This window comes from Embiotoca jacksoni, unplaced genomic scaffold (assembly GCF_022577435.1).
Source record: "Embiotoca jacksoni isolate LCO1_2020_lvr unplaced genomic scaffold, fEmbJac1.0.p SCAF_4, whole genome shotgun sequence".
Lineage (NCBI taxonomy): Eukaryota > Metazoa > Chordata > Actinopteri > Embiotocidae > Embiotoca > Embiotoca jacksoni.
In genome coordinates, this window is record NW_027185392.1 from 19598583 (window position 1) to 19742761 (window position 144179).

Consider the following 144179-nt stretch of genomic DNA (forward strand, 5'->3'; position numbering starts at 1 on the left):
TAGAGAGATCTATTGGCAGAAATAGAATATATATAACTATGGTTTCATTCGTAAATAATCAACTGGAACTATGAATTGGTATATTTTGAGCTATTTATATCTAAGGGGTCCTCTTCTGCCACAAACCAAATACTCTGGGGGGGGGGGGGGGGGGGGGGGGGGTAGGTGAAGGTGTTAGCTGGCTGCTATCTGCAAACTCATTTCTAGATGCCACTAATTCTACACTGCTCCTTTAAACATAGAACATTGAATTCAAATGCTGCACATGCATTTTTATTGTGCTATTAAAACAAAAACAAGCAATATTTTCAAAGCTAAAGCATTAAATTATACTTGTGCAGATAAACAGAAAATAATTATATATGTTTAGCACAAAGGTCAAACATGGAAATAAGAAAAGAGAAAAATAAGGAGAAACCCACGCAACAACAAGTTATTAAGAATTAGAATTAGACATCATACATCATATTAGACACATACAGTGCATGTGTATGATGTGAGCAGTATAAAATCATGTTACAGACTGGGGAATTAGCAGGGAAGTAAAGAACCATAAAACATGAACCTGTACGGAGGATACAAACTAGCATCAACAGTGATGCAGCCACATATCCACATAAGTTTTGCCCCACACAGTATCAAGAACTCAGAAGGCACTCCGGTTCGTTATACAGATGAGCAGGAGACGTGGTTCCATTACAAACGATTATTCTTTATTCTAACATTAAATGTTCAAAACAGTGGTTAAATAAGATCATTTTAGACACCATCTACTAATAAACGAGCCTCAACCTATACAGGCATTAAAAGAGGTGTGCAGGGCTGCGGCTTACCAGTGGAGAGGTGGACTGTTAAAGGTGAGGATCCCAAAAAGAGGAGGCACTCCGATCACACAATCACACTCACACACAAGGAAGCACACGCCAGGGTTCAGAACCAGGGGTGCACCAAACCACACAGCACACGAAGGGAGACACCAACACCAGGAGGCACCAACCCCACCACCTTAGGCCCTGCAGCTCCTACAGACACAGAGAACACAATTAACAAGGCTCCACTTCACAGAAAGAAAAATAACAAAAGAGGAAACGAAACAAACAAAATAACTCACATTAGCGGATCATCCAGGAGGGATGATTAGATACTCAATTTATTTCAAAGAAATTCCACGGTGGGCCTAAACCTCCCTTGTCAGATTACATGCACAGTTAAAAACGGCTCAAGCTAAAAGGGGTTTTCTCCATTAAAACAACACCGTGACGCTGACATGAAATAGCTTGAAGCAGGGCTGCAGTGCTGTCGAGATCAAGCAAAGCCCGGCAGACGAGCAGCATCAGGCACCGTAGACAAAGTAACGCGGGGGAAGGCAAAGCCCGGGAGGCAAAACACCCAACAGGCAAAGCAGCAGTGTTTTTAAGAGTGAGCAGGTTAGCTGGAGCCACTTTCTGGCAAAGTTCAACGCAGACCCCGCCAAAAGTCTCCTGTGATACAGGATGAACATCAATCTAATGGAATAACAATAATCAACACCAAAGTATATAAACTAGCACAATGAAATCACCTACCGATCAGGCAACGTTTGCCCGCTCAAGAAGGGGATAGGAGGGCATGTAGTGCTGCTACCAGCAGCTATGTAAACAAGACGCGGTTATGAACGTTATACCTTCATATAATAAAATCAGGAGTAATCGAGACCTACTGACACTGATCCGCAGGTGAGCCCAAGAGATCGTCTACAAAATCACAGAAAGCCAATATAACACCAGAAAAGCACGACTGACAAACAATACAGCAGCACCCTTGCATACCTGCAACAGCGGCGGAAGTCAGGCAGACTGGAAGCGGGACATGCGTTTGACGTCAGGGGGAGCTAAGGGAAGCCCCATCGCGTTTATATGATGCCCGCCCACCATGATTGGCTAGTGATGGCCTTGTAATTAAGGAATAACACCAAGGCCCAGAGAGTGATAAAAGCTCCCTTATGCTGCACCTTCCTCATCCTGACTTTTCCTCTAACACCATCAAGAAACATCCCATGTTGGATGGATTGCCATAAAATCATGTTGAGATCTTCATGTTCCCCTCAGCATGAGTTTTAATAACTTTGGTGATCTCTTGACTTTTCATCCAGTGCCATCATCAAGTCCAAATCTTTAGTTTGTCCAATACTTTGTTGGATGGTGAACATGGCAAACATACGAACAAAACAGCAGTATTTTTGGATTAACTCAATTAACTGCTTGGCCTATATAACGCGTCACAGAACAGCTTGAATGTACACTCTTGGTCTAGTTTATTTTTGGTGTGTTGATCTTCATACTTACCTCTGTCACAGAGTACAGGGTTTGGGTGTTAGAGCCTCGTGTTCAGCAGCAGTACACGGCCTACATATCCATCCTCAACAGGAACTTCTCTGCTGATCTGTCCTCTCACAACGGCTCTGCGTTCAAGAAAGAAGCCAGGAGAGTGCAGAACACGGTGAGTGAAGAACACAAATTGTGTTGATGCTCATGTACAATAAATTAACTTGGTTCACATCATCCAAAGACATGCATGTCAGGTTCCTTGGTGATTCTACAAATTGCCTTCAGGGTGTGAACCCTGCCTTCGCCCAAAGTGAGCTGGGATAGCCTCAAGCCCCCCGTGACCCTGTTCAGGATAAATCGGGTATAAATAATGAATGGATGGATGGACGATCTGAAGTGAATTAGCACTCATTGAGACCATATAGGGAGATGAATTAATTCTGATCAATTACCACAGAGGAATGTTTTTATAGTCTGACAAAAAAAATTCAAAACATGACTTGACTGAAATAGGTAAAATGTGTCTAAAGAAGCCCGAAGCCAGGACTGGAGTTATCAAGAACAGACTGTCGTCTATATTACTATTAATGAGCAGCTGCATTCTGTTCAGACGGGTATCTGAGAAACTAATTGATATGCTGGATTACGTCACTTCCATTGACATCCATCATGTAGTTGAATGTTTAGGTGTGAACTGCTCATACTGTCGTTTCTGTCTTTCAGGTAGAGAAGATAATGAATCGCTCGAGTCTTTCTCGATACTTAAACTACACCACTGTGTTCGCCTTTGGGTATGTGGATCTAACTTTGTCTTCACATATAGTAAAGCCATAACAACCAAGATAGGAGTGACAGAACAATCAGACAGTGAATGCTCACTTCTGCTAACATCATGGTCTGTAGTAGATGTGTTTAGGAGAAGAGAAGCCACTCTGCTACCACATGTTGGTGGCAACTTATATTTAATTCAATCATTCACATTCATTTATCTCAGCGATCGGCCTCTGTATCGATGCTTTGGGGATCGATGATGGGGTGTAGTTCAGTAGAGCATGTGACTTCAGCTCAAAAGATCGCCTCGTTGCCCTTTACATTGTTGTTATTCTCAGTTTCTAACTTTGCCAGCTCTGTTTCAACAATATAACTGTGGGTATTGAAATAACTAGCCTTGCTCCACCTGCCCATTGCTTACAGTTTCAGGCTTTGCTGTGATTATAGTCTGGAAACCCTGTTCACATTAATGTTTGCTCAGCCACTTTGAAGGGCTGACCAATCAATGACCAGCTGTGTGTGTCAGGAGTTCAGTTTTGTCCTCCGTTTTGCCCCCGATCACCTCTCCTCCTGTGTCCCCTGTCTTTGTCTGTGGCCACGCCCCTCACCTCCCGTGGCCACGCCCCTCACCAGTCCCAGCAGATGCAGCCACTCACCCCTGATCACCACCTGCAGGTGTACTGCATCTCCCTGATCACCTCCCCAGACTATATGTAACCTGCCCCTGCACAACTCTGGTTGTCGGTGCATTTTTGTTTAGCCACCGGTCCGTCCTCTGTCTGCTCTCCGTCCGTCTTCCGTCTGCTCTCCGTCAGTCCTGTACCTGTTCCCGTTCCCGTTCCTCCGGCCTCTGTGTCTCCTGCGGATATCCCCGTCAAAATCACCAGTCGGTGGAGTTGCCCTCCCGGCTTGGAAGATTGTTGACGCCGTCCCTTCCGCTGGTCTGCCGGCTGCCCTGTTACCCGTGTCCCCCTGGAGCTGTCGGTTGAGTTGCCCTCCCGACTGGACGTAAAGTGGACACGCTCGGTGCCACCTTTTGGTTTGTAGTTTTTTGTTTGTTTTTTGGACAATAAAGACTGTATTTTTGGAACTTGAAAACCTTGAGTCTGTGAGCTTGCATTTGGGTCCTGGAAAAACACCCCACCACATAACAGTGTGCAAAGACAATAGTTCCAAATAATGGAGGCGGAGGTCGAGCTTCTGTGCACAGCACACGATATATGGTGGTCAATGCTGATTCGTTAAAGGCTGCACTAATAGTTTCAAAATTAGCCCGAGATCTACGACCATAGAAAGCAGTGACTGGAAACAATCTTCAATGGAGCTTAATCAGATCCATTCACACAAAGAATTTATAGGTCTGGTCATATGATGCTGTGGCTGCTTTGTATGGAAGTTTACTATTCACAGATGTATGTTTGGAAGCTGAGTTTTGCTATTAACTCTGTGTTCAAGTAAATTCTGTACACGATGGCAGTAAAATTCTCAACGGTGAAATTTGTCAACAAAATTATACTGTAACAGACTTCTTGCTATCACTGTGGGTTCTTTCAGCACGAACAACAACAACCAGCTCCGGTACAGTTTCACAAGGTGTTTATTTCACCACAAACAATATATAAATTACTGTGCTCTCCTGCCGAGCATTCGAGCACCCGGCGCACGTCTGACCTGCAGCCACCCTGCTGCTCAGTGTCCCCAGTAGCGAAACGTCCGGTGTCCTGCTATTGGGCCACTCCCCCAATCAGTCCCTCCTGCAGCTGAGCAAAACCATGCCCCACTACCACAATACTAATATACAATCAATAGCGTATATAATAAATACCACAGTTTAAAAAAATAATAATTGTGCAAATCTTCAAATCCTTAAAAACCTTAAAAAAAAAAAAAACTTTATATAAGGCCGGTCTATCTATTGGCTCATCGTGTGCACAGCAGATGTTTTGAAGGAAGTGTTATAAAGTTTGATGGCTGCTGGCAGGAGTGACCTCCTGTGTTGCTCTGGTCATAAAATCAGTCTGTTGCTGAAAGTTCTTCTGACCAGCCCATTGTGAAGTGGGTGAGAGGTGTTGTCAGCATCCTTCTTTCTGACACCTCTGTCAGGGAGTCCAGAGGAAGCTGCTGCTCTTCAAAAAGTAAAAAAAAAGAAACTGTGCACCTGAAGTTTGCCAAACAGTAGCGTGACACTCCACAACACCACTGTGAAATGTTTGTGGACTAATAAATGGTTTGTAAGGGAAGAACACCCAGCACTATGAAAGAATTCATAAAAAGCATTGTCCCAAAGGTGAAGTACGGTGGAGGTAGCATCATGATTTGGGGCTGGTTTGCGGCATCTGGGTTTTGACAGCTCACCATCGCAGAGGGGAAAATTAATTCCCAAGTTTAATAAGATAACTTAAGGGATCAAATTGATATAAGTCAGGTTGTTTGTGTGCCAGCTGGCACACAGGAGAAGTTGGGGGATGCAGCACGACAATAACCCTAATCATCAAAGTGAATCTACTACAGAATTATTTCAAACAAATACAATCTGCCTTTTGCAGTGGCCAAGATCCTAAACAAATAGAGGAATTGACTTCTTCTGTTTCTTGGACTCTGACACACTCTGCTCACAATTTTGAGTTTGCCTGTTCGATTTTGCATCCAGAGCTTTTTGTTCCGGCTCCCTTGATTTTTCTCTTATCCATTGTCAGATTGGATTAAAACTCACCTTTTTCTGTTTTGTATTTGGATCCTCTTTCTTACTATAATGTATTCAGTAACAGAAGATTGAGGCATGAAATACAGGATCCTCGAGTCACTTCTTACATGTAGTAACACTGATTTTTAGAGCCAACAATGAATCGAAACACGTTTTCTGCTGTGCCTGAAGCTAACACAATAAATGTAGCCTCTAGTAACATGAATATCAGCAAAAGAGGTAACGGAAAATAACACATTTTGACTTCTTGAAATCCTATCCCTCGCATAGGAACACCACGTTAACCACAAGTTTTCTGTTCCTCTACTCAGAAACCTGTTCATCACAAAGGCCAGCTCCTGAGACGAGATAGAAAAGTTGGAGAAAGGAAACGAGTGATCAATCAATTTGATATCAATGACACAGGGCTCCAGATTTCCAGCAGTGAGCGAGGAAACAGGATGAGTACAAAGCTCAGAGTAACTCGGGTTGGAGAAACAGGAGTTTTTGGACTGGTGGCTGCCGTTGTTTCGAAACATCTTTGCATCTGGCCTGAAAGGAGTGATGACATCCACAGAGGAGGTTACCTCTGCAGAGACGATGTCCACTGGTTTCAAGAAGGAATGAAACGATTCACTGGTGAAGTGTGGACGCCACCAACTCTGAAGGATAAAGGGTCAAATGTTAAGGATACGAAGGTAATTCTGTAAATGGGTAAAATGCAGTGTTTATGGTATTTTTGTCTTTATTTGAATCTTTTGAATCATAAAGGTCATCAGTCCCTCATATGATCGATGAGTAATTTTGTCTGTCTGGTTTAACAACCCACATCCTGCTGTTTTGTGAAAAGTTATGCTTAGCCTCTTCTGAAAAAAACTGTTTGGTGTTTTTCAAAGCTGCGCTAATTATAGTTTTATATAAAAAAAATTGTTTTACAGTTAAACATATATCATCAACCTTGTTTTTATCAGGCATCTGTTTTTTTGTTTGTTTTTTTTTATGAAAAAGGCTTAATAACAAAATAATGAGTTTCACCTTTAAGGGTTTTGTGGTGAAGAAAGTTTGCACCTCAAATCAGTTTCCTGTCCCTCCTATTTTCCTTTGACAGATGGGGACAATAGAAATAACCAACTTGATGTGCACCTGTCTCTAAAACTAGAAGCTACCAGCATGGAAATAACTAAAAGCCCACAATGTGGATATGTGGCTGCATCACTGTTGATGCTAGTTTTTATCCTCCGTACAGGTTCATGTTTTATGGTTCTTTACTTCCCTGCTGATTCCCCAGTCTGTAACATGATTTTATACTGCTCACATCATACACATGCACTATATGATGTCTAATATGACGTATTATTTATAATTCTAATTCTTAATAACTTGTTGTTGCGTGAGTTTCTCCTTTTTTTCTCTTTTCTTATTTCCATGTTTGACCTTTGTGCCAAACATTCAACTGATACACATTGAACAGTGTTGCTTTTGCACCTCAACCACATTGACATTTAAAGTCTCCAAAACGATGAAAAGTATGTAAGTGTGTGTGTGTGTGTGTGTGCGTGCGTGTGTGTGTGTGTGTGTGTGTGTGTTTTTCAGGTACCATTTGTGGTATGTGGTTTTCATAGTCCATTGCAAACAGACCCACAAACACCTACAGCCCCGAATACAACCCTCACTCTGCACAATACAAGGACTAATTTTAGATTAACCCTAACCCTTAGAAAACATTTTTGAAGGTGGTCTCAAAAATATGGCTAATTATTTTCTGTTTACCTGCACAAGTATAATTTAATGCTTTAGCTTTGAAAGTATTGCTTGTTTTTTTTTTAAATAGTGCAATAAAAATGCATGTACAGCATTTGAATTCAATGTTCTATGTTTAAAGGAGCAGTGTGGAATTAGTGGCATCTAGAAATGAGTTTGCGGATAGCAGCCAGCTAACACCTTCACCTAAAAGCCCCGCTAGAGTATTTGGTTTGTGGCAGAAGAGGACCCCTTAGATATAAATAGCTCAAAACATACCAATTCATAGTTCCAGTTGATTATATACGAATAAAACCATAGTTATATATATTCTATTTCTGCCAATAGATCTCTCTAAATCCTTCATACTGAGCCTTTAATCAATACAATGTAATTCTGCTGCGCCTGGAGCAAATGCAATAAATGTAGCCTCTGGTAACATGAATAACAAATGTTGATTCACACTTCCTGAAATGTAGCAACTCATTTTTAGAGCGAACAATGAATCATAAATTATTTTCTGATGATTCACACTTCTTGTACACGGAAACCACCTTAACCACAGGTTTTAGTTTTTTCTCTAGTCAGAGACCTATACGTCACAAAGGCTAGGTCCTGAAATGAGATAGAGAAGTTGTAGAAGGGAAACAAACGGACAGTCTGAACAGTTAACAGACGTGGAAACGAGTGATCAATCAGTTTGAATGAAAGGGATAAGAAGCGGTCACGAAAGGGAGAGAGCTGCCCACAAAACACCAGCGGACAGGTAGGTTCTCGTGTGTTAATTCGGTTGACAGCTGCTTTCTGATGTAGATAGTTTAGATAGTGATAGTAGATACATAGTTTTCAGGGTAATGAATGAATGAGTCTGTTGTGGGAAATGAAGCCACAGCAGAGGTGATAATCATGATGAAGAAGATAAAGTTGGGTCTACTTTGAAGACAGTTCACAGGTGGTGCTAGTTTATGTGTCTAAGAAGATGATGACCAGTTGTGGTGGTGATGAGACAGCAACACGTTTATGATACTAAAATGTCAACAGTTTTTTTTTCAAGTTAATAATATTTTATAGTGTAGTTTGACAAATTAATACAAACTCAAGAGCTTACCGACTACTCTTTTTTGTTTCTGAAACTTTCAAACATATTTTCCAATCATCCAACGAAACATAACAATGACAGCAAATTTAAGGTGTTCAGGTTCAGGGCGACAGTTTTAGCAACATGCTTGAAGTAATGCTTCATTAAACATAAAAAGACTGAAGACTGTCGTTTTGAAATTGAGACTCATGACGGACACACTAAGTTTTCATACAAAAAGGAAGAGATAAGATAGGCAAGATAGTAGAGAAATATAAATGCGGGCATGAGTGTGTGTGTGTGTGTGTGTGTGGGGAGGGGCGGGGGGGGGGGAAAAAGAGGGGGGGTTAAATGAGAAATATGGTCTACGTGGAAAGGTTGACAGAAAACGGAAGAGCTGTAAACAGTGTGGAGGAGTGATGAGACAGACATGAAGAAACCCACGCTGAACAGGATGTTAAAAGGTCATTTTACTGATCATGAAAAGAACCATTAGCACTTTGCGATATGTCAGCAAGCTAATAACAACAGTGATGAGCATGAGACAGACTGAAATTTTTACCTGCAGTGAAGATGAATGTTTGTAACAAATTTCAATGCAATCAGAATCAGAATCAGAATTGCTTTATTGGCCATGTATGTTGACACATACAAGGAATTTGACTCCGGTTTTAGGTTCACTCTCAGCGTCCAAACAACAAAACAGACAGACATAAGTAGACATATAAAACATAGACATATTTACAGGATAGAAATGAATGAATATATACATATATACACCTAAAACAATGGTGCAATTGCACCTAGTGCAAATGGTGCTGATGCGGTTGGGTGTGGTGTAAAAAGGTCCAGTGATGTAAAACATTTGAAGTGTTTAGCAGAGTGACGGCCTGCGGATAAAAACCGTTCTTGCTTCTGGTGGTCTTGGCGCACAGTGATCTGTAGCGCCTACCAGAGGGGAGGAGCTGGAACAGAGGGTGTCCAGGGTGGGATGGAGCTGCAGAGATGCTACCGGCCCGTTTCCTGACTCTAGATGAGTAGAAGTCCTGAATGGATGGCAGGTCGGCACCGGGGATTTTCTCTGCAGTCCTGACGGTCCGTTGTAGTCTGTTCCTGTCCTGTTTGGTGGTCGAGCCAAACCAGACGGTGACGGAGGTGCAGAGAACAGACTGGATTATGGCTGAGTAGAAGTGGATCAGCAGCTCCTGAGGCAGGTTGAGCTTCCTGAGCTGCCGCAGGAAGTACATCCGTTGCTGGGCTTTCTTGATTATGGAGTTGATGTTGGACTCCAACTTCAGGTTCTGGGAGATTGTGGATCCCAGAAACCTGAAGGTTTCCACAGCAGACACGGTGTTGTTGAGGATGGTGATGGGGGGTAGTGTTGGAGGGTTCCTCCTAAAGTCCACTGTCAATCCATCCAGCAGTTGTCAAGACATAAAACAACCACATTTCAACTTGCTGGTAGCACAACAGTAAAAATTAGAAAATCACTAAAGTCCCACTCTAAACCATGAACATCTGCACCAAAGTAATGTCTTTTTATCAAGCAGATGTTGAATAAATACACTAACAAGCCCACATTATTATCAGTCAGGTGATATGTCCTGATGTTTTTTCATTTTAGTTTCTCCCACATTTAGCCCGGTTGTATCCAGTTGTGAATGAAAGCTATAGCTTTATAATCAAACCATCCATCTTACACAATCCTTGGATTCTGATTAGCTGACAATGTGAAACTTTTGAGATCCTGCTGTTGCTTCTAGTACTGTGCACTGTGCAAATACAAATACAAATATGTAAATATTTACAAATCTGTAAATATTTTCAGGAACCGTATTCTTGTTAGAGGCTGTGATCTCAGAAGCATCTACAGCAGTCGACCTATAGTCAAGAAAAATGTAGTGCAAGGAAGGAAGATCACACTTACTGGTTAGTGTTTTTTTTTTTCTTATTGGAAACAAAAGTAGCTTTCTGGGAAGAGAAGCAGGGTTAGAAAGTGGTTGGTGTGTGTGTTTAGTGTATGTAGATTGTGGGAGATTTTTTTTTGCTTCTGTTTGTGAAACTGAGAAGAAAGAGAGTGAGAGGAAGGAAACAGAAAGGGGTGTCAACTTATTTTTATTTTGCTGTTGGACTAGATTAGGGGAAGTCCAAATGTCAGAAGAAGACACATTTAAAGAGAAAAAAAACACACCTCGGTAAAACAGGCTGGAAGGAGGTACACCATCGTGATAGTGTTTGACAAAGTGAGACTGGAACGAGTTCTTGATGAAAGTGCTGCTTCCCCTTTACGATTGTTTCACCGACGAGTGGTTAATCATGTTATCTGACCAACTGAACTGAGTCACTCAAACCTCCACTTGTGTGAAGTCCTTTTAATCGGGAAAGTCTCTGGACTGTCCATCATGACAGAGAATTGTGTCATCGGTTTCATGACATCAGATTTGATACAAAGAGTCTTGTGTATTAAAAAAAACTCCTGACTAAAGTTAGCACCATGTAGTTCTTTTATTTAAAGCAGACATTTTCACGTCATAGCAGGAAAAGCACCGTCTATTCTTGATGACATACATCCCACCTCGTGGAGGTAAATGTTGCTGAAATTTGTTTAACTTGTGCTTTTCCCGCTTTGATAAAAGCTGCGTATTATTTAACTGATACTGAGTTTAAACATTTTGACATTTGGAGAAGCAGCTGCAGTACAGTGGTGTGAATTTAATACCATGATTGTAAGAGGATCTATTCAGTTCAGCTTCCCCTTTCTCACCAAGTTACAACTTCTTTGAACAACAGTACAAAACATATACAACTGCCAGAGACAGTAAACTAAATATCTCATGTTATCTATCAACTTACTGATTACTAACACATTTGTTTGTTCCCTGTAATTCTCACAATTTTCCTGCACCCTTCATGGTCAGATTAACTGCACATAAATGAATAGAGATGATAGTCTGCTATCTGATTAATGATGTTTTAAGAACTGGCGGTGTTGTTAACAGGAAGTGCACCTGTCAGAATAATGGAACATTTGAGTTCTCAGAAAAACACCTTTTTTAAACCTCAAAAACAGGTGACCGGAGAGACAGCAATAACTGTGCTTTCCACTGTGTACAGAAATGAAACACAAGCTTTAGTTATTAAATGTAGAGCCAGATTCTTTCAAAAATAAAAAAAACCCTTCTTTATTTAACGACTAAAAATCCTTCATTTAAATGAAATCAAATTGTGGTTTGACCACCCTTTGCATTTAAAACAGTACCAGTTCATGTAGGTTCACTGGATTTTGTTTATAGAATTGTTTAACGTGCAAAGAAACAGATCAGAGTTTAAATGTAGCAGTTAAAAATAAAAATATATTTACTCGTTGCAGAAATTTGAGTTCTGTTTTGCTAGTTCTGACACACAAACATCCATCCATCCTTTATCAATACCCACTTTATCCTGAACAGGGTCACGCACTCATTCACACCTCGGGCAATTTGTAGAATCACCAATTAACCTGACATGCATGTTTTTGGATGGTGGGAGGAAGCCGGAGTACCCGGAGAGAAGCCACGTAGGCACACGGAGAACATGTAAACTCCACACAGAAAGTGTGCATTTTCCATTCGTCTCTGTTCCTGTGTGGCAGGTCAATACAGCCTTGTTGTGGCATCTTCTTCATTTGGAGCAACTACTGCTCACTGAAGAGCCAGAGAGTCGAGGTCCAGCTCAACACCGAAAAGCCCCTTGTTGTGGGAGGGTCAGGGTTAGTATTAGAATTAATCTTAAAGATAGGTTAAGGACATATTGATAGTGAAACAACTGGGGCTGTGTGTCAGTATTTTATCCAAGCAAAACGTTTGCAGTTGAAACATTGGCATTTCCCGTACCGTCAACTCTTTGAAAGTCAAACCAAGTGAGGTTTGTTTCCTCTTTGACATTTTAAGCTACATTTAGTCAGATAACATGTAGAACCTGTGTCAGCTTAAATGTTCAGCACATCCACTGAACTAACTCGTGATGACTGAAAGTTCATCACAATGGACACCCTGTAAATTACATTGTATTGATTAAAGGCTCAGTATGAAGGATTTAGAGAGATCTATTGGCAGAAATAGAATATATATAACTATGGTTTTATTCGTATATAATCAACTGAAACTATGAATTGGTATATTTTGAGCTATTTATATCTAAGGGGTCCTCTTCTGCCACAAACCAAATACTCTAGACCAGACTCTAGAGAAGGCCTTCCCATTTTCCGCGAGTTTCACAGCTGTTGCAAATTGTTTGGAAGGTTTTTTTTAGGTATCTGCAAACTCATTTCTAGATGCCACTAATTCCACACTGCTCATTTAAAGATAGAAAATTGAATTCAAATGCTGCACATGCATTTTTATTGTGATATATATATATATATATATATATATATGTATATATATATATATATATATATATATATATAAAAAGCAAAGCTAAAGCATTAAATTATACTTGTGCAGGTAATAATTGTGCAGAAAATAATTAGCCATATTTTTTCAAAAGGTCCTTGAAAAGGAAAATTTACTCAATGATTATTTAAAAATAGTCCTTGTATTGTGCAGAGTGAGAGTTGCATTCGGGGCTGTGGGTGTTCGTGGGTCTGTTTGCAATGGACTATGAAAACCACATACCACAAATGGTACCTTAAAAACACACACACACACACACACACACACACACACACACACACACACACACACACACACGCACACGCACGCACACGCACACTTACATACTTTTCATTGTTTTGGAGACTTTAAATGTCAATGTGGTTGAGGTGCAAAAGCAACCACTGTTCAATGTGTATCAGTTGAATGTTTGGCACAAAGGTCAAACATGGAAATAAGAAAAGAGAAAAAAAAAGGAAAAACCCACGCAACAACAAGTTATTAAGAATTATAATTATAAATCATACGTCATATTAGACATCATACAGTGCATGTGTATGATGTGAGCAGTATAAAATCATGTTACAGACTGGGGAATCAGCAGGGAAGTAAAGAACCATAAAACATGAACCTGTACGGAGGATAAAAACTAGCATCAACAGTGATGCAGCCACATATCCACATTGTGGGCTTTTAGTTCTTTCCATGCTGGTAGCTTCTAGTTTTAGAGACAGGTGCACATCAAGTTGGCTATTTCTATTGTCCCCAAAAGAAAATAGGAGGGACAGGAAACTGATTTGAGGTGCAAACTTTCTTCACCACAAAACCGTTAAAGGTGAAACTCAATATTTTCATTCCTTCAGTGTTTGTTCAGAAATGGGGCAGATTCAAATCGAGAGACGACTGATAAGATTCATCCTGATTAGTGATTGATTTTCTTCGTAAAGACCTTCCAAGAGTTCAAACATTATCTTCTGTCTTATCTCTTCCGGGGTGGCAGCTGATATACGAGAGGAACATCATGATGCTCTTTCACCGAACATCAGAGGGAAAAAACTCAGCAATGCGAAGCAGATCCTGTGCAGGTAAGATACTTAAGTTCATGTTTCGTGTTTGTTTTTAAGATGAAGTCTTTTAATGTGTAAGAAGTATAAAGGTGGTATATCACAAACAGTGTGTCATCTAAGAGAGGAACCACTGCTCTGTTTAAACGCAGGCTTATTTTCCTTAATGTTTATCAGAAATTTGTTGTTTAATTTCATCAGAAGTCATTTAGTCTGTTGAGCTCAATACTCACATCTAATGAAACTGTCTGAGATTCGTTAACAACTAAATTATTCACGTACCTGGGCTCACTTTAGTTGTACAAATACAAAAAAAAAAAAATGAAATTTTGTTTTATTTACATTCTAAAACCCATAGCATACTATAAAATAACTGTAATTCAGAAGTTAAAATTCAGTGTAATTTCAAAACAAGTTAAAAAGAGTTAAAAAGTCAGCTAGTTTAAACAGCTCCTTCAGTTCAGACTGCTGCACCCTCAGTGCAGGAAAGAGCGCTACCGCAAACCTAAAAATCTAAACCTAAAAAAAGGACCTACTACAAAATTAAAAAGAGTTCAACACCAGGTTGCCTGCCACCAGGAGGGGAGTCGGGGTCTGGTTGTTTCTTCTGGCTCAGCCACCCATCCTCTCCAGAGTTCCTCCAACCACTATTGACACCGCCACTGCAAAACACTGCTCCTAAGCCTCATGTTATTCTTTAGATCTAAACAAGGTGACTTTAAGGTTCTATTGAGCTTTAAAAGTTGTTGCTGTTCTCAAACAGCCACTGAAATGATAAAGAGATAAAAAATAAAAAAAAAATAAAAAAAAAAATAGGATGAATATCCTGACCTTTGAAACCTGATTTATTTGGGAAATTTCACATGAAGTATCACATTATCACTACATCACATTGGGTATTTTGGTTTTGTGAAAAAAAAAAAAAAAACGCAACACAAAAAACCGAAGCAGGATGTGAAACATTTCCATTTCTGTTTTTTCCATGATGTGGTGGTGTCACGTGTTTTTCTTGCTGTGTTTTTGGCGAGGGTTAATTCTGGTTTGGGTGTGTGACCAGATACAGGAATAAAGTCTGTCAAATAGGACACAGTGAAGAAGCGAAGCAGTGTACAGTATTTAATCCTTTCACCACTTATAAACTGCTGTATCTCTCTATCTGTGCAGGATGAGAAGAAGGAGCTGTGAATTACACCCTGAAGCAAGTACAACCTCCAAATCTCCCCGTAGTCCCTGTAGTCTGAGATCTCCCAAAAAAAGAATACAGATGAAACGATAAATGGAGAGAAATCGGAAAACTCCTCCCCTGTTTCTTCTGCTTCTTCTGCTTCAAGTCTGCACCACCAGAACTTCTGAGTGCCCCAGCCTTCCTGATAAAAGTTAGTCATTTTTTACCTTCATTTATATTCCATAATTCATTTTAAAACCTGTTGTTACATGCGACTAATCCCAAAAGAATCAAAACATTCTAAAAAGCGTCAAACTTTCAACTCTGTCTCATCTCTATTATTGCTCACAGATCTCACCTGCTACAATGACTTCAGTCAAAACATCACCTGCGTGTGGAACAGCACATATGTGTTTGATGGCCCGGACGCTGAGTGTTCAATACACGCCACAAAGGTGCGGATATCTCCTTTTGGGTAAGGATCGCTGTCACACAAAGACAAAAGTAATTAGCACTCAAATAACATCATGTGCAGCACAATGAATTGAACAGGAACATCTTTTTTTCTTTCCAATTAAAGTCGTCTCTATAGCGCTTCCTGTAACCTGAAGCCTGTTGACATCTCCAGACCAGACCTACAGAAGTGCCTCCTGACCTTTCACAAAAAGAAAATTGTGAGTGTGTAACCAAACATTTCTGTTACTGTCGTGCTTGTTTGTGAAAGAACTGTTTCATATCTGCACATATCAAATAAATCCTTTAACTTTTAACGAATAGTTCAGTGGCTTTCTTGACGAAAGTTAGATGAGAAACTACTCTTTGATAAGAGAGAGATAAAAGAGAGGGTATCAGCATAACTCTTAAAATGAGCAGAATTGTTCTTTAAGCAATCTTCGCTTCTATTTATGAGGATTTTCTGTAAATGTCTGTTATCTCATTATAAAATAAAAGACTGTCATTCTATCTGAGGTTTTGTGGAAAGCACTGATCAGCTTTTAACTGCTGGACAAAAACCTCCTGACCTACTTGAATATAGATCTTTTATTTTGCATTGCTTTAAAAATATTTTCCAATAACTTTACTTTTCTCAATGTTTCCCCAGTTTTTTTCCCATCATGAGTTGTCCATTAACCTGAGCTGTAACCCAGTGAAGCAAGGTGTGATCATTTCCTACAAGCCAGTTTGTCATGGTGAGTAATCAATAATATATCACGCTGTCTCTTTGTGACTTATCCTTGTGAGCCATTCACAGTGACCGAAAACAATCTGTGTGTCTTTGATCTTCCAGTTAAGCTGAATCCTCCAGGAAAGCCAGATATCAACTTTACCTCCGTTTCCTGGTTCTCCCAAGTCCCCAAGCATGACCAAATCTCCCATTACAGCTCAGAACTGCAGTGGAAACAACAGAATCAGTTATGGGATGTATGTATACGTTTTGTGTTTTGCGTGTAATACACCCTTCAGTCCACGAGACAATACTGTGACAATGTTAAGTTTTGACTCACCTCAGCGTGAAAAGTAAGATGCCTCACGTTACGTATGTGACACAAGTTACTTAAGTTAAATACACTCTTTGTTCTTCTTCACATGACAACTTCTGTCACATCACCTCCATCTTCAACCCAGGTCATACAAGCATGTACTTTTCACTCCGAGGCGAGGCATAACGTGACACTAACAAGGTCTCCTCTAGCTGATGAAAGGGTGTATTACATGTACATGTATTACCCTGGTTAGTATGTGAATGTGTGTAAGTGGGTAGATGAGTGGGGAGAGTGAACGTTAAACAATTTTAGATATTTGATCTGCCTTGTGGTTGTTTGAAACTGAAGCAAAAGTGCCTGAACTCCTGTGAAAGTCAGCCTGTTAAACATCCACACTTTTATTTCTTCTTTATCAGGATCCTTCTATGCAAAAACAACAAACACTAGTGACTGAGTGTACGTTGGAATGCGAGACAAAGTTGGAGGAAGATTCACTGATACAAGGCGAAACGTACGAGGCACGTGTTCGTGTTCGTGTGCAAGAAGATGGTTTCAAGGGAACCTGGAGCGACTGGAGCCCCACTGCATCATGGGAGTCACCTGTAGGAAGAACAAAAGCTCCATCAGGTAGGTTACATGTGGCCAAATATGATCAAAACTGATTGGTTTAACAAATTCAGTCAGTGGACAACATCTTACCAAAGTCACGAATGTTTGCCTTTACTCCTGCTGAGATTGCTCTGTCTTGAATTTCTAGCAATGAAACAAGTAATACATTGGTAAAGGCCCAGAAGTTTATTAGCTTTTTCTGATTACTCATCAGTTTATTTTCACATTTTTACTGAGCTGATGCTGTCAGCACAGAAATGGTCCCACAGAATCATGTGGGCAAATAGGACTAAATAGGACTACAAATGATACTTGCCACACTTGGTCTGTTGAAGTATTTAGCTATCTGCTCTCAACACAGACATGGTGTGCTCCAGATCTGGGTATTCAGTTTCTTAAAATGGTATTGTGCATCAGAATAAGTGCATGAAAATCACGGATGAACACAGATCTCCCAACATCTTTACAGCAGGATAAATACACTACATGCTTAACTCGGAGCTGATGGGACTGGCTCTGTCCTGTGCTTCTCAGGTATTGCTGTGGGAGTTCTGCACATGATCTTAGCAGGTGTGGCAGTGTCTGCCTTGCTACTGACTGTCGTCTTCTTAAGAGCTGACAAAACCACCTGGTGAGTAGACACAGCCACAAAAGACTTTTACAAAATATTGCATTGTTATATAATTAGAGAATATATATTTTGTCTGACAAGTCTGGTTTTAAGATGATGTCATTCTGTTTTTTGTTTTTTTTAGGGTTTACATGGTAAAGAAGATTAAAGGTCCACCAATACCAAACCCAGCCAACTCCTTCCTGCGGAATGGACATTTACAGGTGAGCTTCTTTAACAATTGTATTTTCTATTTAAAGTTTTGCAATAATTTCTTTCTTAAAAATAAATGTTTACTGTGAAAACGGTGTAAAACCAAGATTGTGTAATGTATTAAAACTGCATTCTTTTCTATTTTTGGTCACTTGGTGGCCGACACAACACTGATGTAATACGAGGGTGGGTCAAAAAAGTTCTGAGACTGTTCCTGTTGCACAGTGATGCGTATGGAAGCACTAACTTTCATAAGTGAGTGTTCAAAGTGAAGTTGCTTGATGAGCATCAGCACCTGTGTTACTCATGTTTTTGTGATGACTCATGCGTACGCATTTGCGATTTCCCCATGGAACTAAAACTAGAGGAGAGACAGACAAAGATGCGTCAGGTCAGGAGAGTGACCGGGTTGGCTTTCTGCAGCATTTGTGTGGTATACTGCAGTCATCCCAGAGTCAGACTGTCAACACAGAGTTCTACTGTGACGTTGTGAACTGTGAAGTGACAGCACATGGATTCTTCAACATGGCCACGCACTCACTCACAGTGTGTTAAACATGCACGTTACTTTACAAAAAAATTGATTTGCACTCTTCGCTCAAGTCCATGGTGAAATCAGAAATGCACACAAACCAGTGGTGACAAAAAATGTGAGTAACTCAGGTGCTGATGTTGCTCAACTGACGTATTGTTGAATACTTACTCACTGAGGTTTTATCTTCCCCCTGCTCCATGCACTTTACTGTAGTGCACCACATTTACAAAGGAACAGAAACAGTCTCAAATCTTTTTGAAGCTGCCCTGCAGAGGAGTGACATAGATCACTGCTGGGGGGAACATTGCTGGACACCTCTCTTTGAGTGTGCATGTATTTGCTCCTTCTAGCAAGAACAAATGTCCGATGTGTTTGATTTTGAACCAAGCCTTTGAGTAATTTTTCCAACATCAACCCTGGTGAATCGTAAAAAGCAGCTATCTGTTATTAAGCCTTTTTCATAAAAAAAACAGATGCCTGATAAAAACAAGGTTGATGATATGCGTTTGGCTGTAAAAACATTTTTTTATATAAAACTATAATTAGCGCAGCTTTGAAAAACACCAAACAGTTTTTTTCAGAAGAGGCTAAGCATAACTTTTCACAAAACAGCAGGATGTGGGTTGTTAAACCAGACAGACAAAATGACTCATCGATCATATGAGGAACTGATGACCTTTATAATTCAAAAGGTTCAAATAAAGACAAAAATACCATAAACACTGTATTTTACCCATTTACAGAATTACCTTCATATCCTTAACATTTGACCCTTTATCCTTCAGAGTTGGTGGCGTCCACACTTCACCAGTGAATCATTTCATTCCTTCTTGAAACCAGTGGACATCGTCTCTGCAGAGGTAACCTCCTCTGTGGATGTCATCACTCCCTTCAGGCCAGATGCAAAGATGTTTCGAAACAACGGCAGCCACCAGTCCAAAAACTCCTGTTTCTCCAACCCGAGTTACTCTGAGCTTTGTACTGATCCTGTTTCCTCGCTCACTGCTGGAAATCTGGAGCCCTGTGTCATTGATGCGCCTTACGGGCCTGTTGGTTGTCAAGATGCAGGACAAAACACAGAACAGGTGTGCGATGTAATGAGAGGGAAAGAAATGGAGATCTTACAGCTGCTTTCCAAAGGCGGCAGCAACAGTGAGGCAATGCAGGTCATTTCAGACTATGAGAAGTGCAGGAAGTTCCAGGTCGAGCGCTTCAGGCTCCTGAGTCTAGATTCAGGCATGTGCACCTGCGAAGAAGTCAGTCAAGAGAGCATGGAGGCAGACAGCATCAATGTGACTGACAGCCATGATGAAGGGCCTGAAGATGAGGAAGAGAGGGAGGGAGGTTTTGGGGGGAAAGTCCATTTTCAGATGCTATTTGGAAGCAGTGGAGGCACTTCTGAGTCTATTCAGCTTTGTTCCGATTACGAGCAAGTCCCGAAGCTGCAGGCTGACAGTCCAGAGCTTCCCAGCCTGGATTCAGGTGTTAGCAGCGGGGGCGAGGAGCAGGTGAGTCAGGAGGAGAGTAGGGCCGGTGGCGATTGGTCCACTGAATGTACCCGCTTCCCTTTTCCTCCTTGTCCTTCCAGTGCCTTGCAATGCTCCTTGCTCTCTTCGCAACAAATGCCTTTAAACTTGCTGCCTCTGCCAAATCATATACTTGAGAGGGTTTCTCTGATGTCAACTGGCAGGTCAGTGGAGCCCTCTGGTGATGGCTACATGCCAGTGAGACAGGAACAGAGCTAACACGCAGTAGTATGCAGCATGGATTTAGTACAACACATGCTTGTTGATTGTTGTCAGGGAAATGTAAGCAATCATTTGTTATATTCTGACAGAGGGGGTCGTTTTAAAGAATATATGTCTTCATGAAGACTTTGGTACAATATCAGACACATTTATGTTGATCCGTATAGTTATTCAACTAAATATTTGTATTTGGATGCACAAAGGCATGATGTGCTGGTGGTTAAATGACTGCTGATACAATAACAATCACTTTACCAGCAGCTGTTCATGTGACCATCCCTGATGCATTTCCACATTAGTGTGGTATGCAACCAGTGACACTTATTATAACAATAATAAGACGATTACCGATGTTGAAAAATGTACTGACCTGTGAAATGAAATTAGTCTTCTCTCAGGTTTTACGGTGTGTTGCAATTTGTTCATTTAGCTCAGCTTTAGTTTTTACACTGACCATCATGAAGGTATCCAGCGAGTATTTGGGCCACATTGAGGAAAACAAATTATAAGGGAAGAAGAATTTGAAGACTTTTGTATTTGAAAAATGTAGTAAAAATGTTGAAAATAAAGTCCAATTGTTAAAAATAAAGTCAGAATTTTAAGAATAAAGTTGAAGGTTTTAGCTTCTATGTTGCACTGATACTGAAAGTTCAACTTTATTCTCAACATTTTGACTTTATTCTCAAAATACAAATGGACTGCCTCTCTTTCTTCCTTAATGCAACCCTGACGATATGCTGTTGTAATGTTGTTTTTAGCTTTGAAATGTTTGAAAATTTGTTTACATTTAGCATTTCTCACCAAAATACAATGGATTTGTCCACAATCCAATGATTGCATTTCCTACCTCAACAAAGCATTTATTTTGTTTACCCATCACACGAGTTTGCAGTCTTCTTCTCCTCTTTTATTGGTTTATTACTGCACCAAATGCCCGAGCTGTTGATGGCCTCTGAAGTCAGTAGAAGAGTCTTAAATGTGCTTTTGGCTCATGTGTTTGTGTTCTGTGCTGGTGAAACAGGACGTATAAACAATAATCACCTGCTCATTAGAATAATCTGAAGCACTGGTCATAAAAATGATGTTCAAGGTTCTTTGTTCCTTCTTTTTTTTTTTTTTTCCGTTGACAGATATACTGTACATAATGTTGTAATCCTACTGGTTTGGATGTTGCTGTCACTATGCTTTGCACAATGATCTAATTGATCAAATAAATGTCATTTTCAATGAACTAAATGTGGTGAAATTATCTACAAAACAAAACAAAAGGATATTTTTTTGTGCTTTTTCACTGAACGTCATACTCCTGAGATTTTTAACATGCATGGAAATAAAGCATTAAACAACCTGCTCAAAACATTAATTTGTTAAATAGAAAAAGACAAGATTGTGAGGTAGAGATATTGAGTGTTTAGTGCATGAGTTAAAATACACAAATCTCTGCTGAGTCACTGTATGGCTCTTTGGGATTTATTGTTTGCGTAGGAAAGAAAAATAAACTCTGGAGAATCAAGCTGAGTATGAAATAATCATAACCCAGCTTCATTCCCAACAGACGCACCTGTGCAGGTGAGTTGACTGGGCATCACTGTTGCTAGGCAACGATTAGTGACATCAGCACAGTTGCTGTGCATCTGACTCCCTGCTGCTCCTTTAGATGGGAGGGTACTCGCAACGTATGATATGAAATCATCTGTTCGAGCTTTGTGGATGTACAGAGAAAACTTAGCTCTCAGCAATGTGCAAAACTAAATGAGCTTTGGGAGATATTGACTGGCTATTTTTTTTAATTTTTTTTTTTACCTTTGGACTTACAAACAGAAAGGGAGCTGCTCGCTGTCTGTCTGAGCAACATGTCTGGCTGTGTGACTACAAGAGATGCTTCATAAAAAGCTGTTAGATTGGAAATTCAGACCTCAATGAGCCCTCATGGACAGTAAGATGATTTCTCAAGGAGCAAGGAATGTGGTGTGATGCAATGGCGTTTGGACAAGACTCAAAGAAGTCTATTTCATGTGACCAGGGACTCACACCTACTTCTCTGAATAACAGGGTCAGTAACATTAAAACACTGAAATAGCTGCAATAGTTTGATATAATATTAATCACTCAGTAGATTGACATGTATTTCAAACCTTTTGAGTTGTGAGAGTAAATCTGTTTTTAACAGAATATCATTGGCAACACAAGCCTTTTTCAAAATAGAGGCTTTTGTTTGGATTTTTAATGTTGTTGATGTGACTGATTGTGAATGAAATCTCCAGCAGATGAAGAAGCTGCTGTGGTTTTGTGACAGCTTTCAGTTTCCTGCCCTTAAAACCCTTTTCTGTTAAAAGCCTCATCCGGTTTCCGACTGTTTGAAAATGTCTGAAAGGGGAACTCTACAGAATCCACATCAAAGTCTGCTCACAGAACCTGGGAGACGTTGCATTTGTGGAGATAAAAGAAAGATCTGCGTCAGCATCGGTTTGGTTTGACGACAAGTTTGAAAATAAAGAAAAATGAGGAGCATGGACTGAGATAACCTCATCCCTGCTCAAGGCCACATTAGCAAGAGGCTAATGCTCACTGCAGAGCTAATGAGTGGAATTAAACCATGCCCAAGTTTGATACAAATGTCCATGGTGACATCACAAATGCACACATACCAGTGGTCACAAAAACCTGTGTGCTACGCAACAGTAACATTCGTAGAACTTTTTGATCGCAGGGAAAGAACGCTAAATGGTCTGCACACTTCATCCCCTGGTCTCAAAGAGCTTTACAGTTTGCCTCCCATTCACCCATTCAGGTAGGAGCTGCTACGCGAGCTGTGGCTCCACCGAAAAAGAAGACTCAATTTTGCAAGTGTCTCCTTGCCTTCCTCATCATCCTCATCATCATCCTTACTGTAGCAGGAGCCATGCTGGCCTGGTACTTCCTAGGTGAACAGTTGTTTCTCTCTCTCTTATTGATTTAATCATGTTTTGCCTTTCTAGTATATGGTACTGCGGGCTAGAACATTTCAACTTTTGTAAATATATTTGTACATATATTCATCGACATCAGAGGATGTATCCTGATTACTTTGGTGATCTCCTGACTTTTCCTCTAACACCATCAAGAAACATCCCATGTTGGATGGATTGCCATAAAATCATGTTGAGATCTTCATGTTCCCCTCAGCATGAGTTTTAATAACTTTGGTGATCTCTTGACTTTTCATCCAGTGCCATCATCAAGTCCAAATCTTTAGTTTGTCCAATACTTTGTTGGATGGTGAACATGGCAAACATTATACGAACAAAACAGCAGTATTTTTGGATTAACTCAATTAACTGCTTGGCCTATATAACGCGTCACAGAACAGCTTGAATGTACACTCTTGGTCTAGTTTACTTTTGGTGTGTTGATCTTCATACTTACCTCTGTCACAGAGTACAGGGTTTGGGTGTTAGAGCCTCGTGTTCAGCAGCAGTACACGGCCTACATATCCATCCTCAACAGGAACTTCTCTGCTGATCTGTCCTCTCACAACGGCTCTGCGTTCAAGAAAGAAGCCAGGAGAGTGCAGAACACGGTGAGTGAAGAACACAAATTGTGTTGATGCTCATGTACAATAAATTAACTTGGTTCACATCATCCAAAGACATGCATGTCAGGTTCCTTGGTGACTCTACAAATTGCCTTCAGGGTGTGAACCCTGCCTTCGCCCAAAGTGAGCTGGGATAGCCTCAAGCCCCCCGTGACCCTGTTCAGGATAAATCGGGTATAAATAATGAATGGATGGATGGACGATCTGAAGTGAATTAGCACTCAGTGAGACCATATAGGGAGAAGAATTAATTCTAATCAATTACCACAGAGGAATATTTTTATAGTCTGACAAAAAAAATTCAAAACATGACTTGACTGAAATAGGTAAAATGTGTCTAAAGAAGCCCGAAGCCAGGACTGGAGTTATCAAGAACAGACTGTCGTCTATATTACTATTAATGAGCAGCTGCATTCTGTTCAGACGGGTATCTGAGAAACTAATTGATATGCTGGATTACGTCACTTCCATTGACATCCATCATGTAGTTGAATGTTTAGGTGTGAACTGCTCATACTGTCGTTTCTGTCTTTCAGGTAGAGAAGATAATGAATCGCTCGAGTCTTTCTCGATACTTAAACTACACCACTGTGTTCGCCTTTGGGTATGTGGATCTAACTTTGTCTTCACATATAGTACAGCCATAACAACCAAGATAGGAGTGACAGAACAATCAGACAGTGAATGCTCACTTCTGCTAACATCATGGTCTGTAGTAGATGTGTTTAGGAAAAGAGAAGCCACTCTGCTACCACATGTTGATGGCAACTTATATTTAATTCAATCATTCACATTCATTTATCTCAGCGATCGGCCTCTGTATCGATGCTTTGGGGATCGATGATGGGGTGTAGTTCAGTAGAGCATGTGACTTCAGCTCAAAAGATCGCCTCGTTGCCCTTTACATTGTTGTTATTCTCAGTTTCTAACTTTGCCAGCTCTGTTTCAACAATATAACTGTGGGTATTGAAATAACTAGCCTTGCTCCACCTGCCCATTGCTTACAGTTTCAGGCTTTGCTGTGATTATAGTCTGGAAACCCTGTTCACATTAATGTTTGCTCAGCCACTTTGAAGGGCTGACCAATCAGTGACCAGCTGTGTGCAAAGACAATAGTTCCAAATAATGGAGGCGGAGGTCGAGCTTCTGTGCACAGCACACGATATATGGTGGTCAATGCTGATTAGTTAAAGGCTGCACCAATAGTTTCAAAATTAGCCCGAGATCTACGACCATAGAAAGCAGTGACTGGAAACAATCTTCAATGGAGCTTAATCAGATCCATTCACACAAAGAATTTATAGGTCTGGTCATATGATGCTGTGGCTGCTTTGTATGGAAGTTTACTATTCACAGATGTGTGGCTTGGCTTTGTTTCTGCAGGGAGGGGAGTGTTGTGGCTCACTTCTGGATAGTGCTGTCTGTACCCAGCAGCCATGCAGGGGGGGTCACGCTGGATAGGGTCACCAGGAGCCTGCAGGAGGGCTTGAGGAGGTACAGCGGGCCAAAGGAAGAAGAGATGGCCAGCATAGATGGACACCTCTTCCACCTCCTCACGCTGTCTGTCAGTGGTAAGGAGTAAAAAAGAGAGAGTGTGTGTGTGTGTGTGTGTGTGTGTGTGTGTATGTGTGTGTGTGTGTGTGTGTGTGTGTGTGTGTGTGTGTGTGTGTGTGTGTGTGTGTGTGTGTGTGTGTGTGTGTAAGCTTTAAGGAAAGATTTTTAAAAAAGCATGCAGAAAGAGGATTACAGTTATATTTAGTTTTGTTTTAATTCCTGTTTTTGTTCTCCTCCTTACAGAAACTGACTCCAGAGTTGTAGAGCTTTTAAAAGCCTCATTCGGTATCACACTTAATCTTCATTTGCTTGCTCATAATTTCTTGTTTTGTAAACTAATGAATTTGGATTGAACTCTAATCAGCATGCAGTACAATATTCTGTACATTTGTTTGAGTAAAAATATTATGCATTGAACAACAGTGATCAGAATGTACAGCGTGTTTTTACAATGTATAATATCGTAAACTACATCTACAAATAATGTAACAACTCTGGTATATAGGATAAATCCATTATGGGAAGTGACTGGGTGAAAATGACTCAAATCACCTAATTGGGGAGATTTAAGTTTTATCTTGTATTATGGTAGGTACATAATGCCATCATGTTGAGACACTTTTTAATAATAATCTTTAAATTATTTTTCAAAATGAACTCAAATCCTGTTTGGATATAGAAACACATGGACAAGCAGAATAAAAAAAAATAGATGCTTTATTGTTCAAATTGTCATGAAGAAACGGTTTCGAGGAAGACGACCAGACAATGTTTTTGGCATACATAGTGTCTCAGGTATCGTAGGCGTTACAGGTGTGTCAAAGCAGGACAGTGCCCCAATGCTAAATTACATTTTATGTAGGCTACGGTAAAAAGCATCTGAGCTCCCCCCGATCAGCTCTCACCAATTGGATGTGTCAGTCCTCAGCAGGATTTTTTTTTATCTAACATTACCTGTAACCTTAGATAGATAGATAGATAGATAGATAGATAGATAGATAGATAGATAGATAGATAGATAGATAGATAGATAGATAGATAGATAGATAGATAGATAGATAGATAGATAGATAGATAGATAGATAGATAGATACTTTATTAATCCCACAAGGGGAAATCTTTTGTAAAAAATATTAAATATGAAAATGCACAATATATACAATACAATATATTAATATTAAATTAAACTAACTAAACAATAGTGCAAAGATTTATTAGCTAATAATATTAGCTAATGTGCTAATTCTTGGTTTGAGGTTTGAAGGTTTAAGGTTTGTTGTAAGCAAGTAAGATATGTGTGCTAATATTCCCAGTTTATTAAGGTTGACTATGTATGCCAAAATGGACGTACCCTCCAGGTCTGGAAAGTGAAGTCAAAGAAGTCCCTGAAAGTGCAATACCACTGGGGGCCGTACGGGCTGGCTCCAAAAACCTCTGACTCCAATAGACTCCCTTTCAAAAAAGATTAACTTCTGTCATGAAATACAAAGTCAATGTTTTTTTCACAAGTTATTATGGTGTCAGTAGTTAAATTCACTCCTTCAGATCAGTTTTCTGATGGTCCTTCTGAAAGTAATGTTATCATTAATTGGATATTAAGACTCAAAGAGAGGTAGGTTAGGGTGTGTGTCTGGTTTGATTTACATGCTTGGGGTGCAGTCAGGTTTCCACTATAGGTGGGTGGGCATAGTGTCCTAAGGTTCTTTGTAAAACCCACCCCTCACATCTCCTTGCCTCATCCAATATGGTCAATTCTGTCAAAAAAACAAACAAATGGTGACGGTTGAAATGCTAGACTCAAGGATTCAAAACAGCCGTTCACAAACCAATGGGTGACGTCATGGTGTGTTTTGTTAAGTAAAGGATAAAGAAAGACACCTCCGAATGCTCGATTAATTCGCCTCATGTGTATGTACCACTGTTCCAGATAATTTCAATCAATAAAAATTGTTTCTTTTCTGTGTCATTACATTGCTTCAAACATAAAATCAGAGCAAAACTTCACATCTCAACATGATGTCAACAATCAGGGCCTACCAGCTTTAACAAATAAGTAAAAGAATTATAAAAACAATATTTATCCAACTTTACATCACGACACAAATGTAATTTTTTGTGCACAAAGTCCAACTCTCATTTTTGGCTTCTTTGCCCCAAGACTGTTACCGCTATCAGATGGTGGTGTCCAGCAGCGCTGTGGCTCTCCGTGGCCCCGACACGCAGCGCTCCTCCTGCTTGTGGCACCTCCAGGCCAGCCCTGGGTCCCAGCTGGAGCTCCACATGGAGTGGCTGCTGCCAGAGTGCTGTGACAGGCTGGTGGTGTACGACTCCCTCACGCCCTCTGACAATCATCTCATCACATCGTGAGTTCCTTGCAAAACAACAACAGATATAATACACTGTGCCACTGTTTGAGGCACTAAAATTAAAGCTGGGATGCTTTTCAAAATTAATCCATGATAGTAGGGGAGTGAACCAAATACATACCTAAATCAAATCAATATTCAGTTCCTTTCAGCACGCAGCTTATCCACTGACTTGGCAGGTAGGTTGTTCCCAGCATCGGAGAAGCCACGGTGCTTCAGTGGATTTAAAATGTCTCATATATTCCCAGACTGACTGACTGACGTTGAGATCAGTGCTCTGTGGGGGCCATATCATCTGTCACAGGACTTCATCTTCCTCTTGTTGCCGAAGTGACAATGGATTTAAGACTGATGAGATGCCTCCCTGACAGTGTGGATAAACATGATTAAAGCATCTCAAACTTTTGGACATTAATGTATATTAGCTGTGACATATCCGGCCAGTGTCTGTCCTCCTGTAATGGGCTGAATTAACAAACCACTCAACAAATCCCTCCCACTCTGTCGTTATCCTCAGTCAGTTCCTGATTTGTGAGGGATTCAAAGTTTACTGTTAGCCCGTTTATTTCTAAATCTAATAATCTATCACTTTGACGACTTCTGTCCTCAGTGTGTACGGCTGCAGCAGACACGAGCATGTGGTGCGCGTCCTGTCGTCAGGCGAGTGGATGACAGTGGTTTGGAAAAAGGGTCTGCATAATTACAAAGACCCCTTTTCTTTGGCCGCACAGGCGTGGGACCACCGGGGTAAGACTGCCTGCATGCTTCAGCCTTCTGTGACAAACATGTCTCATGCAATTGTTTATTCAGAGGAAAAGGAGGATACGGTGAGTCAAATGCAGCCATATAAGAACAACTTTTTCTATTGTTGAATTAAAACCAATTGAAAACTTACAAGAGGGAATTGTTAAGATTTGTTAACATTAGGACTAAGCCGTACATGAAGCTCTTTGAGGCTTAATTTAATGCACAGTGCTGCTTTGAATTAACGCTTCCATAGCAACCTGCTCATAACACAAATACTAAAAAGATAATGTGTTAGCATCAGTAATGAGATCTTTTCTCATAATGAAAGAATAACTTTTACAAGATAAATTTTCACATCATTGTCTGCACAAAACGACATGGTAATCCATCCGTCGGTCGTGGACACATTTCTCTCAAAACCACAAACGTCAACTTCATGTTAGCACGGGAGGGAAAAGTCAGGCGATCACCAAAGTCCTTAAGATACATCATCTGGGAAACACCAACATCTGCACCAAAGTTTTTCGCCAATTTATCTAGATGTTTCGAAATTTCATTGTATAAATGACAGACTGGTTTTGTTAGAAGTCAGAGAATCACAAAAGTCAGATGGACTTTGGAATGGACCAATGAATATCTGTATCTGTAGTTTTATGGCAGTTCATCTTGGCCTTACCCGACCAGACTATATCAATACCAGCAGGTAGTTGTCTGTCAGAGTTTTCATCCAGCAGTATGTTTTGTAGTTGTTGAAATTCACCGATGAACAGGAGAATGGATTTGTATTGTGGATAAAAACATCTCTTTTGTTCCCTGTCTTTATCTTTGTCAGACTGTAATTCCACGATACAGCTGAAGGCTGTATCAGGTGTCCAGGGGACACTAAGGACACCTTTCTTTCCCAGTTACTACCCTCCAAACACCAACTGCACCTGGAGCTTTACCGTGAGTCTCTTCCATCCATATATCACCTTACAGAAAAAACACACGAGTTTCCCATGTTCTCCACATAGGACACATGTGATTACATGCATGACACATGTTTACCACATGTTACAACATATGATAACATGCACAATCACATGTGATTGTGTTCATATGCGATTACATGCGTTTTTGCATGCGAGAGTCTTTTATTGATTTACTAATGATGTATTCATGTGTTTTTTCATTGAGTAAATATACATAAACAAGTGTAAAGCTGTGAATCATTAATAATAACACATATGGACATTACTGTATGTGTGTATTTGTTGTGTTTTTGTATTTACTTCTGCAGATGCCCGGTGCAGTGATGGGCTTGTCTCTGGAGTTTGAGGGCTACGAGCTGAGCAGATCCAGCTACAACCAGGCCTGTACCCAGGGACAGTGGATCATTCAGAACCGCAGGTAGACTGGGCCACAGCGAATAAGGCTGGTCTTTGGTCAGTGTCTTAGGCTCTCTGGTGAGCGGCTCTCCAAGGTTCACTGGCAGCAACACTCACATTGTTGATGAGAGTTTAGCTGACAAGTGTGGTTAACATCAGCAGAGACTGTCCTTTCTACAGTTGTTACTCAATTTAATCTACTTTTCATTACTGCAAAGGACTTTTTTGAGAACAGATTCTTTTCAAAAAAGTAACTTTTCTTTCCCAAAATGGTCACATGGGAAGGTTTTTTAAAACTGTTTAGTACACAGGTGATGAGCCTCTAATATGCTTAGATATTTTAGGTTGAGCCCGACTTCCTCTTTATCCTTACTTTGAGCCACCACAACACATGCAGGCGGCAGCAATAACCACATTACACATACCGAACCGAAAAGATACACCTGGTACACTGAAGAGCAGAGGAGAGAAAAAGGCTCAGTGCATCTTGTTGGGAATCAAACTGTTTATTTATAATTTCCACCTGTGTGTAGGTCATGATGTGTGTGATATCAGTTGAAAAAAAGGAAAATGGAACAAATTGCAGTTATAAATGTTTAGTCGTCACATGATTTTATTCTTCACAACAACAGGGGGCAGCATCGTCCCATGAGTCTCCTGTTGCTGTTACAGGACATTTAAGTTTCAATATGACATTTCTGTTTATTTTCAAACTGTCAAAAGTCTGACCTGAGTGCAACCTGAGGGTTGAGGGCTTCAGGGTGATCCATTGCTATTTAAAAAGCAAACCTGCAGACTTCCACAAAAGCCTATGTTACTGTTGGCCCTTCATGGAAACATAACTGAATTTGATATCTTCTTTCTTCTCAGACTGTGTGGTACGAGGGTTCTGCAGCCCTACAGCGAACGCCTCGTCCTGCTCTCTACCACGACCATTATTGTCATGACGTCTGAGGTACCACTCACTGGGCCGGGCCTTCAGCTGCACTACAGCATCTTTAACCTGTCCGACCGTAAGTTGTGGATGCAGATTTCCAAAGTGCCCCACTTTATTAATTTGGTTAAAGAGTTCTATCATGTTTGTGAACACAGATTTGGACTGTGTGTTTTATAGCTTGCCCGGGTCAGTTCCTGTGCACTGTGAATGGCCTCTGCGTTCCTATCTGTGATGGAATCAAAGACTGTCCCAACGGACTTGATGAGAGGAACTGTGGTACATATTTTACGTGCTAAATTCACGAGTCAACACATAATTTGTTGTTTCCTGCTAAAACTAAAAACAGTGCAGTGAAGTGAATCCCAATGCAATTTACATATTGTTAAATTTACCTTCTACCAGTCACCACTTGGGACACTTTAAGAGGACTGAAGCTGCCAGGTTTATTGAAGCAAAACATATACTGTAATGTGAGCCTCGTCAGTGTGCTGCTAATGAAAGCTGGCTGGCTTAAAATCCGAGAGTGATGTTGATCTGATCTGATGGACCTGTTCTATCTAAATCCTTTGAATCCACTTGGATGGCAGACAGTATCTCACAACTTAAAACCTGTGAGATTTGGCAGCTTGTCAAGCTACAGCGCTGTTATTGGTTTGCCTTAAAGGTCTACTGATTAGATACTACTTCATAGCAAATAAAATAATAATCACGTAAACACAGCAGAAACATGGCAAATTTGCTTCTATGCTTGAATAAGTACAATTTCTATTGAATAAAAACACAGACTGCTTACAATACAATCCTGAAAATCCACTATTATCTCTTGAAAAAAAAAAAGTGTTTTCCATTTAACCTATCAAATATAATCAGGCAAGCACTGAATCTAGTTATCTATTATCGAACCAAAAATATTCAAGTGTGAAAATAGGTTTTAAACAGTAATTGAGAAGCACAGCAGACTTCCTGTGCACTGCTCCATGCTACATAATGCTGAACTACTGTCACAATGTCTTGCTGCTTTTACACAACATCCTGTCACCTTAATTCATGTCACTGAATGTTACTGTATATATGAACACACATGACCGCTCATACTAATATTTCTTGTGTGTGTGTGTGTGTGTTTCAGTGTGTGTGGCACAGTACACGTGTCCAGAGGACAGCCAGTGTGTGGACTACTACAAAGTGTGTGACCAACACCCAGACTGCCCTGAAGCCACAGATGAGATGAACTGTACTGATGGTAAGAAAATCACACGTTCAAGTGCGTTCACACATATTCACACAAAACAGAGAGCCACAGCTTTCAGCAAAAGACAGTTTGAAAAGTAGCAAAACTCAAATCTTTGCACCTTTGAGCGTTGTAGTCTAAATATAACTTCCTGTGTATATTCAGATGGGAAACATCAGCCAACTCTGGCAGTCATGAATGTGCATGTGCAAAGCGCAGCATCACAGCAAAGCATTACATTTCCAGTATGTGTGTGTCCAGGTGTGGAGTGTACAGATATGACCTATGTGTGCGCTGATGGAACGTGTCTGAAGAAGCCGAACCCCGAGTGTGACTCTGTCACTGACTGCCCCGATGCCTCAGATGAGAAGCAGTGTGGTGAGAAGATACACACTGTTTTTATTCACTTTATGCCTTTACACTCGATTTCATTTACACTAGAATTTAGGGGACAGGTTTGTCAAGATCATCTTAAGCATCATATCAACCTGCTTTTTAATGAAAATGAAATAAAATCAATCAAGAAAATCTGTCTTCATTAACTTGTGTTTTTCGTGTTTTCTCGATCAGAAAGATTAGATATACTGGATGTAAATATATTTTTGTCACTAGCTCAAGCATTTTATTTTAAGTTTATTTAGCACACGTTGTCCACATTTGCAGCTGTGTACTCATGCAGTATATACCTGTGTATTCATTCAGAGTGCGGCCTGAGGCAGTTCTCCAGCCGTATCGTTGGGGGTACCAGCGCCTCTGAGGGGGAGTGGCCATGGCAGGCCAGTCTGCAGGTGCAAGGAACCCACATCTGTGGCGGTGCGCTAATCTCCAGCCAGTGGGTGGTGTCTGCCGCCCACTGTTTCTATGACGACCGGTGAGTGCAGGAATCGAAAGTGCTGTCAAACGGACGGCAACCTGACCTGAGGTACTGTGTTGTGCAAGAATAAAATATGTTCATTCTCTACGCTGACTTTGATGAAGCATTTTTAGTATTCTAGTATTTTTTATCAATCATGTTTATCTTTCTGTTTTCTCCAAACTTCCTCTCTCATCACTTCTACTGTTGTATCTTTGCTGTCCAGGGTTTAACTTTGACAGCCTGTTGACTCAGAGCCAGTCTATTTTTGTATTCATATATGCTTGTGTCTTTTCGACCAAGTATCAGCAGTCTGGACAGTGGCCAAAACTATCACACCATCCTGGAGAGGATTAACAATTCTTCTCTACTTTATTTTGCTGCATGGTGATTAAAAGCTTTTGCAGTCTTCAGAGTTTAGACATTTCAGTCTAAATGATGAAAAATGCTGAAAAACAGAATCAGTTGCTCAGGCATATGTTTGCAGTCAAAAATGCATCACTGCTCACCGTCACCATCAGTGTTCACTGTCACCTTAGCCAGCTGGCTGCACACAAAGGAGCACTTTGAGGATGTCGAGCCGTTATACACTACACTTAAATTATCACTTTATGCGAATGATCTGCTCCTGTACTTGTCGGACCCATCACATCACTCCTGTTGTTGTATCTTCGAGCAGTTCATTAAATTTTAAACTTAAAAAGTCATAACTACCAAAAGAGCAAAGCACTACCAGTTAATTCACTGGCACGGCAGCTCCCTTACTCTCTAGTTCTACTTAAATGGGCAAAGAGTTGGTTTTTATAATTAGGAATCTACAAAACAACATCTTTGTTTGATCTGTGGCTAAATATTTTGCTCAGTTAAAGGTAGAAGAGGATCTCAGGTCTGCCCTGCCTTTGTAACTGACAGGCTGGATAGGCCTGATTAAAACAATTGATCGGCCCAAGTTTACAGCCTGTGGATCTGCAAGTAGTTTAAGATGCCTGTGTTTTGATTACAGGAATATGCTGTAAAAGGTATAAGTCAATCCAAGTCTCCCTACTCAAACCAAAAGCGCCTGAAAACAGCATTTGGGAACAGACTTACCTAAATCCTCCATATGTGTATTCAATGCAAAAACAAACACCAGACTGGCCCAAAATGTACCCTGACGTCAGTGACACCTGGAATCGCTGCAAACAACCCCCTGCTAATTGCAATCATATGCTTTGGTCCTGTCCCAAGGTAATAACCTTCTGCTTGAACATATTTGAAACTATAACATGAGCTTATGATGTCTTCATTGCCCCAAAATTCTTTATCTGTCATCTTTGGCGCTCCACCTGATACCGACCTCTCTGTTGCTATGTGGCGAGCCCTGGCCTCCATGACTGTCCTGGTCAGATATTTGACCCCACTGACAGGGGGCTCACTTCCTATCCTACACAGGATTGATGGGTAAAGGAAGACCAATATGTTAGACTGTTACATCAATGGTGGAAGACTCTAAAAAAATAATACAAACAACAACAAAAAAAAGTAACTGTATGGGTGCTATATTATTTTAAAGACCTCTTGACTCTGTAACACATTACAAGTTGTTGTCTTCTCGTCCTGCTGCAGCCTCTACTCCCCCTCAGTGTGGACAGTCTACCTGGGAAAACTCCTGCTCAACCGCAGCAGCCCCACAGAGGAAGTGGCACGAGTTCAGCGCATCCACCTTCACCACTACTACGACAGTGAGTCCCAGGACTACGACCTGGCCCTACTGAAGCTCCAACGGGACGCGTCTGCGCCGCTAGCTGGACATGCTCGACCCGCCTGCCTGCTCCCTTCCACCCACCAGCTGGAGCCAGGCCTGCTCTGCTGGGTCACCGGCTGGGGGTCCCTCCGTGAGGGAGGTGAGCGGGGAAAGAGGGAAGGGGAGATCGTAGGAGATAAGACAGACCCTGGAGTATTGGTGGAATGAGTATATGGAAGCAGTTTATTTATTAGATAATGGATTTTATTATGAAAAGTATCAACCCATTTGGGAACTTTTGAAGCCTTAATTTTGGAACTTTGGCCGTTGCCATCTTGTTTTTTTGGAACCATGAGTTACCATATTTGGCTGATAAAAGAGGGTGGAGCTAGGGAGGAGGGAGGAGTGGCTCTGACTGAGAACCTGAGGACACTATGATTGGGAATGGTAACTTCACAACTGCCTCTCAAAATACCACAAGTTTGTGACCGCAACAAATTTAACAAATCTGCAAATTATTTGCAACAAAGATTTTCTCTTGACTATAAGTGAAAGATGTTTATTTTTTTTCATCCAAAACAATAGCAATCTCCATTTAACCATGGCCTTTGGTATACATTGACGCAACACCACATCAGCCTTGTGAAGGACTGACTTTTCCTCCCCTCTGTTGCCAAGTGCTTGCATATTGTATAATATGGGAAGGTCTTGACCTTAGGAGTGCCCTAAGATGACTGCTATAAATAATATTGAAATTAAACTGACACAGTAATTTAAATGTGCACAAATACAGCTTTATTTACAGTTTATTTTGAAAAGAATGGCATACATGCCCAGTTTTTATTTTTATTTGTATAAAGTAATTTTAAGCCTGGTAAAGGCTTGTGTATAATCCAATCTAATGCATTACATTTTCAGGAGGTGATTGTGTAGTCTTTAAAAGCTCCATCTTGTCAGTGCAAGATATGTGGAGTGTAGAGGTGGTAACGTGAAGGAAAGTGTGTTTTCTATTTTAACTGAGCAAACTTGCAGGAAATTAACCCATCTGAATTAAAGAGGCAGGAGGAGTGTGGGTGGAAGTGGTTTCTGGTGTCATGATGAACCCTAATGAAAACATTTTCTGGCATGAAAGGTTTCATTAAAATAAACATCAATTTTGAGAGAAAAAGTGAAAGTAGATTTGCAAACATTAAAATATGGCTGCAAAACTATAGCAATAATAACAAGCTTTCTTAAGAATGTGTAAGAAATCATGTCATTATATTTTTTTACTGATGGTGTACACATATTCACAGCTATTCAGCATGGATACAAGATTAATACAAGCTGAGGAATCAGTATTTCAATCAAGACAGACTTCAAACTGAACAAAGTAATAAAATAAAGATTATTGTCATGTGCACGGACAAGAGGAGAAAAGTGACAGATGTCAGAGTCTTTGTGAATTGCACCATATTGTGATATCGTTATATATCATTATGCAAGAGGCTGAGGATGTGCAGGAAATCCCCTTGGGTCTAGACATATAGATGGTGGTGATGGTAGGTAGGTAGGTAGGTATATACTTTATTAATCCCCGAGGGGAAATTTTTTTGGTGAGATGAGGAACAGAAGAAAGAGAAAATCTGGATGTGATGAAGATCTAAAAGTGATGAGCAGTTGTGGAGGAATCTGATTGATCAACTAAAACCACCCACAGTCAGTTGATTAGAAAAAGCTGAGAGAGAAAGCAAGAAAAGATTGAAAATGAATGAGGCCTAAAATGAAGTGAACCTATATGGAGCTTCATGACTGTAGTCTGTGATATCTTTCACCGTGGGTTTGTGTGACTTTGAGTTTGCTCATATAAGTTGATCTGCAGCTCTAGAACTGACAACCAGTAAAGGCATCAATGTCAATGACAAACATTATTATGTCATCAGAACATGGCAGCAATGTTAGGACTGGGAGGAGAACGCAGACTTTTGGCTTTACTAGTTTGACATTGTTTTTCTAAATGGAAAATGATTCTGAAAATGTTTTGCCCCATGTCCTCCTCCAGGCCGTGCCAGTAATATTCTTCAGCAAGTGGATGTTCGCCTGGCCAGTGAGGAAGCATGCGTTCGCTCCTACGGCCACCTGGTCACTCCCAGAATGCTTTGTGCCGGTTATCGCAGTGGAGAGAAAGATGCCTGTCAGGTACAAAGAAATACATGAGATGTTTATTTCATTTCACAATCCACTTTGAATTATATCCATATTTTTAAAGGACTAAATGTGAAACAACAGATGACACTCAGAGTGACCAACCCACCAGAGAATCATCTCAAAATGCTGCAGGAAAAACACCAGGTTGAAATAAACTGGAATACTTTCTTAAACTAAAGCAGACGTTTCGAGGTTTTATATTATATATAGGCTATATATACATACAATTGACAACTCTAAGATTAACTAACTTAATATTATTGTTTATCCTACGTAATAATATTAACTAAAGTTCCTGTAATGTTTAATGGTTAGTTAAATTTCAGTTCATCTCACATAATCATCCAGTCTTCTTTTTCTGTCTGAATTTGTATTTATCCAAAGGCACAAACAAGTGGAATAGATTTAATGACAAAATACAAATCTCAGGTCTCCCAAACAGACTCTTCCCACTCCTACATCTCAGTGTGAAACCACATCCTGAATGTCCTCTGGGTGATCTCAGCCTCAAGAGATGCTATGGCTAATTATAAACACTTCAATTATTATGGTAATTTTGTGCTATAGAGACATTATAAACCTTCCCCTGTAACACTGCCCGTCTCCGTCAGGGAGACTCGGGCGGTCCCTTGGTGTGCCAGAAGCCGTCGGGTCGCTGGTTCCTGGCCGGGGTGGTGAGCTGGGGCCATGGCTGTGGACGTCCAGACTACTACGGCGTCTACACCCGCATCACCAGGTTCACTGAATGGATCAAGCAGGTCATCAGCAGCCCCTGAGTCACTGAGGATCTTCATCATCCTCACATCAATCAATATCTTCATAACCGCAAGCTGGGTGCAAATGAAAACATCCTTCGCACAGTGACATAAGGTGCTGGCAGATGATTTGAGACTGCTTCAAATCCAAACAGCGCGATGCTAAAACGTGAAAGACTTCATTCTGAAGTCATTAAGAAATAAAGCAAACATTAATTAACCTTCTTTATTTGACACCTATCAGAACTGATATTATAAATTGTTGATAATTGTAATAAGCATCCATGTTTGACCATTCATTCTCTTACAAAACTGAATCTTCTTTATTTGAAATATTAAACTGAGGATTTTTTTTCGATAATAAAAATGTTCGTCTCTTTGCTGGAAGTGAATGTGGCAGACTGACTGGGCTCGGACAGAAACACTGAGGTCTTCTGGTGGATGAACTGGAAGACAAACAGAAGAAAAAACATAGTTCAGAGCAGAACTGTGACACAAAGTACAGCTGAGGCTGATGGGCATCATTAGTTTTATATGCATTTGGTCATAAACCACAATATTGGACAAATCGGATTTTTAAGCTGATGGAAAGCCACAAAATCACAAATTTTATTACAACTTATAAAGACATGAATGTCTCAACATTTGAGACATTTCATTAAATCACACACTGTATGTCAACCTCTTTGTGGTGTTGGAGTGAAAGTCAGAGTATCACTAAAGTTATATGGATACATCATCTTGGAAGCATAAATATTTCCAGCAAATTTTGAGATGTTGAGATGATCGAGATTTTTCACAGGATGAATGAAAACTTTGACCTGGATGTAAGAAGGAAATTCAAGATGATCTTCCCTGAATGTTTAAAGATTTAAAGAAGGTCTCCTCTGAAAGGTTTTTACTTTATTTCATTTATATGTTTTGACTGACCACCAGCTCAGCAGGCTAATGCAACTTTTTGTTTTTATTCGCACCTCCAAGTGAGCATTGCATACCTTCTTGCAACACCAACAGACGCACATCAATGCAGATGACTTGTAGTGTCAGAGAAATAAAGCTAGAGAGATGTTGGAGAAATGTTGTATTAGTTGCACTTAAAACATCAGCCTGAGCCTTAAATGCAAGCTTACAGATTTAGTCATATCATCACGGCTAAAAGCTACTCCATGTGCACAGTGTAGACGCCTGTGAGTAACATCTCCCTCTCTTGGAAATCCATACAACTGCAGCCGAGGTAAAACTTCATCATTTGGTGTCTGATTTCACAAGACACAGTGTGCAGCTGTAAGGTTTAATGTTCTTTTTCACAAGCCGCATTCAGAGTGTGAGTGGTTATTTTCGGGGTGCATCAATCACTGTGTCCGAGGACAGGCACTTTTTCTTTCCTGCTGATTTTATTATGGGCAACAACAGTATTCTCAGAGGGATTGGTAGCAGGTGCCAGAGCTTGGCATCCCTCCCTGAGGCTGGGAGCCCATGAGTTATTGTGATTCGTAAATTCGGAGGGCTGACAATCTCTCTTCTTTGAGGATTAGATTTAAAACCTTCCTTTTTGATACAGCAGTTAGGGCTGGCTTAAGTGAACCAGGCTGGGAGACCTCCAGTGATGCACTGAGCACTTCACCTCTACTCAGTCCTCTTTCAGTCTCCATGCAGTTATATGTATTCACCTCTTGAGGTGAGTCGGACAAGACTCGATTTTAATGTTACCACACGGGGATTTGAACAACCACGGCGGGACGAATGAATCTCACTGGGTACAACTGTTACAGGTTTCCGTTGCCCATTAAGGTGCGTTGTTGACAAGAAGGTTTACATTGGTGATAAACAACGCTTGAATCAACATGGAGATCTGAAGTAGGAGCACCTCGCTGTGCGGCCGAGAAGAGATCAGGAGGCAGATCACCGTGACAACGAGGGACAATGATGTATATGAAAACAGAACAAGGCTGTTGCGTCAGAGTTGCACAAAGAGAAATCACAAAAACAGATGACAACAAAGTCAAGGCACTTCAGAAACATTACTTCAAAAATCCATCATCACAGTAAAAGACAGAGTGGTGTTGTGTGACTGAACAGGCAGGAGTGCGATCTGGGCAACAGTGTTTTCCCCAACTATCTTCAGCCTTTGAGTCAGTCAATATGATATCTATCTATCTATCTATCTATCTATCTATCTATCTATCTATCTATCTATCTATCTATCTATCTATCTATCTATCTATCTATCTATCTATCTATCTATCTATCTATCTATCTATCTATCTATCTATCTATCTATCTATCTATCTATCTATCTATCTATCTATCTATCTATCTATCTATCTATCTATCTATCTATCTATCTATCTATCTATCTATCTATCTGCCCGCCCGTCCGTCCGTCCATCCATCCATATAATTCCTCTCTCTCCCCTCTACTCTTCTGTCTCATTAGCTTCTCCTCTCACTCCCAATCGTCTTTTTCACTCTGGAAATGAGCCCTAATCCTCGGGGGAAGTTTCAATATTTTGGAGTTCCCATTTTCAATGTAATTGGTCTTTTATTAGACTGTAAACCATAATGGCAATTCTGCTCTATGAAGCATAACTACAGTGCTCAAACTGGCCTCTGAGGGCCATAGAAACGATCCATCAAGGCAGTTTGCCCGTACAGTAATATTCAATGCTTATAGATGACCTTCACAGTTTTCTGTAGAGCATGTTGTAAATAACATTTTGACTGACATATATCTTTAATTTTGTAAAAGAGCAGATATGTTTCAGAAAAATCCAGAGGAAACATTTTGTTGAGTATAAATGAAAAAGAAAAGAAGACATATTGGTGTTCCTTGGTCTTGAAGTTTATTTTTATTTTTATTTTTTTAAAGTATATACCTTTGGTGACCATTAGGGGCTGACTTTAAACACAAGCAGGTAGTGAGCATTAAATACATGAGTTAACTATTGCTTGCTCATTATAATTCAACCATTCTGAAAATCCTATTTCTTCTTATAAATACACCAACCCAGGTGGGACTTGAACCCACAATCCCCAGCTCCGGAGGCTGATGCCTTATCCATTAGGCCACTGGGTTGCTGTGTTAGTTTGTTCCAAAATGAAAATCGAAACCAGACCACTGAGTTTTCATCTAATTCCCTTCAATTGGATGTGTACCAAAAACTAGGCTAGTGAACTCAAGCTGTGCATGTTTACAAAAAAAATTTAAAAAGATTATTTGCAGACTTCCCACGCTTCCTACACAATGGCACACATATTCTCAAAGGTCCTAAAAGCAAGGTTCTTAGATTTGTTTACCCTTTAAAATATCACAGAGTGATATAGTGATACATGTCTTTTGTTTTGTTTGTTTACCTGCATGACAGCTGGGTCCCACTCAGCCTCAGAGAAGAGGAGGTATTTTGAGGTCACTTATGGACAACTGTGCAGAGGAGGGGGACAGAAGAAAGAAGAAAGCAGATGTTGATTGAGTTACAGGGTGGCGAGCAGCTCAGTTAACCTCAGACTCCTCTATCAGTTAATTAATCATCATATTCAAACCATTCTGCATATCCATCCATATACAGGAACAAACAAGCAGTATATTGAATGGCAGAGTAGAAGAATATAAATGAGATGATTTTGACGTAGAAGAGTGATTAAGAAAATCACAGAGGCAGAAGAAAAAGGCCTGCAGACTTGGCATGGGATGTTGATTAGATTATGGACATCCGCCATGTTGCTGCTCTTATGTTTTGCTTTGCCTATGAAAACAGTTAGGAGGACAGATGGAGCCAGTCTCATTCCAACCGAACACAATAATGTATGTGTTGTGTATACTTATTAGACACTGACTCCAAAATGTACATTTGATATAAACAAACTTGTAACACATAAATATCCGCCACATGAAAATACATTTTAGGAATCTCAAAGCGCTTCCAGAGAAACATCTCCTCAAAGTCTGTGTGTTTGCATGAGTCAAAACCAGAGAACAAAAGTCATACGCTGGAGGGATTCCTGCCTTGGATTGCACAATATTTCATTGTTCTGTGCAGCTATCATTACAGGCAAATGTAACAATAACCAATATGGAGAAAATCCCACAACATGAAATCAGAGCTTGTAACTGATCCCATGTGAACAGATCCAATATCATGGATTGTTTTGAGGATGTTTATGACTCTGGACTTAAAAGCTTGATAATAACTTGAAAGCTTTGTGGCTCGAGTCAACTTCTCTTTTATTCTTCACTGGCAAAACATTTCATTTCATATTAGCAGGGAAACAAGTCATAGCAGAGAAGACAAGCCAGAGGAGGCTAAAGGAAAAATAAGCTGTAGTCGACTGTTCTTGGCTGGAAACTGATGAGTGGCTCCAGATGATTAAGTGGTATTTCAGCTATTTAGGAAATGAATGGACTCGAGGTGACTGTGGATGCAGCTTGAATATTCTGTAAAAGACCTTTGCTCTTACATGACAGGGTACCAAAGTCTAACAGCTTTAGAATGGCATGTGACATCCCAAGTATCCATTTGACTTGTCAGAAGGGTAGAGAATGTATTGACACTTTCTATTAGAAATATTAAACAGTGATTAATCACACCGAGTGACTCATATATCACACCAAACCAGGTGGGACATGAACCCACAATCCCCAGCTCTGGAGGCTGATGCCTTATCCATTAGGCCACTGGGTCCTATGCTTGTATGTGTAGGCCAGCTCTGATTAGATCTGTTCACTGACCACTATTGATCAGATCTCACTTTAGGCTTTGTTTTCATGGCAACGTTAACTGACGTGTTTCACATTTGTAAAGTAAAATTACTGGAGTATGTAATTCACGAAATGAAAGGTGCAACCCAATCACGTTGGTGAGCTTATTCAATTATTCCAGTAGGTTTGAGAGGGTTGGGCTCTGTGCTGTGGTGGGTAGTTGAACTGTGCAAGTGGGCGGGGCATTTTCACAGCCGGGGGTCTGATGTTTGTCAGAAATCCCATACGAGGTAAACTAGAAAAAATAAAACTAAACCGAGAAGAGACTTTGGTGAAACAAGCGTCACGTCGACAGCCTGTGTTTTTATTCAGGAACCAGTTGCTTTATCGCCATCAGTTCAGTTTGCAAGTAAATCTCTTTTTTCTTACTTAATGTCCAGGGTCAGCTGCTCCTGACAGAATCACGCAGGATATTTCTTCTGTTGGATATTTCTGTTGTTTATTCAGAAGACGGCAGTGAAGTAAGCAGTCCCACAATATAGTAAAGGAAACATTTCCATTAACACCCAGAACGTCTCCAAATATCTTAACAGGTCAGATCTCAATGTGCCTTCGATGTGTCTTGGGTGAGTTCACACCTGTACTGTGAACTGTCCACGTGTTTGAATCACACAAGCACGCATGCTAATAGCAAGTGTGAACAGGCTCAATGATCCACAGACAAAAACAATTTCTGTTCCGCTGCTATATCATCTGCTTTTGGCTCTGTCAGCACAGTTTATTATTTCTCTGACTGAAATAGTGTATCTCATTTCTTCTATCTTCTAAAGAGCAGCGCTGTAAAAAAAAAAAGCATCTGAATAAAACAACACCACATAGTTGGAGATGCTTGTTAGAGTAACTCAGATCAGCCACTCCAACATTGACAAATCACTCGCAAATTGTTTTCAACAAGCATATAAAGCCTGCCACACTTTGTCACGGTCACAGTACACAAAGTACTTTGTGTGTGCATTGTTTTCCCATAAAGAAAGTAAAGATGCTGTTTAACATGGCGTGGCATCCCTCAGGCAACAAATCACTTTCTTGGACCCCCCTAACTCCCCCCCCTTTTTTTTCTTCTTTTTTTTTCCATTTTTAACTGAATACATGTTATTACATGTCTGTCTCCAGATGCACCAGATGAGAAGACTGATTCAAACAATGACCTGCAAAAACACACTTTCTGACCAACTGAAACACATATAAACACACACACACACACACACACACACACACACACACACACACACACACACACACACACACACACACACACACACACACACACACACACACACACACACACACACACACACACACACATTAATTCGGTCATTGGTTGGTTGGTTATATAAGGGGTCAGTAATTAGGTTTGACCATAAGCCAGTTGGCATTGTTCAGAGTAGGGCTGACAAAGATTAACATCCCCTGGTGAGGTGGGCGTCTACTCTATGTTGTATTTCATTTCAGATTAAGTCTGTTTTATGATTTTTTTTTTCTGAATGCTGAGGCTAATTTTCCAGTGCTAGGAGAGGGCTAACGGCAAAGCAGCATATCACTATACAGCAAAGGTACAATACATACTGAGGCAACAATCCAACATCCGATGGAGGTGTGCGCCAACAAAACATATATTCAACCCTTTAGGAGATCCAGAGATGTCGGTGAGCCCCGGAGCTCCAATGGAGTGACTGACATTTCGGTCAGTCAAAAAAGTATTGAAAATGTATGACTGAAAAGTCTGCTTCCAGTCCCACACAGGGTCAAAGTTTTCAGAGGCAACACACATTTGTGAGCGAGAGGTTAAGACATGTGTCAGGGCTCTTCAGATTCGTTCACTTCACCCTCCTTCTTCGTATCTTTGACCTTAAGAAGATTGATGGATACAAAGTGAAATACATGATGTGGTCATGACGACTTTGGCTGTGTTATAAAATGATGTACTTCCCTTAGTACACTAACAGATAGTACTCTTACAAGTTTGGACTGTTACTTGCATAGTATTTTAATTTCCACCAATAAAAGTAGGATTTGAATGCATCACACACCAACATATGTACAGCTTTAATTGTTTTACCCAGAAATAAATGTCTTTTCATGTCTGTCTTTAATGCACACAATGAACACACCGATGGCCTCTGTCCAACAGCAGTATAATGGTACTTAGTGGAAAATAAACACGCAAATTCTTCATCAGCTGCAGCTTCATCAGACGCCTTAATTTGAAAATCTTTTCTAAATCTACTCCTCCCTTTACGTAGCCAAGATGGTGACCGTTGAGTGTGGATAGTGTCCAGCGTTTCACACTCAATTTTTGGACCGTTTTGAGTGCAACACCTTTTTTGTAGTACACTATATGTTTCCATAGTTGACTGTGAACACACTTATACACTCAAAATAATGATTGTTGTAAGTACGCTATTTGGAACACAGCAAAGGTGTAAGTCAGCTGCTTGATTTTGCAGCACTTGCTGTGATTCTGGAAGGAATTATTATTGGAAGTCAGCCTTTGAGATTTGATTGTAAGCTTCACAGGTAGATTACATTTAGCAAATAATAAAGTGTTTGCATGAAGGCTGCGTGTTAAGTTACCAAAACTGTCTGTGCTTGAATGTCTGTGTTACTATCTCTCTGTTTTAATTTCTCTGTTTTTTTTCCAGAGCAGGTCCAATATTTAGAAGACTTGGTATGTCCTTTAATATAAAGAAAAAACACAAACTATAACTTACATTTTAAAACTGCCTACTTGTGTTTTGACGAGCTGAGACGGGTCACGACACCATCAGCCGGTTTGAGTTTACACTGCTGCAACTTTTCCCTGCCACATTCTTAAACAGTTTAGTCTGGTTGTGAATCTTTGGTCTTGTTCGTTGTTTAATGACAACTACAACTCACAAGTCTTCAATGCTACGCTGTTTTCTTACATGAATTAAAAAAAAAAACATCTTGCATAAAAGTCCATATTAGTAGTTATACATTTTGAAGAGACCTTTTGAGGACGCTGGCTGTGGACTTGTGGCGCTCTAGTCAAACTGCTCCTTTCTTTGGGGTTGGCCTGGAGTTTAGAGAGGCAGATTTTGTTATAAATATGATTAGCATGCAGAAATGAGTAGTAGTAAATAGGTAAAATGCTATTTGAAACAAGGGCATTCAAATTATATACATACATACCTGAGCCTGGCTTTTTAGGCAGAGGGCAGGTGGGTAGAGCCATTAAGGTGGGGCTGCTCTTTAACAGTCTCACGGTCTGATTTCTGCTCTCCACCCCACTAGTTGTATAGCACAGGGTTTTTTTGCTCTGCTCACAGGTCGGGACTTCAAAGCTGGCTTTTTCTTCCACTCTTCCCAGATGGCAACACCCAGCCTCCTCGCATCTCCTCTGCGCCTCCTTTTTCAGACTGAACGTGGGCTCCTTCTCCACCATCATCACTGTATTCCACTCAAGCCCTACTTTCTGCTTTTGGTCTTCTTTTTGTTTCGCCAGGTCCTTTGGGTAATTTGCCCTCCTCCCCTCCTCTGTCATCCCCTCCTCCACAGGTATTTCTTCCTGTCTTCGCAATCTTTCTTTTTCATCCAGAGCTTCTGTTTTTCTGCGCTCCATCTCCATTTCCCTCAACTCTCTTAACATCACTGTTCTTCTGTCCTTTGCTGTCAGTTTCCTGATTCTACTGACAACCTCCATTTCAGTTTTGAGTTGACTGTGGTGCTGTGACATTATGTTATGATGAACACATCCAAGTTGGTTTGTTTGGAGTCTATTGGGAGGGTTTTTGTTTAAATTCTGTAAGAATCCTCACTTCTAGCATTTTTTGAAAATGCAACCGAGAAGTTGGGCGTCAACGACAGCGGGAACTTTGGCTTTGTTGCTATGCGATGTGGTGGGTCAGGTAACTAGTGAGCTAGTGAGAGCCATGAGAAGCTACTGTCACACTTTCATATTGGAAACACAGGTAGTTTGGAGCTTTGACAGTGTACAAAAAAAAAAAAGTCTTCATAGTGCTGTTATCACCTCATTGTTGCATCAAAAGTCAAATCCGTTTCAAGCCTGAGGGTTTTTTTGGGCACCAAAAACTTTCTTCAGAGGGTCCTTTAAAGTGTTACCTCCAAATAGTCACCAAGAAAAGTTTTAGAAGACCAACTTTCATTAGTCGTTTACAGGGAAAAAAAACAAACAACAACAAAATAAAACTCAAATTGCACCTTGTCAGAGATGTTATGAATAACTTACATTTCCATTTTTCACTGCAGGGTTTTTCCAGACAGTAAAAGCTAGTTACCGCACACACACAAACACAAACACACACAGACCACAGACTGCAGGTCCTAATATGCCCTGTCTGTCATTATGGCGTTGACACAGATACTATTAGACTATGACAAGAAACTGAAATAAATGTTCCGGCACATTCAGAGTCATCACTGCTTTTGTCATTAGCATTGTCGCCCGTAGGCTGCGGTTCATACGTTCACTTATAAAATTTTATTTTAAAGGCTCAGTATTATCGTTTTGCATTTCTTTGTAATGTAGCAGAGTTTGCAATGTTACGTATTAACTTAAAACTAATTTTTTATTCTCCCAAAATATATATTTAATCAAATTAACAAAATTTAAGTGGGACTATTGGCTTGAACTGAGGACTATTAGTCGACCAGGAGAATCTCTGCTTAGGGGCAGCCTTAGTCCTATATCCACCTGTGTTGAACTGGAACCCAACAGACTTTGCTTGGCTGGTTTTGTTGTTCAAACTTCCTCGTACCTAACACGTGGCATCTGTCCAGACATTTTTTTTCTCTCCAAAAACTGGGTTCAGTGTCTTATCAATAACCACATGGGTTGCCGAAGGGTGTAGTAAAATTTTAACTGAGAACCTCTTACACAATACCCATTATTTTTTATTCACTCGTGTAAGTGTCAAATATGCAGTTGCCTTTGGCTATGGCCGAGAAAAGGCTACTTTATGAATTTAATTCAAGCTATTGTCTCCATAGCTGTGAAGCACGATGACTCAGTATGAATCACAGCATCTTGGAAGGGAATGACCGGATGTTCACTCTGAATTTGAGAGAGAACAAACCTCTGACAATGACCTCTTCAATAGGAGGGGACTCTGGGTTGAGATTCAAGCATTTAGGCCAAGTATGAAAATTCCCTGAGATGAAATGATAGGATTCAACAATTCTAAAGAGCCTCTCTGACCTCAACACATCGACCACGTAGGTCTCATATTTTACATTGCTCAACTGAACAGCTATATTAACTCTGATTGGTCAAGTTCAAAAACACAAAAGTGCTGCAGGGGAAATTCAAATCTGACAATTTCATAATAATAATGACAAAAATATAGCCGCAAGCGGCAATAAACATGATCCAAGCAAATTGTAAGCAGTAGAAGACAAGAGGCTAACAAAAGTAAACCACATGCACACATTGCTGCCCAGTTGTCCCTGTCCACTATTGGATTTGATTCATGCATCTTCGGGGCAATAGAGATGTTGACTTAAAGACTGCGCCACCGGTGAGTCATGCATTTTCACAACCATATCGTAACTTGAGGGAAAGATTTTACATGTGCGGAAAAAAATGACATCATTCTGATGATGTCAGGTGTATTGTAGTAAAGTTAGCAGCATGGTGGTGCAGTGGTCAGCAGCAAAGGGATCAAGCTCTGCTGGAGGCTTTTCTCCGTGAAGTTGGATCAAATGTTTTGGGCAATTCAAAATGTTGTGCACACAGTACATATTACAAGAAGATATAGAATATCATTATGGGCTCACCTTTTGACCAAACTGAACCCCTTTGAAAGTGACATCTCGTCTCCAAAGAATGTCCGTCAGTTTTGGTGGCATTTGAATAAAGATTTGTGGAGTTATACATGTTGAGTGTGACAAATACAGTGACGGACTTCTGAATTGACCATAGTTTGCAGTGAGTCAAAGTTTTGTCACAATGCAGAGGATGTCCTGAAAAAAAATTCTGTGAAAGTTTTTATATCTGACAACCTTGTAGAACTTACTGTTAGAGGTTAGCACATCACATACATCTTAATAAACAGGGTCAGACACAAACTAAAGTCTGCTCAGCCCTTGCTATAATATTGGGGGTATAGCCAAAGGCTTGTGTGAGTGTGTGGTAATAACTTTGCCCACAGCAACATGAAACCCACTTAATCTCCATCTAGTAGTTTGCTTGCTGTCCTCAGAGCTAAGAGATTAAAACATCTTCACTGCACTCACTGAACCTTGAACACATGGCCTTGCAGTGGTGTAAGCAGTGTCCTCGCACACGATGGGATCCACAAACCAATTTTTCACAGTTATGGAAGAACTGAGTACACGTCATGGTTGCAGGCTAAGATGGAGTGCATTTATCATCATAACTCAAACAAAGAAGCGACAAATAAACACACACAGGAGCATGAAGGGAAGCGGCTGTCTTCTTGACAAACACCACAAGAGAGGGAGAAAGTTGCATTACATCCTACTCAACACTTAAGTTTTGTCATGCTTCTATAAACCACGAGTCCTACTGAACTCTGAGAGCGCTAAAGTTTATCCCATTACATACATTACCAATCAATTAATCAATCTGACTTTATTTGCAAAACACTTTTCACACAAATGGCATGTGACACCAAGTGCTTTACAGTGAAAACAACCCCCCCCTCCCACACACACACACACACACACACACACACACACACACACACACACACACACACACACACACGCAATTAATAAATACATTGTAGCGAACACACCCAGTGATGTTCCCAGAGGAACTCATGAAATGCTATCTGTCACAGATCTGTAATGAGGAAACACCAGAGGCAGGGGTTAGAGTTCAATAAAATACTAAAATAAAGTACACAGTTATGCCGACTGATAAAACCAACGAAAATGCGTAAATAAATAGTCAAATAAATCACCAAAATTCACTTAAAAGTTAAATAAAATACTAAAACTACTACTACTAAGGTTTAATGTGTGAATAGATATTTGAATGAATACATAAAATAGATACAATTCAAGTAAAGGTCCGACCAAAAAGGCATGGTCCTGAGTTTACATTACAATGTACATACATGATGCAAACAAAAGCCAACTGCTTTGAAAAAAACAGCATTATTTGACACTTCTGTGGATGCTGAAGAGCTGTTTCTCGAAACTTGAAATTGCTCATCATGGCACCAGAACCAACAAAGTGACATGAATATAGCTACCATCAGCTGTCCATCTTTCCCCACTCCAACCCTTTAAAAAATACTACTGTCAGATTTATGGTGTTGAACAGAGACTTTTACAAGCGTCTTTTATTTGGTTCCACTATTCTTTTTCCACTGCTACTGAAGCGCTGGACACGAGTTGTCTGTATGTCTTTCAGTCTTTTCCTCTTCCTTAAATGTGAAATCACTGAATTTTTTAATATTGGCTATGCTTCGTGCCCTATATGTCTCCTGTTGGTGGTCTTTTGTGGATCATTCTCAACGAAATAGCTCTTCAGTTCACAACAAGGTCATAGTTTTATGTGAACTTCAGTTTTCCTTTCACTCTCTGTTCATGCTAATATTTAGATTGAATCCAGCATCCAGTGCATCTGGAGTATATGTCTGAGCTGAAGTAGTGCATAAAGGGAAGGTTTTACCTTTTGATAGAGCAGAGTAATCAGGGCATCATCAGAGTAATCAGAAGTCATTATCTGTGGACAAACATGTGTAACATAACAATCTATTCTACAACTACGACACACACTATTAAAAAACAAACTGACTGACTTACATTGCCACAGAACCAATAACCAGCTGCCTGGACATGTAACTTTCTTTGGATTGACAATGGTTAATCGCCCTCTCCAAAACTGGCAGCTGGGAAACCCCACTGGTGGGATAGGAGTCGGCCCGATTCAGTGGAGTTCAGTCAGAGCTACTCACAGACCTCTGACTAAACATCAAATGGAAAACATTGTTCAAGATCAGTCCTGCACATGAAGCAGTCCAGTTCAATAATGGAACAGTAACAACCACATGGGTCAAATTTGACAGTGGTGGAGTGAAAAACGCCAACAGGCATTGACTGACCTGCAGCTTTTCTTTGGCTTTTTTTTTTTTTTTTTTTTTTTTTTTTTTTACTTTAAAGTCTAAACTAATGCTAATGATTGAAATAAATCATAAAATTTGTTAATGAAACTTTGAAAAATGCAACAGACACAGTGTTGAGTTGTGTTTCAAACAGGTTTATTGTATTGAAGATTCTATCCGACTGTTTCTGACTCAAACTTGTGATGCATGTTTCCATGCTGAAAAACACAGCCAAGTAGCTTTTTTTTTTTTTTTTCCATTTTTCAAAAGTAGGTTTTGTTTCTCCATCTCTCCATTGCTCCCCTGGGCTCCTCTCCCTCAATGATAGGTTAAACAGCTGAAGGCTGCGAGTGTTTTCGCTGTGGTTTAGATTCATCTTGGGAGTAGCAGTTAGAATGGGAGAGAAGGAGGACGTGGGAGGAGGATGTTTAGAGTGTGCAAAGGTCTAGCAAGGAAACGTGAAGGGAGAGGGAAAGACAAAAGACGGACTAAACGCAACAAAGTTTTAAGCTCATATTTTCCACAGGTCATTTATTTGCATGCTCATAAAGCGCTGAAGTCTGTCCCCTTGTTCTTGTTATCTTCCAGCAAATGTCTGCAGCTCGATTGATTTTTTTTTTTTTTAAATAGACTTCCTTGTATCGATATTTCAGAGGAACAAAAATATGAGTCTCCATGACTGCATGAACACCACAGCAACCATGATTGTCCATCTTTGGCTGCTTTGTTTTTCCTCGAGAAATGAATGGTTGGAGGAGATCATTGAGTATGAAGACAACATTAAGTTAAAGAAAGCTGCAGCTATTTTCAGTAACAAATGCCAAAGCCACTTTTAAACCTATGCCTTATGCCAAGTCCAAGGTTCTTGATTCAGGGGACATGTTGAGAGAAATTTGTATGTACTGTGTTTGTTTAAAAGCTGAGGCGGTATTAAAAGTTTACAAGGAACAGTATACAAATAATGTATTTATTTACCCAGAAAAAACTAAGGAACATGTTTTAGCTCTTCAGAGAGCCTGATAAAAGAAACCATGAATAATAAAACACATATTTCTAAAACTTCACATGTGAGAAAAAGTGGAAATCTTAAGTGAAATCTGATCCGCAGACACTGTACATAAACTACTGCTCACTGATTTAGCAGATCAACAACTAAGCAGGCATCCAGACTATAGACAGCATATAAAAGTGGGCGTAGCTTTAAAAAAATTACAGACTTCAAATACAATGTCACCAGTGGCACCAGCCTCTGGAGCTGGGGATTGTGGGTTCAAGTCCTGCCTGGGTGGTTCTTTAGATTTCTTTCATGAAATACAAAGTGAAGTTGTTATGGTGTCATTCGCTAAAGTCAATTAGCTTTTTATTTTCTGAGCGGTCCATCTGAAGGGGGCTCCTTCAGGGGGCAGTCAGGTGTCTGCTATCGGTGGGCGCCACTGGTTCCTCACACAGGTCCTTCTGGTCACTTCTGGCTCCAAGCTTACAAGATTTGCGCTTGCTGAAACAGGATTGTTGACCGGTGGAATTGGTTGATCCTAGAAGCATGACATAATACAAACTCAGGGCTCTGCGACCCAGGTGGGACTTGAACCCACAATCCCCAGCTCCGGAGGCTGGTGCCTTATCCATTAGGCCACTGGGCCGCTGAAGTGGTTATGTGTCTTGGGTGTTACGGTCACAAATGGACAGAGCTGTGTACACCTGTTCACACATTGAACAGGTGTACACATTGATCATGGGTCTCCAAATGTGTTCCAAGTCACCAGGGGTCATCTTCCCCGGTTTATATGCAAATAAATATGTACATTATGTAAAGAAACAAGTGAGTAAAGAGGAGTAGAGAAGAGTTGAAGTATTTCTGAGAAACATTTGGAGGATCCTTTCATGTCAGACAACCTTGTCAAGATGAGGACATTTTCAGCCTTGAGGTGAAGGACAGTCTATAGCCCCTGAAACAGGAAGCAGTGTGTTTGTGTAGGTTCAGTTTAAAGAGTCTCATTTTGCAACTCTCTTTTCCTTACTTGACATGATGCTATTTAATTTTCTATTTTCCTTTTTATTTAAAAGAAAAAAAGGTGGACAACATGGACATTAGAGCACCAGCTTGAATAGATGTGTGCCACAGTATGCAGTATTGGTGCATGTGTGTTTATAGGTAACACGTCAGTCAGAGAGTAAAAAAAGAGAAAGCAGTGTAGCTGAAAGGGCAATGACAATAGAACATGAAGGTGATTTCATTGAGAGTCTTGAGGTATGTGTGTGTGTCCTGAGCAAAACCAAAACGCAAAACCAAAATTTGCCAGAGAGAAATCATAGGAAATCTAAACATTAAAAAACTCAGCAGCACACAAGCATAGATCAAGCATCATAAAACCTTGACTGTGATCTTGTTTGTGTGCAGCAGTGACAGACAGAAATTTGAAGTAGTTTAATAAACACCTTTTATATTGTTCAGGGTTAATTAAAGAAATACTTTTTTTTTCTAATTTATAAGAGCAAGAATCATTGTAGCATTTTTCATTTGTTTTCTACAAATTTGTTGTCCTCTTGGAAGAACACCTAGATTTTCTACAACGTAGATTTTTTTACATTATTTTTGCGAGGTTGTGTCCATCTTATCTTGGTGCATTTACAAAATAATTTTTGGTCATTTTAATTTCTCTGAAGAGGTTTTACAAAAAAAAAAGAGAAGAAAAAAGATATTGGCTGTTAAAAACTTTTCAAAAGTAAGTTTTTCACATCCCTAAAATATTGGATTTAACAGGATGAAGATTACAGAAAGACGGGAGTTACGAGCTCATGAAAAATATGGTATTGGAATAGGAAGAAGATGAGGGTTTTGATAATGTTGAGTGTTCACATTAGAAAAATGGCAAAATTAAGCACACTGAAAGATGTTTGAGTTTGGTGTGGATGAGAATTCTTGTTTTACAATCCAGTGCCCAATGAATGAAGACGGGAGATTATCAGGAGCGGAAACAAATTGTTTAACTAATGACAGTTTGACTTAGACATTTTTTGGTGGACAATGAGGCTATCTCATTGTCTATTCAGACATGGGAGATTCAGAGAGCGATTCGTAGAGTGATGTCCCAGATAGATGTTGGAGATGGGGCAGGAGCCCCTGGATCCTACAGACGCTGGTGGTGTTGGAGTTGCCTATGCAGATTTCAAAATTTGTGTTTATGTAGCGCAGAATCACAACATCTCAGGGTACTTAAGACAGGAAACCAACAAATCCCAAATAAGTAACAGCTGGAGGGAAAAACTCCCTTTTAACATCATTTTACATTTTACAACATTTTATCTGCTTCGACCGGTTGTGGATCGGAGATCGGAGATGACCAACTGTATCAAGTGCATCAGCAGGTCTGAAAGGCAGAATGATAGAATTACAATAATATATAAGGAACAGTGAAACTGATTTGTTCAAAAGTACAGGCATAGGATCATTGGGCAATTATGGGGACGACAAGATTGTGAATGAGTGATGAGAAAGCAGAAGTGACGGAGAAGATAGCACAGCAGGATTAATTGACTGAGGTGCAAATGAACCATGATGTGAGGTCACAGATCTTCCTCCCTGACATTACGTATACACTTCATTTAAAAGTCATGAGTGAGTCTCAAAGCTATAATTTCATCATGTTAACATACTGTATGTGCAATTAGCATAGTGAATATGCTCAACTTTCTTGTACCTGCTGTAAAATTATTTCACTTTGGACCCAACAGACAGTAGCCAGATCGACCCATTGAGGATTGTACCCAGTTTCTGCCTCCTAATGGGCGTAGACCTTGGCTTAATTTGGAAACTTTTGGAGCAGCTTTTAACCAATCAGCACTGACCACCATATCGTTATATGGACAGAAGCTCTTCCACCGCCACCATCTACTTCAACTTTATTGCAACCCCACTGGTCGCTTTTCAGAGTGGCTGAGCAAACATTAATGCAAACAGAGTTGTCAGACTGTAATCGCAGCAAAAAAAACTGAAGCCGTGAGCAACAGCTGGGCAGAGCCAGGCTGAACTGACAGTAGTCTACAAAAAAACTGCAACAGATCTGATTACCTCACACTCTAATCCGACATGTTGCAGTAATCAGACCAAATAGAAGAGATGCGTTTTTTCCATGAGCATGCAGGAGTCCTTTACGAGTCAGAAATGAATCTGGAATTTGTCATTGACCATCATTTATGTACAGTGAAGCAGTGAAGCTCTAAGTGTAACTTTTGTGAAAAGGTCACCACAATGACTGAACAGCTGACATCACCACCCACCACAAAATTATGATTTATACTGTGAAAAGACGCACAGACGTTTATGTGTCCCAATTTTACATCGGCAGAAGGTTTTTAAAATCAGCAGTTTTACTCCAGTTAATACTGTACATTAATCTCTTGCAAATGCCAGAACAGTATATGAGATGAGTATGAGATTGGTATGAGTATGTATGATGGAAATGGGTCAGAAGATAGGAGTTCGCTGGGGAATAGGAAAAATGACATAAAGAAGAAGCTGAGGGAACAGTAATATGAAATATCAGAAAACGACTAGAAAGAGGAGGAGATGGCAGAGCAACAAGAGGGAGAGGGCAGATAGGACACAAAAAGAGAATACAAAGAGGGAAATGTGAGAGAAAGGAGACAGAGGGTGAGGAAAAAGGGTTCAAAGTTACTTTAAAAAAAAAGATGAAAAATTAGGAATATAGGAGGAGGATATGGAAATTAAACAGACAGACAAAAAATGACCCCAAAGCCACGGGATGGAAAGCTCTATAAAGGCAAGCTCCAATCAAATTGACAGCATGACGGGGAGATGAAAAGAACTAAATGATGTGAGGGAGTGGGCGTGGAGAGCGAAGAGGACAGGAGATGACAGACGGAGGGAAGAGGAGAAAATTGGATTGAAAGAGTGAGGGAGATATTCGCGTGAAAACAGGAGAGAGGAAGAAAAATGGTGGGCGCAGCAAGATAAAGAATGAGGGGGTGTTACATGCAGTAAAGTCCAGTGAGATCTCTGAATAGTCAGACACAAGATACATGATAGTTTGAACAACTATTCCAGACAATATGACTCCAGAAGCGTGCATTTGAATGCAGCTTTTCAGTCACTGCAACACAAGTGATAAAATTATTTTGAACAGGTTATTAAGTCCAGATCTAATAAAATACCAAATATATTTAGAAGAAAAACAAAAGAAAACATTCAGTATTTTCTTATTAGACGACAAATTACATTTACTGTCTCCAAATAGAATTTGTCTTCACTTAAAGGAAGATGTTTTGATAAAAATCAGTAAAACATGGCTTATATAAAAATCTTTTTACTTTAAGCATTAAAAAAAAAAAAGTCATCCCTGAAGTCATCGCCATCGACTTTATATCAAAAAAGAGAAGTAATGGAGCATTTTCTTCGTCATTATGTGATTTGTAGAGCCGCAGGATGTTTAGTGAATACAATATTGTGGTCACTTCTTTCTTCATCACTTTCCTGAAGTCAGTTGTACAAAGATGTTTTGATATTTGTCTTTTATGGAGGGATGTTTTTTTTTTTTTTTTTTAAATGTCTCACCCTTAATGTCTGATTCTTAACCTTACCAGAATGTTTTGGTAATGAAAAGATATTGTTGTATTTAATAAATTGGTTCATACAGTCTCTGACAGTGTTTGCATTAAATAGCTGTGTATCAGTGGCAGAAAGTAAAGCTAAAGTAAACACACTGGTAAAATGTTGTCCCTCCTGGCTGATCCTACAGAAATGAGCTCAATTACACTGCTTTTATGATTTTATTGGTTCTATATGTGCAGGTGAGTGTAACAGATCTGTGTTTTTGGAGCTTTCAGTGTTTTTGTGTCAGAGTGGAGTTGATTCAGCTCTCTGGTCATTGACGTTTTAATGTCTTCGTATTATTTGTATTTAGTAGTGCTGCCGTGTTAGACCTTTATTTTACTCTAAGGTATCCGAGCGATCACTCCTGTTTACATGCTTAAAGGAGACACAATACTTTAAAAGCTGCAGTCTCGTGCATTAAACTAAATTAAAGTTCAATAAGATGCAACTAAATATAGTAGATAGGATTAATTGCTAAACAATTTTTACAGTGATCATGTATTTGATTACATCTAATTTGACAGGTTTACCTAATAAACTACTTTACATCCCTGTTGCTTAGCCTCCACTGACATAAACATAATTCGGTTTCACCTTCCCACTGCAGTGCTTGGATTACAGTCTAATTAACAAGCAAATGGGTAAAACGGCTGTTTATAAAAGCGTAAAAAGGTTTTGGGCACTAAAAGCAAAAATTCTTTCAGCAACGATGCCTTGATTTGGCATCAAGTCAATGTTTGGTGTAAGCACCACATCTCCTCGGTACACTTGCACACTGTATGTACACCTCTTCACCTACAGGAAGTGACACATCTCAACTAAATTAATTGAAAGACTCCCTGCCTCTGTGAAGCCCACTAATTTGCTCTCCTCTCAGTTTTCACGATGAACCAATCAGCTCGTCACATGACAGACCAACAAAGTCACAGGAAGTCACATCTGCGGCCAAGTCATGGAGCCCTCTGATCCCTCTGTTCATGGTAACTATGAACACACGCAGAAGAAAGAAAAATGAAGAACATTTTGTGCCAAGTCAGGGCAATAGATTTAGAGTGAGTGATACAAGACTTCCCTCTTTCAGTAATCAACATTAAGATGCTTTTAGGAAACGCACTCTAACACTGTGCCCCAGTTCTTCTGATGTTTTTATGTCTTTTGTCATTTTTGAATCATCCCCAGTGGAGCTGTAGCTCGGACACAAAAAAGCGTCTCAAGTTCAAAGAGTTTTGTCACTAATTGAATTCCATAACTGAGTGTTTATGTCAGAACTGAATAAAATTCAATTATAAAAGTTAGAAAGGATAGTTTCATTATTTTTTCATCGAAAGAAAATAAAAAAGCATCAAAAATTCATCTGCTTGAAACGACCCAGCACATATGTCTTTGTTTACATTAACCATTTATTATGTCAAGCAATGTTTTATGCTCACCTATTAACCCAAAAAAAGAGGAATATTCAGATTGCCTATCATCTGTTTGTCAGCAGGACCACTCTAAAGACTCACTGTGATCGATGCCCTTGTTTCAGTCGAACCCTGATGATGCGAATGCCACAATCGCCCCTAAAGACGTACCTCATTCATCGTAAATGTGGTTGCCTCTGAAGATGACTCAATATATGTTTCAACCTCAAATAAGAGTTTATATAAATAATAAGACACTCCTAAACCCGCCGAGTCTCCCCAGGAGCCTATGTTGGGAAGAACAGGAAAAGGCAACTACAAACTGAACCAAATAAAACACATTCTCAAGTTCTGCCAACCTGCTCGATGGTGACGGACAGACTGAACTTCATGTTGTCTCCACTTTATGTTGAATATTTCTTGTGTTGTTGTGTAACAATATGGGGTTTATTTTTTATTCAACGAAGCAAAACATTTTTGATGGGGAACAATTTCCATTTTATTTGCCCACTCAGGGTCAGGGAGCCACGTATTGTACAACGCAATCCCACACAGTCAGGATCATTACTGCATGGGTCAGTTGTATTGTGTTATTAAGTTTAGCTGAAGGCTAAATCCATGTTGTTTACAAGGTCTCCTCAAAGGTCTACCTCCCAGTGAGAGAAATGTCAATCAATATTATACTGCTGTGTGTGTGTAATACGAACCAAACAGCAGGTAGGTGTAGAGTTACTTAAACTCTGCACAGAATGCACTCACCTTAAATCATATACCCGACCCGATAACACCAGCTTAAACCTGATCCTGATTCCAGTCATTACGCTTCTACCACCAACAGATTTCAGGCTCACTCAAACTGGACATCAACATCTCAACCCAAACTAGAATTTTCACTGCAAACCCTGACAGAAAGAAATATATAAATCCAGAGTCCCCTAACCTCATGAATTTATAATAAAAAGAAATTGAGTGAGAGTTAAAATTCAAACAGTAAGGGCAAATTGCGCCAAGGATCAAAGCAGACCTTCTCTTCACCAGGATTTAAGCAAAGCGGGTAATGTAATGAACAAAACTCCAATAATCTGTCGCCAAAAGCATTGCATAATGTTGGCCTTCCCTCTGCAGGATAATATCATATCTCATAAGAGGGGTGATGAAAAAGTATAGAGACCCATCTTTCATGCTTTGCCTGAAGGCAATTTGCAAATGCACGATAGAACTCGAATGTTGATAATCTGACCCTGTGGGACGAATTCAAGGCGCCCAACCCCGCGAATGCCAAAGAAAACCTAGCTGGTTGGGCTGCTGACACTCTGCCCTTGTTGAAATGTCCCTCAGAACAACTCGCCCGGCTCAATGCTTCATTGCCGTTGGCTTTCTGAAGCCTTTCAAGAGTCTGTTGTTGATTTCCTAATTTTGACACAAGATTTTAGGTGAGCCCTCTGCTGAAGTCTGTGGTGAAATCACACCCGCGCACTTACCAATGTCACAAAAACGAATTTAATACAAGTGCTGATGTCTATAAAGCTTGAAATACTTACAAAAGTTATTGCTTCCTAATGCTAAATTATTGCTGCAGTCCGTCTGTGAGCAACAGGAACAATCTCTGAACTCTTTGATCCACACTACTATGTGGATTTATAAGATCGTACATTAATTCCATGAGAAGTCTAGCTGCAGAAATAGTAGATAGTAAGAAGAACTTTCACATCTTTCATGCTTTGTTTGGACATTTTGTCTGGAGGCTCCCAACACAGAATTCATTCTTCTTCCACATGTACAGTATTTGCTCTATTTTGTCCTGTCCCCTCTTGGCCTAATATTCATCCCCAAGCTGAGCAGGCTGACATGAAACAGAACAAGCAGAACACAGCCAAAACCTTGAGAGCGAAAAGGAAAGCCTGGGTGATGGATAGCAAGACAGAGGAGAGGGAGGGAGGGCTTTGAAACTAGGTTTCAAGATATAGATCATGGGAAATTTGGTGTAAACTAAGATAAGAGATGCTGTTTATAGACAAAAAAAAAGATAAACAATGTTAGACTTTTGGTTAATGCCCACCCCCCAAAACCCAGGACAGTACCCCAAAAGTCTGTCAGGTGGCTGGACTTGGTGTTTCTGACCTTGTACTGAGGCACGCAGGAGCTCAGTGGGGCAGCGAGTTGGTAAAGTGCAGCTTTATGAGGCATCACAGGGTGTGCAGGCCATATAATTAGCTGTTTTTACCATCACATCTATCCTTCCATGTCGGTCGACCAATGAGAGTGCCAAGCACGAGATGGCTCCACTCCAAGGCCGCTAAAAAGTGACTTTGTCCCAGTTTGACTCCGATTACAAAAGTTTTCTTTTAAGATGGAATTTCCCTCTCAGTTGATCTTACACTAAAACATATCATCAGGAGGTATTTTCTGATTTGTGGTGGGTTTTTTTTCTTTGCAGATGATTCCCACAGCACCCCTCTCTACTGCAGCTTTTGAAATACCTTCTAAGATCACATTTCAGCAGACCTCAGATTTGTCAGAGGAAGTTGTTGCCATCCTCTTTGAGGTTTTTGTTTTCAGTCATGAATGTAAGAAGAAAACAAAACAACACAGACAGCGTGTTGGAAGACGGTGCCCCATTCATTGCAAATGAAGCTCCTCACTGGGTGCATACACTGGAGCAGATTTTCAGGTTAAAAAAAAAGAGACACTGCTGCCATTTTAACAGAATAAATAATGATAAACTTCTCAAACTTTGTTTGTTTGTGGGTCTTAATGGATTCAATTCTGACAACACAGAGTCATTTCAAGCTATCAGTCCCCTTTAGAAAAGCATTTCTTTTGGTAATGGTTGAGATCTAGAACAAGTTTTGTTTGCATTTCATATAACAACAAAATTCTATACACTAAGTACCAACCTACCCTTGAGAAAAACACAAGTTTCCTATGTTTTCCACATGTATGACACATGTTTACCACATGTTGCAACATCTGATAACAAAGGGAAAATATGTGGAAAGGTTTTCACACGAGAATCTACACAGGTTTCACACATTCCACCATGAAATGTCCCTAATCACATGTTTACCATGGGCAATATACATGTTTCACATGTCCACAATCACGTGTATGTGGTCACATGAGTTTTTTTACATGTGAAATGTGCGTGGTATCTCTGTGACTTAATACTGTTTATATTTTTTTAGCTTCATGCCCATGAATGGGGCCACTGGGCAACCAGGATACCCACATGTTAGATACGGCCATGTCTTCTGACTTTACTGTCCTGCACATCTGAATAAGGGCAGCATATCTTTATAGAAAAAAAAAAAATCAGAGAGGAAAATAAAAGTTCTGTAATTAGTATCTGATTCACTTTATCTGTATCACTCTACAAGCACATTTATCTTGCTTTTTATCTCCTTAACTAAATTATTTTGACACCACAACTGGGTCTTTTACACAGAGAGGCAGGATAAGATCAAATAAGGTGACAGGCTGTGTGCTGGAAATGCTTTTCCACAGTGTTACCGAAGAACTACAGAGAGGGAGTTTATGAGAGGTGATATAATGTGGTTATTTTTAGAAGGCAAAACTGGAATAACAAATTAAAAGAGTTGTTGCAGTCGAGAATCTGAGTCATGGACACAGGAAATAAAAATGTGGACTGAGGAGAGAGGGAGAGAAACTACCTATATTTCTGTTTGGGTGGTGACGGCTCCCCTGTGCCACTTTTAGCTCTCTGTTAGAAAACGTAAGGATGGAGGTACAGCAGCCCTGACTCTCTCAAGCAAGGATATAAGGAGAGAAGGGGGAAGGTATACAGGAGGTAATCACAGGAGGAAGTGAGGGAGACAGACGGACTGGTGTTTGATGACGGAGGGAGTAACAGTGTGTGTGTCCTTTGTGAGTGTATAGAAAGGAAGGGAGGGAGGGAGGGAGAGAGAGAGAGAGAGAGAGAGAGAGGTCTCTCCTTCCTACTCTCAATCTGACACCAGCAGTCTGTTTTCCCTCCTCGGCTGTGGTGAAACTCCACCAGGTAAGAAAAGCGACCACGCACACTCTGACACCATGTGACAACAACTTTATGACAATCGGCCGACACGACTCTGCAGAGGAATCTTCCAGAGATTTAGAAAGAAAAAAAAAAAAATAGAGAAGAGAACGAAACACCCGGCGGCGCGTTTGCGTGCTTACACATACGTGCAGGATTGCAGAAGTTATTAACAAGTCGCCAACTCAGCAGTCGTTGTCTTTTCTGAAAAGTTGTCCCTGCTGTAACATCGCACGTTCTTACACGCCGGCTCACCGCCCGGCTTCCTGTGTGTGTGTTTTCAGTTGTGTGTGTGTGTGTGTGTGTGTGTGTGTGTGTGTGTTATCCGGACTGCAGCTGCGTGCCAAACTGATGCTCTGGCGCTGTAGACGTGGCTTCTTAAATGAATTCATTATGAGTGCTGCATGTGTGTTACGATTGAGTCAGTATCGAGCAGTGTGCGTTCAGTTTACTGAAGCTGCTGGGTGTCGTGGTCATGGTGCAAATTAAGCACACGTTTATGGACGGGGGGGGGGGGGGGGGGGGTGTTGCTGATGGTCTGTTGGCTCCAGGAGGAGGGAGGTGGAGTAGAAGTGAAATTGTGATGGGATCAATTTAGTTCTAAAGGCGTGGGGATATTAAAGCTTCTATAAAAAAAAAAAAAAAAAAAAAAAAATGCTTTTAAGCCTTTCTATTTTTTACAGTTGCATAACTGTTATTGGGGCGTTACATTTTTTTATTCCTCAAAGCAGAGTTCATCTTGGGTCAAATTACTGACAAAGTACTTGGGCAGATCAGTGTTATATCAGCACATTGCATTATACTCGTTATATGAATATAAGGACATGATGTGTCATACTGAATGTTTGATGGCAATCAACAGGACTAGTGACCTATATTATTTCCTCCACATTTCCACTTTAATGTCTTAACCCTAAAGAAAACTATGTACAGTCCCACCATGCTATAGCCCTTGATGGCTGATTGAGTAAAGCAATCATTTCATAATATATGGCCGTGATATAAAGCTTATTAATGACAGATGGAGACTTCATGATGTGAGGCTGACTTAAACAAGACCTAAAGTCTACAGCCAGCTTAAGATTCGTCCTCCAGGTGCCATTGATATTTTTATGGTCATGATGCATGCTCAATATCAGTTAGACAAATTCAAAGATGTAGAAATTGTGCATCTTGATCCACAATTTAGTCGGAAAAGTTTTTTATTCACTCATCCTAAAGAGGCTACCAGTCTTAGCACAGTTGAATAACAATGAAACCAGTGATTAGTTTCTCAAATGTCTATGAGCATTTATTACAATGGTCACGTGTACTATTCACAGAAGCATTGGGAATAGCTACAATCACGGCACTGTAAAATGGCATAAGATGTGCTCTTAGATCCCCTCTTCGGTTCAGGGATGATTGTTCCTGGTCACATAGATGGCCTCTTTGACTGCCCGCTCAAACCAGCGTTCATCTCTATTAAGGATGTGCACATCCTCATCCCTAAAAGAGTGCAAGTCAAGTCCATTAAAATATAGTAAGTATTACAAAATATTGCAAACCTCAAGATGAATTTCTTCCTCTCGCTGACTGAAGGGCTGCATTGCAACATTGCGCAGATTTATTATAAAATGCAGTATGCCAAGAAAACCAGGACTTTGTGATGCATCCGGTCTTAATTTGCCGTATGCAGGTCAGCATGTTGGCTCAGTCGGTAGAGTGGGTTGCACACTAATCGGAAGGTTGGTGGTTCAATCCCCAGCTCCTCCTGTCCACATGCCTAAGTGTCCTTGAGCAAGACACTGAACCCCAAGTTGCTCCTGATGGTGAACCATCAGTGTGTGAATGTGCTCCTGATGGCAGCACCTTGCATGGTGATCTGTCTCATTAGTGTTTGAATGGAAAAACCATGTTAAAGTGCTTTGAGACTGGAAGGTGATAAAGTACGATACAAGTACAGACCATTTAGCATGCTTCTCTGGCGGTTCTGACCCACAATCCTCTGCACAGCGGAAGATACGTCACATCGACTGAGCAGCCGAGAGTTGGTGGCGCTAATGCTTTGCCTGGTTCCAATTTACAAAAGGATGAAGAAATTGCATCCTTTTTCCTTTTACTTCAAATGTCACGCTGCAGATCGCAACAGATATGACCAAGAGGGTCAAAGTTCAAGGCGCACTTCTATGACAAAGAGGTGCCTCCTGCCACCAAAGAAACATTAGTGTTGATTGGTTAGTGTTGATCATTGTCTCCAGCTCACCTCTTCCACCAGTTTATCTGTCTGTGAATAGCTGCCTACATTTCCACATCTGTGTAGCAGGCACAAAGGAGTGCAGGTTTTTCTAACCAGATTTCACTCATCAGGGGAGCAGAGGTGATTTTCTGAACAATATAATACACATGAATGTTGTATGTTTTCCTTCCCTATGCTGGATTCAAGTGATGTAAGATTTACTGTAAAGATAAATTACCCACTTGGGAAAACTGTGGTCAATGCACAAGTGTATCAGTAGCATGTGTAATTCTTTGAATCCTCCAAAATAACATTTTTTAGTGTCACTAAAGGGAATCTTGTCAGCTTTCCAATAAAGCAATCCAAATAATCACTTTGATTTTTGAGACGAGCTAAATTTTCCAGGAACTATTTCCCGGCTGCACCATCTACCCTGTTCATATGATTATGACAAAAATGCAGCTTTTGTTTGGATAGTTTTTGAACGGTTTGTAAGCTCTTGTAAGGAGCAGGAGTATGAAGCAGATGACCAAAATAGAAATTAATGTGATAAATCTGAACAAATTTGTCAAACATGCTGCAGAAGTGAGCAGAGACTGACATCTGACTGGTTGTAACAGTGAAGCAGATAATAACTTTTATGGTCATATTTTACTATCAGTAGTCAGATAAAAATGTTGAGGCTGAGCTCCAGTCATTTCATTTTCTCACAGTCAGGCTCCATCCATCATCTCAAATCCTGTTAGCATTCATCCATCACTGTAAAGACCCCCGGGAACCTCTCTGTTATTTCTCTCATCTGTCTCTTCGCTGTTTATTTTATTTCCTCCATTTTTCTCAGACATTATCCTCCAATTTTTGGTTTTCTTTTTTTCCTTCATCCTTTTTCTGAGGACTTTATAGGTGAAAAGTGGGGATGGATCAAGAAGTAGATGGAAACAGAAGAGAGGGAAGAAGAGCAATAACAAGATGGGAACTGAGATCTATTGTAGACCGACAAAGACAATGAATGGGAACAGTGGTCAGGACAGAATAGAGAGACTTAGTTGTACTTTTCTCAGGAGTTGGTGAAAATAAAAGTACATCGTAAAAGGAAATAATGTTGGATTAACCTTTGTCAGATGATCAGTAATCAAAACACTGCTGATATACCTCAATTTGAAAATTGTATCATACTTTAATATTTCAGGACTGTTGTATGTTATCTTCATGTATGTAGTCAGTTTAGCAAAAGGCACGCTTTGTATAGGTCCATATATTTTGTGTTACTGTAACACGAACACAGACTGATGGACTACTTATTTTATGTCATCTTTTTTTTTTCTTAAAGTTTCATAAATGTGCCCTTTGATATTGCCATGGAGAATACATTTTTGTACTTGTTTCTATTGGTGGACATTTAGTTTAGAGAGATCAAAGAGAGTGAAACTGTTGCCAGTTGTAGAAAAGGTGCCAAAGATGCCAGGTACACCTTGGAAATACAAATAAAAGAGCATGAAATCTAAGAATATCAAATCACTGCTCATTTTTTCACATCCACCCGAGTCCACATGTATCCATGTGTACTTAGAGCCACATAGCTCCCTCCTTCCATTTTCAATCTATAAATTCCCCCTGGGCTTACTGTGTGTTCCTCGATCCAAAACCTCTGGATCCCATATGATAATTCATATCACAAGATCATCTCATCTGTGACTTTGACCTTCAGAGAACAGTATGTCCTTGAAAGTTAGGCCTGGAACACAATGGCTGTGTGACGTGTGCGTCACCTTAGACGTGCGTCGCGGCTGCGGCTTGCTTGCGTGTGTGTATACACACCGGCGCTGTCAGCTGCGGTGCCGCGGCTGCAGGTTCTGCCATTGACTCAGTGAGTTTATCTCTGATAATGGTCATTTATATAGATGTTTTGAGGTCTGACAAGTCATGAGTTTTAACCAAAAAGAAGGCATTTGGTTTATATTTACCCTCGCTCCGAGGTAAGACAGAAGTACTCACTTACACAGAGGAGAGTGCAGTGAAAAAAAAAACGCCCCTCACTTGGTGGAGTACCGTCATGATATATTTAGAGCCCACACTGTGGTTCTGCTCTGATCATACAGTACAAATGTGATCACAGATCGTTTCCCTGTATATTTTAGCTGGGAATCGCGCGTGGCAAAATTAGGCGTCAGGTCTATTTTATAGACACAACGAGATGCACGTCTCAGTGGGAGTGTGGATGCTCTAATCCGTTCATATGAACGCTGAAATAAAATGACGCCACGCAGCAACAGGTACTGAACATGCCACTCAGACAGTATGTTCCAGGCCTTAAAGGAAACTTCCCCCCTCAAATATGTATTTTGTCATCTGTTATTGTCAAAGAAATTTCTTAACACTTGGCCAGTTACTCACAGGGATATGAAACATATAGTGCACCACCAACCAACAAAACTGACCAGAATTGTTGTTAATGAGGTAATGGTTTTTCACTTTGCTGCACTTTTTAGAAGTTCCTCTGAAGAAGAAATGAAGTGTTGGATGATGGTTTTTAAGTCATAGATCCAGAAACATCGTACTATGCAATGACTTGACATGGACACACAATTTATCATCCATTTAATAATGCCCCCTTGTTGTTCTTTCCACTCTCAGGTTGTGACAGCCATGCTGACAGTGTGTTTGAGGCTCCTGTTGCTCCTTCCCTTGGTTTGCTGTGTCTCCTCCCCCTCCAGACCTCCTTCCAGACTCTGCAGAAGGTGCTGTGACCAGCTGGACCCATTAGCAACCACGGCTCAGTATCAAATGCCGGAAGTCCGAACCGTCATAAACATGACCATCCTCAAAGGTACAATAGCCTTGATCAGGTTCTATTAATTATACTCTGCCCAAACTATGTTCAGTCAAAGAAGTACCAGTCAAGGTGTAAGTCAGCTGATTCAGTTTGCAACATTTTGAGAATTGTCTGTAAGCTTCACAGCTTTAGTACATTCAGCAAGTAATACAGTGTTTCCATGTTGAGTTACCAAAACTTTCCATTCTTGAACATCTTTGATACGATCTCTTTGTTTTAAGCTCCTCCACTTCTGCTTCGCTATATGCCTGAATGTCTGACAAAGGTTGTACTTAATCAGGAGAGTTATGATATATATTATAACAGAACAGTGATGCTGAATTGTAGCCATTCATGGATGGTTGAGTGGAAGTGGAAAAAACATAAGAGCGTCTGTCTTTGAAAAGAAAATTAGGTACTCCACCTTTTGAGGAAACCTGGAAACTCTTTGAAAATCAAACTCCCTTCAGCATTTTGTGAAGGAACCAGACATCCAAACACCAATGACTTTTAATAGCTTTTGACTGTATGAAAAGTCTATATCAACTTTATTAATGTCAGCCATGAGGTGAATAATTAATTTAAAGATGAATGACATTTTGCTTTGTAAAATCTGTCCACAAACCATTTAAAAGCACAAACCGAATCATTTTATCTGTTTCAAAGAAGCATGCGACTATGTCTGTATCAGCATGATATCTTAGATGGTGGAGGTATGGAAGTCAATAAATGCTGAACAAGCATTTGTTGCCGGAGGTCTTTACAGGTTTTAAGTTTTGGACTTGATCTTGAATGGATCCAAAATAAACCTAACATTTATTGGATGACTTGGTCTGAAGCTGACATGAACATAATGACCCCTGATCTGGAGCCAACCCAACCTGGCCCTCATAGAGAGATAACACCAATTCTAGCAGCAGCTAGATTCACCTGGATCATTATTGGAATACCAACTGGACAAAGCTGGCAGTGGTAGTAGAGCCTGAGACCCTCAGTGGGCCATAGAGGTCCCGACTGTTGAGTGTGGCAGTTATTACTAGTAATTATTATACATTATGCATGTTTTGCCTATAACTTTTAAATGCTTGTTTATAATTTTCTTTCTGATTTTCTCTGGTCCATGTTCAGTGTGCTGCATACAAGGATACCAAACAGCAGAGTAACCACTTTTTTTTTTCTTTTTTTTTTTTTTATTGAAATAGGCTGAATGACTGATTACAAGATTGAAGATCTCTGTGATACTAATTTAATTTGGAATATCAGTATAATCAAATTTGTATCATCTTTTCCTGGAGTACGAGCAAATCTGCCGGGGACATTTCAGAATATATTTGGAAAAGAAGCAATAATTTATCGTTTGTCATATTTTATAACATACCAAAAACACATAGACATATATCAGAGAATTGCTTTAAATTTCATCACTTTTCTTCAGGAATGAGGCATTGGCTCAATGAGCTGTTAAGGGTACCGACACGTTTATTCCCAGATGTATAAGCCTGGGGGAAACATACAAAAAGAAGTGTGACAAGAGAGAGGGATTAAAAGGAAAAGGATTTCCCCATGCAAGAACTGTCCAATAAGAGCTGCAGAGAGATTTGTGAGAACATGTGTATCTAATATCAGATGCTACACGGCCAACTTAACTAGAGCAGTCCAAACGATGTGTCATCACTCTGGTGTTATAGCTGTTGGTTTTTTGATCACTGGACAAGCCAAGTCTGTTCTGACCCGCGATCAACCCCCAAACCCCAACTATTGAAGTATCACAAAGAAACATTATATTTCTCTCTCTCGTCTCTCATACACAAGCAAACTGGCAGCTTTCGGCATTTTAGACACTTCTAACACTGGTATATTTTTCTTTCAAACAATGTCCATTTTTTAATTCTTGGACATAGTTGCTGCCCCAAAATCCCTGCGACAGAAGCAACACTTTCCGCTGCAAGACAAACTGACTTACTGCAGTATCAAAACGTGTTGTTTGGCACAGAGATAGAGACAGAGATAGGTAGACATTCACAATGGACCATGTAAGATGCAGGTTGATGAGGTTGAAGTAGGACCTGCACCTTAAAGCTCTATCCACACCTTTATTGAATTTTTAATTATTCACTTAAACTGTTGTTATTTAGCATTCAGGTCAGATGTTCATTAGGGAGTCGGTGAGAGATTGTGTACTTGACACAGGCACAACACAAACAGATTGTTTTTATTATTATAAAGTAATACCACTGAGGTTATGTACAAATGTAGTTACATATACACAAACAATATACACAACCAATACATACAGACACCCTTTTCTTTTGGCTAAGATAAAGTAGGCTTTGAGCATGTGTGATGACTTAGACTTTATTAATCCCACAGTGGGGAAATTTAGTCGTTACAGCAGCATAGAAACACAAAAAGGTGCACACAATAAGACAAAAAATTACAAATACGTATACAATAAAATAAGATAGATAAAAATAATAAATTTATAAAAAAATAAGACCAATGAATAAATACATACACACAAACTATATACACAAAAACAAATAAAATAAATAAATAAATACAGCTTGGGATGGATGGAAAGTGTCAGGTGCTATGAAAATAAATGAAATGAAATAAAATACAGTGCAACGTTATTTTAGGGTGGTGTTGAAAGGTCTGACAGCCGTCGGGACAACGACCTGCGGTAGCGCTCTTTCCTGCTGACGGTGCAGCAGTCTGAGCTGAAGGAGCTGCTTAAAGCTCCTACAGTCTCATGGAGGGCTGAGAGGTGTTGTCCATGATCGATGTCAGCTTGGCTAACATCACCCAGTCCAGAGGACTGTCCAGGACAGAGCCCGCCCTTTTGACCAGCTTGTTCAGTCTCCTCCTGTCCCTCTCTGTACCTGCACAGCTCCAGCAGACCACTGCATAAAAGATGGCCGACGCCACCACAGAGTCGTAGAATGTCCTCAGCAGAGTCCTGCAGACTCCGAAGGACCTCGGTCTTCTCAGCAGATGGAGTCGACTCTGGCCCTTCTTGAAGAGGACATCCAGTCCAGTTTATTGTTGAGGTGAACACAGGAATTTATAAGTGTCCACAATGTCAATGTCCAATCCCTGGATGTTCACCGGTGTAGTTCGTGTTGCCCTCCTGCGGAAATCAATCACCATCTCCTGCGTCTTGCTGGTGTTAATCCGGAGGTGATTGAGATCACACCAGTGGACGAAGTCAGCGTTGACCTCCCTGTACTCCAGATCGTTCCCTTCTGATACCCGTCCAACGATGGCTGTATCATCAGAGAACTTGTGGATGTGGCAGCAGTCAGTGTTGTACCTGAAGTCTGACGTGTACAGGGAGAACAGGAAGGGGGAGAGCACCGTGCCCTGCAGACCACCACATCAGACACACAGCTGTGAAGCCTCACATACTGCGGTCTGTTGGTGAGGTAGTCGATGGTCCATGCAGTCAGACGGCCGTCGACTCCAGCTCCCTCCAGCTTCCCCCCGAGCAATGATGAATGAATGGTGTTGAACGAGCTGGAGAAGTCAAAGAACATGACCCTCACATGATCTGTAATGTGCTTCATTTTGCATTTTCATGTTGTTTAGTTGTGCGCACTAGTGTGTGCTGTTGGGTTTACTCCCACAAAGCTGCGGTGAGCGGATTCAAACAATCAGTTAGTCAGCCAATCTCAATTTGAGAGAACAGCCAGCCAAATTTCTCCAAAGAAAACCAGAACCCTCAGTCATGTACGAAGACGATTCCTCTTCCACACGTTTTTGACACTTCATACTTTAATCGGATGAAATTACATTTAACACATATTGATATATTCAGGAGGTTCAAGGTCGCGTAACTTCACATTTGCATAATCTCAAATGTAGTTTGAGATTTTTCCTTTGCAGTTATGTTAATCAGAAGGGGTCTCTGGATCTCATAATATATTGATTCTAAAGGATGCCATTTACATCTATTAATATCTTATTATCCTTTTGGGTTAGTTTTAAATCATAATGATTTAGAATCCGATGTTTTTTGGTGATATTTGGACCTGTTTTAACTTGGAGTATAAAGTTCAGCGGTTAATTCTGATTTTTAACACTTAAAGTAAGATGTCAGTTTGTCTTCAATGTCAGTCAACCGATGAGTTTCAATCCACCTTTTTAAAATTCACAGAACAGCAATATTAGTGCCGGCGCTCTTTGGTCATGTGACCCTCTTCTTGCACATGCATTTGCTGAAGTTGTTTCTTCTGTATCAATCTCTATAAACAGTGATGTTTTTGGAGGCTTTTGCTGCAATACTTTTTATTTGATTAAAATTGAAGCCCAAGTTGAACTCTTTATTAATTTGCTTCTCGTTTTGAGAAATAAAAATGATTAGTCGTACACAGGTTAGTACTGTCTCCTCATAGCAAGAAGGTCCTTTGTTTAAATCACTGATAGATGGAATGAATGGAATAGCTGAATGTTTGTTGAACTGATTTATGTTTAGTCTGCTATCTAAAAGGAAAGTTTGGACCTTGAGCCCATTTAGAAACACGTTATGTATACAATGTAAAAAAACACTGTCTAATTGTTTAAAGGTCCACTTACAACCTTTTTAGGGAGCATTCGAGTTCATCTGGCAGTTTCTTTGAACAATGAAACTGTCCAAACTGTCCTCACGTGACCGAAGTTCATGAATGATGTGTTCCATAGTGTAAGATAGTTTGGCTAGAGATTGCAACTCTTGTTCCCAGATGGTCTCTGGCATTGGAAGTAAATGGCATGCCCAGTATTTTTCTCCAGATGTCCACTGGCTTCTGAATAAGGAATATACCTTTTTTTAGTCTGGTGTTCACTTCACAGAGAGCTGATTTTGTCTGTTTAGTCTCTTGTTCAGGGTCCTTGACGCATGATTTTCCACACCATCAGTCTGCCTCTGTGGAGGAAATGTATGAATGGACTGTGTTGTGCAACAGTTTTAGGCACTTGAGACATTTCTTATCTGTCTGATAACAAAAAGCTGTTAACTTTTAAGAGCCAGGGCTTATAGACTAAGTATTTTTGCAGCAAAATAAACAACAGTACAACGCATAAAGTCCACTTTTCCAAAATGAAAGGACAGGAAACTATAGCTCCATTAGCCATAGAAACGGTAGGTTGAGGGTAAAGTAGTAAACCATTAAAGTAACTCCCAATTATGCTCCTGGTATTTATTAAACATGCAGAGTTACAAGTGAGCATGAAGAGAGTGTTTGACTTCAGCTTGACTGATGAGCACCACAGGTCATCAAGTGCGGAGTTGCTGCAAAGCTTATGTTTGTGGAAACTACTGTAACTCTCCTCAGGACTTTTTGTGTTGGCACTGGCAGCTGCAGAGGATGAGCAGTGTTGACCTCCACAGGAAGTGTTGGTCATGGTGAGCGAGGGCAGCATCTCTGTTGCTGCTTCCTGTGGTTTATTCAGCCCAGAGGTATTTAACTCATGACTAGGTCAGGACCCGCGGAAAGGGAGAAAGGAACATCCTACAAACAGCACAGCAGGATTCAACGACAATAAATTATTCAGAGATTTACGTTATACAAGCCTGAGAGCCTTGCATATATGTATACACATATATTTACATATTAGCATTTCAATGAAGCTGTAAAACCGCAGTCGGCACACGAACATTTCATCCCTCAACTGAATGTAGAAAATACTAAAACTGTCACCAACCTTTCATCTGACAGTTTCGATTAGCTCTACTGTTTCTCAGTTCATTTGCTTCTGTTTATAGATGAGGGAGTGTTTTTGTAGTTCACAGGTCTTTTTTTCTTTATTTTTTTTTAACAGCTGCTTCATGGTGATATGGTGATGACATTTATAAAGGTCTAGCGTACAAGCAGTGTCACTTGATTTCATAGCAAATAGGTTTTTGTGCTCTGGAAACAATAGCAACACTCAAAATGTTCACCTCACCAGAGACATTTCAGTCAGGCAGCAGTCAGCGTATACATAAGCTCATTTATCATTTTCAGAGCGTGTCGTTGCATAAACAACGTGAATTTCAAAGTGTTGGGATGTGCTACAGAATCCAACAAAGCCGAATGTAAGCATGTGTAGAGAAATTTGATAAAGATACATCCAATTAGCACGTGTGAAGTGGAGTCAAATAGTTTGGACAATTAGGGTTTGTATTTACAGAAAGGAGACAAATAAAGGAAACACCAGAAGCAACCAGGTATCATGACAAAGCTTGTAAGACACCTGTCACATTTTGCTTAGCTAAGGCCTGAAAAGTAAAGTGCATCAGATGTTGTATGTTCAATACTTTACGCTATGGTTGTAACTTAGTTATGATACTTAAAAGAAGTGTATGCTTTTGTCATCTCGGAGAGTCAAACACTCGTCTCCCAGGTGAAAGTCTACAGGACTTTGTTGCACATTGTTGTCACTTTTGCGGTGTGGTCATACGTATGTGCATTGGTTTTTTTTTTTTACAATGAATTAAGATAACCTGAATCATTGGGGTTCTGACATTCAGGTTCCTGTTCTTGTACTCACTTACTTGTATATTTTCATGAAGTAGCCTGCATGTTCATTTGCTTACAGAGCGGGGGAAGTGAGATCCGATCTCAAGTGGTCACCCAGGACGCATGTTGATGCAAGTTGGAAACACTCGGCCTAAAGCTGGCCACTCATGAGCCGATCACAGCCAGGCCAGTATGTCTGGATTGACAAAGCCAAATGGAAACAGCCTAACTGACACAGTACCCTCTAGTGGACACATATTACATGCTTTGGCATGATAATTATAATTCTTAATTATTTTCTTGTCTGACTTTAACACACAACAAACTGTCCTGATCTTGTGAATGCAGCCCTGGTTTCCAGTTTCTTTGCTGCAGCTCCGTCTCGTACTATACAGAGTGAAAGCATTTGTTCAGGGACTCACACTTAACAAAATCTTCATTAAATGTGTTTCTTTTTTTTCTTTCAGTCAGGTGCTTTCAGTCGGACATTCAAAAGCTGACCGTTATCCTTTTTTCGCTTTTAACTATAACTTTAGGAAGAAGAAAAAAGTAAAACAGTTATTACACTTTCCACTGGTCTTCAGTAGAGATAAAAAAAAAAAGGCAATACATTTCATAAAAATTGGATCATCCAAAATTTGTAGCTTCTAAAACCAGCTGCCATTTTTTATCCTTAAATACTTCTGTTTGAACATTTTGCTTTAAAGTCCACCAGGAGTTTAAATCAAGATATGCACCAAAACAACTCCTTCAAATTTATTAGCAGGATTTGAAATGTCAAATATAAAAGCCTCCTCGGATCTTTTCTCCATTTATGGATTTGTAACCCTTATGAAAGATAGAAATATGCTCAACACTAATGTGTGCATGACTTCACTGCACTAAGACCTGTGATAAAGTCTCTAACCTGTTGCTTATTTTGTAAGAGCTGCACTTTGTTTAATTGCAAGATCACTTCTCTAAATCTGGGCTCATCATGCTCTTGAAAAATGTGTCTGGTCCAGCCAGGAATAGTATCATTAGGTCTGGACCTGGATCAACCTTTACTGTTAGTGGGTAAGATGAGGACTAATTTACATCTCAACTAACAAAACAAAATTCCACGGTGTTACCTCAGGGAGCAATAGAAAACCTTTTTCCTGTGAAAATACTTGTATTAAGAGCTAATTGTTTTAAATTATCCATATATTCCACAATTTTATGTCAAAATCACTTACCTGTGTTTCATCGTGTCCCTCCAGGTGATAAAGGGGACAAAGGAGACAGAGGTACACCTGGAAAACCGGGTCTGGAGGGCCCTTCTGGCTCCCGAGGACCCATGGGCTCCAGAGGCAGCAAAGGCCAGGCGGGCGCCCCGGGAGACGCCTGCAAGATCCCTTACTCCTCCTTCTCGGTGGGACGTCGCAAGGCCCTGCACAGCGTGGACTACTACCAGGCGCTGGTGTTCGACACGGTCTTCGTCAACCTCCACGAGCACTTCAACATGTTCAAAGGCAAGTTCTACTGCTACGTGCCTGGGATCTACTTCTTCAACATCAACATCCATACCTGGAACTTTAAGGAAACCTACCTCCACCTGATGCACAACGACAAGGAGCAGGTGATCCTGTACGCTCAGCCCAGCGAGAGGTCCATCATGCAGAGTCAGAGCGTCATGCTGGATCTGGCTCTGAATGATGAGGTCTGGGTCCGACTCTACAAAAGGGAGAGGGAGAACGCCATTTACAGTGACGACGTGGATGTTTACATCACATTCAATGGATACCTGGTGGCACCCAGCATCCAGTGAAAACATGACAAAGGGATTAATGACAGGATTGGCAGGATGTCTGGGGCGGATTATTTAGTCTTTTCTGCCTTGGATACTGCTTTGTGCCAAGAAAGAAGAATTAAGTAGAGAACATTGTACGTTTGGTGCTTATTAAATAATCCTTTCAGTCTGGAAAGGAAAATGTTGTTTCTTCTTAAATGAGAATCAACCCAAACTTTTACAATCAAAAGCAACATTAATAAGAGAGTGAGATAGCTCAGCACACAATTAGGACAAAATGATGAAACACTTCCTTTGCACTAGAAAAAAAAAACTATTTTGTACAAAGTAAATAATTTTTTCCTACTTCTGTGCTGTGCACTCTCCTCTTGGATCACTCCGTTCAGGGACTTTGTGGAAAAACACATGTATTACTTCAGGAATTATATATCTGTGCAATGGGTCTTTTACAGCATTTCTGTTTCTTAATACAGACAGAGTATCTGCCAGATTGAAGTGTTTCTTTGGACTGACTGTTGTCAAACCTTTAATAAATGTTTCCTTGGTGCTTTCCAGAGGAACACTTTAAAAGGTCGGTTCATCCAAATCACACAAAAAAAACGGTTATACTCTGATGGGATGTAGCCATGCTAACAGTTAAAGGTCCCTTATTGTTTAGATACAGATTAGATTCCATGTCCTTTGTTCATCCAGTAAGCCGTGGTGTTATGTAACTGCTGTGAAAGTGTCAAAATTCTCAGTTCAAGGATAAATGCACACAGCCAATCAGAAGACAGTCATTGATATCAATGCGTAAAGACACAGACACAAAACAGCCTGTTCTTTGTAAAGCTCCAAAGAGTTGTAAAGCTTTTTTGAGATGGCTTTTGGTACTTGTAACCACAAAAAAACATGTTTGACATATTTCAAGAGTGATAATAGAGTACTGGAAAAGTGAAAAATATAGGACCTTTGAAATTGTACTTGTTGAAGTGAAGAGATCCACTTGTTTTATTTGATTATATTGTACAGTGAGACATTTAGCTAAAAAATGATTACCCACGTTCACCAAACGTGCCTTCGAGATTCGTAGATGTCTTCATAAGTCCATGACACAGTCAAAACTATACTCAGGGTTAGAGTAAGTTTGTCTTATAATCAAGTGGAAGCAAATGGATCTCAGCTTGTTCACTTAGTTCTGATTTTGTTTAGAAATTTCCTTCAGCCCAATTAGCAACAACATGTTTACATGTTGATGCGGGAGATAAAAATAGGAGATTACTATATTTCTACCAGTTATATGATGGTAATCACATGTTAAGTGATGGTGGACCAAATTTTTGAACAACTGTAGTTTGAAACAATTCTGTATGAACTGATGCTCCTTTTAGACCGTGTCTCTTTTTTCATTGAATTTGTACACATTGGTTTTGGAAGTGGTCTTCTACTATTTGTATCAGTCCAATATTTTGAACCAGTGAAGACCTCAGGAGCTTTGCTTGTTGTCAGTTTGGCTTGAGAATATTCGAATTTGTCTCATACTGTGAGGACAGTGTCCCAACCTGTTGGAGAAAGGTTTGTCTTTGGCCAGCCCAGTCTTTTCTAGGTGTACTTAGTGGCAGATTAAGTTGAACTTTATGATTTAAGGAACATCACTAAGCTTGTTTGTTACAATGTTTACAAGTTCAGTATCTCATCATCTCTGTTCCTCCTTGTCATGTTGAATTGATCACAAGTCAAATCCTGCTGCACGTATGGAACTTCATTTCTGACCCATGAATCTCTTCCTTCATCTGCGCGCATCAAAATGAGCTGAATTTTGTTGGTAGTGTTGACATTGAAAATTATGTTTTAAAAGCTCATCAGCAGTGCCTCCTCTCAGAAACAATGGTTTGGTTACTCAAGTAAATCACTCATATTGTTTGTATTGGGAATGCTGACGACTAAAGAAAACTGCCAACTGTAAAACCTAAAAAAAATGTCTTCAAGCACAACCAAAATGACCTGCATAGGTTTAAAGTGGGAAGTATTGTGTTTTTGGTCATTTTGGTAAACTGACCATTCAAACATATTCCAACATATCAAAATAAATGTGTAAGATGCTTGGTAAAAAATGCAGGGACACATAAAGGTTTTGATGATTAAATATCACAACATGGTATCAAGTGTGTAATACCCTGTCAGTGTCACGTTTTGCCTTGCCTATACATTAAAAGTAAGCAGCCTAATTTTTAGGCACAAAAAACAACGGTTAAGGAAAAGACCATGGTTTGGGTTAAAATAATTAATTTTACATAGGTAGCGCTACATAAGTCATATAAGTTCCTTAATAAATACATTACATTATGTAAGCAACTTAATTGAATGACCTAAAAGAAACCCACGTCCACTTTTACTTTGTCTCAGATTCAAATGCAGGTCTCAAAGCAATGTATTTGTTCTGTTTAACCATCCTGACCTCCTCTTACTTGGAGTTTACTCTTTGTAACATTACCACCTTCTTAAACCACATGTGTGTACCTTTTATGCCTTGGTGAGGCAAAACGTGACACTGACACGCAATCCTCGAGTGAGTGACGGCTGAATATCATTCAGCCATCAGTATTCAGAGACTTCGAACTGCAGAGCAGTTTATGTAAATAGCTGTATATTATCTGTCTGTAATAGCTTGACTACGCTACCACTTATGTTGCAGGGGCTGGACTGTGTATGTGTGTTTTTACTGGTAAACAGCATTTCTTCTCTCACTAACCAAGTCTTTGCTTGTTCTGTATTACTGAGCAACAAAAAGTTGCTTGAGTAAAATGAATTAAAAGTTTTCATAGTTTCACATTGAATCAGGAGTCTGTATATTCCATTAATATGTGAAAATATCACTTTTTTTTTTGTTGTTGTTTTTGTTTTTTTTAATACCACAAAGCACATGCACATTTTCATCACATTTCACATTTCTGCAGGGAAATTATCCTCACCCATCTAATTATTTACAAATGACACTGTCCAGTTTGGAACTTGGCACACAATTAAACCACTCAACCCTATGAGGGAATTGGCATTTGAGATTTTAACCCCCAAAATTGGCCAGCTCTCCAAAATAAACAAGCTAGCAAACAAAAACCCATCGCAAACTCTCAGAGACGATGGACTAGTCTGCAACATGCCAGCTCCATCTGTTTTGCCATATCTCTCCCATTAGCCGTAATGTTGTCCTCAGGGAAGCTTTGCTAGAGGAAAAGCAGACTGCCGCATTGTAAATACTTTAAGCCTGCAGTGGAGATCTGAAAGGCTCTTTTGGGAAACAAGGCAGGACATCTTTCCTGGATCATCAGCCCACATTAGTGAGGGCTGTTCCAACATGCACAGCAGACAAGCTGTTAGTTAGAATGGGCACTTAAGGTGTGTAATTTGGCCTAGTTTGGGTTTACTGAAATTAGTTCTGCTACTCAAGCAAGAATACTTACTCACTTGTGACATGACGAGGTTAAAATGTCAAAGGTAAAAACATTTTTTTAAAAAATGAAATGCAACAGGAGAGATAAGCTGTTGGAAAAGACAAGACAAAATAATTATACATGTTAAATAGGTTCCTTTTTGAGGTTGTTACATTTGTCTTGTTATTGAGTATATTGGGTTCATTTTCCAGTTAAATGAAGCAGTTTTCTTTCTCAAGCGGCACACTGCCTAATCATTATGAAACCATTTGTTCTGCAGATAGATAAGAAGTAAAGGGATAAAGTAACTACATTACAATTTCTGTATTTAAAATTCGAATCAGCATGTGACTTACCTGGAGATAAAAATATAAAAAGACACATCAAAAACTTCATAATGGAACTTTCTTGAGATTTCTTGGAGGTGTGCAGGACAGATTAAGTAGAAGTGTATGAAGACCAAGGAGCAGTGACGTGTGGAAATTGTCTAGAAACAGACCACTAGGCTTTATGTACAGTCAAATATATTAAAAGTTTCACATGCCATGTAGAGATTCTTTAATATACCTATTCCATTGCTGATTTAACTTTATCCTTATTTAATTGCACTGCCATCCTAAGCACTGGATGTGCTGAAAAGACCTGTGTGACTGTGCTCATACTTGACATGGAGCCAAGTGAAAGTCAATTTGTGTAGCAGTAATATATCTTGTCATGTTTTGTCACATGAATGATTTCCTGACAAACAAATGACTCTGGAAATGTCCTGTGGGTGAAGACCCAGAATCTCTTAAGTGGTCTGATATTGACATTTTGACCTGTGAGCAGTTCTTATGATGGATGTTTGTGATTTGACAGGTTGTAGATCATGCTCCAGGCTTTACTTAAATGTGTGCAGTGGACATATTTCTCATTCATATCTGTTTTGTGTTACACAGTTTTGATAAGCTGACACACTAAAGCTCCTAGAAAAGGCTAAACCAGCAATTGTCATCAACAAAGGAATATGAAAATAGTCAAGGTTTTTTTTGGCCACATTGAACATAATAAGTTGTTAAATTGCCTTTATTCAGACTGCCCGCCTAAATCAGCTTTTTGTCACATAAAGATTGTATCCGGATTGATTTTTGAAAGTTTGGACTGCAAAAAAAATGCTCAAATCACATTTCAAAACACTTTTGGAGGTGATTTGAAATGCATTTACAATCACATTTTTTACAGACACATCTCAGTCTGGACGCTGTGGTGGCTCAGATAGGACTTTTTGCATCACTCACAACGGGACACACAATACCAACATTATTTTCAGAGTGACAGAATGAGTAGGATATATGCTACAAGCAGAGCTATCAGAGAGTGTCGATTTTGGCCCTATAGAGGACAACAACAACAACAGTCTGTGGACAAATGCTGCAATAAATTGTCTGCTTTGCTTCTGTGTTGGAGTTACATCACCAGCATAGCTAAGCATACATCAACCCATGCTGATAGGTTGGTGATGTCTGGACAAACCAAATCTGACCCGCTCTTTTGCAAATAACAGTGATTTGAGAATCAAATCCGACTTGCCTGCAGATTCTCAGTTGTCCATTTCTTTGCACCTGAATAACTATCCAACACAAACATTTCCCCACACTTGGATCCATTGAAGGACTGTGTCTGTCTTCCTGAAGGTGGTTCTCACTTCGTTAACACGGGACTAAAGCGCAACTCTTGTCATAACGACAAACTTACAGAAATGTTTTTTTGAGGGCTGGAGAAATTCCCAAAGAATTAACCTGGATAAGAAGAACCACATGCAGAGTGGAGTGAAGAACATTTTAAACAGTCCTGGAGATCCTGGACGAAGTAACACCAGGGAAGAGGGCACCATGACCTCTGATATTCTCTTGTGATCCAGACCAATAATATTCCTCTGTAAAAAATAATATAGGATTGGATCACAAGATTGTCAATGAATGAGGCCTACAGCATGCCTGCTTCTCTGTTGTTCTGCAGTTATGTAACTGACCAGGCAAAGTGTAAACTGGAGGGTGGAGCTGGTGTGGTGGGGGGAGGGTTTTGATAAATGTTATTAGACTATGAAGAGAGGTTAAAGACAGTTTTATTTAAGTCAGGGAGTTTGAAGGCTGAGCCCGAGGCTAACAGCTGTTTTCAGGGCTGACTGAGCTGCAGCCTACTCTCCCGCAGATTATAAACAGGAAACGGGGCCGGGTGCCGAGGCAGCGCTCTCCTAATTACAACCACATGACCTCTGACCACACTCATCTGTCAGAGGGAGACAGGACTGATAGACAGGGGGGAGAAAAAGGAGCTGGGAGGAGGGAGAGGAAAACAGGTAGGAGCAAACGAGCAGCTGGGAGCTTCATGGAAAGAAAACATATTGAAAGTGGAAATCGAATGAAAATATGTATGACAGATCAAAAGACACAACCTAGTTCCCGACATATTCTTGAAATCACAAAATTACGACTGTTTAAAATAGAAAATACCAAGCTATAAATCTCCTAAATCTACAGTTTCTAGATCTACAGTCTCCCATTGCAGCAGACAGGAAGGCATGCTGAGAGAGCCAACTAACCTTTCACACACCCTCCAAAGTAAGCAACATAATTTCTAAGCATTGGAGAGTTATATCCCTTTTAGATGGAGCGCACATACCAGTGAGCTACAGTGTGTGTGTGTGTGTGTGTGTGTGTGTGTGTGTGTGTGTGTGTGTGTGTGTGTGTGTGTGTGTGTGTGTGTGTGTGTGTGTGTGTGTTACTTAATGGAGACCCACGAGGTCATTTGGAGTTTTATGTTGGTACCAGTCTGCATCTCCTTTCTTTTTCTTTCTTTCTTTCTTTCTTTCTTTCTTTCTTTCTCTCTTTCTTTCTTTCTTTCTTTCTTTCTTTCTTTCTTCCTTCCTTCCTTCCTCCCTTTTGGTTTGGTTTGTTTTTTATCATGGCGCACAAATGCTTGTAGCACACTTTGAAGGTTTTCACAAAACTTGCACAAGAACTATGAATTCCATTAAAAGCAGTCAAGATGTTAGAAAATAATTACACAGAATAAAATACAAGTAGCTGACAGCTCTGTGTATCTGTCCTGAGGGTAGCCATGCTTATTAACAGCATACTTATATGTTCTCGGTAGCAAAGATCACCACATTGATATTGACTTTTTAAGCGCCCTTGACAGGACCGATACATCTTCACTCCTAAACGACACAACAGGTAATTTCACTTTTCAAAGCTGTTTTCTTGGCCTGTTCTTTTCTGTTGTCCTGCATCCATGTCAAGTAACTGTCCAACAAATACCGCTGATGCCTCAGACAAATGCACAGGTGCCTTAAGGTTTGGGCACCAAAAGTACATGGGTTTAGGAAACGATTCTGCTTTGGGTTATATGTGACACAGTGGTGGTCTGGTTAGGTGAATAATAACTACATTACTTTGGCAAGAAACATTACATACACAAGTTACTTAAAAAAAGGTCTGTATATATTTCTGCCTTAATGGACTCAAACAGCAGCCTACTGGTTAAAGTCCTGTGTTTGATCCACCCAGCCATCACCAACCTCCTGCCCGTATACACTGTCCTTCTTTATACTCCATCACAAGACTTTCTTCTACGGAAACCCAGTCTCAAACGTAGGCATCTCACAATTTTAGAGCTGTAATTTTGAAACTAATATATTTTGTGGTGTGGACCAACATAGCTATTACACATTGGGCTAGAAAAGGTTGTCATTGTAAACAGTTTCTATGACTCCCATGTGCATGCTGTTGTACAGCACATACCTAAATAACTGTCTATTCAGTTCAGAGGACCAAAAAGCATGAGTTGACAAACAAGAAAAAGCAAAATCGAGCTTAACTTGAAAGAAATTAGTTTAAAAGTTACAAAATCTAAATACTGGAAAGCAGAAGCCCAAACAACAAAGGCATCATGAGCTGAGGTGATAAATACTGCAGGAGCTGATGAGTGAAGTAAATGCAGGTAAGTGGAGAATAGAGGAAAGTCAGGTGACTCTACAGGAAGAAAAAAAAAAGGAAAGTTGGGATTGACAAGGTCTGCAATGATAGGACAGATAGATCATGAGATTAAAACAACCAGAATGAATAAATTAAGTACCGTGACAATAACACATTATCACACATGTAGAGTGAGTCATTAAAATGTCTATAAGCCTTCAATAATGTCTTACAGCCAAGTAAGTATGCTGTATGACAAGCATTGCAAAGGCTGGTATTTATTCTGGTTATTTACTTCAGCATCAGTTTGTTATTCACCACCATAATGTCTTAGAAGCAGGATTGTGGTACTGTGTACCCGAGGAAGGATAAAAACATCAAAGTGTTTGTTGACACTAAAACCACAGCCCATATTCAGGGCCTTGAAAAATGATAGCATTCAAAGTGGAAGCTCAAGCACCACCATGTTTCAAACACCTCATAACCTCTTATGTAAAAGGAACAGATCCTTTAAGACTGTGTTCTTCTGGAATGATAGTGATACTTGAGCTTACAGTTTCAAACTATTATGATCCTGGTTGTTGATTATAATTATCATAAGACATCCCAATGCATTTTGAGGGCTTTCATAAATTCTTAATGTACATTATACAATACTACGATACTTCTGGCTCTGTCTAAATCTGACTAAAACACAATTATGATGGAAATCATAGCAACTGAAACCATCTCATTAATTACTTATTTAAGGAGTTAGTCTCGAGAGGGCACAGTTCAAATAAACTTTTCTTTTGTGAAAAACAGGAATGTAGTTGTATAAAAACAGACTCTGCAATCAAACTGCATTTCTATTTCTGACTAATCAGACAAGTGTCTGTTTTCATTCAAGTGAATTTATCCTTCAAGATGCACCAGTGAATAAAGTATTCCAGGGTCTAACTGTTGTCTCATTGTTTCCTTTTAACCTTTTCCATTGCAGTGTATCTCTGTCTCTCCATCCTCTCTCACTGCCTCTCTGTTTCCCTTGTAAAAGCCACACTACCTAATAATTGGGTAATGGCTCTTAAGAGAGCGCTGCCAGAATGCTGCCGCGTGAGTCTGATACGATGGAGGGGAGGAGGTACATGGCAGTGCCAGACTCAACTCCATGCTCTGTTGCCTTTATTTTATCTTGCTGTGAAGGTCATAAATTGAGCAAAGACAAGCAGATTCAGGTCTGTGCAAATTATGTAAAATCTTGTCTTGAGCCAGCAGAGCAGGCCAGTCAATGGAGGACAGACGCAGGGAGAGTTGTTCAGAACAGGATTTAAACTTCTGATGTCGAAATCTGGAGTCCGCTCACATTCAGTGAAACTGCTGCAGAGTCGATACTATTTGGTCCATATGTGTAAGACAAGCAGGAATATTATGAGGAACACAGTGATGACATTTCCAGGGGTGAATGGGTTCAGTCTGTCCCTGTCGAGCTCTCCTTTATATTTCTCGGTTCTATAACGATACCCGGATGTTGTCAGGTTAGTAACTCCAACTCCTTGATGGAATTCTTCTAACTGGGCACAAACATTTATTTGGTACAAAGGATGAACTGATTAGGGCCACAGTGACCTCACATCCTCCTGTTCTCCTGAATATGTTATCTCAGGAACGCCTTGATTGAGTCTCTTCACATTTGGCGCAAATGTTGACTTGAAATAAAATGAAGACATTTACTTTACAAAGGTCAAGTTCACTGTGCCGTCACATCTGTTCAATACATTTTTCAATTTTTTTTTTGTGTGAACGTGTTACCTCAGAAATGTCTTCAAAGGAATGTTCAATTGGACTCAAGGATTAGATTTCGGTTCAATTTTGGTGGTCAAAGGTCAAGGTCACCATGACCTCCCATCCATCTGATTCTTGTCAACATTATATCTCAGAAACCCCTTGAGGGAATTTCACCAAATTTGCCACAAATGTTCACTTGGACTCAAAGATGAATGGATTTGATTTTGGTGGTCAAAGGTCAAGATCACCTCACATCTATCCCATTTTTGTGAACAGAATGCCGTAATAGAGGAAAAGAAGGGGAAACTGTGACTGAATTATTGACACTAGTCATTGGTGGCCACCTGAAAACTGTATCGATAGATCTTTTGAGCTGTCGGGCTAAAGATGTGTGTGAAGCTTCCATGATTTCAGAACTTGTAGCATCTTTGCAGCAACATCCATATTTGAAGCATTGTCAACTGTCATGGCTACAACTTTGTGCTCTATCAAAATCAGCATTATTAACCAAATTCCATCAATGTCTACATACAATATATGAGTCAGGACAAACGTAGAGGTAAACTGCAACTTGACTGGTTGGTGGAGGTATAACACTGCGAGGAACTAATTCTAGTTTCTTGTAGTTTTTTGCTGATGAGTTTCTGTAAATTACTTTCCCTAATAAGTTATGGTTTATATCTGTAGGATTCTAATGCTGTTATCAGAAACAATGCGGTAGTAAGTGAGCTGAATTTCTGAAGCCACATCAAAGTGTTATGTAAAAAGGGATTGAATGACATTTGAAAGTTTTACTTACTTTTTGAATCCTAATCCTATTGAATCCCATATCAAACACCTTTAGCTTTCTACATTTGCAAAGAAATACAGTTTTAGAAATATTAAAATCTGAAAGATGTCATCTCTATTTGACTGAAATGCTATAGTTTTTAGTGGCAGCTGGATTTATGATCACAACCTGATAAAACATTAACAAAATCTAACCAACACATTCAGTTTACAGCTGTGGTGTACCAAAACAAGTGTTTTTCCCCACAGATTACTTGTTGTTACTTGAAAAAGAATAAATGTAAATATGTAAATGTATAAATATTCATTAAAATGTTACAAAGTAGTAATACTAGTAAACATATATATATATGTGTATTATTATTTTTCAACTAACAACAAGTAATCTGACTTTACTAGTATGACTACTTTGTAACATTTTAATGACATCATACTTTTTTTATTTGAATTGCTGCACTGTCAGTATTTCTCTGAAATCTCGTCTCCGTGAAAAGAAGGCAAAGGTTTTCAGGAGGACATAGGGTTCTCCCTGGGCAGATGTACAGCCTCTTCGCTCTGACTTATCTCTCTATCAGAGGCTAATTTACTCGTTTGGTTTTGTGAGCCAGAGAAGGCAGCTGACAGGGCAATCCTCGAGGAGATGAATAAGGTTTCTCCTGTGATGCCGGCCTTGAAGTGCCCCAGTGCTCTCTCTGGACTAAAGAACAAAATACCGACTCCTAAACACAGGCCCCAGATCAGAGCTCTTATCTACTCTCTGCATAGTGTGTGGTGTAGAGTTTGGAAAGAGAAAGCTGATTCTCCGGTTAACACACAGACTTCTTCTGTGACGCAGCATGCTTTTGGGTATGAACATGTATGTAGCACTGTTAAAGAGTACCACAGTAAATGTGGGTCATATGAGGATACTTATGGTTGAACAAGTTAAGAGTTGCCTTTTTCAAAAACTAAAGGACTGTTTGTACAGATTTAGTCTCTTCTGGGGTTATTTGCATTCATTTGCATTCTTAAAGCTGGAGCCTTTACCAGGTATCACTTTCTTTACTTAACAACATATTTAAAGAAGGAGCATCAGAGGAGTTCACCCATTTACCACAGCCTCTCTAACGCCATGTCACAATGGCAAATGGATAAACTTGGTAGCCCAGAAGTCCCTGTTAGTGACAACCTTTTGTTCTTTTTGGGGCATCCTGAGCTGTCCTGTTGCCATATGGGATATAGCACGTTGTCCTACCAGTATGTTTTGGGTCTTCCTGATGCTCATAGGGATGACCAAATGACTTAATTACCTCAGCTAGATGGACATAGAGCTGTGCAGCTTCACCTAGATGTCCACAATCTTCACCCAAGCTTATGTCAGTTAAGGTTTAAGTAAGCTTCTGCAAATGAAAAGAAATAATTGCAAACATTACAGCCTAATTCTACAACAGCTCAAGGTGGACTAACTATTTTCTGCACACGACATGAGTCTGAATCCATTAAAATATCATGAATATATTTCATTTACATGATCGCCAGATCAAATTCCTGTATACGTCTCTTTCAGAGTGCGAAACTGTGTTGAATCCATCCCCCAATCTCCTTGAAGAAAAACAAAAGTTGTCCTAAAAAAAACAATAAAAGAAAGCATTGCATTAATGAGTCTTAAGGTGAATGACTACAATAAGTCTGGACTGCTATTTTACTTGATTCCAACAGAGGGCGCATTGCTGCAGGCAGTGCCAGTTTACAGCAAATTAACTAGACAGTTCACACTGCTGCAATTTATCCCGGCAATGTTCTCGAACAGTTTTGCCTCGTTCCAATATATTAGATTTGAACTGTGCTTAATGGTCAATATAACATTTTGATAAGTGTAAAAACAAATAGTCTATTGTAAAGCCTATTGCAGTTCAGCACTATGCGTTTCATGTTTCAATTAATCTGTCCAATGTGTGGCCTTTCGCTTACTGACGTATTTTAAAAGTAAATCAAATTTAATCTAAATTTACAGGAAGCAGCTTTTCTCCTTCAGGCAGCCCAGCAAGCTTCAGGTGGCTACAAGTCTGTCATGACCAGGCAATTTACAACCAAGACAGACATCTGGTAAACTGTCACGGTGCTGTTGCTTTAGGGCTGAAAGGTGGTGATCAATGGAAAGACAGAGCTGCAAACAATTACTTTTTTCAGAAAACGTGGGGCAAAGCCATATTCTATCATACAGAGAAGAGCTCTTGCTCATTCATTACAAAAACACTCACTTGGCATGAGGTGTAGGCTTATTCGCTCTCTAGCCCTCTTCTTTCATAATCAGCACTTCAAGGTAAAAGCATCAGGCACTGACTGAATCACATGGAAAAACAAAGCAACACTGATGTTGGTTGTGACCAAACTCAAAATCCTGTGTGCTACGATAGTGCAAGAAAAAAGGACAGGGGTCAAAACTTTTACAATTCATCCACAGGGGAACATTCATTTCTGTAACAAAGTTCACTTCAGTCTATTGTTGTCAAGGTCTAAATAAAAAAAACAAATTGTAAACATGCTGATGGTGGTAGACGGTCAGTGAGGCCGATAGTCTGGGAACCCTGAGTGTACAATTCTGTGTCACTCCTTCGAGTTTGAACCTCTGATGTCGCCTGAAGAAAAGTCTTTAGGATCCCTCAGAACCACAAATGTCAGGAAAACCAAAGTCAATAACATTCATCCTCTTAAGAGCATGAAGATCAGTACAAAATTCAGTCAAAAAACAAATCTGTCCATCTAACAGTTGAGATCTTTCAGTCTGGACCAATGCAGGCCGCTGCCTGGACAAGGATTCATTGTATTCATTCCAAACGGTTTGATATGCGACGTTGGGTTTAGTATGAGACCATGTGATCCAAACAGGGACTGTCAGAAGTCTGTTAATGTCCATGTACTTCCAGAAAAATTAAAAAAAAATAGAAAAAATCCAAAAAGCAATTTCCATCTGCCAACATTGCGGCAGTGCACTGTGTTGTCCATCAGCATGCTAGCAGGGTTAGCCTTGAAAGCTAAGCGGGCATTGTGCAAAAACATACAGTGTTACGTACAATGTTTGTGTACAGGTTTAATTGTCCTTCCTGCATTGTCAGAACCTACGATTTCTCTTTTCACAGTGTGCTGTTCAACCGACCTGCAGAACACCAGGCCCCAACTTGATCCGGTGACGACTCAAATAAAGATTTTACAAACCAGATGGCGGTGTCCCTGTTTTATCCAGATCCTTATCCTCTCAACAATCACCTGAAGTCTGATTCCTGTCTTAGGTCGGAGTAACTCAGTGTGCTCTGTCTGGTGCAGCACAGGCACTCTACTCTGCCCAGATGTTCTGCTGATGCTGTCGCTGAACTTTCCACTGCATGTGTCAAGAGTACACACACACACACACACACACACACACACACACACACACACACACACAAGCCCACAGGTACTCATTTAATCATGCAAACACTTGTACGCACATGCACACACAAAATGACAGGCCGTCTGGCTCAATTTTTGGGGTTAGAAATTACAGACTTATTTGGCCTACTTAGCTTGACCCCGCCCTGTGCTTTTCTTTTTTGAGAAGAAGCCACACACACACACACACACACACACACACACACACACACACACACACACACACAGCACTACGCAATAGAGGAGCAATACTTATCCATTCAGCCCGAGGCCTTCTGTAATCTCTGCCATCCAGCGCCACCACAGCTATTCACAGTTTTCCATCTGCAGGAGGTTCATATGAGTTATTATCATTAACGCTGACACACGGGGCCTCAAGTTATATCCAGTTTGATTTTTTTGTAATTATTGTGGCAGTTCTGTGGCATGTTATAGACCAAGTGTAACATGCTGTATGATGTGTAACATGTGTTATGTCACAATTTTTCTGAAGAATGTAAGTGAATCCCTTCTCTATCAACGTGACATTGACCGGGAGTGTAACAAATGACAGGACTTGGAAGTTGAAGCATTGCATCCAAATTAGGCCAGAATTCAACCCCTACCCCCCAAAAATATGGAAAAAAAAACTATGCAATGGTGAGACATTTTATTTTTTTCCAGATGTGAATAAAAATGTCAGCAGAGAAGATCATTAGTATTGCAGTAAATCATTTATATAACCCTTACCTCCAAGATTACAGATACAAAGATGTCTCAGACAATGTCACATAAAGTATCATGAAAAGGTGAAAGCTTTTCATTTACACAGCGCTTACTAACAAGCAGTCAACTCACTATTGTTGGAAATGCTAACATGCACAAGAACAAGTGAGAAGTGAAAGAGACGGTGTTGCACAATTTGTTGACTTCAAGTGTGAAGAATTAGTTTAGGCTTTATTTCATTATAGACATTACTGTTGGCTCTGTATAATCACTTACCTGTGCTCCATTCAAATTTGAATTAAAAAGAATTGTTGAAAAGTGTATATGTAAACATATGAGATATCTTTCATTTTGTATTTATTCATGAATGTACCCCTGATCAAATAGAAGTACAAACCAGCTTTATCCTGTTGTTGCCTTCTATATCCTCCCTTCCCTGTGTCACTTACCAGTAGCTCATCTTTAGAGCACACTGAGAGCCTCAGGTGGCACATTTTTAAACCCAGGATCAAGTGAAACTATTAGGCTGGGCGAGATATTAAATAAAATACAAATATGTATATATATATATATATATATATATATATATACTTTTTTTTTGCCGATGTGAAAAATATAAATATTTCAATATTGACATGCGCTTTATCAGCTGTGTCAGTCAACACCAGTGCTCGTAGTGAGAAACAGTTTTACCGTTTCCTTGGAGATACCTGCACATATGGGCTTTGCCAATCAAACAGACTTTAAAGAATCAGCCTGGTATCACGGCAAAGTGTGTAAATTCGTCCACTTATGAATACTGTATCCATGTCGCATTTTGCATGCCTATAGATGTAAAAATTAAGTTGCCTTGGGTTTAGCCACCAAACACCACATTGAGTATGGAAAAAAAAATAGTACCTGGTTAAGGTTAGGAAAGGATTTCTCAAAATGATGCTTTCTCATGGACTAAAACCGTAGTCTTAATTCTGGATTTAAACCCATCCAATCACACCCGACGTACTTCCACTTCTGTAGCAAGACATCCTCTTCAGCACAGAGAGCCTCAGGTTATCCTGAAGTGACAAGAACTTATGACGCAGGACACCACTGATCTACAAATAAACCCCAAAAAGCTTTCATGTCATAAAACTCACCAGGCCGAATAAACATTTTCTCCCCTTTCGGCTTGGGTTTGACTCTGTCTCATGCTGTGAACCAGCTGACCTCTGACCTTCCGTCAGCCCTACAAGGTGAATCTATCCAGATCACTGATGTCTGCTGCCCTGTGGTTGAACATTTTTACAACTCCACAATGACAAACTCAGTATTCAGGCTGAAACTATAATGCACATAATGTTTTATTCTGTGTTTGTTTCTCATGCAAATGAATAACACTTGTACATATCATTGATGTTTATTAACCTTGCTTATATAGTAAATCTGCAGACTCTCTGCCTGTCTTTAGTTACTCATATTGGCTAACAATATAAACTTGTATTAAGTATTTGTGTAAGTGATATCAACAGGTGTCGTCATGGTGGACGAATAATTAACTTTTATTCTTAGCTGTATCAAAAATAATATTTAGACTTTTCTTAAAGGAAGCCTTCTCCCTGTTTTCAGAGCAGGCTCAGTGAGTGGTCATCTGACACTTGACCCCTCCTCCAACCTGGCCACTCATAAAACAGTAGACCTCAGACTGAACAAGGGCTTTTTCTCTTCCAATGATAAACCTTAATATTGATCATTAGGTCGTCTCTGTTAATCTCACACTTTCTGATCATTTTAGAGTTACCACGCTCTATATTTTTAACCCCAAGCAGACTTTAAGCCAAATGAAGAATGTACGTTTAATCATCTCTCAACCTGTACCTGTAGTTGGGTAGTGGTTTGATCCATTTTGCCAAAGCTGACAGCTGTTGCATCACTGCACCCTGGTCGTCGAGACCCAACGGTACCGGCAGAAGAAGCCTGGACGGGACGCCAGCTGCAGGAATCAACACCCACAGCAGGACGCCAGACTCCAGACTCCAGACCCTGACATCTGCACGGAGGTCCGCAATAAAGAGGCTTGTCTGGAAGACTGGGACCACCCTCCAGTAAAGCTGGGACCACCCTCGAGTAAAGCTGGGACCACCCTCCAGTAAAGAAGGGACCACCCTCCAGTAAAGAAGGGACCACCCTCCAGTAAAGAAGGGACCACCCTCCAGTAAAACTGGGACCACCCTCCTGTGGGCACAATCAATCTGAGTACTTTGATCCATTGGGTTGATGTCGGATAGCTGATTTATCCAATTCTAAATTACTTAAATCTCTCATTTATATCAGGAACTAGCTCAGTTTTTAATAACCTAACTATTATTCGTTCCCACCATCACCCCTCTATATTTTAGAAATCCTATTCATCACATCCATGATCCATAACTACAATATATATTCACATAGTTTATTCTTGGTGTAAATAATGTTCAATAAATATCCTTATAGACCAAGCGCTTGTTTTTGTGTATTTCCTGGAGGATATTGAAAGAAATCCCTAAATGCAGAAATCACAGTTCAGACTATGTTGACTGATCACTTGTATATGAGCCTATACAGCCTATTAAAATTAAATCTTGATTCTTTCTGCAAGACAGAAAGTGGTGCCCCGAATATGAATCTAATCCGCTAATCACATGACTTCCTTCTTAGATCCTTTTCATACACGTATGATGGCTAAGGGAGGCAAATTGTAATACTGACACAATCGTCTCGTGGACTGTGTGTCTTATATGGTTTGTCAGGATATGGGGCTGGAATAATGGGCAGCAATAATTGACAACAACGATATAACACAGAAGAAAGACTTCCGATATGACTTCAATGATATGGAAATAGTTTGGTAAGCCTGGTGTGAAACTGACCGCAGTGCTGTGTAAAGTTTGTAAAAATTCTGATTCTGGCAGCAGGGCAAACCTGATCCTGCACCTGAGACCACATCAGCAGGGGAATGGAAGCAGTGTTTGTCTTTTTGAGGTTCAGATGCTGACACCTGTCTCACTTCGAAAACAGCTGTTTACATTAGCTGCATCCCTTGGCAGAAAATACTCCATCCGAAGTAAGAACCATCCGATTGCAAATGGTAGCATTGCTTTATTTGCCTGTATTTGTTGTACAGCTGCTCCTCCTGGTGAATTGTTTACATTATGAAAGAGGATATTATCCTTGCTAGCAGTGCTTTTCTTCTGTTTGTCTTGTACACACACCCCTCGTTACTGGAGAAAGATGTACAGTTTTAATAAACAAAGCTATTTTTCCATCATGTCTTTTCTTCTGTTTATGTAGAAAGAAAAAAGGGCCATATGCCCCTGAGTAAAACTGGCTTTTCATAAAGCATGTCATATTTAACTTTGAATGTTTATAATGTGTATTTATCACTTGAAAAACTGCCTATGGGTATTTCAGCCCACTCAATCTAGACATTCGTATGAAATGTGGAACATGTGTCAGTGCTTTGTAACTTGGATCACCTTTCAAATGTGTAGATCATTTACATAAAGCTGGTTGCTATGTGCGATACAGTTTATATTCTATTCTATAACACAGAAATGCCTCAAGGCAAAAATTTGTGGTCATTTGTTAATTGAAAATGACTGATTCACAACTTAGCCCCAATGTACCAAGAATGTTACATGCTGTTGTGCGCTGATCAACCACAGCCATTCATCACTCCTGCAGAAAAAACTCTTTCTGTTTCTGTTTTTTTCTTTGTCGCTTTGGAGCCATTTCCTGCTTCATAATTCAATTTTGCACAACAGTACATTTAATTATCGGTCTCTGTTCCATACATGGCATAGTTACTGTTAATTTCAGTGAAAAACATCTTAATTGAAGGGTCATTAGCTGCTGTGATGGTGCTGTTACTCAGCAATTAGGAAAAAAACTAAAGGGATTTTACAAAGTTTAGAGATGAACTTAATTTAGGGCCTGCTAATGTAGGCTAATGCAAGTATGCGAATGTAAATACGTAATTAAAAAGAAAGGAGAACAAATGCAAAGTTTAAGGATATGATTAATATAGTGTATTTATTATGCTAATATGGTTATTTTTTTCTAAAAGACACATTTAGATTTTAAATCTTAAATATTTACAGTTTCTTGATCCATTGCAAAAAGCATGATTTGCATCAAGGTGGAAATGTGAATCAGTAAAGATGTGATGTGACTACAAAACCAGAAAAGAGCTGTACCGTTACTGTACGAGGCACAATCAGCCCTGTCCCGACTCCAACAATAAATGTGAATCATAATTCATATATCAATTTTAATAATGCATAATGCACCATTGATTCCTGCTTTCATTCAAATGCTAATCTACAAAGAAACTTGTGGTCGGTTATCAATTTTACTACCATGAAGAAACAGCAAGTCTCAGGAGGCAGCGCAGCTGAATACTGCATGATGGATGATAGGTTCTGCCTGATGAGGATATCTGTCAGTGGTGTGTTTGATAGTCCCGATGGAGCTTTTCAATCTGAACAGACCCCTGAGGTTTTTAAAGAATGTAATGTGACTGTGATTTATAGAGTACACCTCACGACATAAGTACAGAAGGAACTTAAAAAAGGTGCTGTTTATCTAACTACAGACCTTGGATCAAATACCAGGCATTTAACGAGAAGGTCCTATTCAGAACTGAACAGAAATCACTGTTGTGTACATCAGTGTCATAAAGGCGCGAGCAGCTTTGTTGTAAACTCCAAAAGGACTGCATAAAAAAAGGAACAGTTTTAATCAGTTTGTGGATTTGGTAATCCAGTCTCATTTAGTGAAATTGATTTATCCACTGGGGATGTAAATAATACTGTTACAGTGAAAATGTAATGAACGAAAAAACAGGTTGCATGTTAAAGTTTGATGTAGTTTGACATTTAAGGATCTGTATATAACCCACAAGGAAGATTCGAAAGCATTTGAAAGAAGGTGTAAAACAAACATTAGCATTCAGATATCATTTATGTTCATATCACTAACTTGTTCAGAAACAGCTCTCAATTTAAGGTGCTTTCTGGATAGTTTAGACTTCTGGATCAATTACAGGAAATTATGGCAGCATAACAATTATTGTCATTAACAATTAAAAAAAAAGAAGTAAAGCTGCAGTGGCATACTGGGACAAAATAATAAAACTTGACTAAACTTGAAAAACGCATTAAAACGACAAAAGTTCTAAAATAAGTCATAAAATAATAATGATATAGCCTAGTGGCAACAAAATTAATATGTTCATTCATTTTTCTCCATTCAAATGTAAAAGGCTACCTGGTGAACTGACAACGCGCCGATGTCATGCACACTCTACAAACCAATTCATGTCAAGTGCAGGGACGTAGGTGTGTCATGCAACGTTATTAAGTGCACTTGCAAAATTGCAATATGAAACCAAGAAGAACTGGATTAAATGTTAAGAACGTGAGGACCTCTGTCTGGACTTTCAGGTGTGAAAACACCTTTAGATATTGAGTGGATCATTCAATCAGAGTAGAGTAGCAACCTGAAAGTAATATCAATATTCCCTCCCTCTTTTGGTCTCTGCTGACTCGGGAAATATCTGGGCTTTGGCTGATAAATGCTCCACTATGAGCACTGACATCAGTTGCCAACCCTCTGTCTGCTGTTTGGTGATCAGAAAGTAGTGTACAGTGGGTTTTTAGGGCTTTATCGATGAAAACATTTGTATTTTGTTGTGGAGGTGATGAGAGTGAAACAAATTGCAGGACAAAAACCTAAAACAGTGAGCTGAAAGATGATAAAATGCTCCATGGATCTGAAGAGGGACTGTATAGTTGGCTAACTATACTTGTCACTTGCCATACAAGTGACTTCATTCGCATCATTTGATTTATTGTTTGAAGGCCACAAGAAATCCCACAATGAGCCAGAAACTCTGAAGCATCGAGGTGGAAACATTCGGCTTCGGGGTCGCGTGGCAGTCAGTGGTTTGTGCCTTTAATGGGGGAAAGAAGCAACCTGTTTATTCTACACTGGTATTTGTTGCTTTTTCATGATTACATGCAGCACAAATATTCACACTTGTCCTTGTCAGTGTGTATTTTCATGCTTTCTGCTGGCTGCCTGTATCTGTGTATTTGCTATGTCTGTACTGTACAGGCAGCCGTCGGCTCTCTGTGTCTTCAGATATTTAAAGGCCTTTTGTTTGTGGCTCATTGTCTTTGTTTCAGACTGAGAAAAACAACAGCAGTACATTCCTCGGTCTGTGTGGCTGGGCTGGGAGCTGTTACACCCTTGGACCACTGTGGCTCATCTGGCACTTCAGCTGGACATTAACTGGATGTTTAGACATAAAGTCGCTGCCTCCTCCCCACTAGATGTGTCATGGTGGTGTCATGGTGGTGTCATGGTGGTGTCATGGCCTCAGTTTTTGTTTTGAGTGTTGAGAAGAAAAGCTTGACTGATGTGGTTAAATATGGAGACATTTTGGGTCAGTGTGTTTGTGTGGTTTTTTTCTCCATGTTGGTTTAACAAAGTCATAGTCTTTACTACAGGTGGTCTCCAACCGTAGATCGCACACAAAAAAATGGACGTAACCTCAGTTCTGTCACCCAAAAGTCTCTTGAAGAGTGGTTTTGAGCACCTTTGGCAGTGCCGGTCTCGGCCTTACTTCCAGATCCTCCAAAAATGATCAAAGAGGTGGTGCATGTGTGGAGGCGGACCGAATGAAGCCCAGTTGCTGACACCTGCAGGCAAACCAGCCGGCTGTCATGGCATCCTCCTGTCACTTAAAGCCCTTAATTATGCACAACTTAAAGCCTAAACAGGTTAGTTATATAACAGTTCACCTCCATGCAGTTGTCATGAACGGGGAAATTATGGAGACCAAAACTGTTTTTGTACCAGGCTGCAAAACATGTTTATTTATGGTGTAAAATTGGACATTTTTACATGTGGTCTGTGGGGAACGACTCACTTTTGGAGCCACCCTTGAGTGGCCATTCTAGCAACTGCAGCTGTAGCCTGCAACTGGTACAAATTTAACTCAATCTCAAAGACGTCTGTTCTGTTCTCTTTGGCAGCACCTATAGTGATAACGTCACCCGTCACCGTTTTTAAATTCAAATCCCCCAGATCATTACTATAATTTTATTGATGAGTCTCAATCACCAACCTGCCAAAGTGAACAGCTACTAAAGGGGTCGCTAAAAGCCGAGGTTGACCGTATTGCAGGTTCCTTTTGGGAGGATGATTGAAGACATTTTTAGTTTCACATGTTGGACAATCGTCTTTTTTCTTTCAATGAGTTATACGAGATGATAGTTCGATAACACTCTTGAGTCTAAATTGACAGGTTTGCAGTTTTCCAGACTTACCTCAAGAAACCATTTCTCGGCTTATAAACAATCAATGGAGACTCGAAAACGTCACGACACGAAGTCAGTAGTCAAATACTTATTTCATGAATTGAGTTTATTGTCTCAGCTACACTTGATGTTTCCCCGTTTCAAATCTTTGTGTTTGGCCAAGCTAACAGTTCTCTGTTCGACAGATGTGAGCGTAGTTCAGATTCTCACCAACAATCACGGTCCGGCATTTATTTACAGTGTTCTGTTGCCCTTGTCTTAATGAGGGGACCGCGTCAAAATCTCTTATTTCATTTTCCTCACTCAATTATTTATAAGGTAATTATTTGATCGAACTGTCTCAGTTACTGACACATGTTGGCAGTTCAATTTAGTCCATCACAGAAGTGCACAAAGCATTAAGGATCGGAGGATTCTCAAAAGGGGGCAATCGACAATTTTGAGCCTAACATGTTAGCCGGGATGAGAATTTGTGTTTCAGTGCTGCAAATCTGGTCAGAGTTGCTGAAATGTAGAACACCGTTCACTCTGCAAAAATGAATTAAAAAGTCATCAATATTCCCTGTAATAACCGCACACATTACATGTTTATTTTCAATTTGTAATGCATAATTATGCTGGTGTTTTGTAGGCAAGCACAGCATGTAATCAAATAAAATACCTCTCTTTCCATTAGGATTTTTAAACATTAGAAGGTTTCTTATGAAAAATGTTTCCAAAACAATGCAACGTTTGCACTGATGGATCTTAATGAGATGCAATGATGTGTGTTTCAGTGCTGCCCTCTAGTGAGATGAAAGATAGATGATGCAAATCACCGCAATCTACACACACACACACACACACACAATCACACACACACGTCATCACCGACACCTCCACAGATTATTCGAACTCAGAAACCCGCAGACAGCACTATTAAAATTTTAAAATTAATTTATTATATGTCTTTGTCATAGAACTCATTACTTTTTGTTCATGGTTAACATACAGCCATTCATATAGAGAACAAATGAGCTTCTTTATTCATCATTTTCAATTAACTTAGAAATTTACACTCTTCTTTGTGACCCCGCAGAGGAGAAAAATATCCTTTTTTTCAAAAGTATCTTCTCTCGTTTACATTTTTTATGTTTGTATTCCCCCTGAGGGGAAAAGGCCCTCTTCCTTCTCCTCTTCCTCCTCCTGTTCTCTTTCTCTTCATTTGGATGAATGGATGTGGAGGCAAGGGAACACCTGAACACACTGGCACATTGATGAACACAGGCAGAGGGCTGATGTGCACTGGGAGCTGAACACGGAGCCACTAAACAAACACGCCCATTCTCTCTCTCTCTGTTCTCCCACACATGAAGCTACAGTACATACACACATACACACATACACACATACACACACTCTCGCGCACACACGTACACTTTCCCACGAAGACTCATTGAACGGTTTCAAAATATCAGCATCAAATTAAAAAAAAAAAAAAACTAAAACAAAAACTACCCTAGAATCAAAAAGAAGCCCCAACAATGATATAAAAAAATAAAACTATGCAACCATTTACAATCATTATCAGTGCATGGGGACAGAGGGAGGCAGGGGATACAGGTTGTGGTATTGTACAATATCACAATATGCTGTAGCGTACGCTCATATGTAGCTGTTGTGTCAAAAATAAAATTAAAAAAAAAGGAATTTCTTTGCTTTTTTCCAGCTTTTGCAAACATTAATTTAAATGAAATTGAAAAGGAGTGACTTGTTTCTAGATAAAATTTTAATTTTTAAAAAAAAAAAGTGCTGCAACCCCACTCAATTTCACCCGAAAATTAAACACCCGAACGACTACCCTATTTTCATTTTCCCTCTTATATTGCAAACTGTATTAAACCTTTTTTTTTTTTCCTTTTAACACACACAAAAACAAAAACAAAAAACGTCTGTGTAAAGATGGAGGGCTAATTCTGGCAAACCGGTGGGGGTGGGGGGGTGGAGAGGATTAGGTGGCTATGGACCTGGCAAACAGCCCTGTTGGTTAATTGGCTGCAGACAGCACTCTGCCCCAGGGACATGAGACCGGGTGGCAGCACCATGCCGAGCGCCAGTCATCTGCCAAGGCTGTACTGTTGATGAGTATGTGTCTGAACAACATGTCAGTGTTATTTGTCCTTTTGCAAGGACAAGATGGACGGAAGGCGGAGGCAGTGTTTGTATATGTGTGGTATGAGACGGGACAACAGGAACGCCCCCTAGTGGTCACTGTGTAAAGACAGGCCAGTGTGTGTGTGTGTGTAAGTAGATGCAGATGATGCTTCACTAAGCAGCAGCGATGACATTTGTCCATCTTACAACAATGTTTTCATTCAAGGGAGAAGTAGCTGGTTTTAAGATTTATTCCATAAAAGTTGTTGGATGAACGCTTCATTTATTCGTGTCTTTTATCAAAGAATGAAAGAACACAGATCTATGGAGTGAAACTTTTTTTTAAAACAAGTATCACAATCCATTTATGGAAATCTTTTTGCATGCACACCAGCCTCTGACTCATTTCCTGATGCTGCTGAGTGAAGCCGTCCTACAACAAAGAACAGTGACTGAATCAGTTGTAATGAAACCTGGAATTAACAACCATAAAAAATAATAACCCTGTTTAAAATACATACATTGCCTGATTAGCTAATAGTTACATATTTTATCAAAATTAGAAATGAAAAAACTGTGTACATCCCCCATATATATATATATATATATGTATGTATGCATAAAAAAAAAACCACAAAACCACCCTCCAATAAGGTGCTATTCATAGTTTTACAGGCAGAAGTACGATCTGTATTTCAGCATGCAACTCAAATAAAAAGCTTTTTTCCAAATAATTATTATTTTTTAGTTTTTTGACATCTTTTGTCTATTTGGAGGAAGGACAACACAAAGAAAACACAAAAAAGCATCGAACCAGCACCACTTTGCTTTGTGATAGACAAAAAACAAAAAAAGATGAGGGCAGAAATGGCAGTGTCTTTTTTTTTTCTGTCTGTATCCTGGGTTGTGCTCAGGTCAGGACTCAAGCCCAAACCGGTTCTGAGTGGCTGAGCGACGACAAAAATGTTTTTTGGTCACACAATGGCAAGCCTTCATAGCGATCACATAACAGCGAGGGCATAAACAGAGCGCCTACAGTAGTCTTACTGTTTGACCAGCAGAAGACACGGCCACAATCAGACCACAGTAAAAAACAGAGGCTGTACTGTGTGTGTGTGTGTGTGTGTGTGTGTGTGTGTGTGTGTGTGTGTCTTTGTGAGCATGTGTGTATATGTGTGTATGTGCGGTAGCTATCTGAGAGTGTATCTGCCGTGTGTATATAAACCGGTCAAAGAACAGCAACATAAAGAAAAGAAAACAAAAAAGCAACACATAAATCAAGTGGTTTTGTGATGCTGTTAAGGTCGTGAGGAAAAGATGATGTCATCAAAAAAAAAAAAAAAAAAAAAAAACAGTCCCAGAGAGCAAATAAGATGGCCGCCACAGTATGAAGTCCCCTTTGCGGCATCAAAGGAGGTAAAAGATCTGCAAGGTGGAGTGGACGTCTATTTTAGCGGTAGGCTAAGACAGTGATTATGAGCATAACACATACACATTCACTCACACACACACACACACACACACACACACACGCTGCCTTAAAAGACATTAAATATCAAGCTGCCAAGTGGATGAAGTTACAAAAAAAGTACAAAAACAAAGTTAAATAGAAAAACAGAGACACTCATCACCTATCCCTCTCTGTTCCTCCGACTTCCACCAGGAACAATATTCAAACTTTTTAAAACAAAAACCCCAGACGGAAAGACACATCGATTGACTTCACATAAAAGCATAAGTGCAAACCAAAATTAAAAAATGGGTAGAGACAATACATGTGGAAAGCCTGTGATTGTACGGATCGTCCCCTCCCTCTTTCCTTCTCTGTCTCTGTTTCTGATTCTCATTGTGGGGGAATTCAAACCCCTCTGGAGGCTCGCACTCACCCTCTTTCCCCCTCAACTCTTCCCTCCCCTCCGTTTGCCTTTTTCTAACCCCGTCGCTTTGCTTTCTGTCTCTCTCTCTCTGCCTCAGCGCAGGTCAGGGCTGCTAAGGAGCTGCAAGTTTCTGAGAATTGGAGGGAGACTCGAGTTACAAAGTAGATCACACACAAGCCACTCGAAAAGGAACGAACACACACTACATGGACGTGTATGCGGACACCCAAGCACCACGCCTCGGTGTGTGTGGATTCATCTCCTGCTGTAACTCAGCAGTCAAATATATCACATTCAAGGCCAATCACCTTCTTTAAGAGAATGATGGGAATATGGGCGCAATATTTTCTGACAAAGTTAGCACGCCACTGGAGATTTCTGTTTTTCCACTTTTCTTGGTAATCGATCTGAAGTGGGCAGGACTGCGGTAGAAAAAAGTGACGTCATATTTCTGTGCACCAGTCGGAATTTAGACTCGGGGAGTCGGATCGAACCAAACCGACACCTTATAAGCACCTGGGGATATGGTTTAGTTTGCTTCCTGCATAATTAGTCATGAATATTTAATATTGTTTGGGAATATGTACGGCAAAATATGAATTCAAGTTTTCAGGAGCTTTACGATTTTCCATAAGTGAGCCTTACCCAAACTGTGACAACCGCCCACCCACCAACACCACGCGCAAACGCAGTGGCAAGCGTGTCCGTATACTTTTGGCCACATAATCTGCCACGCAAACACATCCGCTCATCCCTCCCCGCCGATTTCTTTTGGCATTTGATCTGTAGCCAGGTGTCGGCCTGTCTGCCCGCGCGACTTCTCGTGCACGTATGTGTCACCTCGTCCATCTGTCTCCGCGCCGCCGCGCTGACTTTCATCTGTTTGATCTGCCGTGTCACAACATATGGACTCCGGGACCAGAGTCGGCCCACGCCCACCCTGAAGCCAACAATCTGTCCTGTAACACATACAAGTGTTATGACTCCTGACTTACACACACACACGCACACGCACACACACACACACACACACACCTCTACCATAAATCCCATACACATTCATATGATAAAACCTGACATGTTTACAGAGGCGGACTTCCCCAGTCATCATTACAAACGTTTCCACTATTTCATATTCAATACTGCTTTTAAACTGCAGCTAATTTAATGTGTTTCTTTGCTGCGGTGACGCTCACTTCATCGTGTGATAGAGCAAATTAGTTCCCAGGCCCCCTTTTTTACACGAGTTGGCAGCTTTTCTGAACATAACCTGACTGCAGCCAATTGATTTACTCACTAACAAGGCCGTAAACAAAAGGAAGGTTTTACTTCTCTGTGGAAGAAAAACTTTCTACTGCTTTAAGGGGTTAGCTCATCCAAATTTCCCCGCTGTGGGATTAATAAAAGTCTAAAAATATCCTCACTTTAGGTCTTTACGCACTGGGGGCGTTTTTTCATGCGATTAATTTAGCATTATTTATTTTACGAGGGAGGTCTATTTTTCTGGGTTTTCCCACTGCAAATAAAAGCATCAACCAATCACATTGTGTGGAAGTGGAACCGTATGAATAATTTTGAAGCGACATATTCACAGCCGAGTTTTAATCGTCACGTCCCCAGTGTGTTAAGGCCTTTAGCCTTCGAGGTATCCAGCCATGTTGATGTTTAAATAGATGTTGGCCAGGTCTGGAGATATCACATCGCATCTATATAACTGAGGTGACTGGAATATTTTGTGTAGGTTTCAAAGCAACAGAAATTCAACAGCAAACATCTCCCTCCAAAAACAGTTTCTGTGACTCCAGATAATCAAAAAAAAACACACCGTCAGTAGTTGTCTTAAGAAGTATGTCTTCAGTAGACAGTATTTATGAGAAAGACTGGTTCTGGTGACAGAAACCTCAAAAATGAATATCCCAAATTCACGGCAAATTTACAGAAGCACTGGAGAAAGGTTGGGAAAATGTTCCCTTTTTTTGTTGTTATTTGACTGCATTGACCCTTTAACACTACTGACATGTATTCATAATTAGTGTAATATTACCAAACCCAACTAAGCACAAAGAAGGAGCTGAGAGACCTGCACTTGTTTGGGTGCGGTGCTTGTGGTTAGACTGAATATGTTCCAATCAGTGGTGACACATCGATGCAGCTGTCGGAGGAGACGTGATTGCTCAGTTTGCGGCGTGCTCTCCGTCGCTTACATAAAGAGAATAATAACATGTTTACAGCTAAGATGACAGCCTGATGAGAGGCTGGTTCCTATTTCAGAATTGTTTTTTTAAGAACTGATTTTTTTTAATTTTTTTTTTAATTTGATTCCGGGCCTCAAGTGTTTATCCTGATTTAGCCGTGATGTTCTTCACATTTTGGAATATTATGAGCTGAAAAGTCAAGAAGGGGAAAGAGATGTTCTGTACCAAGGCGGTGCACCTTTCATGTGCACGTTTCCAAAGAAGGAGCCATCACAAAGAAACAGAAGAAAGAATAACTTGAACAACAAGGTCAAACAGGGACCCCAGTAAAATGGGCCCTCCTTTTCTTTGCACCCCCACACCCTCCTCGCTTTGATTTCCGGTCTGCCTGCCTGCCGCTAACGTTTCTTGGAAAAGATCAATGGGTGGAAGCCCCGGGGCTGGCGGGGGTCCAGAGCCGTGAAGGCATGTGAAGCCCCGTGGAGGGGCAGCCAGTCAGCTACTCTGCGAACAACAGATGGGGGGTGACGGCGGTGGTGGGGTGACACGGCCCTGCAGGAACACATCTGTGCAGGATACACACAAACATGTGTTGATGGTTAGTGAGCGTGTGCTGAGGAAAGGGCTGGACCGACAGTGGGAGGGTTTGAAGGCCGATGGAGATCTATTGAGACGGATGTTTCCTACGTTTGTACATTGTCCAGTCTTAATGTACATTAAAGGGCCACTTCACCTGTTTAATGGAGACAACTGAGTCTATAGTTGTGGTTCATCTTATTCAGGCTGTGGTGACGTAATGGTTGTTTTGTTTTTTTCTGTGCCTTTGGAGGAGCATTTTTAAACTAGAGAAAAAAAACCTGATGGTATCGTGGTGAGATCATCGAGGTTATCTCAGCTCGGGCTTGGAGACTTTCATTTATAATTTCTAACAAAAAACTGGTGACGTGAAGTTTTAAAGACATGAATATTTAAACAGGCAGGGAAGATGTGGCAACAAGATGCTACCGAGTTGCATTGTGGGAAATGTTCCAGTGTTTGGAGGACACGAGCATTTGCTGCACAAATTACATGTCTTGGAATGGAAATGCAAAACTGCATCAAACAACTGAAATACATTCAAAACTTTTCTAAAATCAGAGAACTGGCTGATATCCAAGAGTTGACTCGACACTGATAGCGACTTGAGGAACTGAAGTATAGAAGACAACCAGCAACCACGGTGATGTAAATATTTCTGCAGTAAAGCACACACATCCAAAGTCCACACCACTCCAGTTTCAAACATAAAGCTTCCAAACGGTTCTCCCGTGTTGCTAATATTAATAACTGAAAGCAAGTAAAGCCGACAGCGAGCTGTTTCCTAGCAACACAACTCCAAACCTGTCTGCAGCGTCATCGCTCTGTCCAGACGGTTTTGCATTTTACACTCAATTTATTCCCTCTGTTGCAAACGGCTGAAGCACGCAGCCACGTTTACTGCATGCGATTTGTTGGCGGACTGCCCGAGACCAAACCATCAAATGAAACGCCAAAGATTTGGTGAAACATTTGAAATGGCTCGGGCCGTTTTGTGGGTGTTGTTATGACCAGGGCTCCAGCGGTCAAATAAAAGGTTGGTGAAGGCTACCTTGACTGAGCCACTCTATCAAAAGCCCGCATGATCACTGACAACGGAACCAACTGAAGACCAATCTCTAATCAGAACAGCATGGCCCTGTGTTTAAACCATTGGGTCATCTTTTAATTGACCATTTCACTGCTGCGTCTGCAAACCTTGCAAATGTAAACACCTGCTCAACAGCGGAGGGAGACCATAAATGGAGTTGTTAAGTCTCTTTATTTTTCATTTAATAACAAGTTCAATTCTTGTGCTTGGTTGGATTTAGTCCTGAAATATCAATCATTTACACCGTAATCATTTCTTGCGCTCTCTTTCCATTGAATTCCTAAGTTCCTCCCTCTCTCCTCATCCCTTCACTCACTCTGAACTAAAAAGGCTTCTTTTTCACAACACTCCATCAAGCAGTGATCAAACTTGCCTCCAGCAGCTGTGGATTGACGACTTCATGTTGCGTGACTACAGGTTAGGAGCTGCAGAGTTACTTTCAAGCTAAATTAAACTGTTTAGCCGCAGGGAAGCTGATGAATTGAATGGTTAATAAGTGCTGTGTAAAAATAACCACTTAACAGCTTCTTACTTTGTGCTCTTTCATTTGACAGGTTGCTATTTCTTGAGAAACCTGTCACACACCCTTTGCTCTGAACTCCAATTCCTGCCGTGCCCATGAAAGTGGCTCCTGTATGTAAAACAACAATGAACTTTGAAAGAAGGAACTACATTTTACCGCACCAATAAATTACACATTTATGTTCATTTTACCTCCACTAGCCCTGGTTTTTTTTATTTCTAGGTTTAGGTGTGATCATGACAAAAGGGTGATATCAAGCAACAGACCAGAGCTGCGATTAGATCGTCCACTAACATAACTGTAAATGTCTCAATGCTTAGTGACCAGAATCTGCTCAAAGTGTCCTTGAGCAAGACCGACTCTCCTATTTGGATATGAGCCCCTTTAAATCCATTGCAAGCCCGGCGAGGCGGCGCAGATGCCGCTCCAGTCTTTCAACATCACAGCCTCATCTTCACTTAAACTGTCACTGGTTTATAGATTTTCTTTTACGGGGCTGATGAGCTGCTCCCTTCATTTGGACGGTTTTCATTTCATCGCCGCGATGACTCTCCCTCATCAAAGTGAAAAATCAAAGCTGTGCGGTCAAGCTTATTACCCTCCCTCCTCCCCCCTCCCCCCCGTGTCATAACCACGCTTCATCCAATAAGACTGTCACTGGGAACAGAGGTGGAAGGATTATTTCCAAAATGTCTCTCTCTGGATTGCAGTCTTCATTCATCAAGCGCTGACTTTGATGCAAGCGCTGACTTTGTATGAAAAAAGGGCTGCTTCTTGTTTTCTTGTTTTGCTGTTTCAACTAGGTCCAAAAAAAAAACAAAAAACAAAAAAAGTTCCCTTCATCTTTTATTCCTGGCTCAGGCTTAAAAAAAACAACTGTTTTTCCTGTCTACCTTTTCTGCTCCTCATGCAAATTGTCTGCATACTGTGATGAGCCAGTCAAATCAAAGACAACACAAACAAAAGGTAGAACAAAAAAAAAAAGAGGTGTTTTCTGGGTAATTGCGTACACTGAGTGTGTGTGTGTGTGTGTGTGTGTGTGTGTGTGTGTGTGTGTGTGTGTGTGTGTGTGTGTGTGTGTGTGTGTGTGTGTGTGTGTGTGTGTGTGACAATTCTCGGCTCAGCACTGCTGTGACATTTACTGAAAATGATTGAGGTTTTGCATTTTTCACTCAGGTCAGGTTCCATAGCTGGAAAACTGTTCTGTGATTTCTCCAATCGCATGCCCTCTGCACTGCCTCACCTCTTCTCCCATTGGCCTGCTTTCTTAGCTGATGACTTCAGGCTGTTGGGGATCTTAGGAACTCATCAAGGGGATCGTTGCCATGGCGATAAAGGGGCAACAAGCCAAGGGAAGTAACCCTGGCTTGTCTTTCGGAGGGCCAGACACCCTTATCTGGCAGGAGTCGCTGTCTGTTGCACACATCCACATCCACAGACACGCACAAATGATTTGAAAAGTGCACAGTGTGCACGCACGGCGTTCACCAGATGTGCAGCCTGATTGCAGCAGGCTGAGAGCTGGGAGTTTAACTTGAGTTAAATGCCTCTTAGCAGAGCAGTAACACACACACACACACACACACACACACACACACACACACACACACACACACACACACACACATACCAGTTCTGGACGGGATCGAACGGTCACCCCTGTGGTCACATTTCTGAGATGGCATTTAAAGCACAACGTTCTTGTTTGTTCTTTGTTCTTTGGGCAAAATGGCAGCATGCAGTTGTGTCACTTTTTTTTTACCACAAAGACAGACAGAGGGAGGCTTGCACATGGCTGTGGTTTAAGACCTTCAAGTCAAAGTCAAAGATTTTGTTTTGTGTAAATCAAATTAGATACTTTGGACAGTTTCATGTTAACTGAAATGAGAAAACATCCATCAACAGTATTTTCCTAGAAAAGCTCAAAAATAATTCACTAATTCAGCAGTGGACGCACTTCAAACTGTATTTTTTTTTTTTTTTAACTCCCAAGCTTGGATACTTTCCACAAAATTAAAAACAATTTGAGCAAATAAAAATGAAGTGCTTCAATGTAAAATGGCCCCATGCCTGAATTCATGATTTATCATCTCTAAATCATGCAAGCCCCCTCTGTTTAAGTGCTAACACATGATCCAAGTTGCCTCCCTTTAAAATTAATCGTCTGTTTCGGTTTTGTTTCATCCATCACAATCAATCATTACCTCTCCAAAAGGCAGCAAATCTAATTCAGAAACAAAAACCCTCACATCTACCATTGTCGTCGCCTCCTCTGCTGCTGTCCCGTGTCAAATCCTATTTAAAGCTCATTTCTCTGCAGCCCTTCTGGATTTTGGATGCGAGTCTGGCTCTCACCACCAACTCCAAACCCCTAACAGCTGCCGCCGCCGCAGACCCCGCTGCCATCGAGGCAGCAGCACAGGCCCGACACAACTGTCAGAGGCCTGTTGGCTAATCTCATTTTCCCACCATGAGTTTACAGCCATGACGAGGCAGCATGGCGATGACCCGAGGGAAAGAAATGCTTCACAAGGTAAGCTTTGTTACCGATTATTAACCGTCATTTGCCTGAGGCTTTTTAAGGATTTTAGTGGTCTCGATGACAAGAAGGGAGTTGAAGTTCTACGGCTGACTCGAGGACTTTTTTTTTTTTAAAAAAGGTGAAAAAGGTTGGGGAAAAAAAAGTCACTCTTTTGTCAACTTTTACCTTTAAATATGTTTCCTATCCTCGCCCCTGAGGAACTGATCGACTTCTCTCCCTAAAACTTTTGTTTCCTCTCGAGGAACTCCTCACCTTGAAACAGTATCGTGCCTGAAGCTGACGTAAACAGTATCTGTGAAGCCCAGACAGGCCTTGAAGAAGCAGATGGTGGATACAGTCAATCTGCGGTTAAAAGAAAAATCAATGTGTTCTTTGATCGGTACTTATCTGTCCCTTGAAGAGCTTTCTGAACTGCATTGTAGCAACGTAAATATTGCTACTGTATTCGATTTCCTTGCCCTTGACAAGCTTCCCACCAGCGTCAACCCACATCACACACACCCACTAACAAAAGTATGCTTCCCAAATAGTCCACACCATCACCAACTTTTGCCAAATGATTTGGGGTTGAGATTTAGGAATCCAGCAACACTGACACACATATACAGTATATGTATATGAATATATTTGTTGTTTGTTTGTTTTTTAGTTGGAATAAGAGAAAGAAAAAGCTTGGAAGACTCATTCTGACGCTTGGCAGCTGAATAGAAAACAGAATATTTAATCGGGAAAACTTACAGTCAGGGCTGACCTCGTCTGAACACTGCAGCGCCTCACCTGACGTGAACCCACCCACTCATCTCAACAACACCCATCTCGTCTCCCTTTTTCACATACTTTAGTTTCCAAGGTAACAAAGTTATCGCAGCTGGTGAGACGAGAGAGACGAAAACTGACAACTTCCCCCGACTGGTTCTCTCATTCGCGCTGTTTTCCAAATCTCAAAGTCTTCCTTGCCCCCTCTCCCCCCGATGTTTCTCTCTCGCTTTTTATTTCCTCTTTCTGATCTTGTCCCTGCTTCACAGCCCAAAACGTCACAACATGACACAAAGACAGACCACGCACACTTTTTGAGAAACACACAGACAGGTCTAAGGTGCATGTAGATGGATGTGAGTATTCGGTATGTACTGGATGATTTGAAACACCTCCGCTGAGTCATTCCTTTTCATTTGGTGGTAAATATTTAAGCTGGGGTTAAAGAGGATTTACAATTTTTCTACTGAGACCAAAGAATAAATTAATATCTGAACACAAGTCTGTTTCTGAGAAGGAGGTCGCCAAATATGACAGGAAGACATCTGAAGGTGGAGAATGAAGCGGGAACATCAGCCGGTCTGTAAACTTTAGTAAACACAGACAGAAACAAAATAGTCCTTCACGTCCAAGTTTCTCATCTCCACAGGTTGAACACGCCTGCGAATTATCCCTGGCTTTTCTCTGAAGTTGCCCCTTTCTCTCGGAGAACAGGCGTGTTGAATTGGCGGGCGAAGGAAGGGAGGACATGGGCCGAGTGACAAAAAGAGCGATAGTTTGGCCTCACCCTCACAAAGGGAGGGAGGAGGAAATCTATGGTTCTGTTTATCCAGTGGTTTCATCCCCTCAATGCTCTTTCTGTAAATCCATGGTGGAAGTGATTCAGTGTTCCCTTTTTTGACCCCAAAATAATAATTTTTAAGAGATTTGAAATCCCAGCAACATCAGTGCTGCCTGGTGGAGATACATGTAGTTCAGCTCCAATGAGAGATGAAGTTCATCAGTACCGTTCCATCCCCGAACTCAGTGCCGAGGCCTCTCTCCGGCCCTACTAGTTATGTCACGAATGTTTTCCCGGCGGAATTCCTACCCCTCGCTAAGTCTGGAAACTTTGTTGTAAGGGTTCTCCAGGAGGTAGCGGAACCTGTCGTAGTGCTCCAGCATGTACTTTGGCGCGTACATGTGCTCTTTGGGCTCCACGGGAGGATATTCCTGCAGGGAGCCATCAAACCAGCCCCCTGTCCGGATCAGATCGCGGATATAGCTGAGGTCGCGTTTGTCCTCGTAGTCGCCCCACCGCGGGAAGTCTCCGTTCTGCGCCGATACCAGCTTGAAGTAGATCCCCTCGGGCGAGAAGCACCAGGAGCAGTGCCACCCGGCGAAGTGGAAGGGGCTGCCCACCGACCACTGCACCAGGATGTGGCCAGTGTCGTTCTCGTACTTGCGGAAGCCCGGCATGGTGTAGTACTCGCGGCGGCGCAGTTTGATGCCGTCGCCGTCGTAGACGTCGCGGAGCATCCCCAACGTGCATCCCGACACCACCTCCAGAGAACCGAACTGCTTCCAGAAAAAGCCGTACAGCGACTGCACGCGCAGAGAGAAGAGAGCGGTTAAGTTGCTGCACGGGTGAATTACTTCATCTTAAATGTTTAAAACGCAACAGAGACAAGATGCTTAATACAACAAAAAGCATCACACACCCACGGTAGTGTTGCCGAAAGATAATTGAACACCCACACACAAGCTGGCATTTTGCTTCTACCTTGCGCATGTGGATGGCGAAAGGTTCCGTCCAGCCATCAAACAGTTTGAGGAAGAGGAGGCCCTCGCGTGCTGGGATTTCATCTGCGTCGTTGATGACGAAGACGTCGTCTGATTTGGCGCCCGCCACCCTAGACAAGCCGTTGTGTGTCAGGAAGGTACGCAAGTAGTCGTCGGCGATCCAGCCGTCCTGCCGACCGCCCTCCGGGAAGTGGTCGAGGAACACGTACAGGATCTTGTGACGTATGTAGTCGTACGTGCCGTTGAGGAGGAGCCGCAGGAAACTGGGGAGGTTACAAACACCGTTAGGGGGATTCTGTCATCCACAGAAACAGTGCGGTGTTTGTTTGTACAATGGTATACGACGGAAAACGTCACATCGCGGGCCGGGGGCCTCATCTGTAACCGTCGCCTCCGGACAGAACGGGGCCTGAAAGATGCGCATGCTGGTCCCCGCGCAAAAGTTGGGATTTATAAAAACACACTGGACGGGAGAATTAGCGCACCCGCATGCAAACTCTGACCCGTGTGTACGTACGTTTTGGAGACTGTGAACTGAAGTTAGATTGTAGAAATGAAATGGTATTGCTGTATGTGTGATGAAGCCTCTCACGCATTTAAGTTCACTTCATATTACAGTCGGGAAAGTCTGACGGCCTTCCCCCATACGAAGCCCTTATCACCACGTTAACCAGGCTAATGGACTAGATGACCATAATTGGTTGTAGAAATTGAAGAACACAGGATCAGTTTTTAAAATTGTCTTCCACCAATATTGTGTAAATACTTTGATGTAGTTTTTGTGTGTAAAAGTGCTGTAGTAAACACGACAGCGCTGTCAGGGTCACGGAGCAGTACAACGGAGACACTGCTATCGTTGCAGCAGCAACACGGTGCCCCTTCGCTACATTTGCTTTTGTATGCAACCTCGGTGCTGTGGCCACCAAACAATATGTGCTTTCTATTCTGCACCTCACCCACAAGCACTTCAATTTCTGTGTCAAAAAAAAGTCCTTTTTGAAGCTTCCCTCTCCACTCCACAATTCACCAAGGAACCACTGAGCAGCATGGCTAATTTTATATGCATCAACGTTTACAGCGTGGTTTGACAATTTATGGTTGAATGTGGCCGTGTAGAGGACTGGATATGAGGCTCATCAATGTGTACACATTTCCACGTGGACTATGATTTATAAGGGCAACACGCAGGTGTGCGTGCGCACGATTTTATATATCTAAATATTTTTACGCATACGTCATTTTCGGATTTGGTGCCTTTAAGTCTGGATCCTACGCAGTGAGGCCCCCGGTCTGATGTATCATAACTACATTTCGAGGTAGCCATTGGTTTCCATTCTTGCATTAGTTAAATACAACTTGACAACTTGCCATTCCTTGACCTTTCAAACCAACTCGCTCTTTAGGCTATCTTGACTAGTTTTTTTTCCCTACTCTTTACTATGGAGCAATATTTTAATACGTGAGTCACAGGTTTTTTTTTTTTTTTATGCACACATGTGGTTCACCCAATCCACACGTGTGTTGGGTTTGTTGCTACTTTTCCACTCGTGAATTGATTTCAAACTTTTGTTTAACTTCATAAACATAATTGTCTTCCATTGTAAGAAAACCCCGGTGGCTATTTTCAAACTGCACTACCATACATTTATACAGTGGCTGAAAAAATAACAGACTTGACTGTAATGGAATCCACAGTTCAACAAGTTTCAAAACGTTGCTAATTCATGTTTTTTTTCCCGAACAGAATGGAAACCAGTGCTGCCTGGAACAATAAGTAAAGTACACACTGTAGAGATTGGGGGGAAAAAAAGTTGCGAAAAGATAAAGAACAAAAGGTCAGACAAGTGCTTGTTTGACAAATGACACCTTTCAGTGCAGAGAACCCACCCGCCATACACCAAACTGAATGCAAGAACAACTCAATTAACCTGATAATATGCAGAGCACAAGACAATGCTCACTGAATGTATCCGCTTTCATGCGGTGTCACATCCTATGATTGAACACACCAATCTCTCCCTTCAAGGCTACATGCAGAGTTAATCGTGTCGCTCTTGTCATAATCTGCTGTAAAATTGCTCTCGAGGCTGAGCATGTTGTTGCCAAAGGAATTGTTATTCAGCACACTAATGTTCAAGAAGCATGCAGGGTGGCTGTAGACAAAAACTGTAAGCTGTAAGCAGTAACCCGTCAGCGCACCTGCAGTGTTTCAACTTCACAAAAACCTGGAGTTTTGGCTGAATTTTGGATCACTGAATATGAAAATGGTGTACAGCATGACCCCAAATGAACTCCTTTATGTATGCCTGCACATAAACATGATATAACCCATCTCATAACTTAATCCAGCTTCAAATTCGCTGAAGATGCAATTCATTGAACAATGCCATAATGTCAGCCACAGAGAGTCATCTACCGATGGCCACGGAGCAGCTCAGTAGAGGATTACACATCTTGCTTAAATACAAACTGACCTCAAGGGCATAGCTTTATAATCTGTCCATAAAGAAATAGCGTTGTACCTCAGAGGTCGTTTCTCTCCATAGGCCGTAAAGTTTGATTCACATACGAGGAACAGATCTACGGCCTGGGCGAGCTCATGGAAGCGCACGTGCAGCAGGTCAAACTCATGGTTCACATTGATGGCATTGATCACCCTCCGTGGGGTCTCCCTGGGTGTCAGTCGCTCCTTGGTTGGCAGATTGGAGTGGTACACCATGGTGGGAACCCCACAGTAAGGTCCGTGCCACCCTGGCCGACAGACGCACTTGACCAGCCGCTTCCCGTTGCCTCTGGCCCTCGCCTTGGCTTTCGGAGGTGCCGAGGGCTGCTGCTGCTGCTGCTGGACCTCCAGAGGTCTTCGTTGCCCTGCAGCCCCAGCTCGACCAACGTCCCCAGCTTCATTAGCCACAGCCCCCCCTGATTTTCCAGAGTACTCCTTCGGGGTAGCCACCTCCGTCCCTTGCCTGAAGCAAAGGGCTCCGGCTTTGGTGCGGACAAAGTAAGATGTTTTGTCATCTTGAAGCTGGTGAGTGCGGGTATTGAGGTCTCCCATGGATTCTAAGGGGTCCGGCAATCGTTCCTTGGGGAACACCACGCGGTGGTGCTCTTTTCCCACTACTGGTACCTCTGGGAGGTCCGGCCTGCCCGGCAGGGCTGGGTGGCTGGGGTTCCGCAGCTGCTCTTCAGCTCTCCTCTGAGGAAAGAAAAACAACAACAAAAAAAAAACAGTAATGGGAAATGGTTATGGTTGCTGCTCCTCTAAAATAAATTCCAAACATCTGTGGATTTTAGTGTCACTGATTAATTAACTTTACACCAACAAACAGCTTGATATTTACTGGCACCAGCTGATCACATGGACATAATGAAAAGTGGAGGTGGTGACAATTTTGATACTTTGAAACATTTGAATTGATAGTTACATTACAATTGACAAAAATAAAAAATGAAATATAGTGAACTGATGAATTCAATTAATACTGAGTTAACATGAACTATTGCCTACTATTTAAAATAACAGACATCTTAGCTGGTACATAGTTGCTGACCCCTTGTAATGACTTCTAAATGTTTATATCAAAAGCAATCAACTGTATTTGAGGCTTTTTTTTTTGTCTTGTAACAGTTGCTGTGAAATGTCGACGTGCTCTTGGCACTTTGAGAGCAATTTCAAAGATGAGCCGATGTGACAAAGAAAAATAAAGGATAGCGTAGAAAACAAGACAAAGGCTAGGGATACACCTCAGGTTTCAACCCTTCTGGAGATCCACAATGGTGGTTTTTAGAAGATGTCAGTGCCAAAAAAAAAATCACCTCCCAAGGCTCCCAGGAAACTCAAAGACTAATCTGACTCCCCTTGTTTCAAAGACACATGCGTGAACAATGCAAAGTGTTTAAATGTGTCATGAACGCAGGCACATTTCTATACCAAAAATCAAGCAACAGCCAAAGGGAACAGGATTTGAATTAAAACAGTAAAACAGAAATATCACATTTGAATTGTATATTAGGATAACAATGAATTTAGTTGTGCTTAAGGGCTGAACTTGAACTAGAAACCGGTGACCTACAATCTCAGCTTTACCCAAGCTTGTCTGTATTTAAGACATCAAATTCTGCCCTTTTATACTCCCACTATATTAATACATGTTGCCTAAACATGTATATATTAAACATGTACATTAATGCAAGGTGGACCCATATTAGCTATAATGTATCTTCAAAAGTACAGCTACAATGGCAGCCTCACTGTCAACAACAAGAGTGGGTTGCACACTAATCTGAAGGTTAGTGGTTTGATCCCGGCTCCTCCTGTCCACATGCCTAAGTGTCCTCGAGCAAGACACTGAACCCTACAATTGCTCCCGATGGTGTACCATCGGTGTGTTGTAAGTCGCTTTGGATAAAAGCGTCAGCTAAATGAAATGTAATGTAACTTTGAACGGGTTACTGGGTAACCTTGCCACTGGTATTAAACAAGATCAAAAGTAGGTGAGTGCAAAAGTCAAACAATCTGCAGTTAATATTTAGAAATACACACTGTTAGCAAACAATAATTAACCCACAACAATGATATCTTATCATTACAACGTTGTTTTGCGGGTAATCATTTCTTGAGACTTTTAGTGTTGATTAACTTTAACTTTACGGCTTCTTACAGTACATCATTGAACACACGTGCACGTGTGCCCTCTGACAGGTGATTACAGAGCAGTTTCCTTTGTCTCCAAGGCTCCAGGAAAGTGAACGTGTAAACTTGCTGAATGTTATAGATCACTCTCACAGAGATACAACACAGTGATAGCAGGGGAAGATGCAAGAGGAGATGAGATCAATAATGTGTGAGGCAGTAGTACATTAGAAGTAGCTCAAAGGCACAGAGGACTTCCTGTTTCATATTTGCATTTTCTTTCGTTAAAATAAAATGCAAGCAAGCAAGGATTTCCTTAATAAGATGACAAATGTCCCAGAGATTTTAAGGCGATATATTTCTGGAGGCTTACCATTTTTTTGAGGGTGGTAAGTAAGCAACATTAACTTCATCACAAAGGACCAGAGTGACATGGCTTTGATTTATAACTAACTTAGTAGTTAGTCATAATTAGCTCTAATTTATAATTGTGCCGATTTATGACTAAGTCTATTAAAGGTGTTTCTTATACTTCAGAAGTTTGTCGATTCTTCTAAGAAGAAGCAAATAGTCCTTGATATGAACAGTGATTGTGCACAGACAGCAGGAAACACAGTCCAATGGAAAGGAGAACAACTTTTATGATTAATGCATAACGTAATAAGTCTCATCAAAAATCCGTAACAGTGTTTTTGCACTGGTGACCCAGGATGTTTGTGCAGATTGTACTTGGGTCAGTGCGATCGCTTTTTCTTTTTTGAGTTCTGGCATCTCCGATTGGCTCTGTGTTAAATCACAGCACCTTGACATGAGCGTGGAGAATTTCCAACCCACCATCCACCTGTGCTACATGGAAATAAAAACAAACCTTTCACCCTCCAAAGGCACAGACTTTGAACAGACAACTTGCTTACAAGTTTAATTAACATCTTATTAGAATTATTGTAATTATCTCCACACAAGTTTACAGAGATCATCTCTGTTTTTTTTTTTTTATTCTATTCTGCAACTCCAAGAGCTGTTTTTTGTTTGTTTATATCTAAATATCAAATTTAAATAGATGAAAGCCTGTTATATTACACGAGCATTCATCCGTCTGTGACACCATTCTCTCCTCTGTCCTCTTTGGTCTCCACCTCAAAGTTCAAATTAAACAAATGTTCTCATACATATCTAATTAAACAACTATGACATAGAATTATTGTTCGATTTGAACTCAAATTAGCATTATAAACACTGTATGGCTGTGTAAACCCTTCTGGATCAGTTCTTTGGAGGGGACAGTGAGTTGACTGCGGGCAGAACATCACACCACATTTCTGCAAGTATGTGCTCAACTTGTTAAACAGGTGTTTGGTAAACTGTTGTACTGCCTCCATTGCTGGATAATTTTGTTGCACATACAGTTAAAAAGCTGTTGTTGCCTTGAGTCTGTCCTCTGTCGTGTGTGTGTGTGTGTGTGTGTGTGTGTGTGTGTGTGTGTGTGTGTGTGTGTGTGTGTGTGTGTACTTGCATGGCTATCTTTATGGGCACCAATTTCAGTTTTCGACCATCACCGTGAGGACATTTTGGAAAAGTGAGGTCTGAACTTTCTCACACCGTTTTAAAAGGTTTGTTTGAGGGTTAGTTTTTAAAATGGGTAGAATTAAGTTTAGGTTAAACCGGGATCAGACTACACAATATAACTGTCTTTCACTATGTCAGATTAGGCAATCTGGCATAAATTCTTGCCACGTCTTTGTTGGGAGACTAGCAACACTCAACATTATAACCTGAACCGAGGCCAAGAAGTTGTCAATCATGGCTCACCAGGTTGCTGAAGTGCCTCTGCTTTTTCTCGCCAACATTTATCCTTTTTACTCTGTCACGATAATCTCTGGAGAAAACGTCAACAAGGCGGAGGGTATTGTTGCCACAGCTCAACGAACCGTTACTCTATTTTGTTGTTCCACCTGACAGAAAAACCTGCAGTGTCCCACTTTCTTTCCTCCGCGTTTACAAATGCACGACAGAGAGCACTCTGTCATTCTGTTGGTCAACGTGAAGGAACAGGATATGTCATACCAGGCAGGACACAAATTCGGACATGGTGGACAATTCACTACGACACTATGGGCCGAATTTGTGTAATTTAAACACTTAGATGTGATAGTTATAGGGAATGCATTCTGTTAATGTACGTCCTCACAACGAATACAAACGTGTGTGTGTGTGTGTGTGTGTGTGTGTGTGTGTGTGTGCTGTGAATCACCACTCAGTATGGGGTTTTATGTGATGTTATTAGTCCACAGCATGCTCCACCTGATTTCATTTTATATTAACTTACTTCGGCTTCCCTCGCCCGACCGCATTAAGATAAAAAAAAAAAAAAAAAGATATAATGCTTCCCAGTACAACCTCATCAGTGTGGAAAGTGCATCACATCTTTCTTGCAGAAAGAGAAAGGTGATAAACAGAGTTACACATCCTATAATACAAGGAGAAAACATGCAGTTCTAACAGAAAGCTGTAGCTTTGAGCCAGGACTGCTGTACATTATATTGGAGAGGTATTTACATTTTCTTATCTTCTCACTGAAAGCAGGATTAAAGTAAAAGTTAACCCATCTCACCTCATTTAGTGCGTTTTCCAGCTGGTTTTCCTCTGGTTTCTCCCAGGGATGAGGAGGCGCCGGCTCCATCTCTATCCCGGCAGGGCCGACGATTCCTGGACCCCCAACCAAGACCCCCTCATTCCCCTGGCCCAACCCTCCCCCACCTCCCACCGAGCCTCTCGCTTTGTTGTCAGATTGGTGGATAACAGGTAGGGGAGGGGCCTCCTCGGGAGAGGCGGGGCTGAGCGGGGTTGCAGCCACGCCCTTCTCCCTCCAGAAGAAGCCGGTGACCATGATGAAGGACTTGATGTTGGGATATGGAGCGGAGAGCTCACGCAGCAGGGAGACGTAGTGGAGGGCCTTGTAGTAGTGGAGGAAGGAGATGACGCACAGGCCCACCGTGCACAGCAAGAACACCCGGTGCCGCCGCATTTTCATCCTGGAAAGGAAGGAAGGAGAGAAATGAAGAAACATGAGTCGGACTGATATATATATACATATATATAAAAAAGAAGCATCTTACGTTTTGAAAAAAAAAATCTCTTTATTCCCATCTGCACCATTGACCTCTGTGGGTGAACCACAATCAACTCAAGTAACGGCCTGTGGAGTTGTTAAACATAAACCACAAGTCCAAATAAAAGGAGAAAGGAGTTAGCCTCAATGGATGCATAGAGTCATGAACTTGCACTTCCTCCTTCAAGCCAGAATTCAAATAATGTTTTTTTTTCACCCAGTCTGCTGTTTTACATGAATATAGCTTTCAGAAAAAAAAAGAAATTGGAAGTATGAAAATGATGCATGCAAATGACAGTTAGCACGACTGGATTATGGATGATATGATGTGAGCCTGGACAAAAGTTTAGATGTAGTTATTGTCATAGAGTAAATCAATATTTTTGTATAAACAATGGATCAAATGCCTGTCAGTAACATACAGACATAGGCCGCTCAAATCAAATGGTGCAATGACACTGTTAGTGAGTTGGTGGTGAACGTCTTTGAGCATAAAGCAGGTAAAGAGACAGTTATCATTGTGAAGAGAGAAATCAAAGCCAAAACAAGAGTGAAAATCTGAATCCTCTTAATCAGTTGGCTGAAAACACGACTTTAATTCAATGTTAGGTTTCAGTCTCAGATGTTGGAAAATGAGATCTTAATTGCACACATCAAATGCATCTTCATGGCAGCGCTGCAGCCTGTCTCTGTGCAGTGAAGTGCTTTATCATGTTGATTAAATTATTTGATTCAGAAACCAACACTAGCTGTTTATTAGGGACGATACAGATAAGAATACGTTGCCGTAATGTACTTCTGTTGATACGCTACGACATGATGTAGTTCACTGACTTTTAATTTTAGAAAATGGATTTAAAACTGGCCTCAAAGCGTCTAACTGCGAGCACCTGTGTTGGCTTCAGTGTGGGATTTCCTCTTTAGGCACAGGCAGCCCGGTCTAAGAACGGGGACAGTCTGTGCTTACGCTGCAAGATTCATTCTTGCACTTGAATCCATCTTCAAATGAATGTTGGACATCTGAACACATTAAACATACAGCAGGGGGATAAAGAACAAAACACTAAAGTAAGGGGGGAGAAAGAGCCAACTCTGCCAGTGACCTCTCAGTAATGCCTCATATGAATCTGAAGCAGCTTCGTCAGCACGACACGGCCCGTTACTGGATGTGAAACAACTGCGAAGAAGGGCGTGGTGGGAGTGAGGCCCAGCTGAAGGTGGGAGGAGGAAGAGGAGGAAGAGGAGGAGAGGTTTGAACCACTGGAATGAGGAGCGCAGTGAACGAGGCCTGATAAGATAGCCCAGAGGAGCAGATGTCAGGAGAGATGAGAAATGAGGAGTGGGAGTGAAGAGCTCTCCGCAGAACGTTTCACATTCATGTGCAGCTTCAACATGACGCCACAAAGGTTCACGTTAGCAGCTGAACACAAACGAATGAGGAGGTTAACCCGAGTGTTACCAGGTTGGTTTCTGGCAACACAACAAACCGGCAAGTAACTTTCAAGGCTGAAGACCTGAGTCGAGTCAGAAATGTCCCCAGAGTCAAGTTCAGGTCAAGAGTGACGCGTCTCAAGCCGAGTTTAAATGCTAAACTGTGTGCTACTCATTACGACCCCATTCACATCTGGTGTTACATCATGCTGTATCTGAATCTGGATAAATTAAGATCTTTACTGCGCGACCACATCATAAAGAAAAAAAATTACGCCCAGAAAGTTAAAATGGTCGTCGACCGTTACTCTGACAAACTAAAGCGAGGCTGATAAAAGCCAGAGGGGAGTTAGCTTGGAGATGAAACAAAGGGAAGCCCACAAAACATCATGGCTTTCCGTGACCTCTTTGACCTCTTTGACCTCAGACGCAGCAGTTAGCCTTACAATAGTCTCCCTGCTGACATGAGATCAAATTGTGGGTATAAAGACAATCAGAATGAACTGTACGACCATGAATAAATGTAATAAATGTAATAACTGTAATAAATGTAAAAACTGTAAAAACTGTAATAACTGTAAAAACTGTAATAACTGTAATAAATGTAATAACTGTAGTAACTGTAATAACTGTAATAACTGTAATAAATGTAAAAACTGTAATAACTGTAAAAACTGTAATAACTGTAATAAATGTAATAACTGTAGTAACTGTAATAACTGTAATAACTGTAATAAATGTAAAAACTGTAATAAATGTAATAACTGTAGTAACTGTAGTAACTGTAATAACTGTAATAACTGTAAAAACTCCCTCACTGGTTGTTGATGTCCTGATGAGCATCTAGTGGAGAATAAAGAGAATAATAAAGAGAATAAAGATAATAAAGATAATAGTCACCTGCCTGGTGATTAAACTGTTATTGCGTCGCATGAAACTGATCTTTCCCGGAAGTCTTCATTCGCGGACTTCGTCTCGTCTGACGTCACGGTGAGCATGTTACGTCACTTCCTGTCTACAAACGGCGCGACTTCTCTCTGCTATTTCAGTTTTGGTACTGCTAGCTCAGCAGTTAGCAATGTCTCCCCCCTCTCCCTCCACCGCTTCGTGTTTGTTTTCCCTGCCCGGTGTGTGACATGTTTTAGTTACGACCCCGTCCCCCCTTCACGGTAACGATACCTGTAATAAATGCGGTGTCGTCAGGGCGCCGGAGGTCGCGGTCTGAATCGCGGCTGTGCGCCATGCTAAACGACCAGCGTGAATGGAGACTCCGTTTACGCGGGGACAGAGTCAGATGTCTTCCCGGGGACAGAGTCAGATGTCTTCCCGGGGACACTGAACCTGCTGACTAATCATAAATCCAGTCAGGTCGTTATTGACGTCGGCGGTAATAAACACGTGGTTTCGTGAATCGGAGATCAATAAAGTTCATGTTGAATCGGTGTGAAACTTTAAAAAAACGTGTCGGACCCTGTAGTTTTCTGTAGTTTCCTGTAGTTTCCTGTAGTTTTCTGTAGTTTCCTGTAGTTTTCTGTAGTTTCCTCTGGACTCCTTCCCGACCGGACCAGTGATGACGTGTTCAGGACGTCTTCCCGCTGGTTGTCCCGCTAACAACGTGGTTGATGATGAGAACACACTCACTCACCCAAAGCCTCCAACATCCTATAGAGCAGGGGTGTCAAACATACGGCCCGCGGGCCGGATCCGGCCCGCCAGGGGGTCCAGCTCGGCCCACCTGATGACTTTACTAAGTGTGAAAATTACAGAAAGACATAATTTCCATTTCTATGAGAATATGGAGGTTTATGAGTACCAACGTTTTGTAATTGTTTTTTTTTTAATCGATCCAGTAATTGCTTCAAAAACAGCGTAAATGCGATTTCTGCTCCGGAGGCAGCAGCGCTCGCTGCTAGGGAATCTGCAGAGGAGAGCCGGGGCAGATAAACAGTGGGCTGATGTCTGAGTTTTTGCTCTTTATGTTTCTAGTTTATTGTAGAAAGACCTTAACATAGGGTTTATCATCCAAAAACCGTCACCAATGATTTAAACATAGAGAAATATTGTCGTTATGAATGCGTTATTATGCTGTGATTTTACTGGTCTGGCCCACTTGAGGTGAAAGTGGGCAGTATGTGGCCCCTTAACTAAAGTGAGTTTGACACCCCTGCGTCTGTAACCAGACCACCTCTATTTAAATAACTCAACAAAAGATGCATCAATACACATTTAATAAAAATGTATCCTACCAAATTAATGGATCAAAAAAAATAAAAAAAATTGACAATTAAAAGCAGACTATTAAATATGCGCTCTCTCTGGTCTGAATCTCTGTTAGTAAATGACTTGATAACTGATCATCAGATTGATTTACTCTGTCTCACAGAGACCTGGCTGCAACAGGAAGAATATGTTAGTATTAATGAAGCAACTCCTCCCAGTCATATTAATTATCATATTCCTGGAGATTCAGGCCGATGAGGAGGAGGAGGAGGAGGAGGAGGAGGAGGAGTGGCAGCAATCTTCCACTCAAGTTTATCAATTAATCCAAAGCCTAAACTTAGCTATAATTCATTTGAGAGTCTGACTCTTTGTCTCTCGCACCCAAACTGGAAAGCAGAGAAACCGATTATATTTGTTGTTGTTGTTGTTTACCTCCCACCTGGTCTTTATTCAGAGTTTCTAACTGAATTCTGACTTTTTATCAGATTTAGTGCTGAGTTCAGATAAAGTGATGATAGTGGGAGACTTTAACATTCATGTTGACGTGGACAACGACAGCCTCAGTTCTACTTTTAGCTCATTATGAGATTTTATAGGCTTTTCTCAGAATATAAATAAACCCCATCACCGTGGTAACCACACCCTCCATCTGGTTCTGTTGTTTTGAAACTGAACATTTAATTGTCTTTCCTCAAAACCCTGTTTTGTCGGACCACTTCTTATTAACATTTGAAGTTACAATAATGGACTACACAGCATGTGGGAATAAATCCCACGACAGTAGATGTCTGTCAGATAATGCCGTGGCCAAGTTTAAGGAAGCAGTTACATGCTTATCCTCTTCGATGCCGTGTGTTAAAGCAGTGGAAGACATCTACGTTGATCTTAGTCCCACACAAGTGGATCATCTGGTAGAAAACACTGCAGCATCTCTGCTACAACTCGAGATGATTTCGCCCCTCTGAAGAAGAGTCATGAACCAGAGGAAGTTGTCTCCGTGGTACAACTCACAGGTGAAATTCTTCTAAATTAGAGCGCTAGGCAGGCGACTAGAAAGCTGGAAAGGAAGTAGCGTTCCACTAATTTAGAAGAATTTCACCTGGACTGGAAGGATCGTCTAATAATATATAAGAAAGCTCTTTGTAAGGCCAGAACTTTATATTATTCATCATTAATAGAGGACAAGAACAACCCCAGGTTTCTTTTCAGCACTGTAGTAGGCTGACGGAGAGTCACAGCTCTATTCCTTCAGCTTTCAGCAGTAATAACTTCATTAACGTATTTACTAATAAAATTCTTACTATTAGGGAGAGAATCGGGCCGACCCTTCCTGACACCATCACTGATGTGATGTTAAGCACAGCAGCCCTGAAAGCAACTGTAGGACCAGATGTAAACTTGGAAAATGTCTCTCCTGTTGAGCTCTCTGAGTTAACTAGAATCATTTCTTCATCTGGATCCTCTAGCTGTCTGTTAGATCTCATCCCAACTAAACTTTTTAAGGACGTCTTCCCTTTAATTAATACTTCCATATTAGATCAGATCAACCTATCTATTATACCCGGCTATGTACCGCAGGCTTTTAAAGTGGCTGTAATTAAACCTTTACTTAAAAAGCCGACTCTTGATCCAGCTGTTTTAGGAAACTAAAGACCAATTTCCAACCTGACGTTTATTTCTAAAATCCTTGAAAAAGTTGTTGCAAATCAACTTTTTGATCATTTACAAAGGAATGATCTGTTTGAAGATTTTCAGTTCGGCTTTAGAGTTCATCATAGCACAGAAACAGCTCTGGTGAAAGTTACTAACAACCTTTTGTTAGCCTCAGATAATGGACTTGTCTCTGTACTTGTTCTTCTGGACCTCAGTGCTGCTTTTAATACGATTGATCATATGATCTTATTTACAGAGATTAGAAGATGTTACAAGGATTAAAGAAACTGCATTAGACTGGTTCAAATCCTACTTATCAGATAGATTCCAGACAAACAAGAGTTAGTTATGGAGTTTCACAAGGCTCAGTGTTTGGCCCAATACTTTTTACTTTGTACATGCTTCCATTAGGAGACGTCATCAGGAAGCACTGCATAAACTTCCATTGTTATGCAGATGACACTCAGCTATATCTTTCTGTAAAACCAGATGAAACTAATCAGTTCGTATAACTTGAAGCCTGTCTAAAAGACATAAAGGCCTGGATGACCAAAAACGTCCTGCTTCTAAATTCAGACAAAACGGAAGTTATTGTACTTGGTCCTAAACACCTCAGAAACTCTTTCTGTAATCACTTAGTTACTCTAGATGACGTTGTCTTGGCCTCCAGCAAAACTGTGAGGAACCTTGGAGTCATCTTTGATGAGGATTTGTCCTTTAGCCACCATATAAAGCAAATCTCCAGAACTGCCTTCTTTCATCTACGTAGTATTAATAAAATCAGGAAAATCCTTCCTCAGCGTGACACAGAAAAACTCATTCATGCATTTGTTACTTCTAGACTAGATTATTGTAATTCCTTGCTGTTAGGATGTCCAAATTACTCATTAAAAACCCTGCAGTTGACCCAAAATGCTGCAGCAAGAGTACTGACGGGATTCAGCAAGAGAGATCATATTTCTCCTGTTTTAGCTTCTCTTCACTGGCTTCCTGTGAAATCAAGAATAGAATTTAAAATTCTCTTGATGACTTACAGAGCTCTACATGACCAGGCTCCATCATATCTTAGAGATCTTATAGAACCATATAATCCTAGCAGAGCACTTTACTCTCAGTACGTTGGTCTACTTGTGGTTCCTCGAGTTTACAGAAGTAGAATGGGAGGCAGCGCTTCAGTTTTCAGGCTCCTCTCCTGTGGAACCAGCTCCCAGTTTGTGTTCGAGGGGCAGAAATTCTCTCTAGCTTTAAGATTAGACTCAAAACGTTCCTTTTTGATAAAGCCTATAGTTAGGGCTGGCTCGGGTAGACCTGAACCAACCCTTAGTTATGCTGTTATAGGTCGAGGCTGCTGGGGGACCTCGTTACATGCTGAGCTTCTTTTCTTTCCTCCTACTCTTTAACTGACTCGTACCTCACCATCTTCTTCTCTCCCATAGTTTCTTATTATTGTCTGTTGTCTCCATTCAGTTCCCTCGCTCGCGTAGTTTCTCTTCTTTCTTTTGCAGATGTCCCACCATGGAGCTGCATGTCTCTGCTCTGCGATCGTCGTCTCCACCAACAGTTCTTCTCTTCTATCTCTATGCTGTCCTTTTCTCTCTCTGCTCTCCTCTCACCCCAACCGGTTGAGGCAGATGTTCTCCACCTCTGAGCCTGGTTCTGTCGGAGATTTCTTCCTGTTAAGAGGGAGTTTTTCCTTCCCTCTGTTGGAGGTTTTTCTCCCTTAAAGAGGAGTTTTTCCCTCCTAGCTTATGTGGGAATTGTTGAATTGTTGGGTTTCTCTGTATAATGTTGTAAAGTCTTGCTGTAAGGACTTTAATGTGTTAAGTGCCAATAAATAACCTGTGCTGTGATTTGGCGCAATGTAAATAAAGTTGAATTGAATTGAATTGAATAGTCAGCACTGTCAATCACTGTCAATTACATTTTTTGTTTGTTTGTTTGTTTGTAATTATTTCAAATCTACAGTTACCAGAACATGCAACTCTAATTAATACCTCTACTAATTTCCTTGATTTTCTATTTACTTAAGTTCAAGGAAGCTAAACCTGTCGGTCCAAATATTGAGCTCAATGAAGAGTAGGCACATGGTGACACTACATTTACTCTATGTAATCATGTGTAACAAGAAGCAAATTATCGACACTACAGTCCCTGAAAATAAACTACTGAAAGAAAAAAGGAAATAAAAAGTATGAAACTATAGCCAATGATATCTAACAAACAACAGACCTTTAAATTTAATAAACAAAAACTATACCATAAATCTAAATCTAATTGACACAATAACTTGAGATATTCTGCTAACTAAACATCAAATGGGACCATAAAGTTATTGATGGCGCTAAGGTAGTAAGTCATATGTGTAAAATATGATCAAATACAGCCGCAGCAATAGCGCATCAAGCACTGAATCTCTAAAAATCATCAACCACCAACTAAACTTATCCCTGAATATCATTTTATAAAAACAAGGTGCTTGAAGCCAATGAGATGTGATTGGTGCTAAAGTGGTTGAGATGTTGGTGCTGTTTACGGAGAGGAGGGGCTGAGAGAGAGGAGGTGGTGAACGCAGGAGGAGGAAGAAGGTGAAGGGGAGATGAGGCGGGAGCCGGTGGTGTTTGGTGTAACAGTGATTCACTGCGCCTCCTCACCTCCCACTGCCACATCCTCTCTTCAACTCTCTCAATTCCCCACTTTATTTGTCATCTCTAATTCCCCTTCACGTTCGCTCTGTGCCTCCGTCACTCCGCTCTCCCGTGTCTCCCGCACGGCTCCCCGTGAAATACAAAGAGGAGGAAGTGAGGAGTGAATACTCATCTCACTTTCTTCCCCCAACACAGAGAAAATTGAAAGAAAAAGTGACAGAAGAGGAAGCGCGAGGAGCTTTTCCTTTGAATAGGATTCAGTCGTGCATATTCTAGATTCCACATGTCAGATTCGGAGATGACTTCATGAGGAGCCACAGAGGGGTGCTCACAAATGAAAAAGCACACCGTATGGTACACACAAAACTCTTCTACCACCTCCTGTAGACTATCACTGTGATACAAAAAGAGCGAGGAGAATGCTACCCAGAGGCTTCGGGGGTGTAGGCAGGGGCCAAATATTTGGGCGGAGATCAAGCGGATTCTAATTAATCAAATCAAAAGCAGACAACAGAATCAAATGTTTAGTGTATATTTAGCAGATTTCTGTCAGGTAAGAAAAGAGGCATAGACCAACATTAAAGGAATAGTTCGACATTTTGGAAAGTGTGCTTGTTAGGATTAATACTGCTCTCCTGTCTCCATGGTTTGTCTTTAGCTTAGCTTAACAACTGGACGCATTCATTTAAGAAAGTATGAAGTCTGTCTTCCTCTCGAGTGTACTGTCAGGGTGTGTCTGTGTGTTAGGGATGGGCCATTATATCATACCCAATGGTTCTACATTTTTTATTAGCGCATGTGACTATCATTCTTCCTTATTTCCCCTGTTTTTACCAGCGCCTGGTTATAATACCTAACTCCCGTTAGGTAATGCACGTAAAAGCTGTCTGCCAACTGCCATTAAACTACATAAATAGAAGAAGGACAGGTTGCTTCTAGGCCCCAGAACTATGCAAGTCAAATTGTGTAGTGCTGTGAGACAGGATGCAAACATGCAAAGATGAGTACAGCCGTAAAAAGGCTTTTTGTGGAACGTCATTAGAGTGAAGCACAGAGCAGGCGGCCCATCCACTGATCTGTAATCAATGGCCAGACGAAGTGAGGTTGATGTTGGACATGCAGAGCAAACAACCGTGCAGTGTAGACTTTCATGCCCAGAAACCCATCTTACTTGGTAATGTTATGCAAAGAAATTGTACTTTTACTTGTGTTGTGACTTGTGCTGAGTTTCTAGGAGAGGTTGTTGTCTGAGGTTTTAGCTTTTCACTTGTCTTGCACAAGCCCCACCTTTTTTTTTTTTTTTTTACTTTGGATTCATGTTTGTATGTTGGTAAAACATGTTTGCATACATATGACATTTATATTAATTTTGATTTGCAAACAAATAGAATAAATCATCTCTGATGCATCATCTTGAGGAACTGTAGATACGTTTGTAAAGTATGACATTGAAACACAGACACATCAAGGTTTTCAACTGTTTTAACAATTTTCAGTTTGGCCTTTTCAAATGGTTTTGGAGTTATTGGCAAAAACATGAGAAATGTTTGTCATAGCCTGATCATCTGATCTTCTTCAGTGTCGGTGTTTGTACAGAGTTAAAACATTAAAGGGAAGTTCAGCTGGCAGATATCTTTACAGACAAGAAAAATAACAAAACAATGATTAATTCAAAAAAGTGACTAAACTTTGTTAATGCATCACATTTTTTTGCTTTTTGAAAAACATTCTCATTTACGGCTGAACAAAATATATTAAATATAAAGAATATAAATATAAGAAAAAAAAAATGCAAAAAATAGGAGCGAGGAGGGAATTTCCAGAGAGTTTAGAAGATTGATTTAGCCCATCACCAATCCACACAGCCCACCACCAATCCATATACAAAGGCACTTACAAACAGAGTAACCGCAGGCATCGTGTGGGTGTTTTCTGCAGATTCAGGGATACCCAGGTACTTCTGAGCCAAGATTTGACTGCAGACATTATTCCAACGCGCTCAGTCGTTGCCAGTCTACTGTTGCAACCTTCCTCTCCCCTGCGAGGCTGCCTGTCAGATAATGCACAGGTTTAAAGTTCACATAGCATCTGCATGTTTTACCTGCAGCTGTAGTAAAAGGCAACACAGGTGGGAGAATTTACAGTATGTTTCAGACAGTTACTTTTGAATTTGAAATACATATGGATGCATGGCTACACAAGCACAATTCTGATGAGTCTTTAAGAAGTGCAACCAGAAAAACGTATTGATAATTGCAGAACAAAAAACATGACGCAAATTAAAGCACCTGTGAAACAACTGACCGAGAGGTCAAAGACTTTTCCAATTATTTAGTATTACACATCAAACAAGTTGGGAGACACGAGGAGGCTGACATAGTCTGACTTTTAGCCTCAGTTTGTAGCAGAAGCTTTCTGATTAGTACATTATATAAGTACACTTCAGTGAATGTGTAATATTAGTGAAGTGTACAGTTAATGAGATTTAAATGTTTTAGGTGTTGTCATTATTTATTAACACAAATCTTGTGAATATGTAAGACATGGGCAGCATCAAACCCCATGAATGTCTGAACATGAGGTCCAACCTGTTGTCCCTCTTCTAACAATGAAAAAGCTGAATAACAAAAGCTTAAGGCAACCAAATGTCAACCAGCAGGACAAAAACACATGCATACCCCAAAGCCATGACCCCATAACACCTTTGTCCTTTCCATCTTTGGTTTCATCTGAATTAAAATTCCTCTCTGCCACACACACACACACACACACACACACACACACACACACACACACACACACACACACACACACACACACAAACAAACAAACAAACAAACAAAACACTGTGACAAACCTGGCAGGGCGACACCCATATCTGCGGCAATAAGCCAGCCAATTCGATTTGGGCAGAAGTTCAGGACTGCAATGCATTGAATTGATGGAAGAGGGCATTTTCAGAAAACTACATTTTGTGTGTTTTCGTTCAGGCCGGCATGAGTTTCTGTGTTTACACAACTGAAAGCTTTTATGCGAGGACACGCTGATATCAGATAAGGTGGAGAGATGGCTGCTCTCCCTCACAACACTGTTTATTTGTTTTAGATTTCAGCGCCCTCCTACAACTGAAATCCCCCCTTTTCTTTTATTTTCTCTGTGCGCCCCAACTCTGCCTCAGTGGGACTCCTTAAAATGTTTTAGGACTGCACCCTTGGAGAGTTTGGAAAAGCCCCGACCGCTGGTTGATGAATGCAGTCCAAACATTTGGTTTGGAGACGTGGAGGCTGATCCAAGTGATAAACTACCACAGAGAGAGTCTACGTGCTGGGAGGAGGAATTCTCCCATTAACTACTCCTAATTTAATCACTGTGCGTGTGCGTGTGCGTGCGCGTGCGCGTGCGCGTGCGTGTGCGTGTGCGTGTGCGTGTGTGTGTGTGTGTGTACTGGCGCTGCTGACCTGTTGAACTAATTTCACATTGAACTTGGTCAGTCTTACAATCTGGAGCTGGCAGAGGGGGGACGGGCTGTCTGTTGTCATGACAGCAGTGGGAGGAGGCTGAAGTGGAAAACTGTGTCTAGTTATCAGATTTAAATTTTCACAGCACTGGTGGATTTATACAGTGATTATTAAAAAAAAAAAAACACAGGGGACAAAAGCATTAACAAAAACATTTTTGAAATTAGAACAAAAACACAGAGTGCAGACACACACCACATGTATTTATTATGTAACTATTTAATTTCCTTTGCTTGGAGGGGAATGGATACTGATTTGCATTTTCCAGCTGTTTTTCACATCCTGTTTCTTTCTCTCTGTAGTTGAAAGCATGTTTTGGTTTGTCAGTGTCAAAAGAGGACCAAACTTATAGTGATCAGTCTTTCGGGGCTTGAGGCATCGCAAACAAAATCATTAAGGATCAAACAACACCCTTTAGAAATATATATTTATACTATATATGACCAACAACAGTGAGCTTATATGTAAATGTAACACAAGAATTAGGATTCTTCGCAGGGCACTTCCCTTACAGTAGCACAAACATACCAGCTCAGTATCACTGCAAAGCGTGTAATACACCCACCCGTCCACCAGGGGAAGCGTGTCCGTGACGCACCTAGCATCGTCAAGACATCTAAAAAATGTTACGTAAACAGAGGAAGGTCACGTGCCCGAGTTCGTGTAAGTCACAAACTTTTACCAATGTTTGGGTCAGGTGACAAACTTTTTTGACAGACTTTGATACGCTTCCCTCTGGTGGACGGGCGGGTGTATTACAGGCTTTTCTGTGATAATGGGTTGAACATACTGTGACTGTACATGTCCACACGGGTCTGAACAAGCTCATGTGTCTTTTTATTTTCTTAAAGGCTCTCTATTACTTGTTCTTAGAATTGTAAAATGTATTACATGTAATATTATCAATTTGTTCCTACAACATACTCCCAGTGTTCCCAGTGGTATTGAAGAGCCACAAGCGGCGATGCAGACTACACACACCCTGAATACGACTGTAGGTGCAACACATACACACACGTACATGGGCAGACACACTGCGACACACACAATCTCACACTCGGCGGTTTGTGGCTTTAAATTTTTTTTTACTATGTCAGCTAAACAGTTTCATAGGTGGAATGAAAAATGATGCAGTGCCTCTTCAAAGTCCTGAAAGTCCTTTGTTTTATAAGAACTTAAGGCGGTAAAGCTCTGCGCTCTGAGAGAAGTGAGACGTCTCATCTCAATCCCTTTTTATTCTCTTGGAGTTCAAAAAAATGATAGAAAAATAAATAACTCTCACAAGCATCTTTCCACATGGGAAAGGCTTTAGTATTGTTTCACCCTGACTACAAAGCGTCTCCTCGGTTAATTCAGCACCACACATAGTCTCTGACCAGTCTGTTGGCTTCGCCTAACAAGCACCCAGGGGGGCGGGGGGGTATCAAAACAAAACAAAGCATCTTGGGTGCAGCAGTTAGTGAGACCAACTTCCAACCAGACCATGAGAAGCTCAGCCCAATCAAAGCCTCCTGAGCTCAGGCCCTGAACTTTAGAAGTGCTTCTCTCACAGACAAATCAAACAAACTCCTAATTAAACTGAACTGAAATCCTCAAACTCATAAATTGTCTCTGGATTTCCTCAGATTCTGTTTACTACCTTCAGTTTGCAGGGGACAGATGGAGAAATGTCAACTAATTTCGAAAGGTCAGGGGGATTTCTAAGGTTATTTGAAATAAAAACCTCTCGTCTTAATGGGTTCCAGTATCAAAAAAAGAGTATCGGTATCAGGTGGAAAGGTGAGGGATAATGCACGGGCTGACATGTCCACAAAAGGGGCGTATACATTCACACCCCCAGCCGGTAATCCTATATCCCTTTACATGCTGAAGGTCAGAAAGAGAATAGCAGGCCATGTAATTGAAAACTGACAGCACATACAGTGTCAGGTTGAGGCGACGAGTCGTCACGCTGACACACTTTAATGTCTTCCACCTGATCGCAGGAAAACACAAAGTCCAACAGATTTATTTTTTTCTAGCCAAGGACATACTGCAAAGATGCATCTGGTCAACATATTCCCACAATAAATACCTGCTTTAGTCATGCAAAACCAATGTGTTTCTCCGTCTTGTGACCGGAACATTACTGAGAGCTGAACGTAAGCTAAGCACTGGCATAAAACTGAAACCAGCTGAGTTTTAAAAAAGAAAATGATTCTCATAAGAAATGTCGAGCATCAAGCAGTAACGGTCTGCTAAGATGGACGAGTTTCAGAACAATACGCTTCAGCCATAAAGTTTTACTGGCCCGATCCTTCCACTTCCAGAGTGTAAATCTCCCAGCATGTGCTGCTGACCACAGTTTCCCCTCTTGTTCCTGCTTTTTTTAATACACGATCTGCTAACTTTCTGATACGTGGTTTCTCCATCAGCAAACAAGTGTGTTTTATTGGAAAGATTTGGAGAAGATGAACTTTCACTCCATCCTGCAGAGTCCCGAGGCACTTTGTTCACGTTATGTCTTCTTTACGTTTCCTCCTTATTTTCCCAAAGAGTGCCAAATGCATGAATGTATCTGTAATATTTTCCAATTGTGCTCTTTTGTTACAGTTCCTAATGCATTCATAAAACAAAAACACACTGTGTGCTTGCTCTTCTGTTCCTCCAGTGGTAATAGGGTTGACTCCTTCGTCTCTTTCAGGATGCAGGACTGTACCAAATATTTCCTCCTCTACTAGCCACACCAGATTCCCAACACTTCCCCCTTCCATCTACTATCAGTATTTTCCAGTAGTTTTTCCCTCCAACCAAACTTAAGCTGAAATAAGCTGAGGTAGGACACGTTTAATATGGTAGAACCTGCAATATTCTACCAACACAAACACTTTGACAACGTGCCAACAGGAAACGTCTCAAAGTGTTTGCTGACAGATGTTAATGAGACTTGTGGTAATGTTAAAGTCATCAATAGAAATCGTGTTAAGCTGTTTTGAATATTTGATGCTCCTGGCTTTTACTTTTGGATGGTTGCCACAAGATATTGATGCCTGAGAGCATAATGTGACTCAACAGCATGCCAACACTGCATGTTGCAGTTGTCTGTCTAACGCTCATCTGACGGAACACCCTTATTTTAAATCAGTACCGCTGTCCGACACATGCAGCATGAATGTCTCGCGTTTTACTTGTGCTACCCTCTTGTAAACACAACCTCATGCGTTTTCCTGTCGTGCACACTCATAACAGTGATCGGGTGTTGGGCTCAGAGCCCTTCCAACATGCAGATGACCTACGACTCAATACTGTGCCTTACTGTCGACTGTACAGAACCACATGGAGCACTTGATTTTGCTGCTGTGCTGCTAACATGCTGCTCAAGCTTTGACTTGTATGTCAACAGGGCTTATTTATACTCAAAACTACACTGCACAAATTTGCGATGTTGACAGCTGCTTTTTTCTTTTGGCTGATCTGTTCAAAAATATATTTCATAAACATCCCAAATAAAACTTGATTTTTGTATTTTTGGGAATATTTTCTTCTAAAACTGCAACTGGCATATTTATCACTTGATACGGTATCAAAGATTCATGCTACTGAAAACTGGGGACTCGGTGCATGTGCGGAAAAACAATTTCTATCACTCATTATTTTCATGCCCGCAACGCAAGTATAATTTCAGTCTTTAGCAGCTCTGGTCTGAACGACTGCCACGCTTGATTGGAGGAAGTTTGAGTCATATTGGCCAAACTGTGTCGGTTCAAACTGTGATAAGTGGTATTTGAATGTATGTGATGCTTTGAGCTGTTACTTCTGGATTAATGCCCCATGGATGGATGCCACACAGCCTTTACAGGCCTGCGTGCATCCTATGACCCAAACTTTACACTTTGGCCACCATACTTACCAGAGGCTTGTTAGATTCTTCTTTTCTTTTAAAGGTTGATTTTCTGGATAAAATCCTTCATAAATAACAAAACCTTCTAATGTGTTTTATCATTTTTTTTTGTACAGTATATTTTGAAGCTGTGACTAGTTCCCATTAGTGTATTTAAGAAAGGATATGACACCCACATATTTCTCATAACTCATGCTCAAACATGATTCGAATAGGTGCATTTCTCTCATTTCACCGTAAACATCAGTTCGTCCCTCGTCTTCCCTCCGCCAGCGTCAGACGCCGGCTCTTCAGTTAGCTGAGCGCAGCACTTCTTCTCTCGTCTATTTCGCAGCTAAAATCCAGCAATTTATCTCTTCTCCTGCGAGCTTGCGGGTCGCTGGTCTGGTGAGTCAGATGTCGGGAGAAAGCCAGCGTGCTAAGTGGGTTTCAATAATGCAGGCATGGTGAGGGCCTCAGAAAAAGTGTGTGCATGTGTGAAACTGTGTTGAGATACAACCCGGGCTTAGGTGTACATGAATATTGGAAAGTGGAGGGCCAGAGCTGCAGTGTGAACGTGTGCTGCCTCTGAGAGACTTGCTGCGTGCAAGGAATATTATTTCGAGTGTAGTAGGAGTGATTTAGTGCACGTGTGTGTGTGTGTGTGCGTGTGTGTGTGTGCGTGTGTGTGTGTGTGTGTGTGTGTGTGTGTGTGTGTGAGAGAGAAAGTGCACAGATTGAGGTGAGAGGATGGGAAAGGCCGGTGGAGTGCCTCCATTCCTCCGACATCATCTATAATTCAGCGCTGTAGCGGTCCGTGAGGTCTTTCTCTCGTCCCCCCCTGTTTGCTCTCTGTACTAAAGGTGGAGACAAGTGTTTCACGGGGCAGCTCACTGTCTCTCCCCATCTACCGCTGCCGCCCCTCGAGAGGCCGAGCAACTGTGAGCAGCAGCTGTGCGAGTTTCACTGAATGGAGTCATTCTGAATAAAGAGAATGTGCTGTGTAGTGGGAAACATCTCAATAGCTTTTGACTTAAACATTTAAGTGTGATTCTGCTTCATTTCCAACCAGCGTATTTCTAACAAATGGATCTGTTGTGTCTCCATGGATTGTGTTAACTTTGCACTCACCACTTCCGTGGCAGAGATTTGGGGAAATGAGGACTCGCGCTAAACAATTTCAGGACAAAACAGCCTCCTGCAGCTTTCCAAATGAACAACTGGAAAATGTACGTGAATCATTTCAAATGCTTGATGCTGAATCAGAATTTGCCTTTTGGATTCAGTAGAAACACTTTTGATTTCCACCAGTGAGGCGCACCAGAGGTTGGCTTCAAAATGCCTATGGCTCCAAAGACTCAACTTTTCTCAAGAAGTACAAAGTCAATAATTTTAAGTTATTATTCAGAAAATTCACTGATTGGTGCTCTGGGGATCCTTCTAAAAAGAATTCCATAATTATTTGGATATTAGGTCTAAAAAAAACAAACAGCAAATTTGGGGGCGTGTCTGGTTTGATTGACATGCCTGTGGTGCAGTCAGGTTTCCACTAGGTGGGTAGGCGTAGCGCTCAGGTTCTCGGTCAGATCCACCACTCATTCCTCCCAGCTCGTCCAAATATGGTCATTTCTGTCTTCAAGAAACCAAGGCTGGAGATAATCTTGTTTTGAACCATCCGTTTGTGTTCATAACCGTTTGCATTGTGAACGTTATCGTTCACATACTTGCCTCTGTACTCTGCGTTGTTCTGGAGGACGCCACCAGAGAAACAATGATACCGTTACAACATTCTCATTTGCCTGCTGCAAACAATAAATAATCACGGCAATCGAGGTCACCACGACTTTACTGATTCCTAGATCAGTTATTTTCAGCACCCCTCCATACTGTCCATACACCGAACTTACTGATCGTGTGTATATTGCATCTTGCGTACGTGTTGCGTTAAATTTATGAGGACGTGCACAACCAACGCTCCTGACAGACGCAGGATATGCGAGGCAGCCATCATGCGTTAGTTTAAATAAGTATATCTCTGGCCTGAGATGATAACGGCCGAAATGCCAAACTTGAGGCATCAGCCGACTCAGCCGTGCTCTTCAGAAGTTTTGATTCAAAAAGATGCCGATGGACCTGTTACATGGGCCCAAAACATAAAACCTTCAGTATCACAGAATACCTGGAAACTGTTGTTGAATGAGGCACCATCTTGTAATCTAGTATCCAGTTCTCAGAATTGAAAGTCAGCGTGCAGTGGGAGTTGAGACATCGTACAAATGTCACGGTGTCTGCACAGCGTTTCAACCAGCTGTTTCTATACGGAAGAATGGAAATAATTGTAATGGTTGTGCAAAGTGATTTTAGTCAGCTCAAATGTGACGGGGATACTCCTCGGTGGAGTTCTCGCTTGAGTGTAATTATGTAGACAAAGACTCGTGACAGGAATTGTTTGGCCTGCAGGGCGTTCCGAACCGAAGATATCTCATAACAAACCAAACGTCACATTTTGCATGTTTTTAGTGCTTTACGGCTTTAATTGGCAACCCAGCCTTGCTTAAAGGTCTGTTATCTCCAAGCGTTAAACAAGATAAGGGTGCCACTTGAGTGAAATTCTCAGGCTTTAAAGCTCCTTAGAAACACAACAGATATAACACAAGCGGTATCCCCATTACTTTGATATGTAAAATCAGTGGAGCGGTAAACACACAAATAAGAGCTGCAGCAGCGACAGCTCTAACAGCACTAATAGTATTACGGACTCGGAGGTACACACATTTTTTTTATTTTTTTTTCCCAGCAGTGTTAGTATTGGTCTGTGCTTTGTTTTTGTACTTTTTTTGTTCTTAAGTGTAAAATCTGCACAGTGAGTGCACCTCCGGGACAACAAAAGCTCGCTCAGCTGAACTCTCCCTTTTCCTCTATTGAGGCTGATTCAGCTGTTCCCTTTGTTCACCTCTTTCCTTCCTTTCAATCCAGCTTTCTCTCGCTGATTCTCAGCTACAACATTCTGAAACGAGCAGTTCACAAAGGCAGTCGAGACACGTTAAGATCCTGATCTCCCCGTCAGCTGCACCAAATAATTCTCTCTGTTAGTAGGTTTTTCTCTGCAGTGTCTCGGTCCTGTGTAGAAGGTGGCTCTTACTGTAATGGCACACTGTCCTCCTCTTCCTTCTCCTACTCACGCTGCTTCCATTTAAAGGTCCAGTGCTCCTGCAGACTGCAGCAATAATGAGGCTGACTGATGCTTTTCAAAAAGATGTCAATTTGTGTCAAGCAATGATTTATTATTAAGCCTGTTATTTTTAGCAGCAGTAATAAATGGAGCTGTGGTAATAATTAGTCAGTGACAGGAGACGCTTTGATGCGGAGGTGATGATGGTTATAGAGCGCGGGTCCATTCTAGGTAGATTTTGTTATGTGATACATCTAATTATCAGACCTGAGCTTTTATATTATTCAATACATAAAATGCTGCACAAATATCACAGCCTCACCAATGAGAAAAAAATAAAAATAAAACTTTGCATATGTGTGTATGTGTGTGTGTGTGTGTGTGTGTGTGTGTGTGTGTGTGTGTGAGATTATTTTGTCAAGTATTTGGTAACTAGTCCATCAAAGAGTGGTAAATCATTCTAATGACTTCAAATGTCTGTTAATATTTGACCCAATTAAATTCACTTTTTTATACAAAAGTATCTGAAAAGTTTCAATGAATAAAAAAAGCAATAAATTGGGTTCCTGCGAGGCTCATAACTGAGAAACTCAACTTCTTTAAATGTTTTGATCACATCTTCAACACCATTATTCTTTAATAATTAAAAACCCTCAGCTGTAACTTAAACTCTGCAGACTCCATTTGCTGATAAAGACCATGAGTAGCAGTTAAAAGCTCTAGAATAAGGATATTGAGCTCTGATTATTTACTAATTCCAAGGTTAATAATGAATTATTAATTCTTAACTACATCAAAACTTGAAACAATCTGAAATACATGGCACACAAAATAAGACTTCCCATAATTCACTTGTGTAACTTTCTCAGCGAGCGTTAGCAGACTTGCATAAAGACATCCTACATATTTTAAGAGGCTGGTCATGATTGAAAAGCAGGGCACCATAAAAGGTTGTATTTCAGGGGTAAAGGGTGTTCGCAAAAGGCATCATGATGAAACAACTAAAATGAAGGAAGTCTGACAGCTGCTTTACGCACAGAGAACTAGATTGTAGTTTGAGGTCCTCCTTTTCAAGACGGGATGAAAACACCAATTCTCTCCCGCCTTCCCGTCCTCATCAAGCATGCTGACTGATCCTCAAACTAAAAAAAGCTCAGCCAGTTATACGTCTGTAACCTATGGGGAAAACCGCCCTCCACTACGACGGCATCAAAGTCCACCTTTCCAATCTCCTGCAGTTCCCCGCGCCGTCGTACATCCGTGGGCAGCTCGGCTTAACGAACGCCGCTCTCTTCGACTCTATTAGAAGCTAAAAGGCCGCAGAGGCTGCGGTTAGCTCGTCACCGCGCCGCATTGATGACTGTCCGGTGGACCGTACGCTGATTTCAAGCTACTGTTTTTGTATACCATCCGCGGTAATGACGGGGCTCAAGCAAATCATCTTGACGGTGCACACGGATGCTTCGCTCGTAGCGGCGCTTCACCCGGGAGCGTCATTATTTTCAAGACGGACGCCTTCCCGTCCTCCGTCTCTTCCTCTCAGATGCCCGCCGAACTGAGAATCGCTCACTGCGACGAGTTTGTGCCCGAAATGCTGAAGTCATTCGTTTGGTTTGTGTGCGTGTTTGTGAGAGCGAGTCGGAGGGGTTGGCCAGTGGTGTCTGCAGTGGATCTGTGTGGGGATGAGCTGAACATACGGTCCTCATTGTGTCTGTCTATGTGTGTGTGTGTGTGTGTGTGTGTGTGTGGGGGGGTGGGGGGGGTGGGGGGGGGGGTGAAACGGTAGCAGACACGAGTGTCTTTTCCTCTGATTCTCCGAGTCGGCTTGTTTACCCGTGTGAATAAACATTCCACCGTGAGACAGCCTTTGTGAAAGGCGCACCTGTTGGCGCTCGCCACATCTTTTCATCTGTTTTTGTTTTTGGTGCCACCTTCAAGCTGCAGCTCCTCTCCAGTTAAAAGCATATTACCAAGTCTGACAGCTGCGTAATAATCCAGTCAATCTGCAAGGTCAAGATACGACTCATCTCCACGCTATCTGCGCTCCCATCAAAATTGCTTACTTGTAAACTGAGCCACACATAGCATGCAGGCGTACACACAAGCATGGGATTAACTAAAGTAGGTCAACACCCAAAAAACATTGGGCTGGAGGATTCACTGACACACTCCTATTGTCTGTGCGGCTGCCATTGTTATTACGGAAACAGGAAGATGGAAGCCATTAGAAAGGTTCCACTTTGGCTCTGGTTAAGCCTTATGGTCTTTGCATTAGTCTACGGTCCAGATGGTAATTGCTGAACGCACAAAATCGGGCCTGATGGACCCACAGAATGGCGCCATTGTTTCCTATATTGTGCTGTGTTATGCATAACAGGATACTCAGTGCTGAAAAGTGGCCATGTTGATTTAAAAGGCATCAAGCCACAGTCATGAAATAGTCAACCATACATTTCATTTTTGCAGCAGTTGCTCAATTTAACTCTTTCCCGTCTCGCAATATGTTCTGCTGCAGCTGCAACTGCAGGACAATTGGTGTCAGGCGCTGCACCTGAACGCAGCTTGGTCAGCCTGGACAACTGTTTTTAATTACAGGTCAATTGAGGCACTTGAGGAAGTCGCTTGATCAGAGAGAGAGGGAGGAGAGGGAGGAGAGGGGGAGGAGAGGGAGGAGAGGGAGGAGAGGGAGGAGAGGGAGGAGGCAGTGATCAGAGCAGCGAAAATGAAAAAAAAAAAATAGCTCCAGGGAGAAAGAGGGGCGGGTTCAAACGAGAGTGAGTGAGAGGAAATAAGAGGAAGGTTAGTGTGAAGGGGGTTGCAGCAGGTGAAGGGGGGTGCAGCAGGAAGCTGTGTGGCTTCAGACTTGTGAGAGAAGGAAGGAGGGAGGAAGAGACGGAAATAGAAGGAAGGAGGGAGGGAGGGAGGGAGCGAGATGTGGGGGAGGAATGCAATGTTAGAGCTGAATAAATAAAGAGCCAGAAGCTGAGTGTGATCGAGATCACAGGGAGACGGAGAGCGATGTACAACAGCAGATTCAACAGAAAGACACCAAACAGTCGGTGCACTGACATGCACACAAACACATTCACTGCTGTGGAGACACAGATTGAGGTTAATAGTTTGATTAAAGGCACAGGTAGATTTTCAGTCACCTTTCATAACAAAAATAAGGCCGACTATGTGAGGGAAGGTTTATTTGTGCTGCTGGTTAGTTGTTTGGTAACTAGTACATTTAGAAACTGGTCAACCAACCTCACCTATATATCTATAGATAGATAGATAGATAGATAGATAGATAGATAGATAGATAGATAGATAGATAGATAGATAGATAGATAGATAGATAGATAGATAGATAGATAGATAGATAGATAGATAGATAGATAGATAGATAGATAGATAGATAGATAGATAGATAGATAGATAGATAGATAGATAGATAGATAGATAGATAGATATCTAACTATCTATCTCTCTCTCTCTCTCTCTCTATATATATATATATATATATATATAGTATATTGTATTGGAAAAACAGTGCAACACCAAATAAGACTTCCCATAATTCACTTGTGTAGCCTTGTCAGCTAGTGTCTGAAGTTTTTTTTTTTTATAAAACATCTTGCATATTTTAAGAAGCTGGTTGTGATTGAAAAGCCAAGAACTGTAAAATATGTTTTTGTCTCTGTGTGTGTGTGTGTGTGTGTGTGTGTGGTTGGTACATTTACATGACCACGAATAAATTCGCCACAGATTAAAGATAATAGTTTGATTAAGGACACAGCAAGATTTTCAGTCACCTGAAGTTAATAGTAATAATATCACGGGTCGGTGATACTGGATTTTCAGGCCAATATGAATAATTCTATTTTAGAGTTTAACATTAAATAATTGGATAGCAACCAATTTCTCCATTAAAAACATTTTAAATATCCCTCAAAAATAATAATTGTGACTGATATATTGTAGCTGAATGGGGACATTTTGTATAACGACCAATTTAATGAGAAATTGCAATTAAACAACAATATGGAGCAATACGGAGTACTTATGAACATTAACACAAGCTCAGTTCATTACAGTGTTAAAAACAGGGCTGGTTTGCTGTTACCCCACAAAAAGCGCAGCATCTTTTCCATGGCTGCAAGCAATGATATATTTTTTTTTATTACACAGAAGAAAATCACTAAGCTGTATATGTGCCAAGAGGAATTTGAGTAATCCAGCTGGGTTAATCGAGTTCTGCTTCTGCGATTACAACCTTAATGTGAGCAAGATAACTCTGAAGGGGTTTATCTGACAGTTGCAATATTACCCAACTGGCTCTAATCAAATTATTATAATGCATGTAAACACAGAGGAGAAGAGGGTGAGGGAAGGATGGAGGCAGAGTGGTGCATCATGAAAGTGAAGTTCAAAAAGTGATGCCGGCAAAAGAGAGATGAAAGAGAATCAGGTGATTCCTGTCAGCTGTGTGAGCATTAAAATACAGACAGTTGGAGTGAATCGGCTATCAGGCCTGTACTCTGATGTCATCTGCTGTTCACTTACCGAGAGGACGACCAGTGAGAAGCCTGAAAGCACTCAGCGCACACTCGCTGTCCTTTCAGATGTGCTCTCAGACAAAACACTCACGAGACGTGAATGTTTCATATAAAAGGGGGACGCAGGGAGGAGGAAAATGGGGAGATACATAATGTGACGTGGAAAGCAGGTAACAATAGACAACACGGTCCACAAAAAAAACGTCTCTTTTTCTATCCACTAACTCTTCATGAAAGTCTAGCAATTCACACTTCCTTCCTTTTAGGGATTTGTGAGGTTTCCATCTTGTGTTTTTGGACAAACAAAAGAGGTTTAGTTCGTTTGGAATCGACAGAAGCAGCATGAGCACCGAAAGCTCAGCGCCATCATGGGATGAACCCCCCCGACCTCCATCAACCAAGAGCCAAACATACGTAGCGCTGAGCACACAAGGACATACAGTAAACGATGATGAAAATGTAACAGATTCTCAGAATTAGCTGAAAGCTTGAAGCTCCATTTGGGAAATGATGTCACAATACGTCAACGCTTGATGTAAAAATAAAGCCAGAATTAACCAGCAAGATACTGCAGCAGGATCTCAAATACCCTCCGAAAAAAACAACACACGAAGCTCACATGTAAAAACTTTTGAAACATGTTTATGGTGTAACGTGTGATGACCGTGTAGATTCCCATGTGAAAACCTCTCCACATATTTTCCCCATGTTATCAGATGTTGCAACATGTGCTAAACAAGTGTGGTACACGTGATCGCATATGTTCCATGTGGAAAAATGTTGTTAATTATGCACGTATAAATATATCTTACTTTACCCGGATATTTCTGCTGTCTTGTCTTCTTTATGGCCAGTTTCAAAATAGTTACAAAGTTCGTCCTGTGAGACAACTTATTTTAATGATCAACTAATGTTCCCTATCTGGTTCCTGTGTGCACCTGTTATAAAAACACTGATTGCTTTGAAAGCTTTTCATTTGGAGTATGAAGCTTTGAGAACTCTCTTGAAAACTCACCAGGAGGCACTTCTAAAAGCCGTTGATCTACACGTTCCTGCGTCTCCCTGCAAATTTTTCCTTTGAAATTAAGATTTCACCACTTTAAAGTGCAGTCCTTTTTTGTTGTTGTTGTTTGTATGATGTTTCTATTAAGTTGTCGTCTGACGTATGAGCAGCATGTTACTTCAAACTGAGCTACAAGTTCTGCTGCTAATCTGCAGTCGCACAGGTACAGGCTAAAATTGGCCAGCTGACTCCAAGAACCATTTGTTGACTCATACCACAACCACATACCTCACCTCACACAACCCCGACAAACACATTCAGACGTGCATTGGTGACACGCACCGACACGCACTGACACACACACAAACACTCCCACCATCCCTTCCTGTGTTTCCTGGCCCTATCGCTGCCCACAGCTCTTTTCCCCGTCAGAGAGGAGACTTTTCAAGCAGTGTGACAGATTGATAAGCAGTTGCTGTTGCACGTGTGATAGCGTTAGTGTCCGATCAAGTTTGGCACATTTCTGCGTCACACAGACGCGTCTAGGAGTCCCGCGCCAACTGCGATCACAAGGCCTGTCTCTGCCCTCCACGGCTCACTTAACTGTTACAGGCACAGTTCAGGAAGCGCCGGGCATCCTGGGAATTCAGTCTTGGTTCTGGCTGTGTGTGTGTGTGTGTGTGTGCGTGTGTGTGTGTGTGTGTGTGTGTGTGTGTGTGTGTGTGTGGAAGAGGGGGGTAAAAAAAAAAAAAGAATGGGCCTTTTTGCTGCGCGAGTGAATACATGTCTGTTAAACAGGACTATTGCTCTTTGTGTGTTATGGTTGTCTCAGTGGCACTTTAAGCTTTCACACCACGCCCTCTCTCACGTTCAGACTTGACATTTAGGAAGTGAATTTTAGAAACATTAAAGGGAAGCAGAGCACATGGAAAGCAGCCCTGCGGATAAAGTTATACAGCCACCACAATAAAAATGGCAGGGAATATAACTTCTTAGTGAGTTTCACTCCCTTTTCATGGTGCCTGACTGCCCTGTGGATTGAAATCCTCCTTTAACCTCTCTGCAACACATCTGACAATGACAAAATAAATCATTTTGAAGAAAACCGCCTGGGAACGAGCTCGGCACCACTTAATTTGGTGTGACTTCCAATAGCACAATGAGCCGTCTGCTCTGGTCCCTAATTGTGAAGAATCAACAGTGGATATAAAAAGATTTGGCAAGTATCAAGAAATGCCCTGACCGCTGACCTATTTAGAGTCAAATAAACTTCCTGAATAATTTGAATCAGGCCTCGCTCTGTGCAGGGAACTGTGCGGGAACTACAGCATATAAAGGTGGAGGAAGTGCTAACAAGGCATATCCCACCCCGTAATGCTGCATTTGACAACACACTGCTGAGATACATTGAGCCCTTTTGTGAGCTGGTTCCAGAAGAAGAAAAAGAATTTGTGAAACAAAGAAAAAGATCTTGCAGCGCTTGTGCAATTCAAGTGCCACTTATAAGGACCCCTCAGAGTTGCTTCCTACAGTGTTGCCACAGAAGCCTCACATTCGAAGCAGCCAATGACGTGCGTTGGTGTTGCTGGAGGTCAGCTCCAAAAATCCTCCGCCTCCATAGACTCCCATTCAACTTGTCTCATGAAATTCAAAGTTATTTTGGTGCTGTTAGCTAAAGTCGCTCCTTCTTATTAGTTTTCTGGCCATCCATCTGAAAATAATCCCATCATTAATTAAAAAATAAGCCTCAAAAAGCTGTGTTTTTTGGGGGGGCTGTTTGATTGGCAGGCCTGCGGTGCAGTCAGGTTACAGCTTTCTTGGGAGGGATGTAATACTTTCGGGTTTCCTGTATGATGAGTCAGATCTCTCACTCGCTCCCCCCAGCTCATCCAAATATGGTCACTTCTGGCTCCAAATGGTTCCAAACTAGCAAGATGGAGCAGGTCAAAATCCGTACTCGAAGCCATGGGTGATGCCCACTGTTGTTTTCCACTTGGGTGTGACATGCGGAGGAAGATAATTACTGAAGCTGTGTGCTATTTCAAACCAAATAATCATCTGAAAATGCATGTAATGCATAATGGGTTGTGCGTGTGTGCATAGTTTTGCTTCTAAAAAAAAAGGAAAAACATAATAAGCACAAAAAAAAGAAGACAGAAACACTAAAAGAAGATGATAGAAAAATAGAAAATGTGCTACAGGCAGAACTACACACCTCCAGACCAGAGGAACTCCATTATTCTCCTGGCTGACAGAGAGGTCACGGTGGCTGCAGTCTGTTGTGTCGACACCAGTCACTGTCAGAATCAGAGCTCCTTCAGAGCTGAGATAGTGGCATTACAGTGATAAGACCACTGAAGGAGAGTGTAGACGTTTTAAGGTTTTCCAGCTGTCAGGTCAGAGACTGCAGTCTGGAAATACTTCAATTAGAGTATCAGGGAGACTTTCTCTACCACTGACCCTCTGGCATCTCTCATGTCAAAGGATTGGCTCCCACATTACAAAAAGGATGTTCTTTTTTGTTTGTGTTTTTGAGGCATCTGTCTCAGAGAGTTCAGTAAAAAATACATTAAATCTGCATTAATGAATTGTTTTAATTGACTTTGGTCACCCTGGAACAACACACTACATGTTGAAGCTGTGTTTCTAACCAACATAGAAATGCAAGTCCAATGTTCATTCTCCTTTCACCTC

The 144179-nt window shown here is 40.8% G+C and overlaps 4 protein-coding genes and 2 non-coding genes across 7 annotated transcripts in view; 3 read left to right on the forward strand and 3 right to left on the reverse strand.

Annotated features, from left to right (window-relative positions):
* Positions 1-8177: 8177 nt before the first annotated feature.
* LOC138209629 (uncharacterized) lies at positions 8178-21702 on the forward strand. Its single transcript, XM_069168323.1, has 11 exons — positions 8178-8266; positions 13991-14075; positions 15219-15430; positions 15571-15694; positions 15800-15893; positions 16322-16409; positions 16508-16641; positions 17120-17330; positions 17847-17943; positions 18068-18146; positions 19456-21702. Exons 3-11 carry the CDS (start codon positions 15331-15333, stop codon positions 20413-20415), a joined length of 1887 nt encoding a protein of 628 aa, XP_069024424.1. The 5' UTR covers positions 8178-8266; positions 13991-14075; positions 15219-15330; the 3' UTR covers positions 20416-21702.
* Positions 21703-22396: 694 nt separating this feature from the next.
* Positions 22397-37948, forward strand: LOC138209208 (transmembrane protease serine 6). Its single transcript, XM_069167623.1, has 18 exons — positions 22397-22471; positions 23210-23342; positions 23835-23981; positions 24533-24596; positions 25376-25563; positions 25790-25831; positions 27705-27909; positions 28523-28659; positions 29492-29604; positions 29939-30048; positions 30897-31039; positions 31141-31239; positions 32093-32206; positions 32456-32572; positions 32897-33065; positions 34653-34930; positions 36812-36948; positions 37569-37948. The coding sequence occupies exons 1-18, from the start codon at positions 22397-22399 to the stop codon at positions 37731-37733; spliced, it is 2436 nt and encodes an 811-aa protein (XP_069023724.1). The 3' UTR covers positions 37734-37948.
* Positions 37949-40715: 2767 nt separating this feature from the next.
* Positions 40716-40788, reverse strand: trnar-ccg (transfer RNA arginine (anticodon CCG)). Its single transcript has one exon. It is a non-coding gene; the product is annotated as a tRNA-Arg (tRNA).
* Positions 40789-52092: 11304 nt separating this feature from the next.
* Positions 52093-52165, reverse strand: trnar-ccg (transfer RNA arginine (anticodon CCG)). Its single transcript has one exon. It is a non-coding gene; the product is annotated as a tRNA-Arg (tRNA).
* A 9354-nt stretch (positions 52166-61519) lies between these two features.
* Positions 61520-77668, forward strand: c1qtnf6b (C1q and TNF related 6b). The gene is made up of 3 exons (XM_069168311.1): positions 61520-61557; positions 66425-66617; positions 74323-77668. Exons 2-3 carry the CDS (start codon positions 66437-66439, stop codon positions 74868-74870), a joined length of 729 nt encoding a protein of 242 aa, XP_069024412.1. The 5' UTR covers positions 61520-61557; positions 66425-66436; the 3' UTR covers positions 74871-77668.
* Positions 77669-96363: 18695 nt separating this feature from the next.
* mgat3b (beta-1,4-mannosyl-glycoprotein 4-beta-N-acetylglucosaminyltransferase b) overlaps positions 96364-144179 on the reverse strand; it is an 80859-nt gene continuing 33043 nt past the window's right edge. The window contains exons 2-6 of one of the 2 annotated variants that reach the window (XM_069168309.1): positions 127287-127439; positions 116943-117363; positions 112221-112894; positions 109679-109961; positions 96364-109500 (exon numbers count right to left, since the gene is read on the reverse strand). In XM_069168309.1, the coding sequence (XP_069024410.1) occupies positions 109003-109500; positions 109679-109961; positions 112221-112894; positions 116943-117363; positions 127287-127375 (1965 nt within the window). In that variant the 5' untranslated portion in view covers positions 127376-127439 and the 3' untranslated portion in view covers positions 96364-109002. The remainder of the gene's footprint in view (positions 109501-109678; positions 109962-112220; positions 112895-116942; positions 117364-127286; positions 127440-144179) is intronic. The other variant, XM_069168310.1, reaches the window with a different exon arrangement.

What these genes read in the sequence shown, in the direction of transcription:
- LOC138209629 (XM_069168323.1), top strand. Translation starts at nt 15,331, where the DNA reads ATGGAGAGAAATCGGAAAACTCCTCCCCTGTTTCTTCTGCTTCTTCTG. An exon ending in CCTTTCACAAAAAGAAAATT is followed by an intron (nt 15,894 to 16,321) that starts GTGAGTGTGTAA and finishes ATGTTTCCCCAG; the next exon opens with TTTTTTTCCCATCATGAGTT. An exon ending in AAGAACAAAAGCTCCATCAG is followed by an intron (nt 17,331 to 17,846) that starts GTAGGTTACATG and finishes TGTGCTTCTCAG; the next exon opens with GTATTGCTGTGGGAGTTCTG.
- LOC138209208 (XM_069167623.1), top strand. Translation starts at nt 22,397, where the DNA reads ATGGCGTTTGGACAAGACTCAAAGAAGTCTATTTCATGTGACCAGGGA. An exon ending in CATCTTTAACCTGTCCGACC is followed by an intron (nt 31,040 to 31,140) that starts GTAAGTTGTGGA and finishes TGTGTTTTATAG; the next exon opens with CTTGCCCGGGTCAGTTCCTG. An exon ending in GAGAGAAAGATGCCTGTCAG is followed by an intron (nt 36,949 to 37,568) that starts GTACAAAGAAAT and finishes CGTCTCCGTCAG; the next exon opens with GGAGACTCGGGCGGTCCCTT.
- c1qtnf6b (XM_069168311.1), top strand. Translation starts at nt 66,437, where the DNA reads ATGCTGACAGTGTGTTTGAGGCTCCTGTTGCTCCTTCCCTTGGTTTGC. An exon ending in AAACATGACCATCCTCAAAG is followed by an intron (nt 66,618 to 74,322) that starts GTACAATAGCCT and finishes GTGTCCCTCCAG; the next exon opens with GTGATAAAGGGGACAAAGGA.